This window comes from Mugil cephalus, chromosome 3, assembly GCF_022458985.1.
Source record: "Mugil cephalus isolate CIBA_MC_2020 chromosome 3, CIBA_Mcephalus_1.1, whole genome shotgun sequence".
Taxonomy (NCBI): Eukaryota; Metazoa; Chordata; class Actinopteri; order Mugiliformes; family Mugilidae; genus Mugil; species Mugil cephalus.
The window spans coordinates 8170912-8284510 of record NC_061772.1 but is presented as its reverse complement, the minus strand read 5'-3'; the positions used below and the strand labels follow the sequence as shown (position 1 = coordinate 8284510).

The 113599-nt window shown below is 41.5% G+C and overlaps 7 protein-coding genes across 20 annotated transcripts; 2 read left to right on the top strand and 5 right to left on the bottom strand.

Moving 5' to 3' along the window:
* Window positions 1–3325: 3325 nt before the first annotated feature.
* Window positions 3326–14169, top strand: LOC125005155 (rho family-interacting cell polarization regulator 1-like). 2 transcript variants are annotated; one of them, XM_047580214.1, is made up of 18 exons: window positions 3326–3492; window positions 5865–5952; window positions 6103–6236; window positions 6382–6460; window positions 6581–6604; window positions 6718–6771; window positions 7170–7319; window positions 7407–7470; window positions 7564–7607; window positions 7694–7819; window positions 8253–8401; window positions 8494–8602; window positions 9059–9187; window positions 10687–11304; window positions 11399–11688; window positions 12484–12577; window positions 12671–12758; window positions 12846–14169. In XM_047580214.1, the coding sequence occupies exons 3-18, from the start codon at window positions 6145–6147 to the stop codon at window positions 12914–12916; spliced, it is 2181 nt and encodes a 726-aa protein (XP_047436170.1). In that variant the 5' UTR covers window positions 3326–3492; window positions 5865–5952; window positions 6103–6144; the 3' UTR covers window positions 12917–14169. The 2 variants fall into 2 exon arrangements, with proteins under 2 accessions (XP_047436170.1, XP_047436171.1); XM_047580215.1 differs by lacking the exon at window positions 9059–9187.
* Window positions 14170–14268: 99 nt separating this feature from the next.
* On the bottom strand, window positions 14269–21774 carry vrk3 (VRK serine/threonine kinase 3). 3 transcript variants are annotated; one of them, XM_047580216.1, is made up of 16 exons: window positions 21723–21774; window positions 20768–20991; window positions 20525–20674; window positions 20221–20310; window positions 19980–20126; window positions 19550–19696; window positions 19239–19282; window positions 18529–18595; window positions 17805–17889; window positions 17617–17719; window positions 17443–17535; window positions 17223–17355; window positions 15977–16094; window positions 15837–15895; window positions 15619–15754; window positions 14269–14679 (listed from the first exon to the last, which is right to left on the bottom strand). In XM_047580216.1, the coding sequence occupies exons 2-15, from the start codon at window positions 20988–20990 to the stop codon at window positions 15735–15737; spliced, it is 1479 nt and encodes a 492-aa protein (XP_047436172.1). In that variant the 5' UTR covers window position 20991; window positions 21723–21774; the 3' UTR covers window positions 14269–14679; window positions 15619–15734. The 3 variants fall into 3 exon arrangements, with proteins under 3 accessions (XP_047436172.1, XP_047436173.1, XP_047436174.1); XM_047580217.1 differs by having other exon boundaries at window positions 20525–20647; XM_047580218.1 differs by lacking the exon at window positions 20221–20310.
* Window positions 21775–22254: 480 nt separating this feature from the next.
* Window positions 22255–35257, bottom strand: rab27a (RAB27A, member RAS oncogene family). Its single transcript, XM_047581355.1, has 6 exons — window positions 35037–35257; window positions 26205–26373; window positions 25230–25315; window positions 25013–25116; window positions 24576–24699; window positions 22255–23705 (listed from the first exon to the last, which is right to left on the bottom strand). The coding sequence occupies exons 2-6, from the start codon at window positions 26355–26357 to the stop codon at window positions 23510–23512; spliced, it is 663 nt and encodes a 220-aa protein (XP_047437311.1). The 5' UTR covers window positions 26358–26373; window positions 35037–35257; the 3' UTR covers window positions 22255–23509.
* A 5840-nt stretch (window positions 35258–41097) lies between these two features.
* pigb (phosphatidylinositol glycan anchor biosynthesis, class B) lies at window positions 41098–45631 on the top strand. Its single transcript, XM_047580877.1, has 13 exons — window positions 41098–41256; window positions 41366–41508; window positions 41627–41756; window positions 42191–42308; window positions 42421–42525; window positions 42766–42896; window positions 42997–43137; window positions 43226–43277; window positions 43352–43563; window positions 44024–44088; window positions 44189–44408; window positions 44613–44790; window positions 45445–45631. The coding sequence occupies exons 2-13, from the start codon at window positions 41397–41399 to the stop codon at window positions 45556–45558; spliced, it is 1578 nt and encodes a 525-aa protein (XP_047436833.1). The 5' UTR covers window positions 41098–41256; window positions 41366–41396; the 3' UTR covers window positions 45559–45631.
* ccpg1 (cell cycle progression 1) lies at window positions 45524–54425 on the bottom strand. 5 transcript variants are annotated; one of them, XM_047580875.1, is made up of 11 exons: window positions 54325–54425; window positions 53147–53228; window positions 52585–52699; window positions 52096–52181; window positions 51838–52000; window positions 51653–51745; window positions 49944–50306; window positions 49477–49568; window positions 49094–49219; window positions 46559–47847; window positions 45524–46319 (listed from the first exon to the last, which is right to left on the bottom strand). In XM_047580875.1, exons 2-11 carry the CDS (start codon window positions 53204–53206, stop codon window positions 46133–46135), a joined length of 2574 nt encoding a protein of 857 aa, XP_047436831.1. In that variant the 5' UTR covers window positions 53207–53228; window positions 54325–54425; the 3' UTR covers window positions 45524–46132. The 5 variants fall into 5 exon arrangements, with proteins under 5 accessions (XP_047436831.1, XP_047436828.1, XP_047436829.1 ...); XM_047580872.1 differs by having other exon boundaries at window positions 52582–52699; window positions 54325–54424; XM_047580873.1 differs by having other exon boundaries at window positions 52582–52699; window positions 53147–53295; window positions 54325–54342.
* A 1542-nt stretch (window positions 54426–55967) lies between these two features.
* On the bottom strand, window positions 55968–81654 carry prtga (protogenin homolog a (Gallus gallus)). The gene is made up of 19 exons (XM_047579860.1): window positions 81488–81654; window positions 79746–80048; window positions 72629–72773; window positions 72354–72487; window positions 71782–72078; window positions 71535–71694; window positions 70916–71163; window positions 69564–69728; window positions 68999–69304; window positions 68086–68274; window positions 63366–63461; window positions 63051–63237; window positions 62496–62623; window positions 62153–62323; window positions 61014–61193; window positions 60811–60934; window positions 60590–60731; window positions 60360–60473; window positions 55968–60116 (listed from the first exon to the last, which is right to left on the bottom strand). The coding sequence occupies exons 1-19, from the start codon at window positions 81549–81551 to the stop codon at window positions 59709–59711; spliced, it is 3561 nt and encodes a 1186-aa protein (XP_047435816.1). The 5' UTR covers window positions 81552–81654; the 3' UTR covers window positions 55968–59708.
* Window positions 81655–86937: 5283 nt separating this feature from the next.
* nedd4a (NEDD4 E3 ubiquitin protein ligase a) lies at window positions 86938–113286 on the bottom strand. 7 transcript variants are annotated; one of them, XM_047580291.1, is made up of 29 exons: window positions 113022–113286; window positions 111672–111745; window positions 110537–110621; window positions 110417–110455; window positions 110228–110281; window positions 98034–98084; window positions 97565–97626; window positions 97297–97399; window positions 95879–96042; window positions 95659–95773; window positions 94700–94864; window positions 94496–94582; window positions 94233–94355; window positions 93855–94112; window positions 93515–93592; window positions 93250–93304; window positions 93094–93152; window positions 92868–92933; window positions 92555–92784; window positions 91828–91949; window positions 91632–91702; window positions 91451–91546; window positions 91296–91369; window positions 91146–91206; window positions 91007–91066; window positions 90812–90919; window positions 90592–90688; window positions 90319–90391; window positions 86938–89907 (listed from the first exon to the last, which is right to left on the bottom strand). In XM_047580291.1, the coding sequence occupies exons 1-29, from the start codon at window positions 113064–113066 to the stop codon at window positions 89805–89807; spliced, it is 2778 nt and encodes a 925-aa protein (XP_047436247.1). In that variant the 5' UTR covers window positions 113067–113286; the 3' UTR covers window positions 86938–89804. The 7 variants fall into 7 exon arrangements, with proteins under 7 accessions (XP_047436247.1, XP_047436248.1, XP_047436249.1 ...); XM_047580292.1 differs by having other exon boundaries at window positions 110543–110621; XM_047580293.1 differs by having other exon boundaries at window positions 94233–94352; window positions 94496–94579; window positions 110543–110621.
* Window positions 113287–113599: the final 313 nt, after the last annotated feature.

Here is a 113599-nt window from a genome sequence, read left to right as displayed (position 1 = left end):
ACAGCAGGATGGAGGAAAGATAATTGCATGTGACATGTCACATGAATTCATATCATGTGAGGAAAGCATGTTGAGGCTAATTACAAGGGCTTTCACTGCCATTCATTTATGCCTCCCCGTCCTTTAACTTTCTGTTGACTCTGATCGTCTGTATTTTTATCAACTTAAACAGACACAAAGATTCTTTGAATACGTTGATCCTATCATCAGGCACCAGACGTCAGCTTCATTACTAGTTTTAGAAGATACTGTTACATCGTTTTGGCATTAAACAGGACTGGAGAATCGTTGCAATATGTGGTTATTTCCATTTCAGTTTAAAATGCATACAGCTGAGGAAAAAATAATATTTGAACAAGCAAATATCGAGTCTTTTCTCAAATGAGCCTAGGGGTGATACTCAAACAAGCATAAGACCGACATTTAATCAATTTCATATTTTTAAATAAAACAGATCAGTCACATTCAAAAAGAAGTACACGTCTACATTTTTAAACACCTTCAAATTCACAAGATTATGAAGCAGTGTTTCAGATTTTGTGAAAATGCATAGAGCCTTCTTCAGGGAGTGACATGAGAAACAGTCTTTTAAACCTTTGACCCTGGTATGCAGTCAGGCGACGGCTTCAAAAGATGTTCATAATACGTGAATAACTACTGTAAGAATATCATCTACAAATGTCACGTTTATTGCCTCTGGGACCTGAAAGACCGCTCATTCAACAGTTTGTCAAACGAGCAGAAAAGAAAACACCACTCCTTTTGTGTGAATGTGATATGCACAGATGAATTGACGAGTTGTTTGGACACAATAACAACAGACGTGTGGTGGAAACAGATTTTCAGATGAAGCATCTAGTGAAAATGTTATGTTTTGGGGGGATGTGTCTCTGCCTCAGGGAGATGCAACTTTTCCGTGATTAATTATGTTAAAAACGGACGCACTGGCACATCAAATACATACGAGATGTTATTTCTGCTAATGGGCACAATACTAACATCTCAGACGGGCCAAACGGGTATTTCCAGGTATTTTAGTACATTATTGTGATGGTACTCATGCATTTCATGTATTTATGTGTAGGTACAGTATCAAAGAGAACTGGATGTCTGCCTGTAACCAACTAAAACATGTGACTTACTTCTCTGACAGTTACATCTGACCCAAAGTGGTCTGTTAAGTATCTGACTCCATGTTGTTTTGTTTAACCTGAGCAGACACTTTGAGTCCTGGTGGTTCCTGTGGTCGGGGGGCCTCCCCCTCATGTATTAGCTAATAGTATTAAGTCATGTAATGTTAGTTAACGCTGTTCAGCTCGCCAAGCAGAGCGAGAATGGACCGAGAAATGGACCCAAAACTTTCAACCCTCGGTTAACCCTAAATGGTTTTAGTTTAATGTGACCAGGCCATAGAGGTGAACGTGTTTAACAATATGTTTTGGCATTTATCTGCTGCCTTTATATCTTCAACATCTTCCGTTATCCTGGTTATAATTTACCATCGCGTAAGCAGCTAATTTACAGCACGTGCTTTAATTTGCGGCCAGTTACTTAACCAGAGTTTGTTAACGTTAATTATTAATAGCAGCACTCTCAGGTTTGCTTGCGGCAGGGTCCTGTTTTCTAGGAAGTCTGGAGGTAAAAGTGCCACATGCTTTCCTCCATCGCCCCCTCCTCCTCCTCCTCCTCCTGCTCGGTTTGGTCAAACTTGGACACGAGCGGCCCTCGGGGCGATACTGCACCTGATACGGATTTAGCGGACATAACTAAACCGACGTGTTTCACCGGGACACCCTCGGGTGACCGTGGTGGCTGTGGGAGAAGTTTCGTCCGTCCTCTCCTCTCGGAAACATCGTGTCTGTCCTTTTTTTTTTCTTTCTTTTCTTTTTTTCTCCTCTTCTGTGGCGTCGCCAGCGCAGCAAATGCAGCAGTAGCGGAGAAAACGGTGACAGACACAGAGACACACATAAGGAGACATAGAGACAGACATAGGGACATAAAGACAGACAGAGAGACACATATTAAAACACGGAGGGAGACATAAAGACTAATAGAGACAGACAGAATGAGAGAGAGAAAGAAAGAGAGAGAGAGAGGGACATCTTCGTTGCCACAGCAACTACCAGAAACGTGATTTCCCGTCAGAGAAGCAACATTTCAAAATAAAACTAAAGCGTCCGTCTCTGGTTTCCAGCATATAAAGTGGTTTGTCCTGGTCAAACTGTTCTGTTTGATGTATTTGAGTTGTGTGAGTTTCAATGCAACGATGTGTTATGTTCATAATTATATATATACTTTAAGTTCTGTGTTTTGCGGCCGTTAACTTCTAGAAAATTAAATATTTATTATCAACAAATTGTCATACAGTCTCCAATATGTTACATTAATATATAACTATATAATTAATATAATATATGTTCACTCATTGATATAATGGATATGGAGACTTTTACTGTCAGTCAGTGTCATTTGATATGGCTGGTGATAATTCTTGACCAGGGGTTGCTAAAATGACATTTACATTTGACGCATATGTGCTTCTAATCTTTTATAGCTTTAACTCATTACACTTAATATTTATTTAATTTGATGTGCTTTTCCTCATTTCCCCAATTTCGTTTTTTTCCCCATTTAATAAATAACCTACTGTTGAACACTGGCTTTTTGGAGATGTTTTTGTTATCAGTTCGGTTCACATGAAGCTTGGCAGAAGCCATAAAATCACAAAGGTGACTGCAACAAGAGGAAGAAACATTGGGACGAAACTCAACTCATAGAGGGAACCATCTGCTTGGGTCTGGCAAGATAGAGAAAGAAAAACCGGGAAAGGAGGAGCAGAAGCATACTGTATGAAATGAATGCATAGAAATAAGGGATAGTGTGTGTTGATCATTTGGCTCCTCGACTAGCTGAACATCTTTAGCTAACATTGCATCTACTCATACAACATCATCAACTTCCTGACCACAGGAGCCACTAATGATCAAAACAACCATCAAGACGGCTGGATCTTCATGAATCATTGAGGGGCCAGATGATACAGTAAAGTGTTAGAGTAGTAAGTCACACATTTGTCCAGCATTCAGTCAAAGTATCGACTGTAGAGTAGGTATACAGTCTACTCATAAAATTATTATTACTATTTTGAAGTCTATCAAACTGGTGGTTGGTATTCAGCCCATTCCAGTTATTCGTCTATGTGTTCAGTTTTCAAATCCACTATTTTGAAATATATATAGGGTTCATTAATGTTTGCTCAGCTGTGGGCCGTGGATAGATGATTTCTCTGGGAGCTTTTATCCTGAAAAGTGTCCACCGGATGTGGTCGCTGGTGTCTGCTGCTGGTTTGACTCTGGACACAAAAAACTGCGAAATCAAGGAGAAGGACAGCGCCCAGAAGAATAACTGTAAACCTCTGCTAACTGCGGCCAGCATCGCGTTGGAAATGGGACTGCGGCCACATCCTCCGGGCTGTCGGACATTAAAACAGAGGTAGGTGGGCTGCTGTTGGTGTTTTTTTTATATGAATCGCCAAGGTCACAGCAAAGAGAGAAAAAAAAGGCTGAATATTTTTCTCTACATGGGCATGAGTCCGTCCGACGTGAAGTTGCTTTGCTGTGTGATGTTGTCGACATTAAATCCGCCAGCGGGGCCGTGCGGTTCACCGTATCCCGGATTGTTTCCCCGGCGGGTTTTGGGTCGTGTGTCGGTGGGCTGATACTTTGAAGGGACGGGGCGGTGGGGGTCCTGGTGTGGACGGGAGTGGACTTTTTTTGTCGTGGCCTGTGATGAGCTCCGGGGGCTGGGGTGGGATATGAGCGGAATACGAAATCTGGCTCGACGGCGTCTCCCAAGTTTTGCGGCTTTGAGCTCCATCCTGTGTGGAAGTAAAGAGCAGCGCTGTGGTGTGTTTATCCGACTCAGTGGCCTCCTGCCACCGGGTCACACTAATCCAGTAATCTGGAAGAGAGGTGGCTGCATTTTATTGTAACACCGCTGCCCTTCATCCTCCTCCTCCTCCTCCTCCTCCCCAAACACAAAGTATGGATGACACTTTGTCTAACGGGGTGGGAGCCACATTGTTTGCCCCATAGTTCATTTCTATATAAAGAAAAAAATGTTATAGTTGAACTTTTTCTGTGCATATACATTATACATTTGATTGTTCCTCCATTATTAGTATTCTGGCTGTTAGTCTCCTGAAAGTCTGTGGTGTCCCTGGTAATTTACCATTAAACTGTTTCACAACATTAATGGTTTAAATTGTGGGAAACTACAGATCCCTCGCTGATATCATTTTAAGTTAGCCTTCTATTTTTTTGTTCATCCTATTAAACTGACTAATTACAGACTAAACAGCCAGTCAATCAACTAGTGAAAACAGCTTGTAATGAAATTTATCGGCCCCGTTTGGCCAACATAGTAAATGATTTAATGATCCTGGGACTACTGGCTGAACCTGGCCGACATATATGTGTTTGAGCAGCACGCAGTGAGTGCATGAAAGCCTTTTTTTTTTTTTTTCGTTCTTTTAACAAAACCCAGTCTTGTGAGGTGTTTTGGAACAGTGTCCTCTTTGTTCCCCGCTGCACTGCAGAGAGGATTAATCCGGCTAATGATCTCTAATGTAAGGAAAGGGATAAAAGCACATCTGACAGAGAGGAAGCTAATTATTAATATAACTGGAGCCTGCTGGGAAAGTGTGTGGGCTGAATGTACAGCTGTTAATGTATGGGTGGGAGTGTGTACGTCGTGGGTCTCTCCCCGTTATCGCGATGACTTTGCAATTCAGTGGCGAAAAATCCTGCACATTCTCCCGTGTTTGGCAGAAGGCTGTTCACAGTGTTTCTTACTTTTATTTCATGACACTGTCTCTTTGCCACGTTCTAACCTTGACCGGCTCCTGTTAATCCTGCTGAGATTAGTGGTTTAACTGGACCCCCGGCCCGGTGCACCCCGAGCCCACGTCCTCACTTGTTTTGGGTGGGAGACCACGGAAAGACAGCGGGATGCGCGGAGCTTAATCCAATATCAGCAGCAGTGTTGTTTTGTAATAAGAATTTGATCACATAAAACCCCCTAATCTGTGTGTTTTCCATCTCAGCAACTCCAACAGGTGGAGCACTTGATCCCATCTGTTTAGTCTAAGACTGATGTCTCTCCTGTTTGTGGGTGCGGTGGAAGACAGCGCAGAGCAGATGCCACCAGTCGCTGCGTCCTGCGCGGCTCATTCACAGATCCCATATGTTAATATGGGTTTGGCTCCTGCTTGACAGATTTACCCTGTAATCTCTTTTGTGACTAGATTAGCTCAGACACGACCCTCTCTCCTCCCGCAGTTACCCGGCAACTGCGGCATCTCTCTAATCTGCGCATCTTATGGTTTTCGCTCGGAGGGGGGAAAGGGGGTCAGTTTTTACACGCTGGCACATGGCGTGGAGATAGTTTCGTGGCTCGGGCCAGACTTCTGTGTAGAATTTCCTGTGTAGAGTCAGCCATGAGACTTCCTGTACTCATGGGCTGGATGTGGAGGAGCGAGGGGGGGGTGGAGAATCAGGGAAGGAAGGGGAAGCACGAGCAGACTGTTCTCCCTACTGTTTTCAGCCGTGGCCACTCTGGCCGCTGTTAGCTTGTCGCCCGCCACTTCAGCCTTTTGACGAAGCATTTTGGACAAACTGAGGAAGTGAAAGAGTAGTTTCTTTCTTTTTTTTCCCCCCACTATCAATGTTCTCCCTAGTGACAGCTATAATTATCAGAATACTTGATAATCACAGAGCAGTAGAAGAAGTCGTGTCAGATGCAGCGAGGTATGTGCTAAAGAGGCACATTATTGTTTCTAATGTCCTGTGTTTGTGTAATTACAGGATATGTCCTACAGTTTGTTAAAGCCACAGCGCTACACGCAACCCTCCAAGCATGCTACAGCAGTGATAATATCTCTCCACACAGCAGGTGAGCTCCACTCTTTCAGCACCACGCTCTGTCCCGTCCGTTTCCTTGATGCCCATTTTGAATGTACTGTGATTGAAACGGTCCTGTGGGCCTTATCAGAAACAATCCCTCTCTCTATCTCTCCGTCTACTTCCCTTTTTCCTCCCTCAGCACTGTTTGATCCAAGAGAAACGTGCCTTGTAAGGAAGCAGGATGTTCACGGGCTCCACCAAACTGCCACCCACTAAAACCCCCCAGCCCGAGCGGCTGGATGAAGTGTACGCTGCCTTACGCAGAGGCTTACAGTGAGTAAACACATTTCAGGCGCTGTTTGCATTGATTTCGGTGGCTGGCTGCCAGGTGGAATATGGCTGAACAGACAGGAAACCCCCCCACCCATTTTTTTTTTTTGTCTCGAAAATAAAGACGTCTGTTTGATTTTGTTGCCAGGTCGTACCTGCAGGTCCACCAGCTGGAGCTGGACAGCCTGGGTCAGCAGATCAGAGAAAACAAGAGGAATGGTCGTTTGGTGAGAGCTCACGCAGTTAAACCTGTTACACCAGTATTGACCATCATCCAGTATCAGACAGGGCGTTAAGTCAGAGCTTTGTGATACTAAATGTTTCGATTCTCGTCCTTTTCTTTGCAGGGGTCTTTGTATGAGTTGGATAAGGTGAGTTTCATTAACAGCTGCTGTGTATTGATGTGAGCACAGACATTGAAACTATACACGGGTGGATGAGAGACTTTTCTGGTTGGGTTTAATAATTGTTTTCTGTGTTGCAGCAAGTGAAAGCCATAGAGCGGTTCATGCGTCGCTTGGAATTCCACCTCAGCAAGGTGTGTATGTGTATATGAACAGCAGATGAATAAATCATTTTATTTGGCAAAACTGCATTCATGTTATTTTCAGTATAAGGTGAAACATTTTAGCATGTTTCAGCTCATTGTTTCGGTTGAACTAGCTACACCTTTATTGTCATTGTTTTCATCACCAGCAGGCAGCCATTTATAGGCTCTGATAAACCCACTCAGATGTATCAGCTCATGGGCAAAAGGCAGAAAATAATAAAAACTAAGAAGGTGGTTGACTGGTGAATACACTGGAGCATTTAGCTGCTAAAATGCAAGTGTTGGAGGAGACCAAATCAGAGCTAAAATGAGAATGGGAATTCATTAATCCCACCCTGACTGAATGCTAATAGCGCAAACTCCATTGTTTTTTTTTGCTTTTCCAGGTTGAGGAACTGTACGATGCTTACTGTATACAGAGGAGACTGCGTGATGGAGCCAGTAAGATGGTGGCAGCATTTAACTCTGCCACTGGAAGCAAGGAGGCCCGAGAGAGCCTGAACGAAGCCAACAAGGGCTACAGGGAATGTACAGAGGTAAGTGTCTATACAACGACTAATTGTTTCAGTTTAAAATGTCACAGAAAACACTACATTGTCTAAACCTGTCACTCATGTCTGCAGCACATGTGCTCACTTGAGAGTGAACTGGAAAGCCAGATGGGAGAATTTCACGTCAAGATGAAGGGTGAGTCACTTTCTGTGCTCATGTGACTTCCTTTTTGCTCCACTCTCTCCATTAGCCCAGTTCTCATTTTTCTGTTGAATCATAACGTTTCAGGCCTCGCTGGATTTGCACGGCTGTGTGCTGGTGACCAGTATGAGGTAAGACACCACAAACAAGCACAAGCACGTAGACACACGTCTTCATTGGAGTCGTGTGTGTGAGCATTATCATGTGGACCCTTTAGGTCCTGATGCGCTACGGGCGGCAGCGCTGGAGGCTACGAGGACGCATGGAAGTCAGCAACAAGCAAATATGGGACAGTGAAGAATATATATTTCTGCCTCTGGTCACTGAACTGCTGTCAATCAAGGTAAAACAAAGTTGGTTGGTTAACATCCATTTCAGATTTTTTTATGTATATCCGTAAAAACGTGTCTCCAATCTAAAGGGTCACTTTATTTGGTAGAGTTATATTTTCAGGGACTGTTTTTATCTGCAGGTCACTGCAAATTGCTTGACTGTTCATTGTTATGAAGGAGCATGTCACCAACGTCTTGTGACTCTTGGATTTGTTTATAGATTTTAAACACACAGAGGACTGATCTGTATCAGGCCTGCTTTAGTCAGAGGGATCAGTTCATTGGTACTTGTGTTAAATGTCAACAAATCTTTTCATTTTATTGTCCCGGCCTCACTGTGCGCGGCCATAAAACTAGTCCACTGTGCTCAGAGGATTTAGAAAATTGCCACTTTCAGTGGATTTGTCATCATCTCGCTGAGAGCTGCTTGTTCTCGCTGTCAAGGTGACGGAGCTGAAGAGCCTGGCCAATCACGTGGTGGTGGGCAGCGTGTCCTGTGAGATGCTCGACCTGTTCTGCCCGCTCCCCCAGACGCTCGCCGTCGACATCAACGACCTCGGGACGGTGAAACTGAACTTGGAGGTCACCTGGAGGTACGTGGACCTCTCTCTGCCTCAGCACCTTTCATCAGTTAGATTTCTCTCTTTTGCGTTGTTTCTCACTCTTTGTCCTGCTCCTCCTCCAGTCCGTTCGATAAGGACGACCAGACGTCGTCCAGCAGTACGGTTTCTAAACGGCTGCTGTCCAACCAGAGCCCTCCTGACACGCCCTCGATGCGAGAGCAGGTGTTTTATGTGAGTCACATTTAACCTCAGCCTTTCTTACTATATGCACGACTTCCTCTGTTATATTGCTGCTTCACAACTTGTATGAATGGTGTGTAACAGTCCAGTTAATCAGTTTTCCCCTTTAAACTCTTCACTTTGCGTAAATATGCTGTGCACATGTCCCATTTATCTCACTGATGGCTGTTATTACTGTCATTTCACTGGCTTGTTCTATTTCAGCTGCTCCCCAACTGCTTTGTCTGTAGCGGTAGCACTGACGTGTGTGAGGATATTCACAGAGCGCTGTGTGTTAGGACTCGTGGTTGTGGGAGTGGCATGCCTGACGTGAGGAGGATGAATGGTCACAGTAGTGGGATGTGTGATGGCAGCGATCTGTACGAACGGAGCTGTGGTCCTTGTAGCTGTTTAATAGTGGTTGAGTAGAGCTCCAATATGTCCCTCCTCTTCCTCACCTTGATGAAGAGCATGCCTCATGGCGGGCCACGGCAGAGCCGGTCGCTGGTGGAGGCGTTCCGCGGTGTCGGCGCGGACCGGCCGGCGTCCTTACGTGATTTCAGACGTTCCACGCCTCAGTTCTTCTCAACACAGCCGGTGTGTTGGGACGTAGCCGTAGTTTGATTTATAAAGAGGAAACTAAAAACAATCAGAAACAATAAATCATCTATTAACCAAAAAGTGATCTGCCATAACATTGAAACCACCAGCGATGGACGTGTGTAACACTGTGATGTAATGTTCTTCTGGGTTTTATGTGGATGTTACTTTGATATGTCACGGTGCCATGTGATGTAACCTGTCATGTGATGCCATGTGGTATAAAATAAAAACATGACTCATCAGACCAGGCCTTAGGACAGGTGTCAGCATGGGCACGTAGAGTTGTCTGACCCCGTTCTCTCAGAATCAGAATTAACTTTCTCAACAATTTGACTGATTCACAGCTGCTTTGTCCTTCTTGAACCTCTTTAAATAACTACTGAACACTGCAGACTGTGAACACGCCTCCAGGCACTGCAGTAATGGAGACGCTTTGACTTATTAGTCCACCCATCACAGTTTATAATCAGTGTTACTCATCATCACCATCGTTGGTCATAATGTTGTGGCTGATCAGTGTGGGTGGATTCCAGAAAGCAGGTTTTGTGAAAACCTTCGAGTTTGTTTGCGTGGATGTGAAGTAAACTCAGGGTCTTTTGTTCCAGAGGTAGACGTACCTTAAAGTCAAACAGTCACCGTGGTAACCGGGCGACCAACACCACCCTGGTGTCTCACCCGTCTGCTCCTGCTGAGCAGCTGTTTCATTTCCTCATTCTCACTTTCAGTATGACGTTGAAGCTGAAGTATGAAGTTTACATCTTTAGAAACATCAAACACTTCCCTGATCAGTTTGAACTCTGGACGTCATGTTCAGAATAAAATCTTTACATTATTTTACTAATTCCCTGTTAAAAGAAACACGTATGAGGCTTTAGGCATGTACGATTTTGATCAAGGAATAATTATCATCACTGATCACACTGATAGAACATTTAAGACAACTAAGAGGGGTGTTTTTAATTAGGATATATAGTCAAATTATATTTGATGTTGAAACATCTAAATGTCTAGTTGTAGTCGAGTAGGATTCCAATTTTTATCATCCATTAAGAAAAATTCAGATTGGGTAAATGAGGGGAGAGAGGACTACTGAACGATACGTTTAACTTAACTTCCTTTGTCCAGTCCTGAATTAGTGACAGTGGATGACGACGTCTGCGTCGCCACTGATTCATAATTCTAACTCTGGATTAAAATGGAGACGCTTGTCTCCATTTCCCTGTTGCCATGGTGAATCATAGTTTTGGAGATGCATTGGTGATGACTTCGTTAAACCTGCTTTCTGGAACAGACCACAGATCTGATTTGTGTGTATTGTTCATTTCCAATCACGCCCCCGAAACATGTCTATGATGCACAGTTTGAGGACCACTGGATTAATGATCTTGTCAACTTGATCTCGATTACCCGCTCCCTCCAGTATCTTTCTGCTGTGCGTCCACATGAATCATTAAGCCTGGCTCATTTTCTCATTCTCATCTCTTCCTTCCTAGTCTCTGTTGAAGCGTCAGGGGGAAATGGAGAACGGGACGGTCTGGTCCAACTCCTCTGAATCCTCAGACGACTCCTCCAGTCCAGCACTGGCTCATCACACTCAGAGGCTGACGGCCTCCAACATGTTGCACACCACTCTCACCACTCAGCTCCCGTTCACGCCTCACAAATCCAGCGCGTCCACACCGTCGCTGTCGTCCAACCAAGAGGAGGACGAGACGGAAACCGGTGAGGTGTTCCCTCAGGCGGACGCGGTGCCTAACGGGCACCTGCAGACTTCCTGCTCCCGCAGCCTCGTCGGAGGGAGTAGCCCAGACTGCACTGCGACCGACAGGGCGTCTGTCCAATCAGAGGACCTCTCTGAAGCCTCAGTAGACCTGAGCTGCTCGTGCCCCGACGTCTCCGCCGTACCTCCTCCCGCGCTGCCGGCGGAGGCGGCAAACGTGTCGGCAGAAGGAGTAAAGGACGCTCCACCCGAGGACTCGTCATTACGGGCTGAACAGACTGAAGCAGAAACGGAGGACAGCGCTGTGGAAGCTGCAGAGGGACGCCCGGGGGAACGGAGGCAGCCGCACGAGTCCGTCCTGGAGTCAAAACAACCAGAGGACACACCGGTGGTGAGCTCAGGAATAAGTTCAGAGCGCGTTTGTTTAGTCTAAAGTGATGACGGAGGCATTTCTAACTCCTGTCACCGTTTGTTTTTCTCCTCAGGTCCCTTTTCCTACTTCTACCAGTTTCACTCAGGAAGTCGAGACAGCCCTCGAAAGTTTTGATTTTCTCAACTGCTCTGACCTGGATGAAGACGAGGAAGAGGAAGAGGAAGAGAACAAGGACGAGGTAGAGGACGAGGTAGAGGAAGAGGAAGAAGAAGAGAAAGAGCAACAGGAAAATGAAGGAAAAAAGGAAGAGGAGCATGAGAAATGTGAAGAGGACCAAAACACAACGGAGGAAGAAAAAATAGTAGAAGTAAAGAACATAGAGAACTTTTACTCAGAGGGAAGGTAAGTGTCAGCAGAAAAAAATATTTGTTGTTGTTCTGCATCAGTGGTTACTGTGCTGCATATATCAAAGATGGCTGTTAATCATTTATTCAGATCTCATGTCAACGCAGCTATAATCACTAAAACAATGAATCAAATGTCTAACCGAACGTATTTAGAGAAGAATAATCTGCTGCTCCTCTCAGCTTCATAGAGAATTAGAGGTATTTGTAGCTCATGTCAGTCCCACCTTTGTTTCTGCTCACTGTCACAGCTCTCATTAGTGTTCAGTAGATTTTAGTCACAGAAATCAGGACTCATCAGACCAGGCTACCTTTCTCAGCCTAGCCTCACGTCTACATGTTTAGATGCACTGAGTTGGAGCCGTGTCACTGACTGACTGGATATTTACAATAATAAGCAGTTAAACAGGTGTACCTAATGAACTGGCCGGTGAGTGTGGATCTGGTGGAATGTGATGAAGTGATTCCCAGTATTTGAGACAAAGAAAGGCTGAAAAGCTGGTTCAATCATTAACATTGGAATAAACTCTACTCAGGAAAGTGTTACCAATCCACACAATGTTTCACGTTGCTGTGGACGCTTGTTTATATTAGATAGTTCATCTACAGTAATATGTATATATGGGCCAATATTTCTGTTTAAATCCAAAAGACTCAAAGCTGCTGGATGTGTATAAAATGAAGACGTAGGATGTTTGTGTTTGAATATTTCACTCGGTGTGAGAATAGTGTGGGCTCAGTGAAGAGGTGGGACGAGATGAAACGTTACGAGCGTGTCTGTCTCCCCGTGCAGTGACGACGAGGAGGGGGCCGATGGTCTCCAGATCCTCATGGAAGCTCCAGAAGGATTCAGGAACTCAGATGAAGATCGTTTCTCTGAATCACAGGTAAACACACACTTCTCTGTAAGCAGCTCGTGACTTCAGCTGTGTTTATGTTAATGGATAAAAAGTGGCTGAAAAAAACATTTTTCCCTGAAGGAGTCGAGCGGCGATGACGCGCAGGACTTGGGTCAGATGGAAATTCCTGAGGAGAAGGAGGAGCAAACTGAGGAAAAGGAAGAACGTGGTGAGAGGGGTTTGTCAGGATACAGAGGCGGCGGTTGTTCATGTGACTGCGTGGATCGGCTAATTTTCCCTGTTTCTAATTTTTCAGGAGAGGAAACATCACATGATCAGGAGGAGCGTCCCTCTACCCCCACCCATTTGGCCACTACTGTCTTCTAATGACTCAGTGGAACCACAACTAAAACCATTTCTCCCACTTTGAAGTTCTCGTGCCGTCTCTCTATGTGGGATCGGAGGCCTTGAGGACGTTCCACTTACCGCTCCGACAAACGGCTCCTCCATTACGGTTGAGTTTGTGCACGCCATGTTCTGACCAATGTCGAGGTTTCTGCTCCTCCGCCATGACTGAACCCAAACACCTTCTTCCAACAGTAATCATTATTTCCAGTCATGTTGCCTAGGTTAAAAGTGGGACACCACTTCAGTTTACATGAACTGCTCCTGTCATGTGACCACTCAGTGTCCAAAACATTACAGGAACAGAGAAGAGCGGCCTTGTTTTTGGCTTTGTTACAAAGCTTTTTCTTTTCAAAACATTCATTTTCAAATGGTTTTATAAGTTCAGGTTGTTTTTTTTTTTTTAATCTACGGAGAAGCATACTGTCAATTCATAAAAAACAAAATAATAAAAAAAAAAATCAATCAGTATTTGTGGATGTGAAAAACTAGAGGTTCTGATTTTCAGTGTTAAATCAGTGTACAGCCCACAGCTCTTTCATTGTCAGAGGAGAAGACCTCATGAGCATGTGATATTTATCTGGAGTCATTTCCAGACCAGGAATGTACCCTGAAATCAAAGAGTATCGTTTCATTTTAGGCGTCAGTGGCACTAGTTGAGAATATTCACATGGAGCGTAGAAGTAACGGCTTTGAAATCTAACCTTCAGACCTTCCAAAAAAAAAAAAAAACGATAGCAGCTTCTCTTCAAGACTAGCATTGGACCAATTTTTTGCAAACACGGAAACAATCTGCAGCGTGGAACTGTATTTAAACCTGCATGTGTAGCTGCCTCGTGCTGCCGGCATGTCTGTACAAAAAAGAAGCTCAACTGATCGGTTTTAAGTGTGTAAGCTAGGCTCCGCTCCAAGGAAGCCGCCCCGTTCTGTAACTGTGCTGCCTCACGGGGGCGCTAGAGTCTCTCATCGTTCATGCTTTACATGTTTCTTAAAAAGCCTCGTCATTCAGAAAGTGCCTCAGAGATGTAGGGTTTTAAATGCCATGACCAGAGAGATCAGGCTACAGATAAGTGTTTATTTTCTGAATTACTTTGAGAGTGTGCACAATAAGAGATATTTACTGTTTCATATAAAGAATTGTATATGTCTTGAAATGTCCAAATGTTTATGTTCAGAAATGTTTAAACTTTATAAAGCTTTCTTTAAAATTAAACACTTCAGTTGTGTTGAATGAATCAGCATGAGTAGCATGTTTTGTTCTTTGAGCACACATTGACGCTGGAGTGTTTCTGCAACTCTTTGGCTCCCACAGTTAAATTGAAGACAGGCACCGCTTTGAATTACAAATAGAACCAATTTATTGTCTTAATCCACATCTGTCTGCTCATCTTAAAAGCAATGTTTGACAATAGGAAGTAAAAGAGAATATTCTCATGACGATTTCATTAAAAACATGTAACCTGTGCCCACAATCAGACACACGTTCTAAAAACACTGTAAAACACGTAACTTACAAACATCGTCACCCAAATATGTGCACCAGGAACCGAGAACTTGCATCTACCTCCCAGCCAGTGTTGTTGTGTTGTTGCTAAAGACCACAGTGTAATCAAACCTCCTTGTGTCATCGTCACACACTGAGCTGTACAACACTCAACGTTTAGTGCATTCAAACATAACGGATAAAACACAACAAGATTAAAAGTTAGAAACAATCCTCCAAATGTCTTCTCCCTGTTCGACCTCTGAAAATAAAACAAAGTAGACATGCGTGAGTATTACGATCACAGAGGACGCACAAAAGGCTCAGTCTGACGTTTACTGTTCATATTTAGTCCTGGAGTCGGTTTAACTCTGAACACTGTCCAGATGCTGATGAATTATAACAATGTACATAATCTTCTAGATGTTATTACTGTTTCCTAATAACAATGGCAGGTAAAGCAGAAAATTATCGGCACTTTACCATAGATTCCACCTGTCTGACTCCAAAATGGCTACTGCATTAGCATCAAAGACATACTAGAGAAATATCTCATCTACTACAGCTTATCCTCACTAGGGTCAGGGGGGTTGCTGGAGCCTGTCCCAGCTGTCATCAGGTGAGGGGCGAGGTAGTTAGTTTGGGACAGGTCTATCTCAGGGCTAACACAGAGACAAACAACCATTCGCACTCACACTCACACCTAGGGTCAATTTAGAGTCACCAATCAGCCTAACGAGCTCGTCTTTGGACGGTGGGAAAATGTGGTTCATAGCTGTGTCAGTACACATTTCCACGTGATACAGTTCGTGTAGTTTTGTAATTCCTAAACCAGTCTTCAGATCTCGATGTAAATAACTTAAAGCTAATGTTGCAGGCGACACATCAAAGTGAGACCAAAGAACAGCGATGTCTTCTCCTTCACCATCCTCCTTCCTTCTGCCAACAATTTGCTGGTGACGTTCAGACTAACTGGTGCCAATGATGCAGGACATACCAGAAAAACCAGGGAACAGATGCTCACTGATGGCCCGACATTTCAAAGTGGTTCTAATACCAGCTTCATTGCGTAACAGTAGCTTGAACCGGTTTGGAGGCAGCTATACAGCTAAAATTGTGTAAAAATATGAGGACGTAACTTTCAGTGGGAAGCCCAACAACCAGCTCTGTAATAATGTGACTTCAAAGAGTGTGTCCTCACCTAAAAACTGAGCGGGTGCTCCAGGGACCCTCCCAGCTGCTGTAAAGCAGCGCTGAGTCCAGACTTCAGGGCCGAGTAGTCGGGCTGCTCAGAGTACTGCAGAGCCATCACTGCAGTTAGTAGCTCTGAAATGCGCCTACAGCAGAAATACACAGAAATACATCAACAAATCAACAAACACACGACACACCTGTCACATAGGAAACATCGAAACTCACTGGAAACTTTCTTCTTCTCAAAGCAGTGGCTCAGCAGTGCCCCAACATTGTCCATGTACCTACAATGAGAACTTGTTAGTGGACTGTGTTTCCTACGTTTCTCCGTGTGCATCCCGTTGTGTAGTTACGCTCTCTCTTACCTCTGTTTCTGGCTGGCTACCTGGTCTGGCTGAGTGACGTCGGCCCACGGCAGCGTCCCTGTGTGCCAATACAGCATACAGTAACCCAGAGACTGCAAGTCACTGCGGCGAGACGGACCTGAAACACAGAGATGACGACATCTGTTTTCCCTCCCAGCGTTAATGACGATGCACATCAAACGACAACAGAGGGCCTATGTGTTGCTTTGTTAGTTTCGTTTTTGGAGGCTGGGGGGCGGCTTTAAAAGTCATAAGCACAACGTTGTGAGAGCGTCTTCCACTGAAGAACATCACACTCACTGATGAGGAAAAACAAATCAATCTTTTCATGCGAAGTCTGTTTATGCCAGATGGAGCGTGGGCAGAGTGCTGGTGTCCATCACAGGAGGAAGAAAATAAACCATAAATAAATGGTTTGTAGTTGCTCATAAATACCCTCACTGGCCATTTCATTAGGAACACCTGTTCACCTGTCTGGGAGATGAAGACTTATTGATGCCAGAGGTCAGAGCAGAACAGTCAGACTGGTTCAAGCTGATAGAAAGGCGACAGCAACTTAAACAACCACTTGTTGCGACTGAGGGATGCAGAAGAGCATCTCTCACGGTCAGTCAGGCTGACTTGAATTCTGCTGCAAAATTGGAATGGTGGGGCCAGATATTGGCATAAACAACATGGAAATATGCTACTGCTGCTGCTGGTGGTGGTGCAATGAGGTGGTGGATATTTTCTTGGCATACAGAGCACAAACTGAGTATTGTTTAAATGCCACAGAATGATTGTGGTAAATATCCAATCAGTCAATGACTTGGCAGCAACTGCATTGAAGCCTGCAGACATGAGGCTGAAAACGTTGCCTGGTCTGAGGAATCCTGATATTTTAATGTACGTTCAGACTTTGGCATAAATAAAATGAAAGCATGCGTCCATCCTGCCTCGCAGTATTGTTGATCCTTTTATAACAACTGTGTACCCATCTTCAGATACCTACTTAAATCAGGATTGTGTGCCATGTCATAAAGTTAAAATCATCTCAAACTGGCTTCTTGAACATAACAATGAGTTTGGACCTTTGGATGAGGGGAGCATGAGACTGATCAAGGATGTGTAGCTGAAAATCTACAGCTACTGCATGAGGCTATCATGTCAATATGGACCTTCCTCATCAAGGTGTAACTAATAAGGTGTCCAGCGAGTGTGATTTAATTTCACTGATGAGGGTTTTAGTTGTTGGGTGAGGCCACACCTGCTCCTTTATGTGCGTCCAGGCTGATAAACTCTAAGGTGCCCTCGTGTTGTGTTCTGCTGGCTTCACGGTACTCTACGTGTTGGCCTCCTGGACAGTACCTGAAGGCGTGGCAGTATCCTACGAGGTAAACCTAGTAACACACACAAGGACAGAGCGGTCGGTGAAACACATTCTACACGTGGACACTCACTACAAATACAATCAGAGTATTTCTCACCTGTGATTTCTGTCCTGGTTTTATGTAAATGTTCTCGGCGTTAATGTCAGCGTGGACATACTCGTTTGAGTGGATATACTGCAGCACATCCAACTACAAGTGGAGAGAAGTTTCATTAAGAACCAGATTAAGAGTTTTGTCGTAGAGGTTTACAGAGGACATGAGAGTACTGACTATTCTACAGGCGAGCTGAAGAACAACTTCCTCAGACAGGAGCTCGTTTTCATCCTCCATGACAGAGAGCAGAGTCTGGCCCATGTCGGGGAAAATCAGAAACCTGTTGAAAAAATAAAAACAATTAAAAAGATTTAATTAAAAATGCTTCCATATAATGTGTTAGAATTGGGAGATAAGCTTCACACCTGTATGAATCTGCATGAAGACCAAAGCCAGCACAGGAAGGAATCCCCAGAAAATCCATCTTGTTTTGTTTGATCCACTTGTCGACTAAAGAGACAATAAGTCTTTGATTCTCATGTATATAATGTTACACTCAAGACTAATGAGACTTTCAGAAGGTTTAAGAACTATGACGAGGCTCCATTTGTCCAGCTCTGCTTCCCTCTGTGTGTTGTGAAATGAAAGATGCTCCTATAATAAGACAGAAACAGTCTTCACACTGTGTCAGACTCTGTTGGTGTTTTTTGTCTAAGACTTGGAAATGCACAGTTAACTTCTCATCTATTTATCACAGTCACGAGTACACACCAGTAGAGACCAGCAGCCATTCTGCATCAGGAGGCCGACGCCTTTTTTTATGAAATTCTGCAAGTTGTAGTGATGATAGGTGAAAAATGTTTGTAACATGCAGCAGGTGATCAGTTTGAGGTGATGTGTTTGAAGTAACAACCAACGGGACAAGTACAAACATCATGTTGGCTGGAAGTTGAGATAAGTTTAACTTAGTAGATGCTGACTTCACTAGAGGTCTTATGGTATCTTGTTCCCACATCACTGCTAGTCTCTTCACCCCTCTAGAGTCTAAGCACCACAAGCAATAAAATGTCTTGAGCCTGTGATTGTTCGGTTTAAAAGAATTTTAATTTGAAGGTGCTAACCTAACATTACAACAAACTAGCCTCTCACCAGATGTTGGTTTAGCAGCTCTCTGTAAGAAGTTCTGCTCATTGAAGATTCTTCCATCTTTTGCCCCCTATGAGTAGGAAACACAGGATGAACTTGGTGTATGTACACCGATCAGCCACAACATTATGACCACCGACAGTAGAAATAAACAACATTGAACATCTTATGACCGTTTAATGTTCTTCTGGGAAACTTGTGGACCTGGTATTCGTGTGGATGTTACTTAGACATGTACCACCCATCTAGACCAGACCAGACACCCCCACCCCATAGTAATGACACTTGATAGCAGCAACTATCCCCACCAAGGATGCAATCTGACACAGGCACACACACACACACACAAAACCAGTTTAGGAACAACTCAAACAACATGAAAAACAGCACAAGGTGTTGACCTGGCCTCTAAACTCACTAGATCCCAAACTGATCAAGTGTCTGATGATCCTCAGAGGCCCCTCCCCTCAACCCACAGGAAACAAAGACCCCCACTAACAACATTCAGTTATCAGACACCACAGGACATTCTCTAATGAGTCGCAGCTGTTTTGGAAGAACAGGGAAGACATACACAATATTAGGAAAGTGGTCATAACGTTATGCCTGATCAGTGTATATAGAAGGTGGAAAACCGATAATTTCTATATTAATGGCATCTCATGGAGGTAATTATGGAAACATTTAATTTTGCTGTGAATGTTGGCACTTACCAGTTTGAGGATGTGATTTGACTCTTTGGAATTGGGCCGTGAAACTGGTAAGGACAAAACAATATTAGTAAATTAAGAGTTCCTATGAATGAATGTATTATGAATCAATTATTATGTCCAGCTGTAATCTGCTGCCCTCCATAACTTTAGTTCTTGAACCACTGTAACTGGAAGTCAGTGCTACATTTCCTTCTTTGTAGTTGGTTGGGACGTTTTGAGTGATTTAACAGTAAATGTGATGTTTGAGTTTTTAACATCATAAATAAACAATATCTCCTATAATAACGGACTATTTAATTACACAGTCTCACCTTCGTAGAAGAGCTCTGTCGTACTCTGACTGAGTAGTTTCATCAGCGTCCATTTCTTGCCCGTTGTGTCTGTCACCTCCTCACCTTCCTGCAGTGGCTCCACGGCCGGCGTTTGTTTTGCCTTTTTGGCTCTGCTTTTTCCTGTTCCTGCTCATTCATACAAACATAGTTAGGGAAATAGTCACAACATGACATCATGAGATTATGTTTCCCTCACATTTTAATGACAATCTGGTAAATCTGGTTAGTCGCAATCTAAAGCAAGTAACAGTTGACTGGTTCATTATATCAGCAGGTTTATCTGATCTTATTAATAATATACAGACTGTGAAAGTATGTTAATCTCTGTAGCTGTAGAACTGAATCTCACATGCCTGAAGAAGTGTGTAAGATCTTGTATAGTGTGCAGTTTGTAAAATCTGTATCTTACCTTTGAAAGAAGACTTAGCGTTTGGAGATTTGGTCACAGAAGGGCCATCTGTTGTTGATTCCTCTGTGACCCCACTGATTTTATCAGATAACCTCTTTTCTTCTGCCTTCTTCGTAACAGGGCTGGAGAGTTTCGCCTTCCCCCTGGCTGCACACGTATCCAGCAATAATCAACATGGATTAGAGTAAATATTATAACCATATGAATGAATAGATAAAAAACAGACCACGCTTCCACTCACTGGCTCGAGTAGATTTTACAGCAGGAGACGTTGGTTCAACCTTGGCAGCGTGCTGCTTTTGTGGTGACCCCTGCCACTCGAGCCTGTTATCTAGCAATGCAAATCACAGCCCTTTCATTTCCACAAATAGAGGTTACCTCCTAGTTTGTATTAGTGCTGATTTCACATCTTTACAAATTTTTATACAATCAGCAAGCTTCACGCCAGGCTGGTGGCTTTAATCCGCTCTACTCTTATTCACTTGTAATGTCAGAAAACTAAATAAAAACATTGATGGGACACTACTTCAGACCATTATAAATACCTTCAGCCTTGTTAGGAGAAGCGGAGGACACAGCAGGCAAAGTGGCATCTTTGATGTTGAACTGAACTGACTTGTCCAGTCGAAGGGAGTTACGGGTCTTTCTCAGTGCCGGACGAGGTGAAACTGGAGTTGAAGTGAAATATGAATGGGCTGTAGAAAAAGATCATTTAAATGTTCCCAAGTGTTTAAACACATACAAACTCAAATATCTGTTCAATGTTGAATAATTCTTGGTAGATTAACCTGTACTTTCTGTGGGGTCGCAGTTTGGGCTTGAAGCAGGGTTTGTCTTAACGACATATGTTGTTTCTTTGTCTCTTGCAGGTAGAGAAGGACTTAGAGAAGCAGTCAAGCCCTCAAGTCCAGATCCATCTGCAGGACAGGGAAGTTTCTCCCCACACGACGGACAAAATTTGAAGCCAGGCTGCAGCTTTGTTCCACACTGGGGACAGAAATGGAAAGGCATTCTGCAAGAGAGGACACACACATTATTATTATCATCCACCCATCCTCACTGCCATGTAGTTTGTGAACTGCTTATGATGAGCGGTAGATGAACATACGGACAAAAAAGTTAGTGTATCAATTTACAGAATTTATTAATTCAACCCACACTGCATATTTTTCCAGGATCAGTCAACGTGGACGTTAACATACAATGTGTTAAATGTGTGAAACTGTCTGTGTATTGGCAGCAGTTTATTCACTGGGTACCATGGTAACACATTTTCTACTATCTTCTTCTCTTAGCATGTAAGCGAAATAATACCAGACACAACTTTTTAATATTGACCTTAAAGTCGTTGTGATTTAACGTCGGGTAGTTAAATAAGAAAACTAATAGCTACTAAATGTAACGTTAACCAGCCAGAGTTAGCACTGTTTTAGCAGAATAAAAAATGAAAGAGAACCCGGAAGTGTACATTTACAACCGAAATTACACCTAATCGTTGTGCCTGTGTCTCCCCTAAATTACATCAATATGTTTCCACTGGGAAAATCAGTACATCAGGTTATTAGCGAACAGTTAGCTAGCTAAAACTGAGGCTAAACTTTTTAACAGAAAACTACAGACACCGAGTTGATGGCAGTAGTGTGGTCGTTTTAAAGAGTTTCAGGCATTACTTGAAATAAACTTAGGCCAGGTTGAAATGTCTAACTAGACGATTAAAAAGGTGTATAAACACAGCCAGAGTACCTTGTCAAAGAGTCCTCCACCTTTGCCCACTGTTTACGTTCCAAGTACTTCTTCTTCGCTGGGTAAAACCTCTTGAAGTTGTAGCTGCGAAGGAAAAGTAGCGCCCCCTCCGGGGCCTTGGGAGAGTTGCAGCTTTTTTAATCAAATGTAACAAAGTTAATACGTTAAAAAGCACATTGTAATCACTGATTATACAATCAAAATGTGGAAATATGTGAATTAATTACAATTACTATTATGGGCACATTTAACCATTTTTATCAGTGTAAAATTGTGACATGCAGACGCATCATTATTCATCATGAGAAAATTGCTGTTTTCATATATCTAATGTAATTGCTTTAAACTTAACATAAATTTGGAAAAAATATCTATACCTTTATGACGCTTTGTTCATAAATAGTGAGGATAAAAAAATCATAAAAGTAATGGTACACAAGCACATCATGGTTGAAAAATCATATCATTCATCATCGTGTCATTAGGGAACATTTGCTTGATATGATCACATAAAATTAGACAGTTCAAGGAATACATAAATACAAATGTTTATTTTTGGACATAAGTTACACGTTTTGCATATGAAAGTATGGCACTATGACACATTTTTGTTTATCATGACTTAATTCATACTAAGTGACATATTTTCAAATATTTGAACTTGTAAAATGAGAGAGAGAGAGAGAAAAATAATCCTGTCTTTAATAAAACCTTTTATACAGCAACGAATGACAGTGTAAAACAAAGGTGGACTTGTGAGTGAAACACTAAAATACAATGTCATTTAACAGTGTTTTATGTGTTAAATATAAAAGCTGAAATTGAATACTCCACTGTCAATTAGCTGCAGTTGATAAACCAGATCATCTGATGAACCATAGAGAAACGATTGTTATGAAGAAATAGCATCTCTGCTTATTTCCCTGAAGGTTGTTCTATTAATTTTTTATGAAGTCAGACATACGGTAAGTGGAAAATCCCAGAATAATAAAAATAATTTGTTGATTTTAAGGCTTGAGGGTGTATGATCTACCAAAGAGAAATATGTTTACTATTAAACAGGTTTTAGTCAAGGGTGTAGACAGGCATGAAAGAAAACCGCGATGTTTCCTATTGTTACGTTTGTGAACTTTGGCACCATGGAAGAGAGAAATAACCTGAATCAACTGTGTTCCTGAGTTACTGCCCTACTTCCTTTACCTTTTTATGACATATTCTATATCTAAATCAAACTTAATTGTGATAAACTGCACATAATAAAGTGTCTGTGATTCATTGAAACTGTTTTCTGCAATTCATGTTTTACAGGCAAACAAGCAAAAAGATTTAGAGAAGAAAATACAAGAGTGTTAATTGTCCATCAAGCCAAAGCAGAATGGTCAGTGTGAGCTACGTCTTTTAGCCGTTATCAACATTATATTTATAGCACGTGGCGCGGCAGCTCACATTTCTGTGATGTGGAGGATAAAGTTTATATCTGAAAATGTGATCAGTCATATTCAACTGATCATCAAAATATTTAAGCTAGGCATCATAAGAAATAAATATCCCACACTCACAACCGACATGAATTAATTTCTCAAAATGGTCTGTATATGAATTCAAACGAATTGCAAACATTCGAAAGGCATTTCACTGAGTACTGTCAAACTATACAGCCCGCCAGTGACACAATATTCTGGTTTGTGGGGCACAAGGCACAAATAATGTTAAGTTCCCACTTAATTATACTTGGACGTCTTCCTCTTTTCCCACCGATAATACGTTGCACTGAAACTAAAATCACTCTAGCATGCACATTTGCCTTTGTCTGAGCTTTCGGAGAGGTCTTGGTTGGTGGGTCCATTAGCTCGGACAGTCCCGTCGGGGATCCAGGACTTGTCAACACATCGTTCCATCCTCTTCATGATGAGATCCAGCAGGACATCGACAGCCTGGCTGACCTGCTGCCCGTTTGCAGCACTTGTCTCAAAGTACGGGATTCTGGATGGAAACAAGTTACATCACAAACATTTAGTTACATTACAAAAATGAGACCAACAAGTTCTGCTCATTAAAATCTAAAACATTTAGCCAACTCAAAGTGCAGAAAATAACAGCTTCTCCAAAAGCAATATCCAACACCTCTATGTGTAAAGGTCCGACTTTACAGCAGACAGAAACCTGATACAGAAAACTAAGCTATTTGCACCATTCAGAACAACTGTTAAGTGATTGATAATTTCCATAGAACTCAGCCATTTAAACTGCAGGCTTTAAGTTATGTATAATTAAGGACATCAACACTTTGTGTGCCAGTTTGTGCCATTGCAGGTCTGTCTCCACTGCCAAGACAGTGATGGTCAGAGCCCCCACAGTGAGCTTCAAAACTGCTCTTCAGGAAACTTGAAAGTGACACCATGGAGAGTTTCTCCGTCTTTTACAGCATTCTGTGTTATTCTCAGGCCCCAAACCATTAAATCCTAGGATGAAGGATTTAACGGAAGCAGGTAACGCCTTCAATAATAGGTTGGAACAGATCAAAGTATTTTCTTAAAACAACAGGACTTTGAAAACATTTCTCAAATAGGAGTAACCACTGCATTCGCTTGGTAAGAATTCCAGTGGGATGAACTCAAAATCAAGTAGGAAATCAACGGCGGAGTAATATCTGTGTTTTCAGTAAAGGTGTGTCTAATGGGGCCAGAGCAGGATATTTTACACATGTGCACAAATATTTGCTTTCCAAGGAGGACCAGTTCAGTCAGATGGTCTCCTGCACAGAATTCGGCAAACAATGCAGCCACTGCCTCCTTGACAAACGTTCGAGGGAGAGGTCTCATGCTCGGGTAGATCAAACACAGACGGACATACCCGTACTTCTCCGCCAGTTCACGGGCCTCGTTTTCACTGACTGCTCTCTGATCAGACAGGTCACATTTGTTGCCACACAGAACGATGTCAGGATTTTCGCAGTATGCGTGAATCTGTAACTGACCTGAAAAACACATTCAGCAACATTATGCATTTACCATTGTTCCAATGAATATTATATTTACTTGTGAGAAACTTATTAAATTATGATTCATTTATTATATTCACCTAAAATATTAAGTTTGAACACAGTAGCATTTCCAACTGATCAGATTCATTTGGATCTCACAATGACTTAGTGTAGCAACAACTTTTTGCACACGTACAACAATTTGAGAGTCAACAAATGGATTATGGGCTTGTATTTGCTTTTACCAATCGTGAACAGATGATTTCTTCAAAAATGCACATACAGGTGGACACACAAGCAAACATACTCATCCAGTTTCTGACGTTGAGGAAACTCTGCTCATTTGTGAGGTCAAACAGGAGGAGGAAACCCATTGCATCTCGAAAGAAAGCAGTTGTCAAACTTCGGAACCTGAAATCATTCAGAAAAAAAACTGTAACAAGAGACAAAATTCATTCTGAAAAATACATTTTAATACAAGCAAGAGGTTTGCGGAGGTTGAGAAAACAAAGATGTCGGTGTACCGCTCCTGTCCTGCAGTGTCCCACAGCTGTATGTGGATCTTCTGTCCTTTGCCTGAAGCTCCATCAGGACCCGTAGATTTGTAAACCTGACAGGAACAAAAGAGGTCAAAAAGTTTAATGAATCAGAGTGAGTGTACTTTAAGAATATTTCCAAAGAAATCTGGCTCTAGGATTCTGCTGGTTTGTGGAAATGTAGATTACCCCATAAGACTTAAACATCACGTGAACATACATTTTTTATGCGCAGGCAGAATTACTGCAACTCACAGATGGACAAAATTCAAAGTGTGGCTGAACACTGGGAAGTTACGGTAATAATGACGCACCACTGCTGTCAGCTGCAGGTTGGTGAGTGACGCAAGAGCGGGGAGCCCCATTTTGGAGGAATTTGGTGGTAAAAGTGAAGTTAGTTATACCCCTGATATGTCAAAAGGGACATCTAGACAAAAGCACAACCTCCAAGAGTGCAGCCACACTTTGAATATTGTGAATGGCACAAACCATTGTGAGTTACGTGCATTAACGGATCACCAGAGATCCATTAGGTTTTAAAGGGTTAATGAGAAAGTGTAGTTTAGTGTGGTTGCATTTGGTACTTTAATGAGATGGAAACACTTGAATTGAATGGACGGTGGCGATGGATATTACTGCCTGGATTTAATTATTCAGACATGAGGATAAATTTCTCTGTTTGCCAATGGTATGAAGTGTTTACTCTTGAGGTGGGTGCTGCCTTCCATTCACCAAGATTAGTCATGCTGCAGCATTCACCAGCAGCCTTTTGTTACAAGGGTATTACTTAATGCTGTGGGAATGCATTTAAGCTCCTAATCAGCCAGTAATGGCTTGTAGGACACAAGGAAATGTTGCATCATAAGAGTGGAGCATAAAATCCATGTGTGCCTCTACTGAACAACTGTATGTAAATCCCAACTTTTCCAAAGCCGGCTTGAGGGAAGTAAAACATGAACTTACCACTCGTTTTTCTCTGAAGTCTATTCCAACTGTAGTGATGAACTTGGAGTTGAACTTGCCATCTGTGTACTGGTACAGAAAGCTTGTTTTTCCCACACCAGAGTCACCAAGGGCTAGGAATTTGATGAGGTAATCGTACTCCCCATCAGACATAGTGAGTTCTTAATTTCTGAAACAAAAAAAATCCAGTCACAATAATTGGCAAACAAAAAAAATACATAAAAATGAGTGCGGTTTGTTTTCCCATCCCTCAAATTAAACACTGAAATTGTGAGGCACTACACACAATTGATCACAATCATCAATATGCATGGTGCTTGTAATATTTAAGAAGGCTGCATGAATACACAAAATGTTTCATCTGTGTCTTGTTACAACTTACTACTCACTACTACACTTACTACTCAGAGCCATTGAGGGCATTAAATGTGTATTCAACCAGCAAAGACACCGAGAGCTGTTTGCAATATTTCTGTAGCAGACAAGGAAATTGAGCCACTTGATAACTTTGCGTGCGTGTCAATCTGTAGTCTTGCTAAAAAGTAATTTAGCATATTTGTGTTAGTGTTACCATGTCTGTACCAACATCTCCCACTTATTCTTATGACTTGAGGGGGCATTCACAGGACTTTCCCTAGTCAGGAACAAATTACCCTGACATCATAGGAATGCAAAGTTACTTCTGCTCGAATAATATTTGCTTAACACTAGAGCTGCCATAGAAAGATGTATCTCATGTCTTCAGTACAAACCTATGGGATTGAGGCTGAGAGACACAGACCTACACTAACAAAATAGCATCATAGACACTTGCATGGGAAGCATTGAGGAAATGCTACCGAAAAGGTTTGTGTTGGCATGGACACTACTTTATTTTCATTTCAATGTCAGGATATTTAATACGCCACATGTTTTACAATTAAATGCAGTGCACTGTATAGAAAATTAACCATTTACTTCCTTGATGCTCTAAATGAGCTAGTTTACTAAATCGGGCTGACTAGACCTCCAGACTAATAAGAAATGTATACAATAAAGTTCTCCAGACTAATGCTATAAAGGTAACCATCCCAGAGTAAGTCCACTTGTTACATGGTCCTCACCAACTATTAGCTTTTACACCAGCCATTATTAACCTGGACAAACAGGTCATCACCAAACCAAAACCCTGTGGCAGTGTTTAGTCTGTCTTTCAGGATATTACAGAAAAAAAGGTCTAATTAAGCTGAATAAACAACAGACTGTGACGCTGGTGATGGAAACTAGCGTGTGTTAGTGTACTCGAGTACAAATGGTTGATTTAACAGTTACTGCCTATCATTGTTACATATATTTGTCCTCACTATGTCAGGGGTTATGAAAGCAAATACAGAAATGTGTCTGTTTTCTGAAGTAAATATGCATGAGGAACATTGTCCCAGCAACATGCCAGTGTTGATATACTGGATGTCAACACAATAGTTAACCAAGTCCATTATGTCCATTATTAAAGGTCCATCAGGAGTCAGTCACATACAGTCAGGTCCATATATATTTGGACACTGACACAAGTTTTGCTATTTTAGGCGTTTGTTCAAGATACTGTCATATAATCAATGTGGTTTAAAGTGCAGACTCTCAGCTGTAATTTGATGGTATTCACATCCAAATTGGAGGAAGGGTTTAGGAATTACAGCTCTTTAATATGTAGCTGCCTCTTTTTAAAGGGACCAAAAGTAATAGGACAGTTAACCCGAAAGCTCTTACATGGGCTATTCTCTCATTAATCCTTCATCATTTAAGCAGGTAAAAGATCTGGGATTGATTCCAGGTGTGGCTTTTGCATTTAGAAGCTGTTGGTGTGAACCCACAACATGTAGTCAAAGATCTCAATCAAAGTACAACATATCATCGCAGGATCCTTTCCACGGTGAAGAAAAACCCTTCACACCATTAAACCAAGTGAAGAGCACGCTGCAGGAAGTAGATGTATCAGTATCTAAGTCTACAATAAACAGAAGACTTTGTGAGAGTAAATACAGAGGGTTCACCACAAGGTGCAAACCATTAATCAGCCTCAGAAACAGAAAGGCCAGATTAGACTTCTGAAGAAGTCAGCCCAGTTCTAGGACAGCATTCCTTGGACACACTGAGTTAAGGTCAACCTGTACCAGGATGATGGGAAGAAGAAAGTATGCAGAAGACTTGGAACAGCTGATGATCCAAAGCACACATCTTCTATAAAACTTGGTGGTGGCAGTCTGATGCATGGTCATGCAGAGCTTCCAACAGCACTGAGTCACTAGTGTTTATTGATGACGTGACAGAAGACATAAGCAGTGAAATAAATTCTGAAGTGTATAGGGACATACTTTCTGCTCACATTCAGCCAAAATGCAGCAAAGTTTATATGCGCTACAACAGTTTGGTGATGTCATGGGATCCAGACTTCAGGCAGTCGTTGCCTGTGAACGATTCTCAATTCTGCCTATGTTAATTTGTCCATTACTTGTGAGGCCCTGAAATTTGAAGACTTTATTTAACGACGGTTATTATTCCTTAACATTCGATGGGATATTTTTGTTTAACCCCTTGAATTAAACCCGACAGTCTGCTCTTCAACTTTATCCCAGTTGTTTCATTTCACATACATGTGGTGGCATGCAGAGCTCAAATCATGTAGATGTGTCACTGTCCAAATATTTCTGGGTCTGTGTGTATGTATATAATCATTATGTACTTCTGTTACATTGGAGGAATGGTCTCTCATTTTCTGACATATTTCAAAGTAACATGTTTTGGTCCATCTAAATTAGACTTTAGTCTGGACCTTTAAGGTAGTCGATTCAGCCTGACCACATGTTTTACACTTCTCCCTTATTCTGTATGAATTCCAGGTGTAGATATGTACAACTGATGGCACTGCAGGGTAATGTGGGAAATCTAAGAGGTGTTTCATCATGCTCACACAGTGACAAGCATTTTACATTCTCTCCAGCCAAAGATACAGGTGCTGGCCAGTAAATTAGGATATCATCAAAAAGTTGAATTATTTCAGTAATTCCATTCAAAAGGTGAAATTTGTACATTATATTCATGCAATGCACACAGACCGATGTATTTCCAATGTTTATTTCTTTTAATTTTGATATTTATAAGTGACAACTAATGAAAACTCCAAATTTGGCATCTCAAAAAATTAGAATATTGAAAAGGCCAATGAAAAAAATGTTTTTTTTAGAAATGTTGGCCAACTGAAAAGAATGAACATGAAAAGCATGCGCATGTATAGCACTCAATACTTAGTCGGGGCTCCTTTTGCCTCAATCACTGCATTAATGCGGCGTGGCATGGACTCGATCAGTCTGTGGCACTGCTCAGGTGTTATGAGAGCCCAGGTTGCTCTGATAGTCGTCTTCAGCTGCTCTGCATTGTTGGGTCTAGCGCATTGCATCTTCCGCTTCACAATACCCCATAGATTTTCTATGGGGTTAAGGTCAGGCGAGTTTGCTGGCCAATCAAGGACAGGGATACCATGGTCCTTGAACCAGGTACTGGTGGTGTTGGCACTGTGTGCAGGTGCCAAGTCCTGTTGAAAAGTGAAATCTGCATCTCCATAAAGTTGGTCAGCAGCAGGAAGCATGAAGTGCTCTAAAACTTCCTGGTAGACAGCTGCATTGACCTTGGACCTCAGGAAACAGAGTGGGCCAACACCGGCAGATGACATGGCGCCCCACACCATCACTGACGGTGGAAACTTTACACTGGACCTCATGCAACGTGGATTCTGTGCTTCTCCGCTCTTCCTCCAGACTCTGGGTCTGGGTCCTTGATTTCCAAAGGAAATGCAAAATTTGCTTTCATCAGAAAACATAACTTTGGACCACTCAGCAGCAGTCCAGTCCTTTTTATCCTTGGCCCAGGCGAGATGCTTCTTACGCTGTTTCTTGTTCAAGAGTGGCTTGACACACGGAATGCGACAGCTGAATCCCATGTCTTTCATGCGTCTCTTCGTGGTGGTTCTTGAAGCGCTGACTCCAGCTGCAGTCCACTCTTTGTGGATCTCCCCCACATTTTTGAATGGGTTTGTCGTCACAATTCTCTGCAGGGTGCGGTTATCCCTAGAGCTTGTACACTTTTTTCTACCACATTTTTTCCGTCCCTTCGCCTGTCTGTTAATGTGCTTGGACACAGAGCTCTGCGAACAGCCAGCTTCTTTAGCAATCAACTTTTGTGTCTTGCCCTCCTTGTACAAGGTGTCAATGGTCGTCTTTTGGACAACTGTTAAGTCAGAAGTCTTCCCCATGATTGTGGAGCCTTCAGAACAAGACTGAGGAACCTTTTAAAGGCCTTTGCAGGTGTTTTGAGTTAATCAGCTGATTAGTGTGGCACCAGGTGTCTTCTATATTGAGCCTTTTCAGAATATTCTAATTTTCTGAGATACTGAATTTGGTGTTTTCATTAGCTGTCAGTTGTAATAATAAAAATGAAAATGAATAAACACTTGAAATATATCACTATGTGTGGAAGGAAAGTATACAGTATACAAGTTTCACCTTTTGAATGGAATTACTGAAATAATTCAACTTTTTGATGATATTCTAATTTACTGGCCAGCACCTGTACATATCAAAACACACACAAGGTAAAGTCCTGAATGGAGTTATAATTTTGCTCCAATCACAATTCTAAACATTTTAAAATGAACGTCGGTTTTAATTAAGGAGATCAATGCAGAAGAACATATTTTCTTAAATGAAATGGGATTCAGAATCACACCACTGTTTATCTAGAACGAAGCATTCTCGTTTGTAATGGTCGACTACTTATGGTGAAAACAATCCAAAGAAAGCGTGAATGTATCATATGACCATGGCATTACATTCTTTCCCCGTATCCTCCACTGAACCTTTCATCTGGAGCCATAAGAAGATTAAGGTCTTGTGCAAAATTAAGATGCATGATAAATGGACCATGCTGGGAAGAGTTTCTACAAGCACTGACGTGACCATAAACGGAGCCAAGATCACTAAACCTGACAAGTGTGACGTCAACATTCCTGCTCACAGACCTGTTTTAACTCAGGTAGGTTAAAATGTTATAAATAAAGTTTTATTTAGACATAGGGCTTCCCATCACAGCTGCAAGAAGCAGCTCAGGTTGGATTAGTTACCATCAACTATTACACAAATCCTGGAATCTCCTCTCACTAAATGTCAATTAAACGATTGTGTTTTAAATTCCCTTTCCTGTTGATGTGAAAGTATAGGCTTTGCTTTATACACTTTATCCAGCGTTTACTAATCCTTCATCATACAATTTACTCTTTTGTAAAGATCTATGTTTTCAAAATGCTTTATAAATCTATCCATAATCAAGGAAGAGTGTCCATTAATCAGCCCTCTATTATTAATTAAACTACATCCTATAATACATCTTCAGGGATTAATGAGATTTACAACCACAACTAAAGTTATTAACCATTCATAAGCTCAAAATCAATGATGAATTTATGAAACAAAACATGAACAGAAAGAACTTTTGTAGATGAGCTTTTAAAGTAAACAAATATCAAACCAGGATTATATGTCTAAAACTTTCAACCATCCTGCAGTAAAAGTACAGTAAAGCATGAAGGTGCGAATCTCCTCTGGACTTTTTAGTTAGGTCACTAGTTAAAAATACACTGAACAGAGATGGCCTCCCCTAAATCATGGTGATCATTATGTCTACATATTCACACTACAGTCATATCATTGTGAAAATATTTGTGTGTTTGAATGTTCATATGAGATAAAGATGAGAAGGGCTTCTGCAAGAGCTTTCTCTGTGCTATGTGAACTTTGTCATTTTGTTTAACTTCCTTACGTCCATTTTTATTTTCGTACACTGGTAACAGGGGTCACACTAGTGCTCACAGAGACACCCTGATAAAAACAGGGTTATAGACACTCACCGAAAGCCACACACTGCAAATCAGATGACGGTCGGCTTGGTGTACAGTACTACAACCCACCAAAACACTGTAACGTGATCCCTACACAAAATCATTAGCACTAATAAGCTTTACGTTTTGTATAGTCGAATGTCTTCACCGATTAAGACGAACAGTCTTGTTTAAAGATGTTGTCAATTATTCATTCATGACAGCTGTGGACAAAGTTTACCATCATGTTATGCTAATTACAACCCTGACACAGAAATTTGATATCTGTTTCAGTAAAAACATGTCACACAAGTGACACAGTAAAGCTAAACCACACTCTCTTGAGCGCCGATTGTGTCAGCATATTTCTGCAGACCGTTATCAGACCTGCTCATCGGGCAATTTGTTATTGAGCCACATTTGTATACAAAAATAGAATGAACTTAATTTTACAAATAAGTGTTACAGAGAAATGAAAGCAAATGCTGACGCGCTAAACCATAAGAGTAACAAAGTATGTTAAACTCTAAAATTGCGAGACCATTTCCTTGTCAAACTGCACTTCCCAGTCCTATCACAGCTGTGAAAAGGAAGCAAGCTCTGATGGCAGAGTATGATCTTCCGTTGCGTTAGGCAAGAAAACACAGAGTGCAGTAAACAATCAGAAAGAACGAGAAGTCTTGCCCTCTTTACTGCCCTACATAAACCTGTCAGAACCAACAATGTCCCAAACTGTGCTGCACCGCTCAGTGGAAACCGCTCCAAATGAAACACATGATTCTTGTTTGCTGTCAAAGAGGCAGACAAGAACAGATATTTAAAAAAATAAGTAAAAATAATAATACAGAAAGTTGGCAAGAAACATATGTATTCTCTGAATCAAAATCAAAATCCTCACTGTGAATCGCACTGTGCAGTGATGCAGAGATCTTCTAATTACAATCTTAATATATTAACTTTAGTGAATCACTTTTCAGACCTTAGAAAACATGCGAGTTAAACTAATTTGAACAAGAAATAACACTGGACAGTCTCATGTTTCCCACAACCTTTTAGCAGAAAACAAACGAATCCTTGTCCTTCTAAGAGTTTAAAGTGTCACAAAATACCAGACTCCACTTCAGCGGAAAAAGCCTTACAATCAGCAGGGCAGACCTGAGCCTGATGTTTATCTTAACTAAACTTGCTGGTGTCATTAACAACAAGAGAACGATTTAATCTAGGCCAGAGGAAACAGCTACACATAACGATGCGAGAGCATGTTACTGTCACATTAAAAAAAATAGTGATGCAGTACTTTTACTTGATATATGAACAAACCAGTCAAACAAGGAAACTGCCTTGAAGGTCAGAAGCATCCACAATTAAAGACTGGCACTTCTAGTTCCTGGTAAACAAATCAAGTGCCACGTAGTTTGGCAAATAATCATGCACCACTAGGACAAACATTTATATCAGTTATCAATTCACTGTTTCAAACCATAAAACAAGTGAATATCTATTTAAAAATGATGCCACAAAATCGTTGATTAAACAGTTACGGCGCTAATAAACTGCTTTCATGTGAAATCTGGAGAAGTGCACGATCACATCGAAGGCCTTTATGATTTCAGTATGTTTTGTGGTGACGTAATACATGCTACTACTAAAAACCACAGGGGGGTTCGGTGGGTGCCCACATGTACGTGGGCAAAGGGCATGATTTTTGAAAACAAAATAAAATAAAAACCTGTGTTGCACCGGTGTGATCCAAAAACATGAGTATCAGCTGATAATTGGGTAGTTTTCTGTTGACACCATGCTGTACTGTCACTGTCTGATGAATCGGATTATTTTTTGACACCTCTTGGATTAGTTTAAGGTGCTATTTAAGTTGTTTCTAGGATTCATTTATCATTATTTACAACAACAGTATCTAAGTCTGTGGATATAATTGGGACATCTGTGTTGTGTAATATGTCTGTTGTTTTTAAATGTCTTGGCCAAGTTTAAATCAGACAATCGAGTTTCCTGAACGGTAGGTTTTGGCGTTTTCTTTTGCAGCAGGAATGGACCCAGGGGCAGTCTCTTCCAGGCTTTTACTACCTCCCTTGAAGAACGGCAAACAAAAAAGCAGCTTTAATCATTTGACAGGGCTAAGAAAAAAAAAAAAAAGTGTAGACCCACCCTGGGCATCTGGCCAACACAGAGGCAGGCAGCTCCTTGGGAAAATGCTGGGACATGCCAGTACCATGCAGCTTAAATAGTCCAAATAAACGGGGTGATAAAAAAAGAAGTGAGGAGCAGAATAGACCCCGATTACTGGATATGGTGGACGTGCATCTTTAAAACTTTGGTCTGGTAACTATTGGGTTATTAAAAATGCATTGAGAAGATTTATCAGGAGTAACAGCACACAACACTCGCCCCCATGGTCAAATCAATTAACCGAAACAAAACCTAATGTCCCTCAGCTGGTACTCATGTGGCTGTCACTTGTGCAAGAACTAATTGCTTTTTAATCCTGAACATGGATCTTTCCAAGACGAGTTAGACGCAGAACTTCCCAGCTCCCTGTGTCAGACACGCTGCTGCCAACATATGCGCCCCAACAAGCCCAGGCCCTGAGATACATGTTAGTGTGCCCTGCTTGGAGACACGCGTTTTCTGCCTCTCTCTATATAAGCAGTGTTATCCGTTATTGGGCAAGTGTGTGGAAAGCTAACAGCTCTGAGGAGGATAAGGCAGGTGTAAAAATGTTCCCCGGCGCCAGCAGCGTGAAGGGCTGAATGTGACAGCCAGCAACACCGGCAGCCACTCCTGAAAGCAAACAACCGACGCGGAGAGAAGTAAAATAAAATAAAAAAAAGTTTTCAGCCTCTTGCTAACTTCTGACAGATGCTACAGGCTGGTTTGTTCGCCCGACATTTCCTGAGTCAAGTACTCACCAGCCGCAGGGCGTTTCTTCTGCGCGCTGCGTCGGGGTCTTTAAAAAGAAACAAGACAAAAGTAGCCGAGGTGGGATGAAGGCTTCAGGAAACGTGAATAAATGACGACTTTAGTTTGTCCGTCGGCGCCGGCCTATTAGTTGACATGAGAGCTGCCTCATTAACACTGAGCACCACCTTTACTTTCCGTGTGGTTGTAGCTGGAGGGAAACGGCTCCTCCCCGCGGAGCGACGTTAGCCGACGTTAACCGACGTTAGCCGACGTTAACCGACGTTAGCCGACTAAAGCAAACGGCCGTTACGACACCAGAGTAAAAACACTGTTTCCTACTTCATACATCTGCACACTTCAGTTACATCCAGATTAACAGGCTGTACTGTCTATTCTGCTAAATTCATGTGGCATAAATGTGATATTGGTTGCAGTTGCTTAAGTACAAAATGAAAACCAATACATACACTCATTGTGACGACTGATTATCTTTATTATGATGACAGTAACATTTTCCTCTAATACACTGAATATTCCCATGGAGCTTCCCCAGCTGATTACAGGTTTTCGGAAATGTTATGTTTTAAACACAGAAACTGGGTATGAACTGGTAAAATATGAGCTAATTTAATACATTTCCAGAACATAAATCTTAACCAGTGGGTAAAGTTCAAAATTCTTATTTCATTTTGTTCACATATGAAAGTCAAAGGTCTGATTTATCGTCCCATAAATCAGAAAGTACCTTCAACAAGAAAAATAAATGTAGTCTTAGAAATCAAATATTTTGTATATTATATATAGTGCATTATTATACACATTATAGACATTACAAGTTTGTACTAGGTTTAGAAAAGTTATGTTTAGTATGCACATGTTATATTAACCTATAAAGTTGCACACATTTCTGGTAGAAAAATGTAGAAAATAAAATAAACTCTTAGCTCTGTTATTTTTGGATGTTTCCTTTCTAATTCTGTACAGGAAGGCATGTCACAGAAGAAATATAGCACAAAACCTCAAAATGAACTAGCACTTGAAAAAAATCCCTTTTTCTCTGTTCATTCATTGATTGTTTGAAAATATCTTCTCACTTTTCCAAAGTGACACTGTCATCACGACACTAGTTTTATTAAACAGTCCGGACCAAGTTACTGACAATTAGTTTGAACCATTTATTTCATTAAAAGGAAATGTGACGAGACTTTTCACCTGAGAAGAATCTCTGTGCAGGTTAGGACAGTCTGGCCTTGGCTGGCATTAAATCGAAGGCATCATCCTTCCTGTGTGTTCTTGTGTGAAGCACGTATCTTTTAGATGACTCAGTCTGGGAGGAAAAACTAGACAGCCAGGACAACCAGATGTATCTGTAGAAGAATCACAATCAGAATCAGAATCAGCTTTATGGGCCAGGTATGTGAACACATACAAGGAATTTGACTCCGGTCGCTTTGCTCACTGGTACAACAAAAATAAAGAACAACACTATGAGCATAAAAATAGAACGTATGAAGGAGGAATAGAAAAAACTGTACAACATAAATAGACTTTCAGAATTACACATCTATGCATCTGTATATAGTATGCACAGTGAGTATGAACATGAATATGATAAGTACTATGTACAAAATGTAATGGGAGTTATTATGAGGATGGTCACATAGTCTGTGACTGCTCAGTTCATCAGAGCAACAGGCCAGGGAAAGAAACTGTTTTTGTGCTGGCGTACAGTCATCTGTAACGCCAGCCTGAGGGGAGGAGTCTGAATAGATAGTGTCCAGGGTGTGAGGGGTCAGTGGAGATTTTCTATCTGATGAGTTTGTTTAGTCTGTTAGTGTCCTTTGCCTTGATGTCTGCACCCCAGGACACCACAGCAAAGAAGATGGTACTTGCCACAACAGACTGATAGAACATCTGCAGCATCTTGTTGCAGACACTGAAGGACCTGAGCCTCCTCAGGAAGTAAAGCCGACTCAGACCCTTCTTGTAGACGGCCTCTGTGTTGTTGGACCAGTCCAGTTTATTGTCCAGTGAGACCCCCAGGTACTTGTACGCAGGTACCATCTCCACATCCGTCCCACTGATGCAGACAGGAGAGGGCAGGGGCTTGTTCCTCCTGAAGTCCATCACCATCTCCTTCGTCTTCGTCACGTTGAGCTGCAGGTGGTTCTCCCCACACCACTTCACAAAGCGGTCGACCAGGTCCCTGTATTCAGAACCAGTCTCTCCATGACCTTCGTGATGCGAGAGGTCGGTGTTACCGGCCTGTAGTCCTCCAGTGCAGCAGCACCGGGACCGGGCAGGATGTTTTCCAGAGCACTGGCACTCTCTGAAGGTGTAGGCTCAGGTTGAAGAGGTGCTGGAGAACTTCACAGAGCTGATTACTTGATGAAGTAGTTAACAAAATGCCCAATTCAAAATGAACAGTGAAGACAGTGTTAAGTAAGGCAGCCAATGACTAAATGTTATTAGTCTGCCCTTGACCATGGGGGAGAGACTTATAAATAAATAAGTACACCATTGCTTTATTTCTTTTGCTCTTTCTTTTAAATCTAACATGACTTAAGTCTGGCAGAGCAGTGTATCCAACTCTGTTGATGATCAAGTCTGGAAATGTTTGCCTATATGGCCCTAACAGCCTCTTGAGCAACCTTTGTTGACACTTCCTCTTTATTATCACAGTAATTGTTACAGCACATTATTATCGAAATAGTATGTGAATCATAATCTATCGCCTTATTATTTCAGATCTTATTTAGTAACTAATAACTAAAGCTGTCATAACATTTGAGATAGATTTAAAGTGTAGTATTTCCCTCTGAAATGTAGTGAAAGCACCATTAAATTAAGATACCCAGGTGAAATTCAAAGATTTTAATTCCAATAAAATCATGTAAATATGTAATGGGAAAAAAAATCACTTGCTTCAGTCATCTCAAAACGTTTGTAGGACAGTCAGTCTCTTCATTTCCCATCAGTGAACTTAAGCACATGTAAAATGAAGGCAAATCTGCTCGCAGACTACCTACGCATGTGGGCGCTGAGCAGTAATAATCTTTTCCTGGAATATACACGTATAACAAATTTAACAGTTTCAAGGCGTACTAGTAACTTGTGTAACTAACCTTAGTGCACAGCCCACATGGCCTGATATGACACAAGTGGTATTTGAATGACTATTTTTTTTTTTACCAATGACTCATTTAATGTTTACATGGTCCTTATGAATACTAAGAGGCAAAACATTATTGGTGCCCTGAACTAATAAATGCAATGACTTCAGAATAAGTCACAAACATTGTTGTATTTGATGTTGTACAAAGAAACATGTATTTCCAGTCTTCAGAGAACCGCAGACCTGTTTTTCCTGATAAATGTTAAAAGGGAGCCCATGGCTAGAGAACATGTAGATTTTGACACTGGTACAAGCTTGGCTGTGTATAATTATTGTCATTTTGCCTTTCACATACAGGAGTAAAGCAAAGAAAAATGGAAGTTTTTAAACTGCACTTTGCTTTGGAAGGACCTGAAAATGAGTAATAATGTGACAAATTTCATTTTGCAACAGATACTTCGGAAAGTCAGATTGTGAAATCTTTTATTCTGTACATCTGCAATCACAAAGAGCAACACAGAGTTGCTGTGAAAGGCCAGCAGTCTCAGATTGTTCTGCCGTTGGTCTGTAAAGCATTTCTTGGGAAGGATGAACCGTTTCATTATGTTTCCTTCTGATTCTGTTTCTTTGGCACATCTTGGTCTTGCTGCTCTGAGGTCTTCGGCTGTGGTTTGAAAACAGGTTTATAGATATATATTCCACCAGCAACACCTAGCACTGTGGCAAAGGCTATCTCCATGAACGTCAGTCTTCGTCGAAACATAACTTCTTTTTCAGACACTGGGTGATCCTGGAAGCACAACAGTGGTGTCATTTAAAAACATAGTAAATCACAAGGGCCTGTGCTGTCATTACGCATTTTGTACACATTTCCTATACACTGCACTAGAGCCCCTCACATAATTTTATTTTTATTATTACTGTATAAGTCTGTATGTCCTGTAGAAGTGGCTGAAAATTTGCAATCATCTGACTCATCTGGAACCAGATATTGACTGCATGTAGGATATTATGACAGTATAATGACAGTATTATGACAGTATGTTATTTTCAGTTTAAAATAGCTTGGCATTATCATTCAATCATTTATTAAATACTGATATCGATACTGATCAATGAAAGAGACTACTACAAAGTTGTGATTTAATGACTATTTAAAACCACTGTGCCACTGAAAACTGATCAATCCTGAAGTGAAAATTATTTCCCCAAAGAATTAATGGTAACGAGTCTTATTCTGAAAATTCAAGACCGGATATTGTTACACGCCAACTGCGAGCTTCAGAGCGTGCTAACATAATAATACAGGACAAACATGAGATTAAACATGATTTAGAGGAGATTCACTGCAACACTCGTGACTCACCGAGGCAGACGTTTATATGTTGTGTTTATAATCACCAAGCACAGAGACAAACAGGAGAAAAAGGTGACAAACGCGCGAACAACCAGGAGGACACCTTTAAGACACAGGAGAACATTCTTCTTCTACTCTGAATTTGAGCGCAGCAGCAAAGAGTTACATAGCGACATCTAGCGAAGAGTTAACTAACACACTCCCGCATCAAAGCGTTGATCTGACTCTACATCAGCGGTTTTCAAAGGGTGAGGCGCGTCACCCCTGGGGGGCGCCAGAGGACCTCAGGGGAGGGGCGGCGTAGTGATGGGACCGCATCTCTTTTGACTGTAGTACACTCAGCTGGTACTCAAAAAAAAAATAAATCATTTTTAATTATTAAATCATAATGATCATTAACAGCACAACACAAGGGATGCAAATTAAAAACGTAAGACAATACCACATTAAAAAAAAATTATCACTTTTTAATCATCATTAAAAAACACATTCTCCAAGCCACATGCTGTCTCAATCAGTGGAGTAGAAGGGGAGGGGAAATAGGTAACCTCCTGCTTGAGCTCTAGAAATGATAGATAGATACTTGCAGAAATAAAATATACAACAGTAAATATGTACAAAAAATATTTACCGATGATGATGTAGATGTTCAGCTTTAAGACACCAGTACCGTGACTGCAGACTTGGAGAAAGCTCTGCCTAATGCTGCAAAGAACTTTCTGATGGCTCCAGGTTCCTCTGATCGTCTCTTCGGGTGCTTCTTAAATGAAGACATGATGATGTCTTTATGATGTCTTTCTACAGTTCAAAGAGGACAAAATAGAGGTCTTAATTATTAGTCCTGAAGCTCAGAGAAAGAAAATGAATACAAAACTTCAAACGCTGGTATTAAGATCTTCTCAGCAAGTGAAAAACCTCTGTTATATTTGATCTGGATCTTAGTTTTGTGCTTCACGTTAAAAAACATAACCAAAACTGCATTTTATCATCTTAACATCTGGGTACATGTGGGATTATTGCATACAGCACTTTGTGCTAAGTTTGTATGAAACGTGCTTTACAAACAAAGTCTGATTGATTGATTGATTGATTGATTGATAGATTGATTGATTGATTGATGCCAGTGCGTGTGTCACTGCTTTTGCCATAAGGCATGGGCTTATGGCTACGGGGAAGATTATCTGCATATACTAGGGTATATACAGTAATCCTGAAGTTAATTTTAATAGCTTTTTAAGACTTTTTCAAGACCTTCTCAATATTTTTTAATACCTCACGCCATCAGTTACACCTTCAACTTAACAGTTTTAGTTTATGATAAAGACTATACACCACTATCATACAACAGAATGCAAATAGACTGGGAGAATAAATCAAAGGCAAAGTCTGAACACGTGTTTAGTGTATAAACACTTGTATAAACTTAAAACTAGTTTAATGCATATACAGCAGTTTTGTCAATGGGGCTGTCGATTATTCCATCGATCTGACGAGTAACCGGATAAGAAATACTTTCACTCCGTTGAAGAGCAAAACAAACAAAACCCACCAAAGAAGAAGTCCTCTTATTTTGAAGTCGACAGTGAACCATGCACCGGAAGTAGGTATGAGTGCGGAAGGCTGTGTATAGTTCATAGGTGTCAACTAGAAGTTAATCTAATATCTTAGTCGTTTTGTTTAAGATGTAACACTTTAATTCTGTCGGTTAAATAAACTGAACGGTTGTTTATTCGTAGCTGCCGACCGACAGCTGAGCGTACGTTAATTACGTTTATTTCAAATGAATTGAACGTGGTTTCCTTGTGTTGAAGAGTCCATTCAGAGTCTGAATCAGACTGCTGCTCACCTCACTCTCATCCTGACAGGTGTATTGAGCCCTAAAGACAACATGTCCAGATGGAGAACATCCGGGCACGGCTGAAACTTGGAAACAAAGTGGAAGATGTGAAACTGAGGAAACGTAAATCCCTGCTGTACTCAAAGGAAGATGAAAATACTTTTAACTATGGTGAGTGATTTATTATTAAAGTGATGTTCAATAGGCTACGTGTCCTGGGGAGCTGCTTGTGTGCAGCGAATAAATGAGTGTTTTTGCTCTAACGTGGTGCTTTGTGTTAACTCCACAGGTGTGCTCAGAGCCAGGGTTGTTGCGTTGTCTGTGGTGTTCAGACTGATCAACTGCTTCCTGGTTCAGAGCAGCTTTGTCCCTGATGAGTACTGGCAGTCTCTGGAGGTGTCCCATCGCATGGTCTTCAAATATCCTTTGGACTAAGACACATGATGGTGTGACTGGGCCGCTGTGTATCATGAACAGCAGTATGTCGGGGAAGATTCAGAGTCATCTGGGTGATATGTATCTAAAACACAAATCCAAAACAAAGGCCTTATTTGAGTTTTCTTGAAGAAGTCACTCATCCAAGTTTCCTTTTCAGTCCTGAATGATGGAATGTGCCTGTGACTGGAGGAGCTTGTTTTGATACTGTCAGAAACTCCAGACTGGAGGTGTGAATGGGGGTTATAGGGTTTGTGTATGTTAAGACTGTGTTATAAATGGATGGTAAATTAACTGCTGCAGTTATAAGCTGCTCTCCTCCCTGTGACTGAGTTATTTTTTTTTATGTTGCCTTTGCTCTGACAGTATATAGTTTCTATTCTGTTACTTTATGCTGTTACAACCTTGACAGTGTGACTTATGGGTATCTGACCTGGGAATGGAAGACAGGAATAAGAGGATTCTCATATCCGCTCTTCTTTGCGTTCATATACAAAATATTGCACTTCATGAACTACGACTCAGTCCATCTCCTGGCAAGTCCCTTTGTTCTCTACCCTGCCAACTTTTTTAATCTGCGTTGTTGACCAGGTTTATGTTCGGTGGTCGTATGAATTGCACTTAACTTGGTTCTGTCTGCTTTGGCAGATTTGGCTTCCACGTATTGTTCAAGCACTCCTGGCTGCGTTTGCTGACGTAAAATTCTTCTTCCTCATCCGAAGACTGGAAAATCATGACATTGCAAGATGGACAGTAAGTGAATGTGCCAGTGCTGTGTCACGAAACAACAGCAACTTTTGTCTCTTTGGGTCTCCTGCAGGTCTTGTAGCTGTAATGTCGAAATGGGTGGAAATTTTAATTATTATTTTGCAGTAATTGTTTAGTTTTGAAGATATATACAGAAAAGAAATGAAAGGGAGAATAGCTGCACGTTTGTAAAATCATACAGAGTCCGTTCAGTCGTCTACTGTTAATCTTACTTTGCTGTTTCAGTTCTTCTGTCACATGTGTTCCTGGTTCACGTGGTTCTGCTGCACCAGGACTCTGACCAACAGCATGGAGACCACCCTCACCTCTCTGGCTCTTTGTTACTTTCCTCTGCCTCGGTCAAAAACACACAGCAGGTATCTGCGTGTTCACACCTTTACCTGTCTCATTTTTTATTTAATTTTTCTTCTAATGTCTTAAATAGATTATTTACACATTAATCTGTTTTTTTCCCAGTAAGAAGTATTTGGCCCTGGTGGCCGTGGCTGTGATTGTTCGACCGACCGCCCTCATCGTCTGGTTCCCTCTGCTCGTGTACCATTTCTGGAAGGAAGATGACAAACTAAGACTCGTCACTCATAACTACATTCCTATAGGGTTTGTACTTTCAGCTGTCATCACCTTAAACACAACTTTTTCTTCACGTCATCTTCTCATGAATGCATATTTGTGTTCTCCTCACCAGGACGTTGGCTGTTGTAATCTCAGCACTGATTGACTGTGTGTTCTATGGAAAGGTAAAAACATTCCCAACGTGTCCAGGAGCTCCTGTCTGCTCAGTCACATGTAACAGCTGATCTCTGTTTCCCAGTTGACTCTGGTGCAGTTCAACTTCCTCAAGTTTAACATCTTCCACGGCGTGGCCGATTTCTACGGCTCCCACCCCTGGCACTGGTACCTCACTCAGGGCTTTGCCGTCGTGATCGGACCCCATCTTCCTTTCTTTCTTCACGGATGCACCCTGGCATTCAGAAGATACAAAATCCTGCTGGCGGCAGTCGTCTGGACTGTCACAGTCTACAGGTGAGACTTTAACGCGCTAAGAGTAAAAAATAAACACATTTATTACAGTGAAAACGTGGAGCGATAATAACACGATTAATCTCATGTTTACATAAAATGGTCAGTAAGTGACAAGGATTTATTCCTAATGCATCACATGTTCTTAGTAAAACCTTCATATTTTTCATTTTATTCATATTAAAAATATAAAATATCCACTTACAGTAATGCCACAACAGATTAATAATCTAGAAAGACTAACGGATGACAAGTGCCGAAACTTACTGTCAAACGTGTGCATCCTCCTCTCCCCTGTCGTTGAAGTCCTGCTGTTGAGTTTCTGAGGCTTGGTGTGAACCATTAGCACTGAGGTCCTTATGAAAGCCTTCCTCCATATTATAGGTCAAAAGCTCCACAGGGAATCTTTAACATCAGACTTTCACTTGTAGACAAACTGACAGGTTTTATTTCATTCCTTCAGTTTTCTCCCTCACAAGGAGTTCAGATTCATCTATCCCGTGCTGCCTTTCTGTATGGTCTTCTGTGGTAAGTTTCCCTCTTTATCAGTTAAAACTGTAATATGTGGTCATTTCCATCCAGCTGTGTTCAGATCAAATATTTATTTATTTATTTATTTTTACCACAGGGTTATCTTTGGCTCGTCTGACAGCGTGGCGTCGAGTGGCAGCAGCCGCCTTGTTGGTGTCCAACCTGGTTCCAGCTCTGTACACCGGCCTGGTTCACCAGCGAGGCACTCTGGACGTCATGAGCCACGTTCAGACACTCTGTGACATCAGCGGAGACTCCACCCGCCTGCAGCCAGACGTCCTCTTCCTCATGCCCTGCCACTCAACGCCCTTCTACAGGTACAGTAGACCCTCATGCTTATGTTCTGACCTGAGCAGTGAAGAGTAAATTCCTTTGGTGATAAAAGAAGTTTGCCTGAGCAGATAAATAAAATAGTCGAGAAGAGTCTGACAATAAATACTTTTTCAAATGTGGTGGTTTGGTAGTGAGTCCTGTTAGTGAAAGGTGCATGCTGTGACTGATGATCCTCTGTCTCCTCACAGCCACGTCCACTGCCCTCTGAAGATGAGGTTTCTTGAGTGTCCTCCGGATCTCGGAGAGGAGGCTTACGTCGACGAAGCTGAGAGCTTCTTTGACGATCCCCTTCTCTGGCTCAGGAACTCATTCCCGTACAAATCCTCTCTGCCGACACATCTGGTTTTGTTTGACGTTTTGCAACAGGTAAGGAACAAATTTAATTTTGGAATTTCCTGCCTGGCCTGTGTTGTATGCCAGTTTATTAGATACAAATTACAGTTTGGCGTGTATTTGTGAGAGAGCAGTGTTGTTAGTCTTTTAACAAAGACGCCTTCACTGGTTCCCAGTAGGTTTTAGATTTGGTTTAAGTTTTCAGTGTTTGCAATACAAGTCACTGAATGGACTGACTGCAACATATCTCTGATCTGCTTCAATCACGTGTCATTAAGGTCACTCAAGTACTGACCACTCACGTCTGGATGAAGGGTGGACTTTTGCAGCTGCAGCCCCTTGAACTAAAAACTTATATTTATATTAGTTTGGGGGTTAAATTTAGTTTGACACCTCTGTCCTGCATGTTTGTTTTTAGATGTGTTATATACACTCATACCAGTTCATTGGGTATACAAGTGAAAACTAAAACATTCAATGCACAATAGTCCTGCACTAGATCACAGTCTCACTTGATGCATGATAATGCTGGAGGATGCAGTGGTGTTGTGAAACTGGATTGAATTAAACACTTAAGTGTTTCAGTTATGTAGCCTAGCCCTCTGAATAAAATGATAGAAACAAGTAGTTTTTAGTAAAATGCAGTAGATGTTATGTTCTTATGCCTTGTTTTGTTTTTTCTTGTAGGAAATCTCTGGGTTTCTGCAGGGGAATAACTTTGTGAGGACAGCAGAGATATTTCATACACATCTTCCAGAAGGACGAGTTGGAGGAAAAATCTTTATTTATGAAAGGCGCTAACAAACACTGGAACAATGGCAACTTTCTTACCTGATCATATGGGTTTGCTACTAAAATAAATATTTTTAACTCCGATGTTGTCATTTTTAAATATCACATGTCAAATGAAAAACCACAACTGAATTGCCTTTGAAAACGCTGTAATTTTTTGAGTCTTTTCAATGAGGTTAAAGTGCCAGGTCCAGTTTAATCAAGCTCGAGGTGGAATGTTAGAAAACGGCATTTAAAAGAAAATCACAACCACGTCACACTAACCTATCGTTGTAGCAGCAAATTAAAACAATATGCGGCATGTCGAGTCTCCAATTAACGTGTCCTGCTCCGTATTTGTGTGTACTTTTAAATCAAAGTGCTTTAGTTGAACATGTACGTGTCAGCGGTTACAAATGTGCGGCTGACGTAAGACATGTCACATCTTCCATTCAGACCCAATAACAGTTACTTTGCCATACGCCAAACAGCTCACAGATGTTCAGTAGAATTAAAACCTTGTGCAAACTTACAAAGACAAGCAACCTAATACAACCCAAAACCTAAACTTTGCAGAAAAACTGTTGAATAAGTTGAGATATTATCAATATTTAGGGTCGAACGGCATCGGGCCCAGTTCTATTTTGACGTCAGCCATGTGTCTGTCCGAATTTCTTCCTGATCGGCTCCACTTACGTTCGCTGTGTGATCGAGACCTGGCCCCCTGCTGCTTACGCTGGTGATTCTTCGCCCTTGAAGACTCCTTTGAGTCAGGCTTTTCAAACGGCCCGCTGTACGATTCAAACACAGGCAAATGACAGGACGTTAGTACTGTATGTCGGACTCATGTGGACAAGTTTCTGTACTATTGAAGACAAAAACATTAATATGATTAAAGCATGATCAGATTTTTTCATCCATTTAACACAAAGACAACTGGACTTGTTCGAGTTCTTGTTTGATTTTGGATTTGGCTATTGACAAATTTCAAGACAAATTTTAAAATTATTTGTTGAAACACGAGACGTACCTCGGGCCGTAACTTTTTGTGTACGCTTCTCCAAAGTAGTGTGTGTAGATGTAGTCATCAAGATCTCCAAACACATCGTCATCCAGGCTGTGATACTCGTGCATGTCTGCCAGATAGTTTTCAACACCGCTCACAAAGTCTGTGAACAGCATCTGGTCGTGGATGAACAGCCCATTGTGGAAAAAGCTGTTGAGAAACATCTCCAGGTCTTTCCAGTGATGGAAGTGGTGGACCTCCTGTTGCAGGTAGTTCTGCAGCAGCTGGTAAAAATCCTTCGCTCTGATTGGCTCCATGCCTACGTTGAAGAGACTCATAGACTCCAGGTAGGCACATTCAAAAACCCCGGAGCATCCCTTCGTGTTGGCTTTGTGACTGTTTTGTCCTCGTTCTTTTTCCTCGTGGACTTTCTCTCCTGATTTCCGTGTGTTGTGGCCGCCGTGGAAGGAGTCAGGTTTGTGTCTGTGATGAGGCTTGTGGGATCCGTGCTGCCGTGACTCCTTGGTAGGATTCTCATCGGATCTTTTTTTGTAATAACCTCTGGCTTTGTTGATGAAGGTTGAGGCCGAATCCTTGAAGTGTCTGAAAGTTGATTTGACAGAATCAGAAAACTTCCTGAGGTTCTCCTTCACAGCCTCCTTGGCTTTCTTAATCTGCTCTTTGTGGTGGTGGACAAACTCCTTGGTGGAGTTCTTCACTGCATCGAATGTCTCTTTCACTCTCTGTGACATGCGTTCTTTTGTTTTTTTCACTTTGGGCTCCGTGTCTCCTTTGGCTCTCTCATCTTTGGTTTCCACATACAGCCTCTCCCACAGGTCAGAGCGCTGCTGCTCAAAGCTCAGCCTCTTCTCCAGGTTCATCAGACGTGACTGCAGCTCTTCAGCCTCTGGACTGGCTTCCTGGCTTCTCAGACGATTCAGCTCTCTCCTCAGCTCATCTGTCACTTTCCTCTCTTTGTCAAGCTTATTTCTGAGCATCTGTGCTTCAACCATCATGTCTTCCCTCTGGCCCTGGAAGTTTCTGATGAGCTGCTTCTCCTCCTCCAGCTGCTCTTTCAGCCTCTGGTTTTCTGACAGCAGTGAGTCGGCTCCAGATCCCATCGCCTCCAGATCTCTGATCTTAGAGCGCAGGTTACTCAGCTCCTGCTGTAAGGCAGACAAAGATTTTTCTTCCCGTTCCAGCGAGCTTTTCAGCAGCTGGTTTTCAGCTGTCAACCTCTGCTGCTCAGACTCGGTGTTAGTCTTCTCCTCAGACTTCTGTTTCAGCAGCACTTCCAGGTCGTCTCTCTGAGCCTTGATAGGAAAAGAGGGAACAAACGAGAAAGTTTTTGCAGCCTAAGTGGAGTTTTCAATGGGTCACAACTATTGAATCACAAAATTTACTCAGACTTTTCTGTACTTTGACAGAGGAAAATGTTAGCTTCCCTTCGTGATGACTTATGGCAGTGTAGCGAGCGAGTGTCTGTGGCTAAGGAGGAAACACGCTAGCTGGGGAGCACGCTAAAGGTAAGGCTAGCTGCGTATTGTTAATAGGTAGCAGTTGTAGTAGGATTAATCTAATCTGTCGGTTGAAAGTCACACAGTGGCTGCAGTGAGGGGGGTGACTCCAGGACGCTGGAGCTCACTGTTACACCTTCTTGAGGTGTTGTGGGCCTAACTTAACAAAACATCAGTGAAAAGAGGTGCCCACTTGAAAACCCCAATGATGTGCTGCACACTGACTACTGTTGTTGGCTAGGCTTGTTAGCTGGCGTTTTCTTGTGTGTCACTTCTGATCTTGGCAGAGGGGAGAGATGTTGATTGAAGTGTAGTCACATGTCGAATCATTTCTTACCTACTGCCGGCGGCTAGGGTAATTAGCTAGTGTTTGATTTCTGTGGCTACTCTAATTAGTTGGTGTCTGATAGTGTTATTTCTGATCCTAGCAGAAGGGAGCGGTGTTGGTTGAAGTGTAGTCACATGTCCCACCATCTCTCATTACCTCCTGCTGTGGACTAGGCTATGTAGCTGGTGTGTGGTTGTATCTCATTTCTGATCTTGGCAGCAGGGAGAGATGTTTGGTTGACGTGTAGTCGCATGTCCCATCATCTCTATTACCTAATGCTGCTGGCTAGGCCAATTTTGCTGGTGTTTTCTAGTGTTTACTTCCGTGGCTAGGCTAATTAGCTGGTGTCTGATAGTGTTTTATTTCTGATCATCGCAGAAGGGAGAGGTGTTGACTGAAGTGTAGTCGCATGTCCCACCATCTCTCATTACCTCCTGCTGTGGACTAGGCTATGTAACTGGTGCCTGGTTGTATCTTAATTCTGATATTGGCAGAAAGGAGAGATGTTTGGTTGACGTGTAGTCGCATGTCCCAACATCTCTATTACCTACTGCTGCTGGCTAGGCTAGTTGGTAGCTGACTGCTGGTCTGCTGGTCGGTTCTCCAGCTGGACTTGGCTTCTAAAGGACGTTTGCCTCAGATCATGGCACAAGGGATCATAACACCTCGTCCTGTGTATTAATGAATATTGTATAATTTTTGTCCTGGACGAACCTGAATGTAAACCTGTCTCATGTTGAGCTCCTGGTTCTCTTTCCTCATCTTCTCAATCACCTCAGTCAGCAATGAAATAACTTTCTGTTCATCCACATCATCCAGGCCAAAGTCATCACTCAGGTCCTGACAAGAAAACAAATGTATGGTCCGTTAAGGTTTGTGTTTTATATGTTTGTGTTTTGTTGTGCATCTGATTCAGTCAAACTTATGATTACATTATTCACATTATTCTGTGTCTATTTCATTTCTTTGAAGTTTTATGTCCACATCACCTGCACCTATCTGACATTGAGCTCCTGGTTATAACCGTTGATGATCCTTGTTTACACAGAAAGAATGAAATATTACCGTGTTTCAAACGATATATCTTTGAAAGTCACCTGGTTTTTATGAAGCAGATCTCTCACACTATCAAGCTCATTCCCTCTGATGTTCTCCACACTCTTTAGTCTTTCTTGAATCTGGGCTGTGCCTGTAAGTGAGATTTATGACACAGACCATTTAAACACAGACATACAGCAGATAGAACAGACAGCTCTGTTGTGTCTGCAGTGACAGTGTATAAAACCTAAAAACTGAACACAAATGTAGTTTACAAAGTGTTTGCACCAAAATAACATGTTATAGTCTTGAGCACATTTTTACAACCAAACTGAAGAGCTGCGCAAAAGCAAAGCCCAGCGACCAAGAACAAGACTATTTTGAGTAAATTCTAAATGCAGCAGTGAGACAGTGATGGACTATTAACTCTAGTCAAATATCTATAACTGAAACCCATCTGGCGAAGAAAAAGTTAAACAAGAAAGGCAACAGTCAAACTGATGCGTTTAAGGGATGAACTTCTTACCGTAGAAGTGACCAAAGGCCATGCTGATGGCTATGACCAGGGTGAGCAGGATACATCTGTTGAGGATGCTGCTGGCCTGGCCTTTCATTCGGCCATCCATAGCAGCTGGTCTAACTTCAGTCTCCTCCTCCGCCTCCTCATGCTGCTGCTGCTGCTCCTTTTCTCTGGGCTTCTCATCTTTCTCCTCGTCACTTGGGTGTGATTCCAGCACCACCTCATCCTCTGGGTCTGTCACGACATTCGTGATAGACCCCGTGGTATTCTTCCTCAACCTCCGTCTTCTTATGACAGTACCGCTGCTTGGTCCAGCCTCGTCCTCGCTGCTGCTCGAGTGCGTCACAGCTGTCTGCTGCACTGACAAAGCTACATTTGAAATATAAAAAGTTAATGTTTGTGGAGAGCACATGGTGGAAAGATATCAACAGAAAAAACACACACACAGAAATGACTGAGTCAGAAAACATGCATAGGTGCAGTTAATCATGCACACAACCCTAAGATCAATTAATTCAATAAGCAGCTGAACAATATTGTTAAAATCTCAGTCTCAGTCATGTTATTGAACACATTAAAGAAACAGCTTAAAGCATTTAAGGAACTTCAGAAATTTATTTGCCCTCTTTCTGAGGGTTTGATGCTCAACTCATTACTGTATATAACACTACATTGTTCGTGCATTTATAGATTAAATGCAAAAGAACATGTTAATCTGTGAGATTTATAGGTGCTGACAGCTGAACTTGCTACTGAAGAAAGAGTCAGGCTGGTGGTATCCTCTTGATTCGACTTTACTTGATAAGCTAACATGCTAACTGTGCAGTAGAGTGGGCTGTAGAGACGGGTGATGATACACTTTACTATGGTAGAGTAGGGTCCCACTTTACATATTTATTAATAACAATCATCTGTGCGTGAAGCCAGAACAACTTCCGCTGCCCACAAATAGTTTGTTGTAAATCATTTGAACGTTCTTTATGATATGAAGGGTAACAGTGTCATGGATCACACATGTCATCTGAGCACTGTTTACAAGTTATATTCTGATAAGGACCGAGCATAGCTACAGCACAATCATCTTTGATTTGTGAACAACTGTCTACATTGAAAGCTTTGAATATTTAGAGAAAGAAACCTTCAAAGCTTCGTTAGCCTTCTGCCCACGCTACAGACACGAAAGTGAAATAAATAACACCAGCAAAATAAATATGAAATTAAAATTAGTCCATGTGACTTCAGTCTGAAAAAAAAAAAATCCATGTACATTTTGTCTTGTAATTTTTCTTCCCAACTAATCATAGCTCTCTTTTCACAGTGTTTCCCCAACACAGTTTTACAGTTTGGGGAGTGTGTCATTGCCGTCCTGTTGTAGTAGTTTGTTCTCCGGGTTTAAAAACTTAACCTACCATGCATTGGTTTGTAAAAAAGTCCTGAAACTGTAAATGTTGAGGGCAAAATCAAATTCTAACAGAGTCAAATACAGCTATAAATTAATAATTTAAAATAATCCATGTTGGATTTGTCACAAGAAAAATCCTAAAAACCTTTAAGAAACACACTTCTACAATCTGCCCATGCACACAGACACTTAACAAACCAGTGTCTGGCGGCGTTTTATCTGCCCAGACTGGTCAGATGCTCATTATTAGTTCTGAGCGTTGCTCAACAAGCTTAGCATGGTATTAGATTCACTCCATGTTCAATAAGGCCACCTGGAAAAGAGCGGACTCCAGTGAGCTGACTTCTCAGGTGGTGGCTTAAGTTCACCAGACTCTGTGGAAGTTTCCAGTAACTCAACAACAAACCTGCTTTGGCAAACAGGCAGAGGAGAAGTGTTTTGTGTTGGCGTGCTGACTTTCTCTATATTGTGCTAATGTATGAGGTTTTGCAGTCCTACCGGTCTCTGCAGCAATGAAGGCATACTGGCTGCTGGAGGAGGTGCCGAGGTAAAACTCATTGGCTGCTGCCTCCTCTGCCACTTCAGCATGATCATCATCCTTCAAGTCTCCCAGAGTCACAATGTCAGAGTGATCACTAAAGGACACTGGCAGGTTTGCAACCTGCAGAGGATGTGTTAGGTGGTAAAGCAAACAGCAAAAAGGTGGCTCTGGATTATTTAAAGAACACGCTGCATGTCGTTCTCAGGTCATCTCACCTCTGAAGTGTCCAGTGTCTCAACTAAGGTTTGTTCTCCCAGAGTATTGTCAAGTGAATCAACAGACTTCTCTTCAACACACACAGCTGAAAATAAAGAAATTACATATTCAACTTATCTGTTATGATCCAACAAAAGTTCAAAACATGCAGATTTCTGTTCAATATCACAGAAAGGACAAAGAAAACCATTAAACAACACCTTCACATTTTAGAAGATGCACCTTAGACGTAAGCCTCAATAAGAATTCACCTTAAATGTTGCAGATCAATTGTCTGTTTGACTCATGGACTCATAAATCTACTACTCATTTCAGCTCCAATTACAACTAATGTCTAGCTCCTTAAACAAGCACTTGAATGTATTAAACAGCAAAGTACAATTTGTTAAGGAACTTATACTGTACAGTAAAAATGAAGTAAAGAGAAAAAAAAATACATAAAATGATGATCAGAATTAAATCAGGGTAAAAATAAGTATTTTTACCACCAGATGTTGAGGCCTGTGCGTCATGCAGATCCTTATCTTCCTCTGGAGGTCGCTCTAACAGCTCGGCCTCATATTCCACTGCCGCCTCAGACCCCAGAGTCTCGATATCTGAACCCTTCAAAAATAAATATTTGCAATGACAGAAGACGACTATTTAAGAAAAGTTCAAATAATCGTAACTCGCTGTAACATGTGAAATAAAATGTGTAACATTCAAATCAAGCATTAGACTAATTTTTACTTTTTTTGATTTCAGATGTAAAACGGAAAATGAAAAAAAGAAAAAAACAAAAAACACCAAATGCAGTTTTCTACTAAACCTCAATTTGGATTTGACAAGTTTCATCCTCTTATGGGATGTGTTTTATTAATGTGCTGTTTGTCAAAAACGGTGTATTACAGTAGCCTATATCCAAAAAAAAAAGCTGAAGGAACAATTTCTCACATAAAACACGAAAAGGTCTACGTTTGGTATCACGAAGATTATTTTATATGCCGAATTACCTTGATTCAGCTTTAAAATATCAAAAACAGCAAATGAAAGAACAGAAAGAATTCATACCTCATTACTAATGATGGTCCAGCCACAAGACGACTCTGCGTCACTTGACGTCTCTGACATTTCTGTCAGCCAGAGGAGTTCACTGGAGACAAGCAGGTTAAACTCAGTGTGTTGAGGTGGAAAGAAAAGGCCGATCAGTATTTCACAATCTGAAAAGGACTGTGGTGAATTCCAGTGTAAAGCACATCAGTCACATTCAGACAAGCACACACACACCCAATACAGTACACAAATCCCTCCTCATATTTACCACCTTTGCACAACAATGTACATTCACTATACAATTCAATTTCACACTCACAGACTCTCTGGTGCTACGCTGTATTTTCCCCAGATAAGCGACGCACCGAGCAAGCCACTTGATATCAAACAACATGATTCATCAGATGGTCTTTATTGCAAAACATTTACCCGTGATAACCAAATAAGGCACATCCTCTTTATCTTCTGTTTATATATCCTGATGTGTATTCTGTATCATAACTGATTGTAGTAGAATTCATTATTGTCATGTCGTATATATGTTTTCATTAACATATTGCAAAATAACGTTTATGTATCTCGTCATAAATTGATCATAATTGTCGTCCACGTAGATACTCGTATGTGTCTCGAGGTGTAGTCCCATCGACACCTGTAAACAAACCGGCGTGCGCGGATGAATATGTCGGTGGTGCGGTCGGCCCAGCCAGCGTGTACCCCGGATCGGAAACCCTCTGCACCTGGCAAAATGGCCGTTACTGTCGGCTACTTTCTGTTTACATTTTGGTCAGACTGAAAACAAATGCAATATTAAATTATTGGTGTAAGAAGCAGCGCCCAAGAAATACGCATGGAGCTCATACCAGCAGTGAAAATAAACGCCTTTCTCTCAGAATAGTTTGCGGTTCCTAGTTCGCTGAATCTTCACGGTGGAGATGAAGAGCGCCAAGTTAGCAACCTCAAATAAAGCTGAATCCACACTTAACTGAAGAGGCCGTTAGTTCTGTCTGTTGACATTAAATAAAGACATTTAGTGAGTGTTTCCCAGCTATTTAAATAACTTAACAGGTGTGTTATTGACCTCTTCTAACAGCGCAGGAGCATATAATTACTGTCATGTGACAGCGTCTGTTGCCTTTAACAGCGATTGTACATTGTTAGGTGTTTAACAAATGAAGAGAAATCTCAAAACTTACCGTTTTTGTGACAAGCGATGTAGCAGCTGTTTGCAAAAACCCCTCTGTTATTGCAGTATGCCCTGGATGACTTTATAAAAAAAAAAAACACGTCAAAGACAGGAGTAAACGGGTAATGTAGTTTTATGGTGTTGTCGATGAAACAGAGCGCTACAGCTTCTACTTGGTTCTAAAACTACAATTCCCGTGAGCCAACTCGGTTGCCAAACAGGCTCAGTAAGGGCGGGACAAGCACGGTGGAAACAAATCTTGTGGCTCCAATAAAAAATACATAAACAAGAAACGTAGGAAGCGTGACAAAGCAAGTCGCGACAAACACATAAAAAATAGTCACGGAATAAGTTTGTAGTGGTAGTGGGGTTAGAAAAGGTTTAAAAATATGCTTAGATGCTTTTTGTTAAAGTAACATCATTAAAAAAATCATGATACATGTATTATTTAATAAAACTCCAACTTTGAAGACACTGACATTACATCGTCAAACCACGTGTTTGGGCTTAACTGTGTGTCTGTTTTTGTTTAAACCATTAATATAATTTGTTTACAGACTAATTATAGGCTATAGTCAGTTAAATTATTATTATTATTATTATTTTTTTTTTAATTATTTTTGGATGACAAAAGAGTTCCAGTTGCCCTCCATAAATCCTATAACATGCAATTTTCTTATAATACTAATAGACAGCACTGTTGTCAATGTTATGCCAGTTTCCTAAATTCCAGCTCTATGACTGACGTCATAGAAACATTTATTGACTTAATTGACTCAGACGTTGTACACAGATTTAAGGAACTTGTACTTCAATATTTTATTCTCATTCTCTCATAAACTACTTTTTACTCCACTACAATTATTTGACAATGTTACGTTACTTATTGCATTTTTCTGCAGGCAAAACATAAACTATTCTACACAACAACAGAGCTGAAACAGATGATTAATCACTTAGTTGACAGAATATATAAAAGTTTCTGTCAAGCTACTGGAATAAGTGGTGACACATCTTGAAGGAAACTCACCCAACTCCAGTTGCCTTGGCTTTATCTTTGTTTTCGGGGTATGCTATCAGTTTGACGAAGCAGACACATTTGTAAAGTTACTGTTGGCTCCAAATTGTAAATAATCAACAATGAAAATATTAGTCTTTTCTACATTGAGCATTTCAGATGAAATACCCTTTTCCTGATTAAGCTACTTGAAGGTAGTTTCATTAGTACATTTAATCAGTCAGAGATCTGAGTAATTCTTTTAAAACTGAGTGAAGGTACAAAGTATCATCAAATGCTAACTCACTTTTAAAACAGACCATGCTATGATTGATTAAAGTGTTAAAGATAAAGTTTGTGCTGGTACACCTGTTAAAATAAAAGTGCAGGTCAGCACCTGAACTACATCCAGTCTATAATGTGCTCTTTTTGCATGCTTTTTGCAGTTTTAAGCCTTATTTACCTGGATTTATTAGGTTTGTAGTCTTTTCTTCAATCACTAAAATATAATTATTGTATATATAATAAATATAATTTATTGCAAGCCTGTGTTCCATGTTTTATAATGGCATAATGTTTGTAAAATAGACTTGGTCCTTTAGTGGTCCCTTAAATACATCACAACATGTCTTGTAAAAACAACTGCAGACGCAAAACATTTTTTGTACTTTTATTTAAACTGAGAATCAGACATTTTTCATAATTAACCTCTGTCTAAAATCTCCTAACTAAACATTATTGGCAAAAACCAACTAAGTTTACTGATGCGGACAAAATGTAACAAAACATTAACAGAAAAATATCAGATAACGTAATAATTACAAAAAGGTACATTCAATTTCAAGACGTAAAAACCTGCGTCCTGCTCGAGGTGGAGCAGCTGTGGGTCCCCCTGAGTCTGACTGTAAATGACCCCCAGCGCTCCACCACACATTATTTCAACATTACTGCAAAAGGGAGAACAAACAGCATCAGTTTAATCCCTTTAAATTCACATGCTCGGACAAGAACATAACACAATTTAATGACATGAAAAGCAGCAGACCAACATTCTGGGTACAGTGTTTGATGACCTCAATGATACCGACATCAACAACCCATTAACCTAACACAAGAATAATGGAAAACTGAGGTAGCACATATGTTTCTGCATGAGCTACTGAAGACCCAGTTCAAAACCTTCGTGACTATCGTGAAGACGGAGGTTATTATCTTCACTGCACAACATCACCACAACACCGTTTAGAGTTCACAAAATAAACATGGTGTCTTCAGGTTGTGAACTGGGCCTTCAGAGCTCTGATGATACATGATACATGAACAGATTCAAATTAAAATAGAAATGTCTTTTACAGAAAAGCAGGATTACGCGAGCAAACGATTGAACGAGCAAAACTTGACATTTGTGGAAATAAATGATGAGGAAACACGTAATGTTTTGTCCTACTACACAGCATTCATCGTTATTATAAAATGAGAACACTGAAAATGACACACAAAGACAGGATGCTTTTAAACTGATCTCTTGCCAATATGCAACGGTGACCTTGAAAAAATTCTTTGGTTCATGTTGTTTGCTTTTTAAAAGGAAGTTAAACTGATTGTGTCACTTTTCCCCAAACTTTCCCATGATTGAATCCTCTGCAAAATCCTCTGATTAAGAACACAGAAATGTGAGAACATCTGTGCATCCACTGATGTTTCTACAATCACTCTTATCCCATAAAATACCTGAAAACTGAGTTTAAAGGGATTATTACCAAAATAAAAGCATTTGACTTTGATATAATTAGAGATGTAATTTATAAAGTACTCTTCAAAAAATTTAAAATCACTCTGTAAATTATTTTTCACTTATTCATGAGAAAAATCAGTGGATGCTCATTCACACACAACTGCACCGCTGCAACACAGACAACTAATCAATATAATATACTGTATTCATTCTTATAATATTCCCCTACAATGTACAGGCATCTGTTTGCAGCAGTTCAGGAGGAACTCAGGATAATTTGGTTGGTGTGCATAACTGTGATTATTAATTGTCACTCCATTAAGTGCCTGTGAATCCTACTGGCACTTCCTCGGAGTTTTAACCCACAACTCTCCACACGCTTGTGTGTCGTGGGTCAAGGCCACTAATGTGCAAGGCTTCGTTCGAGGAGCAGCACCTCAACTCATCTCCAAGGCAGAGTTTCATCTTTGGTCTAATGTGATTCCAACATTTCACAATCCTCAGTAACCTTCTGCCAGAGATTCGTTGAGTGACTTAAAAAAAACTCAATTAGCAAACAACTCTTTGGATAATAGCATCACAGTCACCGCTGCACATTGGCCTGTAATATAGAACTACTTGGCAGACAAGTGCTAATCTTTACCTACTCTACAGCAAAGCAAAGCAAAGCATACTTGGAACAAAAGGAACTACAAAGAGTACTCAGAAGTACACTGTCATCTAACAAAAATATAGATTTCTTAGAGGTAAAACATTTCACGGTGTTCATTCAGTTCTTCACTTCAATCTCTGATTAAACACTTCCATTGCTTTCACTACAATCATTCTTCATGTGTTGCTTCCTCACGTGGAGCTGCTCCCTCAGAAAGATTAGGCTTTGGTTACGGCATCTGAGGGGCGCAGTCCACATTAAGGCCAATTATAAAGCTTTTCTTTACCGACATGCCGCTTGCAAGCACTTCTGGTGTGAATCTTTACGCATATATAAAATGAAGTCATCAACAAACACAGGAGCTTGTTGTAAAAACCGACCTGAGGACAAACTACATCTGTGGGGAGGGCAGCACAAACTTCTGAGCTACTGGCACGATGTCAGAGATACATTCATAGTATTTTCTATTAGGCAATTACACACTACAACGGTTTAGTACTGAGAAGATACCCTGTCAGTTCACCATGTAACACTACATGACTTTTCAAAGGTACTAAACCTTGTTCCCTGAGTTTAGGAAAACAAGACAATAAAATTAATTCTTAAACGAGGTAGTATAAAGCAGGAGTAGCAAGGGCTGCTGCGCACTGATATACAAAAAACAAAAGTAGACATTCATCATTTCTTTCACGCCATTACTCAATAATGGACAAAAGAATATTATTAATACTGGCTCAGTACCTCAGCAACATCTGAGGAGATAAATAACAAACGGTATGTGTGTGTTTAAAGTCCTTCAACCCACACAACAGGTGGAGCGAGAGGAGAAAAGTGCAGCGCCCTTACCACCCTGTAAATCAGAACAAAGAGAAAGAAACGGACAAAACAGGACGACAATGAGAAAAAAGTCATCAGGAAGTATAAAATGCAATGTGGCCGAAGCAGCCACATCCCATAACATAGGTATAAGTGGTTATTAAATATACAGTGGAAAGTTCACCTAGAGGCAAACCGAGGTAGATAATCAGCAAAAGGGACCCATGCTTCCCTTTCACTCCAGTGATAAACTCTCTTAAATAACTTCAGAAATGCCACCCCGTTGACATTTTCGACAATCTTTTTTTAAACATTCATAGTGGGTGAGATTTTTTTTTCTTCAAAATATACACAAACAAATAAAGAGAAAATTAAAAAAAAAAAAAAAAAGACATTCACTGGAAGAAAAAGAAAGAAGGAAAAGAAATCGAATTACCCTTCCCGTTTTGTGGGTTGGAACAAAAGGGGATAAAGGTGAACAAAATGTCCCTCTTTGCTTCTTTTACACCTGTCTCTCTTTCACACACACAGAACTCTCACACTGACATTCAGGCCTGCAGTACACTTGCAAAGGAGCAATATCCATAGGTTCATTTGCTGACTTGGAACATCAAAACTCCTTCTATTTCTCTGTTGTTTGTATTTGTTGCCATTATTGTTGCCTTTTCTCTTGCAGATTTCAACTGAGCAAAGATTAGAGCAAAGTGTAGGAACAGGTACAGAATCATGGCTCCGTACCAAGGTTGAAAATACCACGACTACTTGTGTTTTTGGAAATGAAGGAAAAACAAAGATCGTCTGATTAACAGACTGCACTGTCGCTAGGCAACCAGACTGCTGAGACTACATGACCCACCATTAATTCAGGACGTGGTTTTAGCACAGATTTAACTATTGAGCAATGACATGTTAGAGAGAGAGAAAATGTGGGTTATATTACCTTGATAAGCTTATATTAGAATGTATTTATTTTTTATTAGTGTGCTTAATTAACTGGCAAGTTAGTGTATGTCACAGGTTAAACTATTCCTGTAGCTTTTTCTGAATATTTCCTGTAACGTGAACTGTTTTTCTACAGAAATGTTCTGCTAGAGTACCGCTGCCTTCACTCACACACGCATACACACACACACACACACACACACACACACACACACAGGCACACAAAAAACCCGACAGACATGCCTCCCACGCTTAGACGGAAAGTGCAGCCCGAGAACTGCTCTGGGCTTCATGATGACAGCAGCCAGGATCGACAGCCTCCATCACCTTCAGGTCAATCTGACTCTCCTCCGACAGCTCTTCGTTCGTCTCTCCAGCAGGACCGCTGCAGTCAGAGTCTCCGCTGTCCTCCGCTGTCAGAGAGGGGGGTCGGCTGCTGGGACCAGACGACAGGTTGGTCAACTCTGTCTCATCGTGGGAGTAGCGACCCGAGTCCCCGGTGGCGTGGCTGCCCTCGCTGGTAGAAGATCCCTCGGTGTCGCCCGGCCGACAGAGGAGGCCCTGCATGGAGGCAACCTGGTCTGGAGAGATGGACAGTTCCTCCTCAAAGGTCAACACGGTGCTGCCTGGCTGGTAGGAGATGACGGGTCGTCTCATACTCTGAAACACAGAGAAAGAGTTCCTCCAGTTACTCTGATTGTTCAACTTTACCATTTCAGACAGTCGGTCTAAATATCCTGAAAGATTATTAAATCATTCTGCTACAAATCCTCAAGTCTCTTCACCACAAACACAATCAAGTAGTTGTGTTTATGTTTAGTCTGTAAATGCTAGGGCTGTGGCTAAGAAGGCAGAAGTCAATCTGCTGATAACTAATTAATGAGGAAAACTCATCAAACACACCTGCAGTGTTTCACTGTCCTTTTTTACATTGCTGCTGAAGAAACCCCATTTCTTTTTCTTCTCAGTGCTATACTGAACAGGGCCCAGAGAATTGATGAGGAGATTTGTTCCACCCTGCAAGATAAAGCATTTTTTTGATGAATGAAGTTATACTACAAAAACAGTTCTCAATCTGGAAAATGTATAAGTTTTTTTTTCCAGGATTTCCCTTCACATGTAACATGCCGTACCTTGGTATCGATGAAACGGCTTTCTCTCATTATTGGCACGGTGACGTCAGCGTTCTCAGCTTGCCCTTCAGAGCCCAGATGTCCTGCAGCTGCTCCAGGTGTGCTCACTCCCTGTCTGTAGGTTTTAACAGCTGAGAATTTCCTGCAGGGAAACAAACATGACGTCACTACAGATGCACTTAAGGAAACCGGGACACTGGAGGACAGTGAGCACTAAGTACCTGTTTTTGCCTCTGCAGACAATGATGAAGGCACAGATGATGATGCAGATGAGAGCGATGCAGACTCCCACACTGATGCCTGTCATTGACTTCTGGTCCAGGTGGTAGAAGCTATCAGAAAAACCTGTGGAGGATCATGGTGACAATGTCAGATTAAGTCCTGTCATAGTGATATTATCATGAGTTAACTTGAAGGCACTGACCTGTGGAGTGTGTGGAGCCGTGCGAGACCCGGAGATCGTTACCGGAGGAGAAATCTGCTCTGATCGACAGCTCCACCGCGTGAGAAAACGGTCCATCGCCCATGTTGTTAGACGCAGAAACTTTCACCAAGTAGATCTGGCCAGGCTTCAGGTTCTCCAGCAGAGCCATGGTGATGCTCCCTGTGAGGACGTATAACTCTTTGTCAATATACTGTTTTTGTCTTGTTAACCTCTTTAACATTTTACAGCCATGTATAAACAGTGCAATGAGCGCACTAGATGAAAAACTGACTCTAACGACACGTCTACACATTAATGTTAAGGATCTTCCAACCACATGATAAAGTCATGAAGACTGTGGAGTTCTATTCATGTTTGGGTATTTCATGGTCCCACTCTATGGCAGTTTAATGAAAGGTAAAGAACTAATTAATAATTAAATTAAAGAAACATACATTTGGTTACTTTATGATATCAGAGGGATTTAGTTGGGAGCTATCTTTGACCACATTCTGCTATTTCCAAAACAACTGGACACCCAGAGAAACAGAAATTCCAAGAGACACAATCTGACCTCTAAAAATGCACGTGTTCAACCCACAGAGCACGTAAATCACTGTTTCTAATGTTCCAAAGCTGAGCTGTGAAGAACAGGACATAAAAACAATCCTTGTGAGAGGTGCTGTGTGAGAGGAAGAGCAGGGGGTCATGGGATCAGGGCTGTACACATTCCCTTAACCGATACCCCCCAGTCTCCACACCACCAGGGTCCCAGCAGGGACTGAAGGGGGCTGGGCCGAGCTGGAGGGGCTTTGTGAACAGCTTCACTTTTGACCCTTTTCCCAGTGGCAGAGGGGGAACTGTGTGTGTGTTTTTTTGTGTAGTTCCTGGGGTCATCTGCTCTTAAAAACACCTCTGCTGCCTCACAAACACAACAACAGCCTCGTTGTCAAAGCGTGCTGCTTTGCATTTTGACTCACACCTACATTAGAATAGTCTGAGACTGTGAACTAACCTCATAAACTTTACTTCATTCTACATGACCATCTGACAGCACCATATTCGCTGCATAAAGACACAAGTCTCTGAGTGTCCCCTCCACTCCACATCAGCAGAGTCTCTTTCTCTCTCATCCTCACCTTCTCTCTGCAGCACTTGCCATTCTCCAGCTATCCAGGCGTTTCTCGAAGCGTACAGGATTGTGTAATGAGTCACAGCTACGTTGGGCTCATCTGGAAGCTTCCATGAAACAAGTGCTGTGTCCTCCTCAATCAGAGTCACTTTGACATTGGAAGGAGGTTGGTTTGGAGCTGGAGAAGGATCACAAGTCAAAGTAAAAATACTGTACCACAAACACTAGAACAGAAAGGATGTAAGATATATACAGTATAGTTAATACATGACACAGGGTGACTTTAACATGGGACTTTACTTGTGAGTGAATAAATAACATGGATGACATTTCAATGTTTTTGTGCTCACCTTCAGGGAAAGTTGTCTGATAGACCACAGGGCTCCAGGGGCTGGACAGCTGGTCAATATGTAGGCGAATGGCAAATTCATATTTTGTATTGGGCTCCAGATCTTGCACTAGAAGGTTCTGCTCATGCCTGCAGAATAAAGGTATGAATTAAGAACCCACTCACACAAAACATATTTTTGTAAATTTCCCCTTGTGTCCTTCCCTTTGTAGGAATGTATGGTATCAATGAATATGTATAAATGTATGTTCATGTGTTTATTATGCAGGTCATGTTGATTAAATGCTTTGCTCAGTGGGAAATGAAAAAAGTTTTCTTCGTGAATGTCTCTTTTTAATTTTGTGGTCACTCCTGAAATGATTTTAATCTTTCAGTTTAATTGGTGTCAACTAGATCCTTAAAACTGGCCAGAAGGTGGCGACATAGAGCTGTGCTGGCAGGAGGGGGTGAGTAGTGAGACACTACTCGCAAGCATGACAACTTCAAAAAGCTGTGATGTCCAGCTGTCAAAGTTATAAAATAAACAAATTATGAGACAGTGTCATGAAATCCTTACGTTTGCAGGTAGAGCACCAGGGAGGCGTTCTGCAGGCCGACTGGGTTGCAGCGGACGGTGTAGTTAATGGCATGGCTCGAGGTGAAGGCTGGTCGGCCCCAGTGCAGGAACACAGCAGTCGAACTGTTGGTCTTGGCGTACACGTTGTGTGGCGGAGGTGGAGGAGGCACCAGGCGGTCACGAACAGCTGAGATGTACATTGACACAAATGTTATTTTTCCCATTTTAGTCTATATCAAATAGAAGACACCAATGTGCCTGAAACACACTGGACACGGTTGTTTGGTCAGTTTTCCAGTAAACTGTGTGACTTACAGACACATCCAGGGGTGCTGATGGTCTGGTCTGCCTGGTAACCATCACCGACAGCATTATAAGCCAGAAGCTTAACGTGGTACTTCTTCCTTGGATCTTCATTGAAAGAAAGTGGAATTAATGACTAAATAAATACAGTAAACATCAACAAATTAATGCTCACCAACACTGTAATAAATATAATAATTCAATGTGGGTCCTAAAATGTGGCTGGTATGAGGAATGGGAAGCAGAGGTGCTTTGTGACACAGGGTGGACTGTGTGGGTGTGGGGTCAGTGAGGTTTCTCTGGTTTGATGTGTGGTGGGAACTGGAGGTGAGGCTGTGTGACAGATGCTCGGTGCCGTGAGCCCTTTGGTCAGTTTCTACAGCACTCAGGGCAGCAGAATAGAAGAGCTCCACTATCCATCAGCCTGTCACCTCTAGTCTTTTGACTGCAAATAAGAGAACCCTTTCTCTGGCCCCAGCCCAGCCTGCTGGTCAGTGGTCACTCCTACTCAGGTCCTGAATCTGGGGGTTAAATTCGGGGACAAGCTCCCATGGGAAGGACACTGCTGACGGTCAACAGCAGTTGCAGGCTTCAGTGACCCTGAAGACCCTCTCCTGAACAATAGCCATCTGACCAAATGTCCATTTTATCCTTAAAAGACACAGATCAGGTCCTAAATGTTTGATAAAATATCTATTTCATATCTATGAACTCTTCCAAAAACATTTAGCATAAATAACAACAATTTTCAAATGTTTGGTTACAGTCTAGTGAGAGACAGAAGATTTTCAAGATGAAAATAAAATAGGTGACGTGTGTGTGCAGAGGGGGGTTATATATGTCTAATTTTGTAAACTACGTATATAAATGAAGTAATGAGTGTCCTATGAGTGGCCAGAAAATAAAACAAACTGTGCTCCTCTGTGGGACACCACAGGAGATGAATTAGTATCTAAGGAGGAAAGCTTAGGGTAGGTGGAGCTGAGCTACTTGCACCCCCATGCAGCCCTGAGGAGTTTCACTAGAGGCACACGAGGGCCAGCAGGTCAGGCCGAGATAAAACTTTGAAAGAATCTGAGGTCATGGGTGTGGAATATGAGATGAGCCTCTTTTTTGCTCAGGAATCTCACGTTCAATAGAAAATTAAGGGTACGGGAAAAATAAAAACCCACTGTTCAGTTAAAAGTGTGTAGATGTAGTGAAGGTGCTAGAATGTGTGACGAGTAGATAAATGTTTGCAACTGTGCACGGATATGATCCAAATAAAAAGAATCTGTCTGTTACAGCAAGAGATAAATAAAACCAGAGATCCTAAATTTTTTAGGACAATCTCCACCTCACTATCTAGAGGGTTCACCTCTAAAGAGGAGCCGGCGTGTAGTAGTATAGCATGCACCTCAACTCAACCCCACAGTACAATGGGCATGCCGTAATTATGCGAGAGACGAGCTCAGAGAGGGGGGAAGCTGTGACATCTGGGCCACGACCTTTGACATGGAATCTGGGCAAGCTAAATCCTGCAAAAGGAGGGGTTACGGTTCTCTCTCTGAAGGGGGGGAGGGTCAATCGGAGGAAGTGAGTGGAAAAACAGGGAGACACCAAGAATCAAAAGTAAATGGCACAAATAAGTAGCGTCACACTGCGTTGATATGACAAAACTCAGCCTTGGTTTGTTTTTCAGCCACTTCTCTAATAATAATTTCATTTATAAAGCGCTTTCAATCAAAGTGCTCTACAGGCAATTAAAACAGATAAAGCAAGAAGACAGTATGGCAATAATAAACACAGCTCAAACATCTTGTTATGTCCAACAGTCCCAAACTGAATATTACTCCATTTATAGTTACGTCAATTCCTCATGCTGATTGTTTTTCTGTTGCTGTTCTGCTCCCTGCTTTAGAAAGAATTCCTTGAGAGGAGACATTTTCCTGTGTTTACCACTAGTGATCCATGAAGGCTTTACTGCCATAAATTATCCTGTTTGTATTAAAGGGCATCTTGAGCCATTTGTGGGCACCTTTTTTGGCCCCTGAAGTTTTGTTCTGTTGCCCCCCAGGCCGCAGTAAGCCAGGCCTGAACAGGGGCCATAAATGTCAACTCCTGCATGAACCCTCACACCGGCATCTATCATCCCTCCACCACCTCTCTCCCTCTCCCTCCTCACTCCCAAATCAACACACAGACACATAGTGACAAACAAGCTACATAACCTTTTAAAATGATGAATCTGTCTTTTGATCTACCTTTCGTACCCAGCCTTCTTTTTTACTGTATTTAATAAAAGGCGTGGACAAGATGCGACAGCAGCTGTGACGTAAATCTACAGTTAAACACACAACGCCGTCTGGTGCCAACAGGTATGAGAGGTATTTAAGCTTCAAATACGAATACAGGTTGTTCTCAGGGGCCAAACTGAGCTGATTCAGCAGCATTCAGTTTTACTGGGGAGTTCAGAAATCAATGTTATCGGCAAAATAAGGACGGCTGCTGTGTAGAACATCAAGTGAACTATAGGAAATATCATTTACAGTACAAGCAGATTTAATTTGTAGTGATCACCTGCAGAGAAAGAGCAACACTCGGCAGTTTGTGGTCACAGACCTCAGAGCCACTTACAGCAGAGCTTCCAAAGAGGAAATTTAAGAAAACCTTAAAAGGCTTAAATGCGTTTACAACATAAACCCATTATAAGACAATATGCCAAGAATTTACTATGCACCAACTCACTGCTTAAACCCATTTAAAGTGAGACTATGTACCCTGGAAAGAACAAGATTATTCCTCTCACAAAAAAAGTGCAAGACAACAACTTTATTCAATTGTCTTATTTTGAGTTATTTTACTAGCTGCTAACAGCTTATGACTCTGATGTTGTCATGCTTTCAAGTATTTATAGTTCACTATCAATGCTTCACAGAATCCAAAGGCTGTGAAAATATTTTAATATGCCTGAGGTGTACTGTGTCATCAGATCGTATTATTAGCTAAATGCAATGTCTCGAACAAAGAATATATAACAGAGAAAGAGCAGAATTTTAGTGCTACAGGACGTGTTGTCACATAGGACGTCAGATACTTTCATTGACACCTCTCTTCTCGTGTGTGTTGCTGCAACTAATACAGGAGAATGTAATCTCAGAAAAAAACAAGATAGTAAACTCACAATACGTGCCCATTGTTAGGCCTGTAGCTCAGCTGGTCAGAGGCAGCATTTCCTTCATGTCTTGGCTAATAAACTATCTTTGTGCCTCTCAAAGCCAAACACAATGAGAGTCTTTGATGTCAGCGCTCCTCCAGCAACACTGCTCTAAGCAGTCATAAAACACATGATAAATCAGCCACCACAAAACAGCTTTCTTCTCTTAGAAACACAGCCCTGCACAGCTCCTTCAATGAAGAGGAATAAAAGATAATTCTCTTTATTCACCTGCAGCTCTATTTTTGATTTTGTTAACGTTACTGAATCACAGCAGTGTAGTCGTATTCCCAGAACAACTAAACATTTATTCAATATTCAGTAAAGGAAAAACCAAGAGAAAAACAACTTGCCTGTGTTATAACACAACAGATTTCTGTGTACTCCTATGCGAGTGTTATTACAACAAAATGAAATACTACATAAAAAATACAAAATAAACTGGAAGTAGGGCAATATTATGGCCACTTCTTTTTATCACCATCTGTACATATGATTGCCCAGGTACGATTTTATATTAAGGCAATTAAGATTAGCTGTTACAGTCATTTAGCAAAAGGGGGTAGTAGTTATCAGAGCAGGCAAATTGCAGTCAAGTAAATATCTAACTAGCTAAAAGCCTGCAGCAGTTAGAGTTAACACCTATAGTCATTTAGTGAGCCTCCTTGTCTTCCTTTCTTTCTTTCTGATCTCATGCAAGCTCAGAGCTTCCTGATTTACAAGTCAGCTGCCGGCCACCTGGTTGACCCCCTCTGGCCACAGATGGTCAGTTGTCCACTGTTCTGGCCCAAGCCCCCTTTCCTCCCTCAAACAAAAAAAAAGACCAAATGAATCTGACCCGAAGGGCAGAGGAGCTGTGATATGCCCCAAACAGCACACAGCCGCCGCAGAGAAGCCCCACACTGAAATCCTACGCAGAGGTTGGAAGGTCGTGGAAGTGGTGGGATGTGGTGCAGTTCTGCTCTGTGTCTAATAAACCTCTGCTCCACACATGACAGGACTTAAGGCAATGAATCACTCATCCACTTGGTCGTCAATAGATGCAGCTTTAAAACAAATGTGTACCCACAAACTATTTTCTAGAAAATCTTGAGAGTTTTAATAACTTAAGTGGCTGTTATAACTCTTGCATTTGTAAATATACACAAACACACACACACACACACATATATACACATTTGTTGGTGTATTGTATTTCTGATTTAGTTTATACTCTAATTTGAGGACTTTAACCCGCAAAAGACCATTCACAACCTTTAACAACACATATGTGATCAAACCGGTTATGGTTGTAAGTGTGCGAGTAAGTCATCATTGTTTACACCAATTTGGTGGTTACATAACTGACTTCTGTGTCAGCGTACCGCTCCTCACATGGAGCAGAATACCACAACATTTTATCAGATCAGGAGCCTGCAGTGTAAATATGAAACGTCTGTCATGTGTTGGTGTTCTCAAGACGACCACGAAAATAATGTATAATGACCTACATACCGTGCACCACGATGGAAGAGGGTAACCTGAGGCAAAACTCACCGAGGCCTCCGATGGTGTGCGTGGTAACGGAGGAGAGCAGCTTAACCGGGGCGCTCTCAGGCTGGCTCTCCTCGTGGTAGAACAGTTTGTAGCCTTGCACACCGACTGAGTTTCTGGGTGCCAACGTCCAGCGCGCCAAAATAGTGGTGCAGTTTAAAGGCTCCAAATGCAGCTCCGGTGACAGAGGAACTACAGAGAAAAACATTTAGATTTATATATTCATGTTTCAACGTAAGGTGCAAGTGTTTATGAAAATCAGTGTGATCGAAATAAATGCTCCCTGAATGTGAAACCTGGTGCTGTGTAAATCTCACAAGTGAAGAAGTGTTTCCAGTGTTTATGCAACAGACAGAGGAGGTCTCTGTCCGGGGTTTTCTTTGAAAAGGGAAACTACCATATGATTCCTCACCAGCTGTTTCACACTCAGCACAGATCAGAGGAGGCTGCGCTGACAGTCTAGGGAGTTGTTTCACACATTTTCAATTTAGGGATAAGGAGAATGAGGTTTTCCACTGAGTTTAAACTGGAGACCGAGGGCAACAGAGATGGGTAGGAAAAAGGATGAATGCTCCCCTCCCCCGCATTAAAGCTTCAGATGTGGCTCTAAACAGCCATATACTTTTTCTCACCCGGAGGCCTGAGTCGCTCTCTTTATGACCCATGACTGAAGCCCTTCCAATGTTACTGACAGAGCTGGCTAAAGGTCACGGAGTAACAAACGTAATGCCTTAACAAGATTATCAGAGCGAGCTCTTCTCTATCTCTTGCTCTGTCTCATGTATTAAAGTAAAAACTCAGCCTCCTCTAACTAAAAGACATTTTTTCATTGTACAAGGATGTTTGAAATTCTAAAAAACACCCACTTCACCAATAGTTTGACCAGTTACAATAAGAGCTCTTCACAATGTTTTACCTCGAGCACTGGACGCCTTTGGAGTGCGGTGAGATGTCCAGGCGGACTGCTCCCCCCACCCTATGCTGGTGGCAGCAACAATGCGCAGAAGGTAGATCGTGTCAGGCTGCAGCTTTTCCAGGAGGTGCTGGGTTATTTCTCCAGGTAGTTCTATCTGTGAAACTGCAGTCTCGGAGCTGGTGCGATAGGACAAGCGGTAGCCGGACACTCGACCACGACTCAGTTTGTCTGGAAGAGGCTGCCAGGACACCTGGATGTCTGTGGGGCTGCGGCTGGTGAGGCTGAGCTCCGGAGCACGAAGGGGAACTGTGAACCAAGCAGAGAGGTGAGTTCAGTGTGACATAAGTCCTTCATGATGCACTAATAGTTACTGTTTTATGGTAATTTTACTTATACATAAATATATTTTCCAGGAGATGTACCATGTGTCACCACTGCAGTATAAAATTGCAATGTACAACAGCTTTTCCATATCATATAAGCCAGTGCAATACTTTAAACCTATAAGGTATCGCAGATAGTAATGATTTTATTATTCATGATTCTCTCTGGGTGTAGGCCTCACCATCCTCGAGCGTGTGCTGGAATATGTGGTCCGACATGCGGCTGGCTCCCATGGGCATGTAGGCCACCACGTAGAAGGTGTAGTTCCGAGCCGGCTCCAGATCATCAATAATGTAGCGAGTTGTATCGTTTCCAATGACAACCTGATATTCCTCGTTGTTTAATCCTGTACCCAAAGACAAGATCATTAATCAAATGAACCGGAATAATGACAACTTCCAGTCAGTCGTGGAACTTGTGGAAGAAATTGATCTAATCTTTTGTTTTGCAGTTACTTAAATAAATAAATTTTAAAAAAATCATATTCCCTGAATGTAGTTATTTTCACTTTATGCCTCTTTAATGAGAGCTGTTCAGAAAAGTCAGAACGTATTTGCAGCCGAGGGGAGAAAACCACCTGGTCTGATTTCTGACCTGGTAAACAAGGTACTTCAGAGTAAACAAAAAAGCATTCTCCGTAATCTGAATGCCTCAGTAAGCCTCTCTGAAAAGCATAAGAAAGTTTGTCTTCCTGTCAATTCACACTCTCTTGTTGCCTCGCAGAATAGACACTTTTGGACACTCCATCACACAGCCTAATTAGTTCCTCCTTTCAATGGAGCCTCGGTTTAGAGCCAACTTCTCTGTCAACAACCTTAGGTGTAGCGCATACTGTCTTATACTCTTGTCAATGTTAACGAACAGCTATTCTCTCTGACTGGGACTGTGTCACAAAATCTATATCAAGTGCAGAAAATCCCCGACAGATGCCAGTTATTCAAGAGTCAAACAGAGAGAGTTCCTTGAGTTTAATTCTTTGTTCGACCTCCTTATCTCCAACAAAATCCTGCAGGTGTTCCTTTTTTCTCAGTTGAATTCTGTGCGTTTCGCCTCCCCAGTGGAAGTCAGTGGCATTATAATTAAGTGCAGTGCAGAATGTGCAGGCTGCACATTTTCCTGAAACCTTGCATTGTTTGAATGTGACTCCTGTTGTCAAAAGTAAGAGTTCCCAGGAAAGCTGAAAGGCTTTCAGGCTTTTCTGCTGCCATACAACAACCCTTGTGCTTTTTGTGACTAGAACCGCTTGCATTTTATCAGCCAAAGGAAGGGAACTTGCATCTTGAAACTCCACAGGACTGTGGTCCTAATGACTACTCCCATTTGTCAGGAAAAAGCTGCTTCTGTAATTCATTTCGGAGAACTTCATTTGTTGACCTCTGTCCTGTAGCCAGCACTGGTGTTGCTCCAGCACTTTCTAGATAGAAAATTTATGTTTGTGGACTGTCATTTCCTGACCCTACGATCACCACAGACAAATGTCTAATGTAGTAACAGTTTCCACCTGACTAACAAAAAAAAGTCCACACCACTCACCTTCAGCCTTCATGTAGTGCACAGAGTAGGCGATAACTTTATCTGAGTTGAACAGGGGTCTCTCCCAGGCCAGGAGGATGGCAGAGCTCGACACCGTGTCAGCTCGGATACCCCTGGGGGCACTTGGTCGGTCCTCTGACATCACCACAATGAGCCGCGCCATGGACACAACTGACCCCTGATCGTTCTCTGCCTGGCACTGATAGATGGCATCATCCTCTGGGATGATCTGGTTGATGACCAATTTGCTGGGAGAAACACACACACACACATGCAGAGTTTGCACACAGATGGCTTCGTCCTGAGGCTCTTTTTTTCCAGGGTGTTGTCATTCGATTATTACCTTAACAAGCACTGATGGCTGAATAACGAGCAAGAGCAGATTATAGGGAAACCAACTAAAATCCCATTTGCACAGCTGTAAATTATACAGTTTCCTTCCCACTGTAGGAAGCGTACTGAATTATTTATTCAAATTGCTCCAAATTGGTCAACAACAGCAACTACTAAATCAGTGTCTCATGATTTAAAGAGTTAGGGCTCTGTCCTCATGTTCAAAGCAATGTCAGAGAAGAAATTTCTTGGAATGACTCTTAAAATGCACCGAGCAGAAACATACGTGTTGTACATCTTGATTCGACCGTTGGAGTGGACTCTCTCTCCGTTCTTGAACCAGGTGATCTGAGGCGCTGGAACTCCTTCAGCGTGGCACACAAAGCGGGCAGTGCCAGCACGTGGACGGGTCACGCTCTCTGGCCACTCCACCAAAGAAGGAGGTGCTTTAAGAGAATGTTAGCAAAAATATAAATGAGACATTATCCAAATGAATTCACATTCACAGCCAAATAACTGTATTCCGCCTTTACCTAGAACGGTGACATTAGCTGAAGCCACGGTATAGTTTCGCGTGCCGGGAGTGGTCGCTCTGCACATATAGACCCCTCCATGCTGGGGCTTGATATCTGTGATGATGAGGTTGCCATTTCCCAACACTTTGGTGTTGTAAACATCAATGGACTTGCTGTCTGCTCGGCTCCAGGAGATGATAGGTCGGGGATTGCCTGTGGCCATGCACTCCAGGATGGCACTCTGGTGCAGAGACACTGAAATGTTCTGTGGTCCGGCAATGATGCGTGGTCTCTGGGGGAGCGGGGGGCTGGGAGCTGCAGAGTGAGAGGAAGACGGCTTTAGTGTATGTGGAGGGAAAAGATACAGAGTCGAGTGTAAATATCACCTCTCTGCACTGTCCCTGTAATGAATATAAAAGCCTTTCAACAAACTACTCATCAATCTGCAGATGCTTCAGTGAAAAACTTACACACCAGATATTTCTGTGGCTATAAATCTTGAACAAACACAGTTTTTTCTTTGAGGGGGACATTTCACCACCAAATTTCTTCCTTAATACATAAAACATTTGTAAACGACTTTGACGCACCTGGGGTGACAGTGAGCGTTGCCTCAGTGCTTCGCCGGCGGCTGGCTATGTTGGTGGTGATGCAGCGGTAGTTTCCAGCATCTGCTCGCTGCACCCCGTGGATCTGAAGAACACCACTGGGAAGGACTGTGATTCTGAATGACACAATATGATACATATTTTATCACTTAAAATTTGGAGCAATTACATATCGCATACTTTAAACAACAGATCAATCTGTTCGATAGGAATGTAAATGAATACCACGAGGTAAGTGAAAACAAGAGAGCGCATACCTCTCAGTGGCGAGGGGTAATGTGACCCGATTGAACTCCCAAGTGATGATGGGAGGAGGGTGTGCACTGATTTTACAGGAAAACCTGGCAACTGAGCCTTCAGTCACCACTATGGACGTTGGCTGGATTGCAAATGAGGAGATACCTGCAGCAAAAACAGAACAGAAGATAAAGACTTTTTAAATATACTTGAATATGGTTTGTACAAGTGCCAAAATGATTCTTCAACACGTTTTATTCAACCCTTTCATTTGATGCTTTTAAGGAAACTCAAAACTTGTTTTGATATGCTGCACTTTGAACAAGGCCATTAAATGAAATAAGGAAACAGTCTTATAAAACCGGCCAGTCAGCATTTGTCAAATCAGAAAGGAAACACTGTTTATAATCTGTGGACATTTCTACCAAAGCAACCCAAAGAATGATTATTGCTCACGGATAAAATCTCTGTGTTACACGTAACACTACATCCATCCATCTCAGTCAGATGCAGTGGATGTCAGAAAAAAGAGACGCCTATTACCTAAAGCTAAAGCATGCTGAGGGCTGCAGGAGGGTGATGACTGGAGTGGAACAGCTACATCCTGCGTGGATAGGATTTCCTTGAAACTGAGCTGTTGTCAGCCACCAGCAGGGCAGCGAGCTAATGAGGCCCACCGTGAATTACAATAAGGCCTTTTATACAATACCAGAGGTGTATGCATTTTACAGTACAATGGGTTGGGTTGTTTTAGCTGTTTATGTCAATAAGTGCTCTCTTTGACAGTAGTTTTTCCAGAGCCATAAAACTTAAAAAGCCACTAAGGTCACACACGGCACCATCCCCCTCTTCTCAAAAAGCTGAGGACGGCTGAAGTGAATCATTTGTTAAAATAAATCAATTGTACTGCTAATCATGATAGAGAGAACAGTGTAAACCTCACAGCATGCTCACATTTCACTGCAATAAATACATCAGGTCATCCATGGCACAGAGATGGACCAATAAAGGTGAAAGGGGATTTTTATGATGGGTTCAAAACATATAGTTATGTAACTTTGTTCTCATTCTATTCGAGGCAGAAATTCTTGTCTGCTTTTAAGATGAAACTGTCACCTCTAAAGTAATGGACAAACAAACACACTGCGGTGATCTTTAACCTCTGCGCGCACACTAAGAGCTGCCTCTGCTGCACTGAGCCATCAGCACTCAGCAGAGAAGAAACACAAAAGAGCAGGAAGCAGTGGCACCAAGCTGAATCTGTCAGGTATTCAGGGAGTAAAACATTACATACGAACATAAAGCCTCCACTGTGATTCTAGTTTTCTACCGTCTTTAGATGCTGCGTGGAAGCTACAAAGACATGTTCACGTGGATAAATATATAAATAAAGTTTTGCTGCAGACTATTTTCTAACTAAGCGAGTCGACGTTAGACAAACTCCGTTTCAGCTGAAAATAAAATAATGAGACTCTCACAAAACCGAGAGAGGACCACAACCTACAACAGTGAAAGTACAAAACGTGTCTCACTTGCACATTGTCAACTGTAATTTTTTGTCCTGACTTTGTTATCCAGCGTCTTTTTCAGTGTGTCTTTCCACAAAAAAAAACATTTAGCACCATGCTGTGGTAACTTCTGCTTTCGAGAAAAGCTTACAGGAAATCCCTACACTGCAATAAACACCCCGTAGTGTGTATGAGGGGGAAGATGAATGGCTGCGTGTTAGTGGTGGGGCCAGGTGTTGTGGTGCTGAACAGCAGGAGATCTCAGACCAACAGAATTATGACATTTACACATCTGACACCAACTTGCCTCCAAAGAACAACAAAAATGAAGCAGTTCTGATTACTGACACTAGCCAAGTTTCTTCCTGTGGCACAGTGCTGTTGTGATATGAAAAATGTATTTGTTGTTTACTACCCTGCTGTTTTCAATATTGTCTATTTGCCTGCTACCGTTCTTAATGGTCAAGAGGCAAACTGTTGTCAGGACCAGATCTGTTCACCATGGATGCACTTAATCAAATTAGTCTTGAGCCGTCACCCCTTAGGACCACTATGGTTGTTGTGAAGACAGAAGTAGGGACAGGCACTCAAACCCCCTTTTTTCCCCCCACACACATTCTCTCTCCCCCACTCCACCTGTGTTAGCAGGACCTCACAAAAATGCCACTGGAGTGCTGAAGTGATATGACTGCGCCACGTAAAAGATGAGCTGCACTGATCCTTTGCCTCCCTCCTTTGCCTTTGCATTCAATCAAGTGATGCTGAATCGCCAAACAGCAGGATAATGATTGATTATTGATATAGTACTAAGACAAGGCTGAGAATCTATAAGTGCTGGGGTTTGTCACACGCTGGCCAGAGCACTCAACGCTTAAAATAGGAGGCTGACCTTCTGCTCAGAGAGATGATATTTGCTGAGGGGTATTTAATGTGCGGGTGAAATGATCAATGCAAACAAATGAAGCTGTTTAATATTTGCTTTCTTATAAACACATGTTCATTCTGTTCTATCTATCTATCTATCTATCTATCTATCTATCTATCTATCTATCTATCTATCTATCTATTTATCTATCTATCTATCTATCTATCTATCTATCTATCTATCTATCTTTGAAAGAACATTTTGTCTCTCTTCCATCACTCAAACTCAAAATAAATACCTCCTTCTACTCCCGAACGATTTAAGAAAGAGTTGCGACCATCTGCCCTTCCAGCAATCTCACCTTTCACCTCTGACCTCTACAAATCCTCGCCAGCGCCCAGGTCCAGCAGAGCAATGTATGACCACCCCAAACTAGCACTGCTGTTCACTGATGCCAAGAAAACTGCTTAGAAATCAGCTCTTCTCTCTGGGATGTGACGATGATGATGAGTTTTGTAATGTAATCCTGTTCTGCTGTATCAGTGACATCTGACAGTTGGTGCGACACCAATAATTAAACAATACAGGCAGTCCTGCTGCTGCAATATGATGAAAAGTCACCTTCCTCTCCCACTCTATGAAAATTCACAAAGGCTCTGTTTGGTTGAATGTATTGAAAGCACGATAAAGCCGGGAATGGTCCACATCTAAGAAAAACAACGATGAGTCTGTTTGTACACATTCTTGATTTATTTCACTGAGCTCAGCCTGCAGCCCAAACTGAAGCAGAGAAGTTAAACTATATGCACAGCACTCCTGCAGCAGATGGGTTTTCTGATGCTGGCAGCTCAACAAACTGAAGGGCAGTGGACAGGTCAGGCCTAAACAAAGGTCCCCCTACAAATGCCAGGAATTAGTTCAGCCCTCTCTCCTCTGGTTACTGCGATCAGTCTCTTATCCAGAGCAGCTCAGAGACTGACCTACTAAACTGATGCCAATACTTGTCAGTGCTACTTTTCTGTAAATTCTTCTACAAAGTACATTCACTTCCTATCTTACTTTCTACCTAGAATATGTTGTTGTTTACAGAGAAAACTTCTGCGCCAGAGACAAGACGTTATTATCAAAATGTCCTTCCAAAAAATGTTGTCTGCAATCAGTGATATCAACATTAACCTCAACCTGGATGACAACTCTGTGGATGACAAAAGCTGCTTGTGTTCGGTGGCTCAGCCATGTGAATAGACGGATGCCCACCCCCCAACTATCCCTAACCCAACCCACCCCCTAGGGCCCAATCTTTTAGGAGAGGCATTAAAATTGATCATGCTCTCCTGATCCTGCAGGCCGCATGCTGAATCGACGCCCATAAAAAAGCTCAAGAAAAACTGGACCTTCACTGAATCATGTAAACAACCTTAAAAACTTTTACACACATACTCCCCTAACAGATGTGTAATACATGGTCGGAACACATACAAAACCAAGTTTTTTCAACATGTGCTTAATCCACAGGTGCTGCTGAATCTCTCCGCTGTTTCACCGAATGACGGCTTCTTCACGGTGTTCAGTGACTGAACATTTATAAAAGAGGGCTGATAAGCAGGGAGAAGAATACCAAACTGAAAAGCCCACAAATCAATCACTGGCTCCCTGGCAGATGTGCTGCTGCTCACACAGGCTGCAGGACAGTCAAGTGACCACTGGCCTGGCTCAACAAAGACCTATTCCCACGAGTAGTGTGACCTCTCAAAGCACCGAGCAGGCGGTGGGGGAGCAGCGCTGGAAAGAGCATTCATCCCCCCTCCTCCAGTTCCTTATCTCTGCTCCAAAGTTTTCCAATCACTCAACAGCAAACCCCACACGCAGACAGTGGCTTCATTGTTTTTTAACCTCCGTATCAGAGCGCAGGGTTTAAAAAGTCAATCCGGAAAAACCTACATTTTGTTTTTGACAACAATTTTATTCATCTCCACTGCACATTATAAAAACGAGACGGTAGCTAAACAGGCTAAAGGTTTCAGAAAGGTGCCCTTAAAAACAAAGGTGGATCTACTGATGATAAAACTAGACGAGCATCAAGCATTTTTGTAGGAAAGATTTAAGTCCAGTCCTCTCTCTCTCTCACTGGCCTCCATCTATTGAACAGTTTAAAGAAACCTTTGACCTCAGGGCCTGCCGTTCAGGGGAACCATGGTAACCTTTCGTATCCAGCAGAGAAGAAAAACAAGATTCCAGGCTTTGAGTTGTCTCACTTAAGGGCATTTCATTCATTCACATCACAGTTCACACTGTGCAAGGTTTACTTTCGTCTAATTGTGCCAAGCCAGTGTGAGTCAGATGGATTCCTTAGCAACTTAAAATAATGCCGTGGCCCTGACCTGGCTGCAAATGGATGCACCAGCGAGGTCAAACAAACTTTGTAAGTCAACTGGAGCAGCTCCTTCAAATACCTCATTTAAAGCTCATTCTGCTCTCAGCTTTAAACACAAGTATAGTGCATGATAGTGTAAGAACACACTTGAACATACTGTATGTCTTTACCTGCGTCATCTGCATTTGTGAGAATGACCCTTCTCCCTCCCGAACCAAAGAAATGAAAGCACACAAAACTGAAACTGTACTAATGTATTGCATAACACTTTACATAAGCTTCCGTTGTCGGTGTCCAAGTATAAAATAGCGTTTTTAGTATCTGCCGGGGAAAAATAAGTCTCCAGACTTTACTTTGTGCCGCATCAATAATATCAATGTGCACCAGAGCATTACGATCACAAACGCAAGAGGCAAAAACAAAGGGAGTCGACTCAGGGGGTAATCTCTCGACTGAAATCCTCATCAATCTCAAGCCTATTGACAAAAGTCACACGATGAGGCTCAGGTGTCACATTCCTATTCAACACGGCCGAATCCCTTCTCACCTTTGTGCTTTACTACTCGGTGTTTAAGGTCCATCGTCACCGTGCTCCTCAGCCAGTACATCTGACTCATAAAACATGAGGAATATCCCGCAGCTACTAAGACCTCCCACATGTTGAACCAGCCACCCTCAGCCATACTCAGGGGTTAATATGTATATTAGAATAACATGTTCTCTGGGCAGACTTCCTTGTAACAGGTCATAAGAGAGAGGGTCACGCAGCTCAATGAGCACCACCACTCTGATTTTTCAGTCACATTGCCGACTTACTAATATTTTTCCTTAACAATTAATGTAATAAGCCTTCTTGCGGTGATCATATCCAGCTGTTCCATCCACTGATTTGAGGACAAACAACTGCCCCCCCAGAAGAATCCCCTTTCTTTTGTGAGCACGGGAGGCAGTGGGGCCAAAAAAAAAAAACGTCAGAATGAAAAGCTTTTCACTCTTTCACCAGAGTAGTGAGGCAGAAGACAATTGCGTGCAAAGCCTCCGATCCTTGCTGACCTGGTGTGGCCTGCAATAAAGTTTGGTCATTTAGACACTCAGGGTAAAGCCACAATACTGGGAAACAGCCATTCACATTTGTGTGTGTGTGTGTGTGTGCGTTTGTGTGTGTGCACACCATTCGCAACAACCCCCTTTGCTACCTCTGTGTCCTTCAGCTGAGCATTTCTCAGGTATGTGAAAATTTTATGAGCTTCCAGATAGACCTTCCAGCACGTAGTAAGTGCCATTTTAAAACAAACTAGTAAAGCTTACTGGCAGCCTTTATTGCCTTTTAACTTCAAACTATAGAACTAGTCAATCAATTAATAAAACTAAATGCACTCTTTAGGTACAAGAAGGTATCTGAGTTATGACTCCTCCAAACAACGCCACATTTTCAGAATAAAAAACTGTTGTAAAACTCACACTCTCACTCGCCCAATGCTGTTACTCTTTATATGAGGATGATGAAACTTATATGATGGAAACCAAGTTTACACATGCTCCAAAATGTTCCACTGTTTTAATTTTTTAAACTGAGGAAATCTTCAGCATCGATCTGACGTTTCCCAACAACTTATCGTCTTAATCTTGAGAACATCAGCATCAAATTAGTGGAGGCATGAGCTAAATCCTGATAAATAAACATCAAATAATGAAATTACTTTGAATCGGGGATGACAGCCATAAGACGTGCTGAACTTTCTACCCCTTTCCAAATTAAAAAAGTATAACCTGAAATTCCAGCATAATGCACGGAGCATAAAGCAGGCGTGTTATCAGTACAGATGAGCATGCATTGCTGGCAGGGTAAATGTTACACTCTACAGAAGTGACACAGCGAGATGCATGGCCTGTAGGTAAGTGGAGGGGGATAGAAGGTCCCAAAAGGCCAACACTGCCTGAAGCTTCCCTGCCTCCCCCTTAAAATACGAGGCCAACTCGCACAGCGCTGGAAGAGAAAGCATTCCAAAAGAACAATTCCTCAAGCGATCAGGGTGCAATAACATGAAAGCCCAGACCAGTGAATAGGGGTCATCTGCTCTTTAGCGTTGGAGAGCCAGTATCCTGGACAGCTTCTAACCTTTCAAATCTCCTGCTCCTTCATTAACACACCAATGGGCATTTCTCCCTTCCAAGCAGTGTCTTTTTTTTTAAGCTCTAACTTTGAAGACTTTGTCCTTCATCCTGCTACCACCAACGCCGTCCTTAATGGAAGACTGAGCAGCAAATAAATATGTGGATAAGTACACACATCTTTGTATAATTCATGCTTGTGCCTGAACACGATGAGCTGACGATCACACGTCCTCCTCACTGTTATGTTTCTCATGTCATTTCAGCGTGATACTCACTTGCGATTGTAAGACGGGCTTTCTGGCTCAAGATTGCTCCATACTTGTTCTGAGCGAGGCACTGATATAACCCTTCATCTGATTTGTCTCCTCTTCTGCTCTCCACCTCCGAAATATAAAGGGAGCCGTTGGAGAGCAGGTACACCCGTTCGCTCTCCACAACTTTTACTCCGTTCTTGAGCCATCTGACGTCGATGGGCGCCTCCCCACGAGCCTGGCAGTCCAAAATCACCGTTTCTTTCCGCATGACGGTGACATCGTGGGGCTCTTTGACGAAAAATAACTCACTAAAGCATAAAACACCTGAGAAAAAGAAAAAGAATGGAAACGGAGAACAGTCAGAAAAGCACAGAAGCGAAGGAGGTTATCAGCATGGGGTCTCGTGTCAGGGCAGATGAGCGGAGCAGTGTCCAACAAAGAATTTAAAGCATGCAAATGCCAGCCAAAGTACTGACTTAAGATTACACACAAAGCTTAAATCAGCCTGCACGTCTCGTCTCAATATCCTCCATCTTAGTGTTATCAGTGTTAGTGGACGCAGATCTGAGACGGATCAAAACATGATCTAAAGGTGAAACATCACGTGTCATAGGCTCGGAGGCCTGAGCAGCAGGAGGTATAATGTCCAGTACAGTAATGGGCACTGCAGCTTCATTATGTCTTTCTGCTCCACTTCCTTAAGACTATAAAGTTCTCAGAAGAAGGTGACACAGATGACCCTGCCACTTAGTTTATAGGAAAACACGAGACAGGACTCCTTGAATCCCCATGAAATTTATTATAAAAACCTGAAATAATTGATTGTTTTTCAACCTCTTTGAAATCCACTATTAATCTAAAGTATACACCGTGTATAAACATTATCTACAACATTTACCATCTCATGGATGGATCATATTATTAGTCGCCCTTGATTATTTTTCATTTGATTATATGTTTGTGTGTTCTTTGTGACTTAAAATAGTGTTACATGGATTTAGCACGAACATTTGGCAACAATATTTCTGCTCAGCTTAACCAGTGGGAGCTGGGTGACACTGCCTCTAAGAACATTTAACCATTAACTATTTATTATACACTCACCTGCCAGTTCATTAGGTACACTAGTGAAAATAAATTCTGATACATTCCTGCACAAATTCTTAGCTTCCTGACTGTTAATGTTCCTAAATGTTCATTTTCTGTTGAAACACAGTGAGAAAGGTGGTCATTCAACTGGATGATCATCTCGGAGGATGCAGTTTGTGGGCGCTGACTAAAATGGGGTTATCAAAATAATAGAAACGTGTTGGTACAACACAGTATATTTCAACAGTACTACAAACCACAGCCTCCAAAATGAAAACACAGCTCTCTGTTATTTTAAATAAATGCTGAATACCACAACCTTCATGATGCTAAGATTTAGTGCAAGACTGTTAGAATGTGTTCATTTATTTTTTTATTAGTGTACCTAATGAACTGGCTGAGATGTTTATTACATGTGAGGTTTGGAAAGCCGCGTTATTTCGTTCATGTATGTTCAGGTCAGTAGTTTTGGAGAAAAAGCTAAACAGGGAAGAAGCAGTAAAGCCAAAGAGCAGCTTCAGTTTTAAATTTAAAGTGTAATATCAAGACCTCAGCTCACATTAAAGCCCACACACTAACATGTGGGTTACGGACCGCCACTCACGTACCTCTAATGTTAAAAGTTTTAACTACAACAACAACAAAAAAAGACATATGAGAGGAAATGTTCTTACCTGAGATTGGAAGCAAAACAAAGACCAGCAAACGCTGATACAATTTCCTTTTAACGGTCGCCATTTACATTAATTGTCGGTGCATGCTAGCTACTCTCTCATGGTTGTTTCCTCCGCAGGAACCCGGCGCTACTGAAGAGCAGGACCTCACCTCAGCGCTGCGGCTCCTCTCACTCCTCTGGGATGGACCCAATTAATCACGTCTTCAGGTCAGCAAGGCGAGTGGTCCAGCGCCACCTAGCGGCAGGACACAGACACGACAGGACACGACAGGAGAGGAGAGGAGAAGAGAGGAGAGGACATCACACTAAAAGCTGCAATGAGGAAATTACACTGTCACTGAACACATTCAGATATAACAGTCCTGCTTCAAATTCAGCATTTGTTTAAAATAACACAGAGGGGTGTGGATTCAACTCATTTTGTAGTACTACTGAATTGTGTTGTGTTGTACCAACAGATGTTTCTATTATTTTGGCAAACTAATTTTCAATGTAAATGCTGTTTAGTTAAATCCAGTTTAAAGGCAACTCCAACCTACATCTTCAAAGATGATCATCAAAGAGAAATGACCACCTTTCTTACTTGGTTTCACCATAAACTTAATATTATAACACCCATGGAGCTAAAACTTAGTCCAGGCGTGTTATATTAGAATGCATTTGTTTTCACTAGTGTACCTAATGAACAGGTGAGAAATTAATTGAATTAAATAATACATTAGTGATGAGGGGGGTCCTGCATTACATCTAACGACTTCACTGTCACATTTGAATATCATGTCATAGGGTCTGTCCTACTGAAAATAAAATAACATTGTTCAAAACACACAATTGATTTATAACAAAAACAGATAGGAAATAAAATGCGAGAGGTAAAAGTAAATAGACATGATACTTCACATAGTTACCACAGATATCACTTGTCAAGAGTAAGCCCAAAGCCTGTCTGATAACCTCAAGCATTGAGATCCACAACTGAGGGTCCTGTGAAGATTTTGTATTGTATTTTGTAACCCTTAGTATCCTGAATACAGGTGTCCCTGTCATGTATTCATGTTTGAAGCAAACAAAATGAACGACTAAATGTTATTAGGGTATAATCACATATTAGTTACAATGCATCCACTTCACCCATTCAGGTGATAATGTCTGTAAAGTTTGTTAATCATTCAGGTCATGATACATCTAAAACAATAAAGCTGACTTGAGTTTCTTGAAGACATTTCACCTGTAACACAAGCAACTTCTGCTACGTCTAAAGAAACATCTTCAAGAAAGGTCTTAAAACCACTCCGTAATGTTTGGTTTCAGCTTTTTTTTTTTTTTTTTTTACGGATTAATTTGGTGTCGTGCTTCTGTTCATGGGGCACATTAGTGAACACATTTATGACTAATACACAATTAATTACCACAGTCTATTTAAATCACTAATGTGCAGCATGTTGGTGGCGGGGAGCTCCAGGTAGCTGTGGTGGGGAGTTATCTTCAGTGTGATGGTTTCATGAGCTGTGATCTATCAGACTCATCACGCTGAGGGTAAACCACTGAGTGAGCTGTTACTGCTCGTCTTTGCATGTAAATGTGCGAATGTAACGTAGTACCTATTGTAAATGTACTCCATTGTTTGTGTTTTACGATCACTAGTGCAGTGTCCGTCATGTACTGTAGTACAATGTGTTGTATTGATCTGAGCCTTCTTTCACTCAGGAAGCTTTTTCTGAAAAAACGTTCATTTCTGAAGGAACACGTTGTATAGACATGACGATCAATCCTTCAGACGGCAATAATATAGAGGGACAGGTTACTTTGGTGCATTCATACTGAAAACATTAGGTAAGACTGGCCTGCTGCAACTTTCACAGCCACCACAAACACAGTAATGTAAAGTTTTACCATAATGTTGACAGGAAAAGATTTTTTCCAACGATTTCTTTTCTTTAGCAGGAAACTCTTATACATGGAATAACACAAGTCACTCAAGTGATTTGTCTACGTGTTATTTCAAGTAAATGAACAGCTACTTACATGAATGTAATGCTATTTTTCTGAGTTTATCTGAATATTACTTCTTTCTTTGTACCAACACTTTTTCATTTCCAAAACCACAGGGGGACTCAACCCTGTGATCAATGTACATTTTCAGCTCTGGTTAAGAAGTGACCCATGCACCAGCATTGTCATCACTTGTCGCTCCAAAAACCTCTCCCCCCTCTCTTATCAATATGAGCGAGGATGTATTGATGAGAGCAGATCCCACAGCATCAGAGACCAACTGCCCACCAAATGTTTTCTACAGCCTGGAAGGAAAAAAAAATGTTAATGGAAATGAGTTTGTCCTTTAAAACTAGGGCCCTGCAATTACAAGGATGCATTGATAGAAGCAGGACAGCTGCTGTGTCAATGTCGATATTGATCCAATGTCCATCACTTATTGTGTGGTGAAATCAAGCCCCCTGCCCCTCGTCGCCCTCTCCCTTCCTCCCTCTGTGAACCTTTATTCAGCGGCCGGACCGCAGCCCAGCTGTGATGTTGAAAAGAAAAAAAAGAAAAAAAAAAATGCTGATTCAGTCACAGAAAAAGTGCTCTCTCAATACGGACTTCAGAATCATAGCAAATGTTAAACACTTTTCAAGTATGATCTTATGTTTAAATGTTCAGAAGTGAACTCGGCGACTAGGTTTCGATGGATCACAGGAAACAGAAGCCAAACACTGCAATTCATGCGTTTCCACAAAACAAATTTATAGGAAGATAGTAGATTTCTAAGGGAGAACAAGTCATTGTCCCCTTCTACCTGAATTTTATTTTTGTAGAATTTCCAACTGAGGAATAATTGTTGTCAAAGTCTTATTTAAAAGAATTAAAACAGTTCTAAGAGTTTATTCAAATCAAATGCATGCTCTGTTGTGGTGGAAATTTATATATATATATATATATACATGTAATATAAAAATAAAATAAATCCAACACATGTTTAAAATGAGATCTGTTGCCACACTAACATCATAGTTTGTTCACATGGTAAGTTTCCCTTTGCGTCGCTCCTACTCTACAGTCTCAGTTTAGGTGCTGGACACCTCTCTTACATAATGTGAGAAAGTGAGATCCCGACCTCATTCATGGTCAGCGCGGCTCTCCCCAGGGTGATTAATTAATCAAGAATTCAGTTTCAGCACCTGCCAATATGGCACAGTTTGTGGGTGGAGTGATGTCCGGCCGCCATGTGAACCCGGGTCAAGCTCTGCGGCCAGATCAATGCAGTAAAAGTCATTATCGGGTTATGAATGTTGGTGAGGCCGTGGGTACACGGGAGCCAGCTCTCACAAGACCTGCTGCCATTGGCCGAGGGCTGTTGTCTTCCTGCTACCACACATGCCCATCCCCACTGACCCCAGAAATGTCCAAAAGGCCGGCCTGAATCGTGTGTGACCTTTTTGTGTGACCTCCGTGGAGGGACGGGGGTTTTTTAGTGCCCTGGTGGGGGGTGGTGGAGAAATTAGGACTGTGGCTCTTCAGCTGAGTTACACAAAAGGCTTGAACTACAGAGATGTGTCCTCTAAACTAGCTGCTGCAGAACAAACTGCAAAAAAAAATGGCACCATGAAGTTGGTTAACAAGCACATGGGCATTTTTGTTATGAAGTGAAATGAAATTTAAAAAAAGTCACTGAGTAAAACGTATAAAAGAACAATGACATCTGTAAATTAGAAAGTGGAATAAATACAAACACTTGAAATCTATGTTTCACTGTTTCACTGCCAGTATGATCTGAAAACCTAAGCGCCCACCTTTCAGGATGATTTTATAGATGTATGTTTTATCTCCCCCAGCTGGAACATTTGTGTACTGCACACACCAACATCACCTACAACATGACCAGACACAGTGTGTTACTCAAAAAGAGCAAAAGTTTCTGTCTAATATCTAGGAGCTTAAAGAATATTCCTGCCAAAATAAGACGTTAAAACATCAGAACATAAAACCCCATACTAATAAGTTGAAAAGGTAACACGCATCCTTTGACACAACAATCACCACAACTATGTTTCCATTTGAGAAAGACCCGAGTGTGTGGGCCAAATAGTGTTGTCCAGGCTCTTCAAAAAAAAATAAATAAATAAAAAAAATAAAAATACAAAACTGCTGAAACACAAATTGCAGTTATAAAGAAAGTTGACAATAATAATAACACATAGCATTAGCATTACACACAGTCTGTTTTATGGCTCCTGTCTGTCCTTTATGTCACATCTAATCTGTCCCCATCAATGACCAGACACCTAAAATTAAAGACAGTTTGAGAGAATTATGTCTGAGTGAGTCCCACACAGTTCACACAGGGAAAGTGTCACTTTCACTGAAGAGACAGATATTTGTAGGTCTGGAAACAGCTGCTGGAAACCTCACACGTGAGACGTTGCAATGCTGTGCAGCTATTCTCTCCTCCAGGAGCAGCCAGACAATCCTACACCAGCTGCTTTTACTTCTCAGTTTGCTTGTTTCTGTTTTTATCAGCGAACACCACCGAGGAGATCCAACACAATTACAGGGAGTGCAAAAAGGATTCCTCTTTTATAAATGGAAACGTGGTCAAGAAAGATGATATGATTTTTTGAATATACAAAACAAACAAACAACAAAGAAGCAGAAACAACAAACTGTTGAAGTGTCTGTAAAAGCCGCCGATACACACATGACTAGTTTGAAGCTTTATGAGAGAGTGGAAAAGAGAACTCAAACCTCGATTATATCAACCAAAGATATGTGGGAGACTCAGATGTTCTGAGGAAGCTCAGATCTTTCGAGTGCCCTCTCTGCTGTGTTCTGCACTAAGGCTCATTCCTAAAGCTGGCGACATCACTGGGCAGAGACAAAGACAGAAAATTCTTCCTGTAATTTTAAATAACAGCTCAACAAGCAACATACTGTCTCCATTTATTTATTCATATGTACTTCTGACTGTATATATATATAATAGTAAATAATGTTAAATCTCATATTGCAGACATTTAACACATGTTTTAACCTTTTTCATTATATGTATTAAATTTTTGTATTCTACTGCTATAATAAGTCTATCTATCTCCACAGTGGAGCATGGTGGTGGCAGCATCAGGCTGTGAGGAAGCTTCTCGGTTGCTGGCCCTGGACAACTTATTAAATAATTATTAAATATTATTAAATAAAATGAATCCCCCTGAATACAGGGGAATGCTGAGGGACAATCGGATTAAATCTGGAAGGGAACAATAACTTTGAAGATGGTTATTTCTCCATCACACAGTGAAATCTACACAGACACAAGTTCAACAGATCAGCGGCATCTAACGCTCTGGAATGTTGTTTAGCTCAGATATGAGATAATACTTTTTAACTAGAATACGAGCTGAAGAAAACAAACACAGAGCAGAGGAACACTGCAACAATGAGACATGAAGTGAGACCTTGTTGGGTGTTTTTGTTTGTTTTTATTTTCCAAATATATTTATATTCAGTTTGTGAGCTACAGGTAATTTTTAAATTGGGATTTAACAGCTACAGTTCATTTTGCCCCTTTTAACTGTCATACACATGTTGCACGTATGCTGCTGTTTTTAATGCACTTATAGGTGTACTCATAACAAAATTTGATATATCAGAAATGTTGATCTATGAATTCTTCTTCAGTAGACAACAATACATATATAACAGTACTTTCATTCAGAGATCAATAAACATCAATACACAAGTGGATTCTACGACACGTTACAAACGAAGGCCTTGGTATTTAATCTTAAATATAAGAGAAAGAGGAGAATGTGCTTATTTTCAGCAATGTTCACATGTAAACATTTTAACACGTGCACTTGAAGCAAAGGATCATGTTTTTGAAGAGTGATTCAAGCAGGTGACAGATTGGCAAAGATTGAGACAGTTCGGAAGTAAGACTCATTACATTATTAACAAAGTGCTTCACTTTATAAAAGCGTAAGTATAAAATTGTGTTGCCAAGAGACAAGAACCAGCCCACAATATCTTCCTTTATCACCGACCTGTAAACATGGCAGGCAGTGTAAACACAGGTTTTACCATTCAGAAAAAAACTACCGCTGAAGAAGTACACTTACTTTCTTACAAAGATAATATGAGCGATCACTCATTTTAAAGACAATAATCTGTACAGAGTTTGACAACCAACAAAACTAGTTTTAAAGTTGTGCTCTTAAAAACAGAGCACTGTGCTTCAATTTGACACCCTTGATGAGTAGAAGAAAATAAAATGATATCATTCATAGACAAAAACATGATATTTAACATACTGCACACAAACTACGTATGGCCAGTCTGTCTGATAACGTTTATGGAAAGCGACTACCCAGGAGATATGAGGTGAATATACATTTATTTAATCTTCTGGTACATAAACACTCAGTGTTGAATGTGAATATGAGCAGCTATTGATCAAAAAGAGGATGAATGAAGTAAAGGTGCACCATTAACCTTTTTTTGACTTTAAAAATGTTAACAGTAAATGCATGATGGGCTCGTAGGAGGCTAAGTTATATGTACATCTACAACATATCTATGAAACTCAAAAATCAAATGACGTTCAAATATGTTAATATGTACTATAATGCATAGTATTTCAGCACAATCTAACACTGCATGCAGTCACATCGCTGGACCTGTGGACTACACAGATACATACTACAGTATAATTAGTTTAGCCTGTTACTGGTCCTGACATTGGTACATAACTACCATAAAGATTAAATGATTAGTTTAACTGTAGTCGCTCAAATTTGTATGTTACCTACGCGTCTACGATGCTTTTGAGGTGCGTCCGTTTGAACGTGAAGTGTCAGTGTTTCTAATACACTGGAATGAAAAATGTAAAATAATGTAAATAACAAAAAGTTGCCCCATTTCCTTTTAAAACCTGCAGACAACGTTTTCCTCCATTTGTCATATTTAAAGGGATTATAAGCAGTAGGGCAGTGCTGGAGATGTGGTTTTCATCCATGTGCTAAATGTTAAAATGAATGAATGAATGAATCTCCTTAATGTTGGATTATTTCCGTAAAAGGCACATGTTATAGCCCCGACATGTAGCTATGTTGTTAAGTGAAGAGGTAATGTGTTAACATGAGGAGCAGCACACAGCGGCGTGCAAAGGTTTAGGCACCTCTGGTTAAGATGTCATTAGACTGTGAATATCAGAGAATGAATTTATGTCTCAAGAATACACAATATGTTTTTTTGTTTTGTAGAATCCAAAGTAGGAATAAAAGTTAAAAGGTGTAAAATGCTAATGTTTGGGCATAACTATGTATCTGATCACCTTTACCTTAATTAGTTTAGATTAGTCATGAGTCATTAGGCCACGTGATGCACATTTCAAAGCTTTGTTAATGCTACCTCAGACTAAATATTACAAAATACATGATTCTCATGAAGAAGAAGGAGCAGTTTACAGATAGAGGTCAAGGTCACTGACAGAGAACTGCTTGTGGGATTTCTAATTAGGCAAATCAGACTATGACCTTCAAGGAAGTGTCATCACACCAAAACACCTTAACTACTTTATAGTTAACCTCAGCAGGGGCACAGAATTTCATTTTACAAGCTGCGATAATTTCCCAATGACCAATCAGAGCGTCCGAACTTCCGAGCATCCTTTCTTTGTTACTTTAAAACGGTAATAAAAATATCTCAGAATAACAAAATAAACTAATAAACATTAGACCTTTCCGAAATTGGGTTGACTTTTACACGCGTAGCTGTTCACGATTACAGAATTTGTTCACGAGAGGTGCCCAAACCTTTGCAGGCCACTGTAACTAGTCTCAGAAAGTACCCGATGTGGTTTGCTCAGCATTGAGTGATTCAAACCTACTTGAGCTCACGTCCTTTAAGTTTAGATGTCTTTGCATTTCACTGTACAGCATGCATCCAGATAAACTCCTATAATAACATTTCACAGAATCGAGTTCTTTAAATATTGAAGCATTTTAGCGGTACAAATAAGAGCGAATACATCTTTGAGCGACTTACAATAAAGAATCAAATAATAAGAAAACCTGATTTGTAAACGTTAAAAACACGTGGCGTGATATGAAAATACCTGCCACTTCAGACTTAAAGTCCTTTCTTCACATGTGCTCTAACAGAGGACCACTGTGTAGGTGGTGTGACTGCTCTTCATCTCGTCACACAGCTGGCAGGTTAAGACCCGAGTCTGAGCACAGCTTGGTCTTTTCATCACATCATCACTTTGCTTGGCTTTACTCTGACGGCAGCGAGGTCACTTCAGCTCATTAAAGCGCGCACAAGTGCTAATCCACCCCGTCGAAGCCTTGTGCATTCTCGATAGAGATGTTAAGTTTCTCCCTCAGCTCCTCGAAGGACTCGTAAGGAGGAAGGTCCAGCCGGTTGAAGCTTTAGGAGGTGAAAGTCAAGACACTCAAGGTTAAAACGACACAGAAAATGTCTATTTTAGGATTCAACATTGAAGTTTGTGACATTTAGGCTCCTCCTGTGGGAGAACAAGAGCTGTGACGGTTTCCGGCCACAAGAGGGCTTCATTCACAGTGAGAGGTAGGACGTTATTTTGGACTTTTTTTAACAGCCACACAAAAAGAGGGACCCTGGCATTAGAGTATCATTATAATGTTTGTCTGCCCTCACTATAAACCTCACCGCTGAGGATAACCAACTAATCAGTAGCGAGCAGAGCAAGGAGCAGGAAGTCTGTGGTACAAGGTGCCTTTTAAATGCGTGTGCATCGTTTCAGTAAAGTCTCTGCACAAACTGGGTTCCAAATAAAAGGAAAGAAATTATAGTGCTTACCATGTGTGGGCTCTGGGAAGTTTATCACGTGTTCCCCACTGCTCGATGGTGAACAGCTGTGGCCCGTTTGACCCTGGAAGACGAAACCAACAACAAACAACATGATTCCAACTGGAATTAATTTAGAACAAACAAAGAAGTTCACGCCAGCGTTGGGCTGAAGACGTCTGAAGAGGAAAACATGTTTGTGGACTAAATTTTAAACTAATTTGGACGAACAATAACAGACCAAATGAAAATAATTAATGTAAATACTACAAATCACAGACTCACCATAGAGTTCAGCAAATCCGTTCATCGGGACCCTGGATGTTCCCGTCACAAACTGTAAGAGGCGGATTCTTTTTTCTGCATCCATCAGCAGCACCGTCTATAATAACAACACAAACACATCACATACAACTACATCACCAATACAAAGCTCTTCTTAACATGAATGAAACCACACAGAGGTTGCAGTTCGTTTGGCTCAGGGTGTGAAAAGGTGCCTTACTTTCCAAAACCACTGGATGACCACGTGGTTGGAGCAGTAGCCGTTCTTGTACTTGGTGTTCGCTCTCCAGTCGTTCACATCCACGTCTCCGAGGCCACACATGAGCAGCTGTGGAAAACAATGAAGCATGTAGATCATTCATCGGCTTTCTAGAGTCTGAATCCGCTCTGCACTTTGAATCAATAGAAACCTCACCTCAAGCTCATTCTCATCAAAGATCTTGATAAGATCCAGTGGTATCAACTCAAAGAATCCCTAAAACACACAACGATGCACATTTTTATCACGTACCACTATATTGTGTTGACAAAAAAGAAATGTGTCCAACGGTTACCTCCTTAAAGGCTGTCATCTGCTTCTGTATCCGGTTCACAAACCTCCACTGCATCACTAGGCTGTATAATGCAAAACAGCAGATAAGCATCAATCACTAAATTATTATTAAGAATGTGTTGTGTTTTAAGTGAGCAGCTGTGTTCCTTACTGGATGTACTCCTTCTTGTTCTCATTAGTCACGACAATCTCTGCGCCACCCAGTTTCAGTTCATGCTGGTGAGTCTGAAGAGGAAGTATGAGATATGTGTTGTCAGTAACACAGAAGGACACTTGTCACACATTAAACACTGGGACAAAGACAACCTGTCCAAACAGCTCCTCGTCAATGGTGAACATCAGATCCAAGTCTGTCGGGTCGTTCTCCAAAATCCACATCAAGGAGTTGAAATATTCACTGTCCTAAAGGGAGAAATGGCGCATTTTACATTTTACTACAGATCAACAGCAAAACGAGGATCCGACTGGGTTAATTAACTCTACTCACAACAGACTCCATGTCCTGGAGGGTGATGGGCTTCTGCAGCATCATCTTGTAGAACGGTCGAATGAAGAAAGCTTTGGAGAACACAGAGAAGTCAAGATCCACAAAATCATTTTCAAATCCTCACTGCTGTCGACGCTTTCAGTACCAGTTTTTAGTACAGTTTTTCAGAAGTCGTACACAATCCAGCAGCACTCACCATCGAGGAGTTTGCCGTGGTACACTGCCATGCCGGCCACACGCCCGATGAACTTGAAGTAGGACAGGTGGTCCTCGTTACATAAACCTGAGTTAGGGTTAATCTGCAGCGTGTAGTTGTCCCTGAAAGACACAACAGATCACGTATGAGTCAAAGTGGAATTTTTAGGGACAACTATTTGTTTTAAATGGCTGTTCAAGTCTCTGCCACAGTTATTTTATTAGTTGTTTTTTTTTTAAATCACGATTATTATTAGAAATACAACTCTGAGCGTGTAGTTTTACTGGTGCTTCACAGAGAACCTGGTTCCAATTCATTTAGCATCTCACACTTACACACAGATCCAGATGTTTTGACAGTCAAACAGTGGATTTTCCTCTCTTTAAATATGAGGCGTGTGAAGAAATAACAAACTTTACAACAACATAAAAATATCACATGGAGACTGTGACTGCAGAGCAATTCAATATATAGACTTTCTAGAGCAGTAATAATAAATAAATAAATACATAAAAACACTGGGACGTTTATGTTTGACTTGTTTCTGTAGGAACTGAAACTGGTGGCTGGAGACTCCTGTTTCAACCTCACTTCCCACCAGTAACGTATGACTGCATACCAAACTGATCTGATGGGGTAACATTTGGGGTTACCTAGGTAACCGCAGAAAGCAAATTGTGGATAAAACACCTAAACACCTGGTGACGAACACAAATGTATAACTCACGTGGCAGAATACTCAAAGAGTCCATAGTAGGGGTTGAACATCTCCCTGGACATGAGGAAGAACCACTCTCTGGCCACGCCGCCATAGTCCAGCCCCTTTTCTCCCTCAAACTCCACCCACAGTCGTGCCTTCAGCAGGTCTGGCCTCTTCACCGAGAGGATGCGTCGGTAAGAGTCCTCCAGCACTGCATTTCGTCTCATCTTCATCTCAAAACGGTTTGGGATGTCGGCCTACATTAGAACAAGTACACGACTGAGTAAGTTGTAAGATCAGAGGGGACAATCTGTTCCATGCGCTCTTTGAGGACACTCACCGGTTTCTTCAGCTTCTTCTTGAAGTAGTCGTACTTCTGTTTATAATCTCTAGAATAAGGCACTGCCTATAATCAACAAAAGGCAGTGTTTAGTGACAAGAATAAATCTCAACCTCATGACCTACATTGTGGTTGATAACAAATCCTCCAACCTATAAAAGGAGAACGGTTTTTATTTAATGCCTGTATCGTCTTACTGAAGCAGTCAAATAAAATCTATACTTACTGGTCCAGTTATAGCCGAGTTCTGCAGCCTGGGATCATCCCATTGTGTGGTCCTGGTGTCTACGAAATAAAGCATAACATAGGCCATTTATTAACAAGGAAATTAATTATTGCATTAGTTTGAAATGTGGTTTAAATAAATAAATGTCATACGCACTGTGATCTATGTAGAATATCCTCCCATCAGAGTGGACCCTTTCCTCCCAGCCAGGCTAGGAGTCAAGTCAAATTCTCATTAGTTTCATTAATATCACTTCTTATATTATTTATACTATATTTAATAACTCATACTATACAAGACATGGTACTACTGGCTCTGATTATCTGTTACCATCTGTTTCTCTGACATTTAATGCCTGAAGTTGATCCAGGCCTTCAAATTGATTTTTTTTTTACTGATTTTCTATAACCGATAAACTTACTGGCAGGGGGCCCAGGTCAGCAGGGTCGAGTGAGGGTCTCTTCCTCATTTGTACAGGAATCTTTAGCCGGGGATCTTCCTGTGTAGAGGAAGACAAACAGGGTGTGTCTCAGTCAAAGAGGAAATGATTACAGAGAGATGGTGGTGAGTAACTACTGACTGGACATTGTTTAAGTTGCAACCATGAAAAAAAAAGCGAAACAGTTTCTTGTGTTTTTAAGAGGAAACTTTGTACTTTTCCCATTAGGCTTATTGAAATCAGCCTCTAGTGGGAAATGAATCAAGAGTGTGGTTACTTGGACGTAAAGCGCGCTGGAAAGCCTCGTGTTCTGCTTTCTCACCCAGGTAGTCGTCTTTGTGTTGTGGTCGATGAAGAATGGTCTTCCATTGGGAGCGCTGCGAACCTCCCAACCGGCCGGCAAGAAGCCAGATTCAAACGTGGAGTCGGAGCTTGGAGCGTGCTGAGGAGACTCCTCGGGCGTAGCAGGTGGCTGCGGTGGTGTGGGGCTTCGGGATAAACCTGGACCGCTGTGTCCTGCTCCTCCTGCTGCTCCTGCTGCTGCTGCTACGGGAGCTGCTGCTGTTGTTTCTGAAGTTCTCTGTCCAATGAAAACACACCAATATGGACGTAGAGTAATCCATAGTGGACGGGAAAATTCAAAGTGCAGTGCAGTATGTTGAGAGTTGCATTAGTATTAATAGGAAAACCCAATGTGTACCTGGATCAGTGGCCGTGTCCATGTAGTGGTTCGAATGTTGTGGTTGACGTAGTAGCGTCTTCCTTTACTGTCCCGCTTCTCCTCCCAGCCTGGAGGTAATCCGGCTGAGGTCGGAAACAGCTGCTGAATGACATAAAACTTTAATACAGCCATCAACATCCACACCAGAGGAGTCGTGACACTCAAATAACTAAATCTGAAACAACAACGTCGATACAGGACAACCAGGAAGGAGTAAATCGCACTGATTGTGAAAGACTCACCACAGGGTTAACAGGATGTTCCTCTCCAGTTGGAGTCCGGACACTTCGCCTGAGACTGGAATGGGTTGAATTACTGGCGTGATCCTGCTGTAGACGGGAAGGATGACAACAGTGATATGTTGGCCGTTAACGGGGACATATTTTCCAGCTCTCTTTCAGCACTTTCAGCAACCGGAAGTTCGCATTAAATAAAGTGGAACTCACCATGGGGGAGGTGCGCTGCTCGCCAGCTGTGGCCCCTGAAACGTGAAGGTTTCTCAGCTCCTCGGAGAATGGCTGGAACTCCGGAGGCGCCTGGGGTGATGGTGATCTGAGCTGGTTGTTACTGTGATACAGGGTGGTTTCGTCCTCCGTGATGATCTCCCAGCTCTACAAGATGAGGGGGAATATTAAAACAACAACTCTGCCAAAATACCGACACACTCTAACACATCTTTGAAACGTTTCAACATATTAGACTTCGTCAGAGGCAGGACAGTTCTCTTGTATTGTAACGTGTTGGTACACATCAGCTGAGTGTTGGAGCCGAAGGTTGCTACAGGATGAGTCAGTTAAAACACTGTACTGAGCTGAGTCCAAATAATAAAGTATATGTAATAAAATACACAGACTTCTCCATCCGACTTTTAAAAACCGTGTTGTGGACAGTGTTACAGTCTTGGGCTTGCATTAACTTGTTGTCTATACCACTCTGAACAGTGGAAGCAAATTTCTAAGAACAGCAACATGTTTTCACCTGTCATCTGGATGTGACAAACTCATGAGTAAAGAGTTACTTTTTAACACCAGGTTTCATCTGGAGCCATTTTTCAGGCCACTTGATGAAGTTCAGTATTAATTTCTCCTCCTCCCTCACCTTGTCACTAACTCCTGGTCCACTATGTTCACTGTTCACCAGTTACTAACTTACTTCTGTCTGCTGATGAGCAAGCACTTAAAATTTTCATTTGAAAGTTTTTTCACTGTAGACTGCAAACATGGAAGCAGTGATAAAGAACTAAAATAAATAACCAGTTGATAAACTGTCTGTACAGATAGTTTCCTTCATCCTGCAATTTGAAAATGTCTTTGTTTTCCTGAATGGCAATTAACTTTTTTGTCAGGAACTGAATGTAAAGGAGAAAATCTCGACTCAGTTGAAGGTGTACGAAACTTCAGTTCACCTCAGGAGACTCTCGCGTGGTGTTCTCATCGTGGTCTGAGATCTGTCTCCGTGTATTGAACGCATACTCCGCATCATTGTTATTGTTCTGTCTTCGAATTTGCACGTCCCCGTCTCTGTTCGGAGGAGACACAGACACACATGATCTCTCAACACTCACGAGAAATGCACCAAAAAGGAAAATTATGTGACTGAGCTGGAGGAGATGGGAGCTGTCCTACTGTATTGTGGGTCGTTGCCACTGTGTGGTTCTGGTTTCGTGATTGACAAAGTAGATTCTTCCCAGGTTGTCCTGCCGCTCCTCCCAGCCAGGGGGCAGAGGAGGGAGCAGTTGGCTTTCTCTGGGGCCGCACATGTCCTGAGCCTCCAGGTTCTCCCAACCAGGCTGCAGGAAATAAGAAAAATAAGGAAATGCAGGCCGGATATCGGCAATAGCATTACAACAAATAAAGCTGTAAACATCAAAGAATAAAGTCACTGGAAAAAAACAAGGACTACAACTTTGAGTTTAGGTAAGGAGGAAGTTATTTGCATATTTAAAAGGGCACCGTGGGACAAATATAGGACTATAAACTGGACTTTGTGTTGATCCTACATTAAGAAGACAAACCACACACTAAATGACAGCTATAACCTTCGACTGCTCAAACTGGTGTCTGTGGTGAAAACAAAGCCAAGGTTACACCTCAGTGTTCAATGTGACCCTCATCCTCAAAAATAACCCAAGATGACTGATGAGTTTGCAAATAAATGTTTTTGAGTTTTGAGTTCAGTTGATCTTTTGAGCCTTAACTGGGTAGTCATCAGAGACTGGAAAAAGAAAAGACAAAGTGACAACTGTACACCGATCAGGCATAACATTATGACCACCTTCCTATTATTATGTAGGTCTCACCAGAGAATGGACATGGCAACAGAATATTGTTAGCGGGGGGATTTGGGTCCTATGGGTTGAGGGGAGGAGCCTCCATGAATCATCCCACAGATACTTGATCAGTTTGGGATCTAGGGAATTTAGAGGCCAGATCAATACATTGTGCTGTTCTTCATGTTTTTTCAGTTGCTCCTAAACTGTTTTTGTGTGAGTGTGTGTCAGGCTGCATCCTGCTGGGGGTGGTTGTTGCCATCTAGCAGTGTCATTGCTATGGGGTGGGGGTGTCTGGTCTGGTCTAGGTGGGTGCTACATGTCTAAGTAACATCTACATGAACGCCAGGTCCAGACGTTTAACAGTTTAACATTGAATTCTCCCAAGATGGTCAATGTTATGTAGTGGTTTTAATGTTGTGGCTGATTGGTGTAGCCTGAGGTTATGGGGCGCCATTTACCCAGGGGCAATTTTTTTTTAAGATTTATATCAGATCAAGTTTATGTAAGTATTTACACATTTGGTATAACGTGGTTATTTGGTTATTCTATTTTTTTATGACTGACTTTGACTTTAACACTGAACCTGATTCCAAAGAGCAAGAAAATACAAACAGGATTAAACTGGTCACATTGCGGATTGCCTGCACTCTGCAATAAAATATGTCACGGATGCTCTAAGACGCTCACTGAAGATCCTCAAGACATTACACAAAGTCTGATTACAAACTGGATGATGAAGAAGATGAAGTGTGATATTGAGTAACAACTTACATCCACGTCCTCGGTCTGCTCCGCCGATTCCTCTTCTGAATCTAAGTTTTTTGGTAGGTAGGTCATCTTGAGACGCAGATGACCTTTGACTCTGGACTTGTGGCTGTGTAAGGGACGCCAAATATTGAACGTTAAATAAAATATTGCCAATAAAGTTTTAAAATAAATCACGAACTCACAACTTTTCCTGCAAGTCGGTGAACCAACATGTGAGAAAAAATGGAATGTAAAGCAGGGAAAGACTGAATAAACATGAAATCATGCCAACCTTCGTGGGTGAAGCAGAAAATCCTTGAATGTGTATGGCCTTTCTGTGTTAGGATTTTCTGTCTGAGAAAACAAAACAATAAAAAGGAAATCTTTAATTCCCCACACTTAAACAACTGCACAAATAAAACCACTGCTTGACGCTGCATCATAACACGGTGTATTTTAAGACACCAGCATACGAAGTGACGGCAACAGTGTGCAGTAACAGCTAAATTGTGGGTGTTGTATTTATAATAAAACAAAGGCAGGAAGCTAACATAAACATGACGGACTGTGTTTCCAAAACCATGCAAAACGATGTGGAACAGACTATAGAATAAGGGCGAGCGTGTTTGTATATAAGGTGACATGGGTGAGATTGAGGTCAGGAGCTTGCAGAGAGTAAAGACAAACTACACTCAGAGCATGCGAACTTAAATAAGTCACTGGGTGCACGGTACGTGGATTTGTTGCGAACGGGGACTCACCGGTATCTGATTTAAGGGAACATCCACCTGTCCCAGGAAGTCATCACGTGTCTGACAGAGAGAGAAAGAGAGAGATTAGTATTACGACAATATTATCTCCTCTTGCGCACACAGACGGTCCCACACATGACCGGCCTTGACATGTTCTGTTCCTTTCTGTCTTTGGAGAATAACGAGCAAATGTCATATCCCAACAGAAGCAGTGACTTTAAGGTGCCGGTTTATTAGGGACACCTGTAAAAACGAATGCCTTCTTAACTACATGGAGGTCATGATATTCAGCATCTGTGTAAAATAACTGGTGTCTACGGTGAGAGCACTAATTCAACTGTGTTTTCATTTTGGAGGCCGTGGTTTATAGTACTGAATTGTATTGTGTCATCTCCTCATAAAGTTGAAATGACACCTATGTTATACTCTTTGGACATAAACTGAACATTATAACAGTCACAAAGCACATTTAGAGCAAGACTCTTATGTAAGAATGGATTTATTTTCACTAACGCACCTAATCATTATAAATCTCTGTCACATAAAGACATGGTTATTTTCGCTGTCACTGCCGTTAACAAACCGTCCCTAACAGTTGGATTAAAAGCACAATCACTCTGCTGTTTTCCAACTTCAAACAATGATTTCAGTCATTTGACTTGATCATTTTCCTGTGTATATTTTTAGAATGAAGCGCTGATAGGAATGTGTTTATCAGCCCACAATGAATGGCTGCTTTGTGCTACCGCTGCACTGGGATGAAAATAATGTAGCGTTCGCCAGATAAACCGCCTTAAAAGCAGAAAGCTGAAGGCAGACACGCTTCACAGCGGGAGTCAGCTTTGTGCCCAAATTAACACCCACGGCAGGTCAAACTGTCTAGCAGAAGTACAGAGTGTTTACGTGAACAAATATAGATGGAGGCCTCCTTCGCCCTGCCCTTGCACTTCTAATAATGCAGCCAAGGAAAGCACACGAAGTCTACGTGTACATCAGCACCGACAACTGTGAAAAGTCACTTTCCATGCAATATAGTTATCTCATCTACATGAAATAAAACAAACAAAAAACAATGAGAGTATTTTTCTGAACTCATAACTTGCATGTGTTCATTAGTGGACCAATTAACAGTCCTTTGATTTAATCACCCTTATTTAGACTGGTTTGTTTTTGAGGATACCACTTCCTAGTTCCAATAAGTAACTTCTCACTTTGCCAAGCGTTTCTTTTATAATCTTCTTCTTCTAAAACAGTGGCTAACCCTAACCCAGAGTGTGAGTGCGTGTGTAGCAGGGGGAAAATCTGCAGCTTGTAAATTTTAGATAAACTAGCGCGTAACAACTCTCAAAATGGCATTCCAGACGAACGCTAGGAAGCAAAATAGCAGAGACAACGTAAACGCAATACATCAGTGGTTAAATTCAATAGGTGAAAGGAAGGATCAGTCAGCTGAAAGTGGGGAATGACACAGATGGCTAAAACCAATAAATAGCTAGCAGCTACAGGTTAAAATACGTAAATACTTATTGGTCGATGAAGATGGCTGAGCTCACCATCATTCAAAAAGTAAAGGAAAACAATTGTGGAAGCAATAGTTAATAGATGGGGAAACATAGTCAAGCAATATAAGATATATTGGATAAATGGCAGGAAGAGTTAATAGTACAAAAACGTGGTGGCATATGGTGCAGTGGTTGGGCAAGAAGGTTCTGATTCAAGGCTGTTAGGTGGTTAGGTGTTAAGAGTTAGACTAATTCATAATTGAATGCATGTGTGTGAATGGATGTTTGTCACTTTGTGTTAGCCTTGTGATAGACTAGCAACCCGATGCCAGCTGGTTTAGGCCCTCGGCAAACCTCTCCTGTATGAGCATTTAAAGATAATGGAAGGGTGGAAAATAAAAAGTAGGCCCTTGATTCGTGCGAGTTTCAGACGGCCAAAGACGTTCTTATTAAAACCCCAACTTCCTGCTAGTCTTTTACCACACAAGTGAATTGTGTTCATTGTGTTCCTTTGTTTCAGCTTGTTTTTTTGGATAAACCAGGGACTTGGTGACTGAGAGCCTTCGTAGACAAAAAAGGTAAAATGCTGATGTTTATCAAAGGAAAGGTACCCTGCTTGATCAATACCAGTTGTAATCATTTACACCGTGTACAGGAAGTAGAGGGGGAATATCTGTTGGAGCTGTTTGCATAAACTCCAGTGACTGGACATTCACCAGACTATATTAGTGCATTCAGTATTAGTGTATAAAGTATACACAATGGTTGTGGTTGCATTGAACATTATATTTAATCCCAGAACATGTCTTCAGCTGACTTTGTTGCTTTCACAAATAACAGGAACAATACTACTCGGTATGCTCAACAGGTGTTTAACAGTCTCATCAGTTGTTCAGAAGCACAGACTAATTGAACAACTGATCCCTCTGCCAAATAAACACTCTATATTCCACAAACGGAGATGCATAAACAATTGCAAGCCAACACTGATGGCTGTCCTGCTAGTTTGGGAAGCTGAGTAGGTCACGTCTATATCTGTACCACGCAGACTATGAAGTGAATCTCCTTCCTTGGGTTAGCTGAGGCTAAGCTTTACAAAGGGAAAGTGATGCTTTGGACTCACGAAAAGATAAATGTCCGTTCAGAGCATCCCTGACGGTTCGTGTGACACTAAATGCAGCTCAGTTTAGCACGTGGCATTAAGCAGCGCTGACCACATTCTGCATGTCGCCGTGGTAAACGGCTAAAGACGCACATTTGGGCAACTGTGGAGCAAGCTCAGTGATATCCGTCTTAGCTCTGAAACGACAAACTACTCCTGACAGGTGGACAGCAGCTTGTGAAAAATAAACTTCTGAAGTACTGCCCGGCCGTGGTTATTGGAGCAGGCAAACTAAGTGAGTTATTGAACCACCGTGAACTGGAGCTGTGACAGGCTTGGGTACGGTGTTTCACCGACATGACAACGTTAACACATGTGAAAGTATTTGTTGTTACTGCAAAAGACGGCCAATGCATGGCACACAATATTCATTTATTATGGGACGATGTATAAACAAAGTGTATTTATAAATGATGTGTATTTATTTTAACTCTGAAAAGGAAGAGAAAGGGTCAAATACCCCCCGACTGTTGGCAATCCAGTCTTTGCAAAATTGAAAGTTAAGAAATCGGTCTTGATGTTTTGCATGTGGACAAAGGCCAGTTTGGCCTTTCATAACACGGGAGTGATCTCTCTGAAGGAATCTAAGGGAAACTCAAACACCGACAGCTGCTCAGAACATGAAACACTAACACATTTAAACAACTGCCATGTATGTTTATTTATTAGTCAAGTCCTTGCATTAACACCACCCCATTCTGTTTAACTACACAAAATCATCTGTAATTATCAAATTGTCAAATAAATAAAAAGGATCTGATTTGAATAGAAAAAAAGAGTGGAAAAAACATCTGAGTCATGATTCACCTTCCTTGTGTAAAAGGGTCACACCTGGTTGTTGATTAACTTGTGTGATGAGGTGTATATGGTTAAGACGAAGCTGCAGATAAGGACGGCAGAGATGAAAGTTTGATTTTGTCTAGAAGCCGCATGTGAAAAAAAAAAATCTTGGGAGAAGTTCTTGAAACTTCTCGAGAGATGAGGAAGATGATCATTTGTAATATTTTGATCAGTCATCTTACAAAAATTATTACACAGTAAAAAGTAAAATGTTATAGTTGTTTATGTTTGGGGGCAAATACCGTAAAGTAATCCTTGACTGTATCCATGAAGGGATGCTTTCTCACTCTTTTATTTAGTAATATTGAGTCAATAAAATCAAATTGATCTATTCCTGCCTAAATGTTAGACATTATTCCTCATGTACTGACGTTGTTTCATGCCACTGTCCTGTTTACTCTTGTAACAGTAACTTTATGATCACTCTGTAACTCTGTAACCACTGAGCTTTCTACAATTATTCCTTGAATGCTTCTCTATCTATTTTTTAACAATCTCTTAAGTATAATGCATCACCTAGTATCATATACTTTTGTCTGTAACATACATATGCCGCATGTAAGCGTCATCCAAATACATGTCAGAGTTCATCTGTTTGTTTCTGTCGTTCTCTCTCTCTCCCTCTTTCTTTTTCTCTCTACCGGACCAGCCTTAGGTGGAGTTGCCAAATATTTCCTCCTGTTCAAAGGGAATTTTTTTTACTTGCCACTGTTGCCTTAGTGTCTGCCTTAGTGGCCTGGCGGTTTCAGAATATCTTGAGTCAATTTGGACTGTTATCGATGCCATATAAATGAATTTAATGCTTCATTACTCTCATGCCCATTTTGTAGCTTGGATGAACTTTTTGATTTGTCACCTCCCAGAGCGTGAATTATATTGTTGTTGGAATGACACGCTCACAGTGTAAATAAAGGTGTGTCGTAACTGACTTTTAGGAGGGAGATGTGTGATGCGAGTGGATATATGCGCGACGTACTGCATGACCACCGACGAACATGTGTGGTATTTAAAAAGGATGGGAATCAGGATGTACAAAAGCTAATTTAGAGCTGCAGGAGTACGGACACATGCTAAATATTGGAGACCATCTTACTTGTCAACCTGCTAAATGCAGGAGGGTGACTGACACCTGATATTTCACAAACAGTGCCTGGCAGGGGGGACCCACAGGGAAGGCAACACACCACCCGTTTACTGAGAAAGGCTCGCACTCTCACTCTGCCTACATTACATTACCCCCACCACCAAACACATACACCATGTCCACAGATGGCTGGTATGACAGTGTACTGCTCTAGTATCATGCTGTTAAATTTGAATCCACGGGACTGGGCAGTGCTACAGACCTCCAGACTATCTGGAGTCAGGGGGAATATTTCAGAGGCACTTTATTTATATCAGCAAGGGGCACCGCTTTTCCCACCACTAAAATTAGCTTGGGTAAATACTTAGGTTGACTACTCACAGCGCTAACAGAATAATAAAAATGGAGAACTATTCTAAAGATTAGCGTGAGTCCACACACCAACGAACAGTGCCACAAAGTGAAAGGCAACCTTTCCTCCTCCTTCACGCATTTCTCAGAAAGTAATATGCAGATGGATTTACTGTAATGTAACCGAATACCTCCGGGTGTTTGTCCACATTGGGCTTGTTAATTGCATGACTTAGCTGCAGCGATCTTCTCGGTTACTGAACGTCGCCGTTTTGTGGTGAGACTAATAGCTGACCCTAAGTAAACAGAGTAGAGTTTTAAGGATTTGAATGGTAATAGTGATGTCAAGTGAAGGAGAGCTGTATTATCACAACATGCAGCTCATTATCTTGAGTGCAACGAGTCAAAGACTGGCAGTATTTAGAGATTATAGATTCAAACTCTAGCATAAGTACAACATTAAGATATTTGCTACTCTGTACAAGACAGCGAAAAGTCAAAGGAGAGTCAAACGGAAGCAATACTCAATCAACTTGAACCTGTTCAACAACATTTAGGTTGAATCCTTTAAAAGTCGCCCATGGGACAGGCACCTTGAAAACACGTGCTTATCTGAGAGCCATTAGCCTCTCCATGACAATGTGAACTTTCAGACCATTCAGTTCATTCCTGAATGTCAGGGAGCATCCACTGATTCCAATTAAAAAAACGTAACACTCACCTTAGTGTTTTGAGCTGGGCTCTTTGGCGTATTACTCCCTTTTAGGCTTGTGTTAACGTCAGTAATAGAGCTAGGCAATTTAGCGGGGCAGCAAGGAGACAAATGAATGTGTACATGTGGAGAGCAAGGGCTGCTGAGATTTGGATTTGAAACGTGACATGAAATTCCAGTGTTCGGGTAGGGAACCTCGAGGGAAAAGCTCCTCTGAATGGCGCGATGAGAGTGGTTTTCTTCAGACCTTTCTTGGCTGTTTCCTGTTGAACAGGCCTTATGGTTTTTCTCTGAGGGTTTGGTTGAGGAAAACAAACAAGCTGAGGTACTACGATACAGTTTTTTCTGAGCGTCTTGATCACCCTCAGGGTGCGTGGTTGGGTAATGTACATCAGGATATTCCACATTGACTGTAGCCGTGGCTGTAGATCCCTTCCCCAATAACATTGGTCTCTGGTGGGCGAAGTGCAGCAGCACGCTGCTCGAGTGCCGATTTGATCTGTCTAAAGCAGATGACAGTTCCATAACTTTACTCCATTTGTCGTCTATTTTGGACTGTGGCTCATCCGGTAAAGGAATACTGAACTGCACCATGTGTTTCGTGTCCCTGAATTCAGCTGAACAGCTTCCTTTCGCGTGTCGATGGCCACTTACTGCCGTGGTGGTGGACCCTTTACAAGTCACTTCCTCATTGTCTTGTGAGAATTCACTGGCAGATGTCTGAAGAGACGACTGATTAGCCCCCCTCACTGGTGGGAGAGCAGGCAGAGCCACCGGACTTACAGGCGAAGCAGGCGGAGTGCTGCAGGGGCTTTTTGGAAATATAACCAGGGAGGAGCAGCGTCTTAGTGGGACCTTGGACTTGCAGCAGGGTAGACTCCTCTCCTGGGTGGTCCTGTGCTTTTCTGAAGTCTCTGGTTCAAAGATGCTGTTGCTGCTACAATACCCGGCATCGCTGGCCATGCTGCTGCTGCATGAACCTCCGTCAGAGGCAGTACCTGCTCCTCCTTCACCAACCCCCGGGTCTCCATCCTCTATACTGCCATCCAGCTCTCCGCCCAGCTTTCCACAGGGCTGTAGAGAGATCTGCAGAATGCTCTTCTTATTGGATCCTCCGGTGTTAACTCGCGGTATGAATACTGAAGAGTACCGACTATTAGCATAGTCTGGTGACAGAGGAGTCACCTTGAAGTGGACAGAGCTGTGCGCCAGACTCTCTGCGGGGCTCTGAGCTGACACACCGACTCCACTCGCCTCACCATGGCTGCTGAGGCTTTCTGACAGAGGGTCCGTGTTGCTTCTCCTTGACGCAAAGTGCAAGCGGAGCCGACGTGCCATTCGCTTAACTCTCTAATCTCTGCAGTGCCGGTGAGAGCTGCATGATCAAACTTGCTGCTAGGAAAAAAGGAGAGCGAAGCAACTGCTCCGAACTCCGCTCTGTGATCACAATCATTAGTGGCTGCACATTGCCAAAATAGCTCTGGTGACAACCTACATTCCTGTCCAGGCTGATCTCAGCTTTTAGTCAGAGGAGGTCAGTGGTTCTGTTTGGAGGTATGACCCAAACACACGACCTTTGAAACTAGAGTAATCACTTAGGCTAGCCCCTTTAAGGAGCTTAAACTACTGTATGGAAAAACAAAATGACAGTAAAATATAAAACACAGCACTTCCAATTCTGACCCGCTTTATTATCTTAGCTTAGGTCCCTCCCGAGGCTTAAACATATTAATATCTAACCGCCCCATGTGTCCGCTGCAGACACCTCAGTCCCATTTAACCCTATGGGAAAAAAACAACATGCTGAATCTTACACTGAAGCTCTGGTAAACTGTTACATCTGCTTTAGGCCACTCACTCAAGACTCCACTTCCTGCTGCAGCTATGCTTCTAATGTTTCTGCCGTTCTGTCCCCCCACAAATATTTTTACCCACTGCTATTGAATTACAGGAAATCAAAGAGAAAGACTTTCAACATAATTCTGAGTCACAGTGAGGAGGACTGGTTTGCAAACTCGCATACCACAAGATTAAAAAAAATAAAAAGTAAAAAACACAGCATGTGAAAACACGTAAGAGAGAGAATCATGCAGCGGTACAACCGGAGACGTGGAACATTTTAGATAATGCTAACTTTGCTGGAAAAAACTCCTTCGGGGATCAGCCTGTGGCACATTATCTGCCATGATTACAGAAAACACAAGACAGAACTGCGACTGCAGTGACATTACAGCAAAGTGACACCTGTTATACGACACCTCATGTAACCGTTAGTGCTAGTCCGATTTCCTCTCCAGGCCTGTTGACAGTATTTATTAATGGCAGCCTATTGTGAGCCAAGCTAGTCTATTTCAAAGCATTACTCTGCTTCCAATTCAGATTCAGTATAACGTTTTAATAGTAAGAGGCACAGCCAGGATAAAGACATGACTCACAGGAGAACCCTCACTGCCGCAGCAGAACTTGTCACCTTTAAAAAAAAAAAAAAAAAAAAACTAACATGACCAAATGCCAGTAACCCATGTGAGTAACTAACCATCAGTCATGTGACCGAAGGGTGCTATAATAGGCAATAGGCAATAAGATAAGGTTGGTGACGCACAGCATACGTTTATGCCAAGTCACAGAGTGCATCATGACGTAATATGCAAATAATGACGCAAAACTGACCAGAATAAATGTGACGCTCAAGAGAAACACCCAAGGGAATGTTATATTCAAGAAAACTCTGTAGGGAAGGTGCGTGAGGTGAAGTCATTACATGCTAGGTCAGTGAAGTGTGGTTGGAGTGGCTGGTTCCTGAGGAGGTTTGGAGACACAGACATTTCTATGACTTGTGACTTGTATTACATTTCAGTTGCCATTGTTCAAAGTGAAGTAGGAGGCGGGAAAGAGAAGCAGGAAGTGTAAACAAAAATGAACCCGAATGGCAAGCGGACTGATGTGTAGTATAATTGACCAGTAGTATAACGCATTATCTGACTGCAGCTGGATAGCATGAGATCTTTAGCAATAGGTTAAAAAGATAAATAAAAATCTCGATCTGTTTGTGAAGTCGATGGCAAAACAGTGTTTGATTGTTGATCAGTGTTTTCCCCCTTTTTTTTGTTTTCTCAATACGAATATGAAGTAGCTATTAACTTAAGAGAGAATAACCACTACAACTGCACACTGTTGTTTTCATGTGCATACCCTCCATTCATGCCGTCTCTAGAGGTGAGACATTGCTTTTATGGTGCCTCTGTAACATCTATCCAGGGACTACACATGGAAAATAGCTTCTTGGTTTACTCTGGCACTTTTAAAGTAATGATAAAGCAAAGCAAGCAAATAATAATAATAATAAAAAAGACAGGGCCCTGCTACATGGACATGCTAGTTTGTGTAATTTTAAAGGTACCTTATTTGTTTTTTTTATACTTTATGTGTAAATGTGTCATTCAGTGGTGTCTGGGAGCATCTCCAGCTGGTCTAAAAACAACATGGAATGAGGAATGGCAGCACTTTAGATTACATTAGATAATGAGGTTTAACCTGCTCAGCAAGCAGAAGTGCTGAACTGCATTAAGACAGTACACTCGTATTTTTCTCCTAGCATTTACAAAATGTCAATTCTACTAGTCTTGTGTTACGATGAATTGTAGACTCTATCATTCATATTGCACGTATTGCTAATATTTTTCCTCTAAAGAACAAATCCAAATATACTGTAGGAAAATGTTACTTTATACTTCTTAGGAAACTGAAAAGAAGTACTGGAGGAGAAACCATGAATATTCAGTGTGTAAATGTTTAACAAAGTCAAGCAGAAATTGGATGTAACTGGTTTTCAAGACGCCATGAGACAAAATGTTAATCAGAGTAATCTCATAATGTGCTCAAACTATGCTAAGATAAACCAAATTCATCATTGGGAACAATAACTTTCTCAGGTAAACATCCTGTAGAGGACAGACCAACATATTCGGTTTCATTCACAGGTACTGGCAACACAACAGCAAATACACTTCCTGGATTCTCTCCAGTTCTCAGAGGAGCAGCGACACACACCTTCACAGAAACGCTTCAAGAATACCAACACACCCTACGAATTTCTCCTAAACCAACCAGGAACGTGACTAAGTTTTTTCAAATCGGTCACGCCCAAGTTTACGCCGCGACGTAACCTGTGATGTATTGACACATTCTAGAAATACCAACAAGACTACCAACAACACAATATACAAACTCTTCGCAAGAGAGTAATCACACACATAACATAACGTTGATTTCTCAGAAATGCAGCATGTCCTCACTTGACATTAGTTAAGTAGGTTCATATTGGAAGCTGTGGTTTGCTGTACTTGGTAAATGGTGCCGTGTTGTATCAACACATGCTTCTATTTTTTGACCACCCCATTGTAGTCAGAGGGCTAGATGACACAAGCACTTTAGTCATGAGGAGGATTTAGTGCGGTTATATTTCGGTTTTCACTAGTGTACCTAGTGAACTGACATAAACCTGTGCATTTAAAAATAAATGGTTTCAAAGGGGTGCTTGACATAAGGCTGTGCACTGACTTGTCCTCCTGGGAACCTAATTAGCTGTTACAATCACCTTACCAGTAGGACAGGTTGTTTGAGCACAACGTAGCTCCGGAGGGGCTTGATAGTCCCCTTATAAACTACTACTGCAAAGACATAAATACCAAAAATACAGAGAACATATATTAAGAAAAGCTCATCTTTAACTCAAACCATGCATTTATCCTGAACTCAGCCAATTCACTATTTCCTCTCCAAATAAATACATCTGTGCTTTATTCACAATTCTGGGCCACATATGGTTAGTTTAGGGAGGAACGTGTATTAACTGCACTCTCATTCAGTACGCTTAGAGATTAAAGTGGTGTTTGGTGTGGTCAAAGTCAGGACATGTTGGCTGAACAGGGTTTTTGTTACATTCAGGTACAGGCAGCAGAACTTCTCAGACAGAAGAGAGCGGTGCTGTCACTGAGGTCTGCCTCATACATGTGTCCCAGGATGCTGCTGTGAATCAAGAAACTGGGTCAACAGCTCAACTGATATCTCGTTACCACCAGGCACTCCTAAAATCTTTAATGTTAATCAATAAGAGAACAGTAGACAAATTCACTCGTCTCTCCTGACTCAATCTGCAAGCACACAATGACCCATACCACTGAGCTGCTGCTGCTCAGAGACCATCTCCATCTACATGGAAGTCGCAGGCATCAGGATGTCCTTAACATAGCCAGATTTGCCCGTATTTGCTGCTAGAGATAATAAGGTATCCCAGTTTTCCAACATATCACATGTCATGGCAAAATAAGGGCCGCTGTATCTTTGACAAACAGAAAGTCAACCTTGCACTGACTGGAGGATGCCCTCATCCACACAAATATGACACACTTGCTTGTAAAGCGTTTTTACAGCTTCTCTGTACGTCCCACAGTCCCTGCTGCAAACTTGTGCCTTGCTTGACGTCCTCTGAGTGTCCTAGATGCAGAGAGCGTCTCAACTGTCACTTAAGATGTGTCCATCTACAACAAAGCAGGTATTGATTCCCAGTATCTTCTTTATTATGTAATCTTTTAAAACCACTCAACGGAGCCAGCAGGTCCGTCAATGAAGAGCTCGTCCAGAGCTTTTAATCACAATACACTTCACAGAAAACACCAAACCATGACTAGAACCACCATTGATCATGTAGAGGAAGCAACTCACCCTCCTACACAATTTATGAACAGAAATGGGTGTTTTACATGTGAACTCTGCGCTGGGCTACAATAACAGCAATCGATGACGGAAAATCAAGCAGATTTAGAGCTTTTCTTTTGTCTGTATCAAACGAAACAAGAAAAATAATCTTGGACTCATCGAGCACATTTACGCAATTTTAATTATTTAACATTTTTTTGCTGAAGATTGTTTCCAGCTCTGAGCGAGCAGAGCTGGAAACAAGTAGGGGATCTAAAATTTGTGATGTCTGCGATAGTGACAGCCTCTGATTTGTGTTGAGCATTCAATCTGTCTGTTTAGGCGGCAGCAAGCAACGTTAGCCAGCTGCTAAAAATCCACTGTGTACTCACTTAAATTAAGACGTTAGCAGTCAGCAAAAGTGAAGATAAATGCCATTCCCACATTGTATCTGTGTAGTCCTTTATCTCCGATTACTTGCTATTTTTATATCACAATCACGCTCTTTTCACTCCCTATAAAATGTAAAATTAGCTAGTGAATAGCAGGCAGAGAAGTTTACTCAGTTCAACTGAGAAACCCATGAAAATAAATGATGTCATTGAAGTCCATTTCAGCTTTTAACTATTTTAACAGGACATGCATGACTGAAGATAAAGATGCTGCTGCTAAGCTGCCCTGCTCACTCCAACCTGCAGGGATATACACTGAATCAACCTACTCTCTGCAAAGACGCGTTTAAATAGTTGTAGCGAACAAAAATTCAAAAGAAGAAAATCCGTCTGGTTAGCAAGTTAAACAGTTAAAAATATTCAGTCCAGTGAAATAAATTAAAAGGCTGAACGAAACACTTACCAGGCGGTTCTCGTCAAACACCTCCAACAGCAGACGATGCTTCGTGGGATCAACCTGAGACGAGACATAAGCTGTGAGGTCAAAGCTGCTTTACCACATAGTGAAAGTAAACATAGCAGCTGCCCATCAAAGGCCAAACACATAATGAGCTTTATCATTATGGTACACGTGTATTTTAAGCTCACTTACTCGGAAAAAGAACTCTTCATTCCATTTTGGGTCCAGTGTCTTCAGGTAAGAGATAAGAAACAAAGTTAAATTAAATATCCATAAAGTCGACAAATAAAACAAACTTAACTGAAAACGTACATTCACCTTTTTGATTGTTTTAGTCTGAATACTTGTGATTTCTCCATTGATGGGATCATAGAGGGACAGCCTTGTATATGGATCACTGCAACAGAAAAGGACACACCAAGGTTCATAGACATTCAAGTATTTTAATAAACCGTGTGAACAATACGAATATTTTATCTTCTCTATGTATCAGCAGGTTTTGCGGTTCTTCTGTCTCCAAAGGAAATAGGAAGCTTTGATTAGATCTGATAGCACTTTACGACCTGAAAAACAATAACATCCAACCACTCATGCAACACTGACTTCAATTTATAGATTATAATGATTTGTGGCACTGTGCATTAAAACCACATCCTTCACTCAGCTCACACTGTTTATTACCAACTCTTACTGGCAGTAGCACTTGGTCATTAGTAATGTATTAGTGAGTGGGTGTTACATTAGGGCAATAATAATACGGCCATTTCGGTCATTACACGGACAATTAAGCAGGCAACAGAAGAACAGAGGCAGAGGCATAAAAATCCTCACTTCATAAACTCTCAATTCAAACTCATTATCAGATTACATTTAGAGGTTTTTGAGACCTTACAGCAGGTCCATTATGATAACATTCAGCTTTTACTTTATATTCTGAGACTCCAGCAGAGTTTCTCTGCAATACAAATAACTGTGTGTTTATTTCACACAGGACGATATGGACAGAATATAAGAGTTGCCTACACAAACATTTACATCAGCATGGATGTCTCTCTTTGGTAATTCTATATTTATATTCATGTACATGGCATTAAGTTAACTTTAAGTTTAAAGAGAGGTGGAAACAGAGTTGTCATGACCTATTTCTATGAAACTGACAAAAAGAAAATCTGATAATCAAACATTTAAATAAATCAGAAATAGATTAATTGATATGTTAAAGAAGAGTTTAAATGTAAAGCTGATTACTTGATTAACTGATTAGTCAACTATTTTCACAGTAAGTATATTTTCCTCTAAATTGTGAGGATCCGACTTTTATTCTCTGTATTTTGTGTTTAGGACTGTTGACTGAATAATGACAACATCACATTTTAATGACATCAGAACAATTTTACAGAGGAACCACTAAGAAATAATACAAGCTGAGCAAGTTTCTCCAACTTACCTGGCTCCAAGAATATCTTTTTTGGCCAGCCCAATTCCAGCAATGACTTTCACTTTTAGGATCCTGGACTCATCCTGCGTCAGAATAATACAATAAACAACAAAACAAAACATGAAATCGATCGTGACATAAAAGGCCCAAATGGAGACACTCAAATTCTATCTGTGTACGCTACACAGTGATGGTCATTTTCTGTACATTGCTAGTGCAAGTCATACATAATGCACACACTAACTTTGACAGTCCCTCAGATAAAACACTGACATTAAGTCTTAGCTGCATGAAGGTTGTGGTATTCAGCATTTGTTTAAAATGACAGAGAGGGCTGTTGATTCAAATGTGTTTTCATTTTGGAGGCCGTGGTTTGTAGTACTGTCGAATTGTATTGTTGTACCAACACATGTTTCTAATATTTTGACAACCCCATTTTAGTCAGCGGTAAGTCTAAATAACAGAAACACCTTAGTGTTTAATTCATCCCTGTTTAACAGCACCGCAATTGCGTCCCCCAAAAGGCAAAAGGTTCTTACAGATGTATTACCACCTTTCTGACTCTCAGTATGAAGTGAACACAAATCTAAGTTTTAGTTATTTTAGAAAGTGTTAGAAAGTATATGGCGAGGACGTGTGTATTATCTAGAGTTGGCATACGAGTTGGGTGTGTTTACAAAAGTAAGAATAATGGAAATCAAACAACAATAGAGCAACGGGAGGGTGGGGGGGTGACATAAATACGTGTTTAATATGACTCCTTGTCACATGTCTGCTGTACACACCCCCTGTTTGGGCTCTTGGTGATGTAACATCCTGACCATACTTGGTACTTCTGTACATTTCCAATCAGAACCACTAACGTTAAATGCCTTTACCGTCGAGATCGTGAATCACAGCGCGATTTCGCAATCAGTCACATTGGTCTGTAACTCCAGGGCCCCATTAGACCCCCCTCCCCTCCCTTCCCACCCCAGATCTAACTGCACAGCTTATATGAATAATTAGCAGGATACGTGATAGTTTGGTAGATCTTAGTTTGGGTGTAGAAAAAAAAACAGAGAGACGCTGGCAGCTTCTTCCTGAAAAGAAGTGCGGCTAATGCTCTAATTTGGCGTTTAGCACTAGCTGGTAAGAAGTAAGAGCAGCTCAATTATATCGATTATAATAAGTAACGCGTTTGTGTAGTGGACAAACAAACCCCCAACATCGAAAGTGGACCAGCTAACGAGTCACGGTTAGCTCGCCAACCAGAAACTCAGGTTTGTGTGTATTTACTTCAGTTAGCGTTGACTAGTTAGCCAGTTGGCTAACGACAGCGTCACATGAGCAGCCTCATTAACAAATGTGTAAGTTTACCTCATCAGTCTGAAGTCCTCGGATCTGTGGGGAGAGTGCAGCCATAATATCCTCGCCCCTCTCGTCCTCCCTGAGAGCGCCAAGAAGAAGCCCAAGAAAGAGAAGAAGAGGAAGAAGAAGAAGAAGACGGTCGTCCGGACAACAGGACACTCCTGAGGCGTTCACTTACTACTCTCTTTTATTTCCCTCCGATGTTTACGCTGGTAGAAACCGTGAACCTGAACTAGTGGTTAGCTGTGACAATAACGTCACTCCCTGTATCCATCCTCCTCCTCCTCCTCCTCCTCCTTTTTCCTCTTCCTCCTTCCTCCTTCCTCCTCCCCTCGTTGTTTTATTGTCTGAGGAATCTCAAACAAGAACGTCTGTGAGCGTACCTGAAGGCATCATTACTCTCTGAACTAGAGAAGTAACCAGATGTGTATCACTGTGTAAAATACTCCACTCCAACTTAAAGTCATAGGTTTATATTAAATGTCTTTTAAGACTGTAAAACTATTTTATAGTATGTTTAATAAACAATATTGCATGAATATTCATTTTTCATTTACCAATCGTTCCCTGGGCTCAACAACAAGCCA

Excerpts from the sequence above, each read along its gene's own strand:
- ccpg1 (XM_047580872.1), bottom strand. The coding sequence starts at position 53,206 with ATGTCAGAGACGTCAAGTGACGCAGAGTCGTCTTGTGGCTGGACCATC. Across the intron at positions 50,307-51,652 it reads TGGAGTCCGCTCTTTTCCAG|CTTTGTCAGTGCAGCAGACA; the intron begins GTGGCCTTATTG and ends TTTCAAATGTAG. Across the intron at positions 46,320-46,558 it reads ACAAAAAGTTACGGCCCGAG|CGGGCCGTTTGAAAAGCCTG; the intron begins GTACGTCTCGTG and ends TGAATCGTACAG.
- LOC125005155 (XM_047580214.1), top strand. The coding sequence starts at position 6,145 with ATGTTCACGGGCTCCACCAAACTGCCACCCACTAAAACCCCCCAGCCC. Across the intron at positions 9,188-10,686 it reads AGTTCTTCTCAACACAGCCG|TCTCTGTTGAAGCGTCAGGG; the intron begins GTGTGTTGGGAC and ends CTTCCTTCCTAG. Across the intron at positions 11,305-11,398 it reads AACCAGAGGACACACCGGTG|GTCCCTTTTCCTACTTCTAC; the intron begins GTGAGCTCAGGA and ends TTTTCTCCTCAG.
- pigb (XM_047580877.1), top strand. The coding sequence starts at position 41,397 with ATGGAGAACATCCGGGCACGGCTGAAACTTGGAAACAAAGTGGAAGAT. Across the intron at positions 42,526-42,765 it reads ATGACATTGCAAGATGGACA|TTCTTCTGTCACATGTGTTC; the intron begins GTAAGTGAATGT and ends TTGCTGTTTCAG. Across the intron at positions 44,791-45,444 it reads TGTTTGACGTTTTGCAACAG|GAAATCTCTGGGTTTCTGCA; the intron begins GTAAGGAACAAA and ends TTTTTCTTGTAG.
- vrk3 (XM_047580216.1), bottom strand. The coding sequence starts at position 20,990 with ATGCCTTTCCATTTCTGTCCCCAGTGTGGAACAAAGCTGCAGCCTGGC. Across the intron at positions 19,283-19,549 it reads GACAGAGCTCTTCTACGAAG|TTTCACGGCCCAATTCCAAA; the intron begins GTGAGACTGTGT and ends TGTCCTTACCAG. Across the intron at positions 17,536-17,616 it reads TTCAGCTCGCCTGTAGAATA|TTGGATGTGCTGCAGTATAT; the intron begins GTCAGTACTCTC and ends CTCCACTTGTAG.
- rab27a (XM_047581355.1), bottom strand. The coding sequence starts at position 26,357 with ATGTCTGATGGGGAGTACGATTACCTCATCAAATTCCTAGCCCTTGGT. Across the intron at positions 25,316-26,204 it reads ACTTCAGAGAAAAACGAGTG|GTTTACAAATCTACGGGTCC; the intron begins GTAAGTTCATGT and ends TGTTCCTGTCAG. Across the intron at positions 24,700-25,012 it reads CAACGTCAGAAACTGGATGA|GTCAGTTACAGATTCACGCA; the intron begins GTATGTTTGCTT and ends TGTGTTTTTCAG.
- prtga (XM_047579860.1), bottom strand. The coding sequence starts at position 81,551 with ATGGCGACCGTTAAAAGGAAATTGTATCAGCGTTTGCTGGTCTTTGTT. Across the intron at positions 61,194-62,152 it reads GCAAGTGCTGCAGAGAGAAG|GGAGCATCACCATGGCTCTG; the intron begins GTGAGGATGAGA and ends ACGTCCTCACAG. Across the intron at positions 60,117-60,359 it reads AGGACAGTGAAACACTGCAG|AGTATGAGACGACCCGTCAT; the intron begins GTGTGTTTGATG and ends TCTGTGTTTCAG.
- nedd4a (XM_047580286.1), bottom strand. The coding sequence starts at position 105,013 with ATGGCACGTCGGCTCCGCTTGCACTTTGCGTCAAGGAGAAGCAACACG. Across the intron at positions 94,583-94,699 it reads AGCAGCGCACCTCCCCCATG|CAGGATCACGCCAGTAATTC; the intron begins GTGAGTTCCACT and ends TCCCGTCTACAG. Across the intron at positions 93,153-93,249 it reads GATATTCTACATAGATCACA|ACACCAGGACCACACAATGG; the intron begins GTGCGTATGACA and ends TTTATTTCGTAG.